The sequence below is a fragment of the Alosa pseudoharengus genome, unplaced genomic scaffold (assembly GCF_046254945.1).
Source record: "Alosa pseudoharengus isolate Yale_2024_CS ecotype anadromous, Long Island Sound unplaced genomic scaffold, YU_APseudo_1.1 YU_APseudo_1.1_scf_14, whole genome shotgun sequence".
NCBI classification, from domain to species: domain Eukaryota; kingdom Metazoa; phylum Chordata; class Actinopteri; order Clupeiformes; family Clupeidae; genus Alosa; species Alosa pseudoharengus.
Window position 1 is genome coordinate 10,322,046 of NW_027468609.1, and position 135,805 is coordinate 10,457,850.

Consider the following 135,805-nt stretch of genomic DNA (forward strand, 5'->3'; position numbering starts at 1 on the left):
GTGTCTGCGTGTGAATGTGTGTGTGTGCACGTGTGTGTTTATATGTGTGTGTGTGTGTGAGAGAGTATATTCATAAATTTTATCCCACCCCATGGATGAAATTCCACGAAACATGGCATACCCCCACAGGATGTCAGGTTAATCATACACATGAAATTTGATGCTGTTCAGAACATCTCAACTGAAGATAAGGGCGATCTAAGCAGTATCATGATATTGGATTTTCATTTTTGGTTTAAATTTTGTGTAAATCACAAATGAGTGGTTATGGGCCGGGTTGATGCGGGCCTTTAAGACCAACATACCATAGAAATTCTGTCATCCTCAGTGCCACGGTTCAGGTAGTTAGTTAGGAAAAACTGCATTTTTTGGGGTGTCGGGGGCCCAGCGTAATTTTCATGTGTATTAAATACAGGGCCTCATGTGGTAGAGAGAGACGGCCTGGCGCTAACAGCCTTGCATGCAAAATTGAGTAGATATATGGGCAACAGAGAGCAGCACAGGCATTTTTTGCATTCAAATGTTTTAAACTTAAATAACTCCACAAATAACTCACAAACATCACTCACATAAGTTTGAAAAGTAAGTAGACCTTTCTGCCTTGTCTATTATTTCCATACAAGAGAGGGTGTTGGCTGTTATGGTTGGATTTGGATTAGAAGGACATTTCCTATTAAATATAAATTAGACTCAGCTGGAAGGCGTTGAGAGGGGCTGACTTCAGGACATCCTGAGGATAAGTACAGCATGTACCAGTCTGATGAAGAAGAATCTTGTTTACAGCATCTTTCTAAGAAGTATTATTATATGTAAGACCACATTTGAGTGTCTGTGTGTGTGTGTGTGTGTGTGAAAGCCAGCAAGTAAGAGCAAGAGAGAACATGTTTTTGGCCTTGGGTAGACCCACTCTGTGATTCTCTGTGAGGGAGGCCTGGAAAATGTTGACTCAGATGCTGATACTGTAGGATATGCAGGTCCTGGGGGTGTCATGCTACAATCCGTTTTCACAGCAGGACTAAGAACTATGTGGAGTATCATTGGGGTGATCTCGAATTAAATGAGCTCTTGTGCTCTGTCACAAGCGAGTTCATTTGAATTGATAAAAGGAGCAAGAGATAAGCAAGCCAGACAATAAAAGTCACCAAAGGAGTCAGGACATATCATGTTTCTAAGACCTAAGGCCCCTCAAAGGGAGTTGAGTCAACAGGCAACACAGCTTGGTACATCAAGGCTGTAATAATATACTTTGAGGGGGACATGTCCCCCTTAATATGCTCAAAATGTCCCCCAAAATATCAAGACATACATTGCTATGCTACAGTAGTATCACTCACTGTTGTCCAAAATAATCATTTGTTACAAACTAGAAAATGGTTTGGCTAAATGTTCACATAACTGACAGAGAAGGGGAGTGCCGAGAGGCGAGATGATCTACAGTTAAGTAACTAAGCCTGATTTCATTAGCCTGACGAGCTAAGGTGTGTCTAGATTTCTAGGCTGTGATTTCATAGAATTGCTTGAAAAACACTGGCTTGCCTTGCCCAATAATCCTCTCTTGAGCCATCACTTACTGTAGGCCGATGTGACAGTGAAGTCACAGAATACCATGGAACCATGAAATACCATGGAAAACGTGGTTGTACTGTACATTGGTATTTCCACTGCATTCTCTTTCTGCTCTTTGTTTCCTGTAGAATTTGATCCGTGCTCTTTTTAAGTTGAGCTATGCTGATGCTTAACCACTAGCCACAAAAAGCACCCAGAAAGCAGACCAGACATACAAATGTTGCACAATCAGGTTTTTGAATACCTGGATTTATGTTTCTATACCAATGCGCAGATTTACAGTATGTTTGATTATGGTTGTAATTTGTCAAATCCTATTAGATCCTCCCCTGAGGTGCCCCTGTGCTGCTGACCACAGTCTCAGATGTGATGTCCTTCAACCTGACAAACTGTGATCTGTCTGTGATGTAGTTGGTTATCCATGACACCAAGTGTGGATCCACCTGCATCCTGACCAGTTTGTCCTGCAGCAGGGGTTGGGATGGTGTTAATGCCCTTGAGAAGTCAAGAAAGAGAATTCTTGACAGGAGGTCAAGCACACCTAGAACCTGAGCCTGCGGTTAGGGAAGGAACTGGGGGAACCTCTACAGCACACCTAGAACCTGAGCCTGCGGTTAGGGAAGGTACCCACCATCTGGAAGACCTCCTGTATTGAAGAATTCGCAGGCTCAGGTTCTAGGTGTGCTGTAGAGGTTCCCCAAGTTCAACAGCACCAGGGGCACACCTTGCCTGACCCGCTGCCTTTCTGGGATGGAACCTCTTCAGTTCCCCTCTGACCTGGTCTACGGTGAAGTAGGGAGGATAATGAGAGGGGGGGGGGGGTTCATCACTGACTCAGCACTGGGTGAGAGAGAGGGAGGGGGGTAAGGATGGGGGACAGGGGTGGTCAAAGCTGTTGAAGAAGTTATTAAGTTCATTAATCTTCTCCATGGTCCCCTCCTCCACACTGTTGTTCTGTGATTTACAGCCTGTGGTGGTTTTCAGTGACAATTGCCTTCATTAGAATATAATTGCTCTTGTGTTTTCACACTTACTTAGCAGTTTAACCAAAATGTCACGCATAGTACATGCTCAGTGTCTATCAGTGACAAAGATGGACAAATAAAGTGATAAAAAAGAAAAGAGCATCCATCACTTGCCCATGTCCATCACTGCCCATATTCCTGTGTAACAATGGGATGTTCCAAGTGTGTGTGTGTGTGTGTGTGTGTGTGTGTGGGTGGGTGTGTTTGCATGTGTGTGTTATGGGCACTTACCTTATCTGACGTAGCTCAACCTGTGTAAGCTTGCTATACCATTCCAGGATTATATTGTGTGGACCTTGATGATGGTACATGGCAGAACAGATCCTCAGGCTTTAACCAAAAGTATGTAGCCTACTGTACTGTACATATTTCAGACAGACTGTAAAAGCACATAAACATATTTTAAGTTAACCACTACTATTCATTTCACTCAGAAAAAAACTTTGAGTTGAACATTGGAGGGATTGAGCCATGTCATCATGCTGATATGAGTATTGGGTCTGCTGAGCACTCTTCACATAAAATGGCCATTATGGAAAGACTCTTACCAGAAAAACATACATCTTGAGGTGGTGTAAAGTATTGTGGGAAACATAATTCTCTGAGGTGGTGTAAAGTATTGTGGGAAACATACCTCTTGAGGTGGTGTAAAGCATTGTGGGAAACATACCTCTTGAGGTGGTGTAAAGCATTGTGGGATGCTCTCAGTGTTGTTCTCAGCATAATAATTCCAACAGTGATGTGGACTCGACTGTGGCACTGTGAGAAGAGTGATGATTGGTTAGATTGTGGTGCATTTTTGCTCTGTAATTCCCAGGCCACTGATTTACGGGAAACGTTGTGGGCTTTGCTCTACATCTGATAAGGAATACAGATTTTTATTTGTCCCTAGGTGTACATGTTTCTTCATGCTATCACAGTCAGTGGTGGCCAAACTGTTTTGCCAAAAATGAAACAATGTTTGCTTTTAGTTTGGCTTCTAGGATATGTTTCATCCATTACGACTCATTAATGGTGTAGTGACACAGCAAAAATCTAGTGCTTAATCAGGCAATGATGTAGGTGCTTTAGAGGTGATGCACAACAGCACCACTGTGCTCTGAACCCTATTATTATGACACACATACACATACATACACACACAGAAACATACACAACAAGCATTAGAGTCACCAAAGTATCCTTTCTCTCTTGTTACAGTGTTGTGTCATGGAAGCAGTGCACACAAGTTTGTGTAGACACAGACAAATTCACAAACACTCTCTCTTGTTCTCTCTCTCTCTCTCACACTTACTCACACACACACACACATTTGAACTTCATGTTCAAGCACTTTAAGCAATTGTGTAAATTGTTGACTTGAATTGTTCAACGCTGATAACCACCAAGATGGAAATATGTAAGATTTGATGCTTTCAAAGAGCTACAGGAGTAGGGGATGGAGAGGAGGACTACATGCAGGGCCTGGTGATAACGTGGGGAATGTGCTATTACTGTAATGAGTAGCAGGTGGCATCATCATGCAGCGGTCATGTTTTGCAATGCTGTAGCCTACATCTGGGTTCTAATGGCTTGCAGCATGCTGTGCTGAGCAAAGTTAGGAGGAAGAAATATCATGGTGTTGGGACTGATACTCTCATGATATTGGCCGAATCCATATTACTGAAGAGAAGATTAATGGAGCCATGTACAGGAAATTCTTCTGGTTGTCATTTGATTAGCCTACTTTCCTGGTTGGCATTGAAACTACAGCACTATCATCGTCTGGTTATTTTTGGTAGCATTTATTTTAACTCTAATGTCTCCTTTTACACTGTAGCTTGAAGGTCAGTCCCTATTTGTAAGTCACTTTGAATAAATGAGTCAGCAGCTAAATGAGTAAATGTAGCCTACATCGAAATGTATAAATGAGTGTTGCCATGCACCATGGTGATGTGGACAAGATGTGGATGGACCTTCCAGCAAAACAATTCGAAACATATTCTTATGATGACTCAGTTGGTTCTAGTGGAGGAAAATAAAGTTGTTAAAATCAATCATCTCAATTCAATCATTACTGTAATAGTATCTGTGGAAGAAATTTAGGCCTAAGAGGGCGTGGTTGCAGTTGCTGTTACACTTTCAGGAATAAGTGACAGTGACACCCAAATCCACTCTCTTCTTCTGTTGTATTGGTTGTCTAGTCAACTCTTGCCATCTGTTACGTACACGTTACGTTAACCCATGCCAATCTGTCATTTACGTGCACCGATAGCACAGGGGCGTTGAATCCACGTTGAATCAACCTCCGCCGCTTCAAACAAGCGTGGATTCAACGCCACTCAACGCCCCTTTGCTATTTGGCGTGTAAATGCCCATGCCAGTCTGCTATGCCTTTATCCAAAATTGTTAATGAATAAATATAAATGTTTAATGTTGGCTGCGTCCTCTCTTCGAAATGAAATGCTCCTCCTCTTCCAGGATCTCTTTGTGGAATCTAAGGCTATGCACTTGTGGGAGTTTGAACGTGAGTGTGACAACAACGTTCTAACTGGTCCTTTACAATTTCTACAACGTTAGAAATTAACATCCTGTGTTGATGAATGTGTTAACGAATGGATGTTTTCCTTAACCTGGATTACCGTTTGGTGTGGATTGGCAAACCGTGGACAGGCTACGTTGCCGTGGATACTTTTTTTTGAGTGCCCAATGACATTTTACAACTTCTGAGAGGATGGTAGCCTAATTGTTTTAAGTGACGCTCCATCCACACCTCTGGAAATGGATGAACAGACCGATTTCGAGTATTTGGACTACAGTGAATATTACGATGACCACCACATTGAGAGTTTTGGACTTTGCGACAACACATATTTAAAAGAATTAGCAAAACAATTCTAAACATATTCTTATGATGACTCAGTTGGTTCTAGTGGAGGAAAATAAAGTTGTTAAAATCAATCATCTCAATTCAATCATTACTGTAATAGTATCTGTGGAAGAAATTTAGGCCTAAGAGGGCGTGGTTGCAGTTGCTGTTACACTTTCAGGAATAAGTGACAGTGACACCCAAATCCACTCTCTTCTTCTGTTGTATTGGTTGTCTAGTCAACTCTTGCCATCTGTTACGTACACGTTACGTTAACCCATGCCAATCTGTCATTTACGTGCACCGATAGCACAGGGGCGTTGAATCCACGTTGAATCAACCTCCGCCGCTTCAAACAAGCGTGGATTCAACGCCACTCAACGCCCCTTTGCTATTTGGCGTGTAAATGCCCATGCCAGTCTGCTATGCCTTTATCCAAAATTGTTAATGAATAAATATAAATGTTTAATGTTGGCTGCGTCCTCTCTTCGAAATGAAATGCTCCTCCTCTTCCAGGATCTCTTTGTGGAATCTAAGGCTATGCACTTGTGGGAGTTTGAACGTGAGTGTGACAACAACGTTCTAACTGGTCCTTTACAATTTCTACAACGTTAGAAATTAACATCCTGTGTTGATGAATGTGTTAACGAATGGATGTTTTCCTTAACCTGGATTACCGTTTGGTGTGGATTGGCAAACCGTGGACAGGCTACGTTGCCGTGGATACTTTTTTTTGAGTGCCCAATGACATTTTACAACTTCTGAGAGGATGGTAGCCTAATTGTTTTAAGTGACGCTCCATCCACACCTCTGGAAATGGATGAACAGACCGATTTCGAGTATTTGGACTACAGTGAATATTACGATGACCACCACATTGAGAGTTTTGGACTTTGCGACAACACATATTTAAAAGAATTTGCAAAAAAGTTTCTGCCCGCTGTCTACTCAATTGTGGCGATACTGGGAACTTTGGCAAACGCTGTGTTGATAATTATTTTCATAAAATATGCAGCCATCAGAAAAATACCACCACTTTGCACGACCATATCTGATCTTCTATTTGGAGCAACGCTGCCTTTCTTTGCTGTGTATGCTCAAACCAACCAGTGGATTTTTGGACAGTCTGCTTGTAAAATAATCACATATCTTTATACTACGACTCTATACAGCAGTAACTTTTCCCTTGCCTTCATGAGCCTAGACAAATATTACAGTGTGTTTGGTGGTTTCTGCTCTGTAAGAATAATAAGGATCTCAGTTAAATGCATGGCATTCTTTCTATGGATCTTCTCTTTGTTGGCTGCAATTCCACATGTGTATTTTGCTGAGACTCATGAGCATGATGGCCATCAGATATGCACATACCATCATGTGTCCACCTGGAGGACAGTCATGAAATTTGAGGAAAATATTGCAGGATTTGTTGTGCCACTCATCATCATGTCTGTCTGCTCAGCACAGGTTAGTTATTACATGGTGAAAAAGTTCCCTAACAACACATGTGGGGTCTTAAGACAGGAACTGGCGTTTGTGGGGACTTTCCTTATCCTCTGGCTCCCTTACAGTGTTGTGGTGTTTCTGCATGCTTTGCAAGAACTTCATATCTTAATGGACTGCACCACCCACCAAAACCTTCAGCTAGCCGTCATGCTGACAGAATCGCTGGCCTTCATGCATGTCTTTGTAAATCCTGTTGTGTATGCATTTCAAAACAAAAGGGTCAGGAAGCTGTTCAGGAAGGCTCGCTCAGGCACAGCTGAGTTCCTGATTGAGTCATCGGAAAACCTCAGTGCCGTGGAACTCACAGCAGTCCATACCACAGGCATTTCCACCTGAGTATATACGGAGCCCAGGAGGTGTCATTGCAAGATATTTTTTGGTATATATCCAGAAAACGTGCGCTCATTTTACTAAATTGTGTGCACATTTTACTAAATCGTGCGCATGTTTTACTAAATTGTGCACTCATTTTACTAAATTGTGCTCTCAATTTAGTATATCGTGCTCACGATTTAGTAAAACGTGCGCACGATTTAGTAAATTGTCGTCCAGTCTTCTGTCTTTCTGTTAATTGTTATGTGTATTTCTACCCTCCTGTTTCTCTGTTCCTTGTTGGATTGTCTCTCTGTTTACCCTGTAAGTTCTGTCGGTTAGTAAGTTTGTCAGTCAATAAAGTGTGTTTTTCGAAGTTCTGCCTGGAGGAGTCTTGCACTTGGGTCCGATCCGCCTACCCTGACAGGAACACAAAGAAGACACTGGGAAGATGATCGAAGAGGTCTAGGAGGACAGTAAGGATTTAAAAGATCACAGAGATATTGAGGAGCTAAGCCATTTAAAGCTTTGTAGACAAAAAGCAGAATGTTGTATTGATTAAAATGGAGCCCAGGGGAAGCATGTATAAAGAAAATAATAGAGGCCCTAAAATAGAACCCTGGGGGACGCCACACTTAATAGGAGCAGATGATGAGGAAGCATTACCTAAATGCACTGAAAAAGAGCTATCAGTTAGATAAGATCTGAACCAATTTAACAGTGCCTTGCAGACCAACTTCAATTCCAGGCGTTTTAAAAGGATCCTGTGGTCAATGGTGTCAAAAGCAGCACTAAGATCTAGAAGGACCAGTAGGGCACAAGAGCCAACAGAAAGCAGTATATCATTATGGACCTTAAGTAACGAGAAACCAGATTGAAACTTGTCAAGGATATTAGAGGTGTTTGAATAGGAAGAGACCTGTGACAGAACAGCTTTTTCTAATATCTTTGAGAGAAAGGGCAGTTTAGATATTGGCCTATAATTTTTCAAATCCATGGGATCAACACTAGGCTTCTTCAGGAGAGGTAGCACAATAGTGAACCAGAAGGTACCACTCCATTTGCCAGAGAACTATTAATGGTGCTCAAGACAAAAGGGCAAATGGCTGCAAAAGCTTCTTTGAAAAGGTGAGATGGAAGAAAATCAGAATGGCAAGGCGGCTTTATATGAGACCACGTCTGACAACTGTGAGGAAGAGACTGGTTGGAGGTGGCTAATTACAGACTGATACAAAGCATGATTAGAATTTGAGGGTGTTGTATGTTGTCAATTCTGTTAATAAAGAAATTGAGAAACATCTCACAGGTTTCTGTTGTGGCAGGCAGAGAGGATAAAGTAGAAGGAGGATTAATGATAGAATTAATTGCGTTAAACAACTCTTTAGGTCTGTGAGCATTATTATTAATAAGCTCAGTATAGAAATCTGCCTTTGTTGCTTTGATTGAGTTTTGATAAGCCTTAAGAGAATCTCCAATAAAGGTGAATCTAATCTAATCATTTTCAGGGTATATTTGAACACTTTTTAGTGCTTCACTGACACAGAGTTGGGAGTTGAGCTCTGGCAAATACTGCACAGGAGTGGCTCAAAAACAATGGAAACCATCACTCATTGGGACTGGGTTTACATGGAATACTCCTCCCCTCCCAACATCCAACATAATCATTCTTTCCCTTCATCCCTTCCCCTTCAGTAAATCAGTACAGTGCAGAAAAAAGATGGGCTACACCCATGTCAACCCTAGCATTACGTACTCTGTTTTGGGTGTTCACTGTTACTCACCAAAGAAAGGAGCATCTGAGTTATGAGCTTTGATGAGGTTTAATGGACTTGTATGTTCTTGTTATGGTGTTGGACCAATGCCAATGTGAACTTCTTATTTATACTGCTTTATATACATTTGAATCCCTCCTCCTCTCTCCAGTTTTCTCTTCCTGTCCTCCCATTAAAGAACAAGGCATTTTGTTCTAGGAAATGTCACTGTTGTGCCATTTTCCTCTTTATTTATGATTGTCTTCTACGGTGTACCTAATGACTTGGGAAGTCTTTTGTACCCCTCTGTTGATCAATACCGTTCAACATGGACTGTTCTGTTAGGATGTTCTGCTGGAAGACTAGAATAGTGCTGGACGTCAGTGTGACGGGTCACTTACCTGGACATTACAGGGACCCCATACACCCCAATGAACAAGGACTCAATAGAGCCTAAGTCCTCGGTGGTGGCTTGTACTGTTCAATGGTACATTCTGATACAACTGATCAATGGTACATTCAAGGGTTTTGAGTATGAGTTGAAATACCTAGACGAAGAGATAAAGAGGGGACTCAAAGTCACTCATCGTTACATCTTGTTGTAAAAGGAAAGAGATGTGACCCCATTCATCACTAAGGCCGTGTGTCCTTGGTGCATTAACCCTACATCCTGACTGTGACACAAACCGTGCTGTGGGAGAGGACACTCTCATTTCCCTCAGACTACTCTCATGACTCATGTCTGGTTTGGCTCTACAAATCAATTCAAACTAAAAGAGGAAGTCATCTTGATTGTCTTATTATTGTTTTTTTCCCAAAGCATTTACCTCCATGCATCCATTCAGGTCCACTGATTGCTGGTATGTGCAGCTTCATATATCAAATGCACATGGTGAAAACAGAGAGACAGGTTAAAGCGGAGGATCAAGGATCTTTGGTGAAAACACTGGCACATAGTTCATGATAAAGAGGCAGCCTGCCCTGCAGTATGGTCTGCAAGTCTGTGAAAGACCCTCATGTTTTTTATTTCCATTTTCCACTTGAGCTGTAGGTGCTGGTCCAGCAGCTGCCTCTGGAGCCTCTGGCTGGACTCCCTCTCCTCGGCCAGCTCCCTCTGCGTGTGCCAGAGCTGGGCATCCTTACGGGCAGCCTCCTCCTCCACCTCATCCAGCTGCCGCTTCAGGGAGCGCATACGCTGAGTCATCTGGACACACACACACGCACACACACGGTCAAGGCCAGTAGTCAATCGTTTACTTGAACACATAAAATCAAGAGTGAGTTAGAGGTAAACCTTTAAAAAAACACACACACACACACACACACACACACACAAACACACACACTTGGTGAGGAGGATTGTCAGAAATGAATGGAAAACAATATCTAACAATACACAAGCACACACACACACACGCACACACACACCCACTTGGTGAGGAGGAATGTCAGGAATGAATGGAAAACAATATCCGTGTTGAGATAATTCTCCCTAAGGGTCAGCTGCAAAATGTTCTGTGTGTCTTCATAACATATGAGAAATCTATCACACACACACACACACACACACACACACACACACACACACAAACAGTATGTGGACACATTGTGCAATATTAACAAACACAGACATCATTCCAATGTGTGTGTGTGTGTGCATCTGTATGCTCTTGGCCTGCTTGGTGGTGTGCAGCTCCATCTGCAGGTCCTCCACGTGGCGCTCGGCCTGCTTACACTGCAGCTGGATCTCATCCTCCAGACTCTGCTCCTTATCACTCAGCTTACCAGAGACCTAGCACATACACACGCACGCACGCAGGCACGCACGCACACACGCACGCACGCACACACAAACGCACGCACACAGGCACGCACGCACACACGCACGCACGCACACACGCGCACACACGCACAAACGCACGCACGCACACACGCACGCACAAATGCACGCACACACAAACGCACACACACACACGCATGCACGCACACACACACAGGATAAGGAAAACAAATGCTGATCAAATGGAAAGTTTAAAGAGAATAAGCGAGGGGAAGGAGCTGGGGTAAGAGGGCGATGAGGATGAAGAGAGGAGGCCTATAGACCCTTTCAACAATAAAAACAAAAACAATGCTTGAACGTTCTATTTGGTTCCCAATCTACTTCCTCTGCATTAAGATAACATATGGAATGTTAAAACGGAAGCCTTGTGGGGGCCAACTATGATGCTGATAATGGAACTCTCTTGAAAGGGTCTATAGAAGTGTGCTGCGTGGTGTGCTGCGTAGTACACCTCTCCCTGGAGTCTGCTGATGATCTCCTGCAGGCGGAACATCTCCTGTGTGCTGTGTGTAGTGTAGTGTGCTGCGTAGTGTAGTGTAGTGTGCTGCGTGGTGTAGTGTGCTGCATAGTACACCTCTCCCTGGAGTCTGCTGATGATCTCCTGCAGGCGGAACATCTCCTGTGTGCTGTGTAGTGTGCTGTGTGTAGTGTAGTGTGCTGCGTGACATTTACAAGGTTAAAACGGCCAGCAAATGTCATAAGCACACATAGGCTAGGCCTACACACACGGGTAGGCTACCAGTGTTGCGCGGGTTTGGTCACAAGCGGCCCGCAGTTGCCCGATATTTTAATTAACCCGACACAACTCATACCGCGAATATTAAAGGAAAATTCCGGTTTTTAGCACTTTAAGGCCCTTTTCTGGTTTGTTTTGGATGAACCGAGATTTTGACTATTGGTCCTGTCTCGACTTTTCTGACTCGTTTTGAATCGCCTTTTCACTTCTCATGGTGGCTGGCAATGGGCATACTGTAGTAGGCTACTCAAACATGTCCTAAAACAAACCTTATAATTCGTTTTCAAAACTGTGCAACCGGAATTTTCCTTTAATTATACCCGACCCGCGATCCGACCCTCTTATTATGACCGCCGCTAGCGAAGCGGTCATATAGGGATTGTCAAAGTTTTTTTTTTTTTTTTTTTTTTTTTTTTTTTCGTCATCTACTTCCTAAATTTTTGGTCAACGATACCCGGGCCACCGAACCACCGGGGCACATGAAATTTGGTGGGTATGTAGCCCCACTAGACTTTTACGGCAAAAATGTTGTTTCGTCCCCGGGGGCCACTCCACCCCAGTGCTGGGCCCCCCGAACCGCAAAAAAAGCAGTTTTTCCTAAATAACTACCTGAACCGTGGCACTGAGGATGAAGAATCTTTTATGGTATGTTGGTCTCAAGGGCCCACATCAACCTGGCCCATAATCACTCATTTGTGATTTGCACCCCCCCCGGTAAAAAATGAAAATGCAATATTATTCTGCTTTAATTGCCCCTATCTTCAGTTAAGATGTTCAGAACTGCACCAAATTTTATGTGTATGATTGACCTGGCATTCTCTGGGGGTATGCCAAGTTTAGTAGAATTTCATCCATGGGGGCGTCTTAAAAAAATTAGGTTATGTGTACATTTAGTGACTGTACACTCATTGGCCTGTAGATGGCGGTGCACACATATACACATGCACACACACACAGGCACCCACATACTATCGTTATTAGAACGGCCGATACATAATTACAAATTCAGTAGGATTAAAAGAAAGCCATAATAATTATTCATCACCATCATCATGGCTGCATTTCCAGTATTGGCGATAAGTAGTCGTTTGTCCACTAGATGGCGCATCGTTGCAGTGAGACGTAATTTTGTTGGAAGTTAAAAGTGGGTTGAAAAAAACAATGGACGCTTCCTACACCGTGGTAAAGTTGGTTTTATATTGGACGTTGGATATTCGACACATTCGAAAAATCTATTTAGCACTGACTACGAGGGTCGAGTTTGTGTCAAACCAACTTTAATGTGTTTAAACAAGGCCTGCCTATATTACACAAAGCTTCTTTTGTCCAAAAACCCATGTTTTGATTTTATGAATTTTTTATGCTGATAAAAGATTTCAATCTATTATGCGGCTTCACCTTTTGACTTACCCATACTAAAACACATCTCCTGAACTCGCCTTACTGCCCTTTCTAGTACACAAAGCTTCTTTTTCCCTAAAACCTACTCTTTGATTTTATACAATTTTTAATGTTAAATGTTTCAAATCTATTATGCGGCTTGCCCTTTTGACCTACCCATGTCAAAACACATCTGGTAAACTCGGAGAACGTCTAATAAGGATAGGATGATGTTCACATGAAATGTAATTCCCATTTCTTCTTGAAGCCGACATAAATCTGAGGATGTTTATTGGACATGCTTGGTTTTTACTGCAGGTACGTTAATCTTATAATATCAATAAGGACCTAGGTAATGTTACCGTTAGCGTTGGTTGAGTGATGGAGGCCAATTTGATTGATTGCATTTGTAGAAAACTAGAAATGCGGATATAGCCTACCAAGCAAATTGATAGCAGCACTGTAATTGTATCTTTCGACTGTCATTTGTTGCACGTGCTACAAAAATCATTCTGTGCAATGGAAGATTTACCAACGTTACTGATACAGTTTTGCCTATACATGCGTGAGACTAAGACGCCTGTGCGTGCAGGGTGTGTGAGAGGGGAATCGATGTGCTTTGATTCCAGCTTGGTAGTTGTAGTCTGTGAAATTAAAAAGCACGTGTGTGTGAAGTATCCAAACAATGACACCTTCATTTCATTATGGTTGCTTTAGCAACACACCTTAAGCTACTGTGTAGTGGGTCCCATTTAGAAGTGGCTACTTCATTCGCGCTTTCCTTAACTCATGGAGCTGCATGAATTTTATTACAACTTTTCGCCACAATATGGCAGTTTAAGTCCGCTTGATACTGTAAGGCGTAAGCCATTGGTTTCCAAAGGAGATTTTATTTGTGTCACCAGCATAGCCTATTGACAATTTATGTTGTAAATAGGCCTACCTTATAAGCCTACCTGTAGCTTAGGGAAGCTAACAGCTTTCTATTAGGATCTAGTTTGTTACAGTTTTGTCATAACTCCCTGATGCATTTTTGTATTTAGAATAGCCAGAGTGTGGATATCTCAATCGGAAAATAAAACAATATCGGGTGCCAGGTGAACCCAGCCTGATCTGCCCGCTATTTATTTTTTGATTTCTTAAAAGATTGAGCTTGGTCTGGTGAAAGCCAGACTAGCCATGGACCTCAGTTACACAATGCAACTTTGGCCCGTTAAAATCTGTATGGACAGTCTAGCGACGCATTTCATCAAGGCCCATTTGGACATGTCAGTTATTTGCACCACTGGTTACATGTTACTTAATTTGTGCATTAACAATAACGTTTCAGACTACTGTTACTTAATTTGTGCATTGACAATGAAGTATTACATGAACTAAAGATGACTAAAATCTTATGTAGAAGAAGAAACATTCACAAAAAATCCATCCATCCAAAAATGACCTTTGTTTTTGATAGCTGTTGAAAACGGCATGGAACTGACAGAGATGTTTTTGTTCATAAACAAACAAACAAACAAATAAATACATAAATAACATTATGCTGATACCTTTTGCTTTTCCCAAATACAATGTAGCCTACAGGTGTAAATGACCTTTCATCAATCAGTTGCAATGGATGAACTGCCCTACTTGTGATTGTTTAGAGATTTTAAAGGTTTTATAACAATGCTACATCTTTGGCTATTCTACAATCTATTCAACTTTTCAGCACCAGTAGGCTACTTTCTGTGCAGCCGCACACACACACTCAGGCATGCCAAACAAGCATACACAAAAGTTTCAAGAGTGGGGGAAGGAGTAAAATATGGAGACAAATTGAAGTGTGATTTATTTTCGCGGAACAGCTGTACAGGACTGAGCGGCGGTCATATTTTGTACCGCTATGCGGTACATCTAGTTTACAAAATGTGTGCTTTTGGTTATAGCCTGCATGCAGTGTGACAGTAGTCCATTTCTGTAAAACAAACTAATTTATTTGCAAAAATTTATGCAGGACATAATGTTTGCGCAGGAGAGAGAATGAGAATAAGAGCGCAAGCACGCACGCAACCACCAAGGATTAGAACACTAGGATAAGATTTGGCCATGGACATACATCTTTCTTTCGAAAACAGAAATGGGGAGGCAAGAGAGATACATTGCTGGTCAACACGTTAGCGTAAAAACTGGTTTAAAATGCTGAATGAAGCACAAAGCTTTACTAAAGCACATCCACTGTTTAAAGTCACAAACACAACGAACTAAGGTAACTTTTATGCATGCGCGAACCTATACGGTAGATATATGGCTGTGTAGTCTGCCATAACATTTATTCCTGCAGGCTGCCCGTTTCGGCTGTCCTACTTTTAAATGGCTTCGCAAGAAGGCCTACATAGACCATAACTTGTACTACTGTCATCTTCTTTAAGAACTTTTCCCAATATTTCCCATAGCCTATATCGCTTTTCCTGAAGGGGTGTCTTTATTATTTTAACTCGCGTCTTCAGCTTCTTTACTGTTGACTTTACTGTATTTATGCTTTACTGTATTGATGCTAGCCTTCTCGTGATATTTTAAGTAGGCCTATTTGTAGAAAATATATATTTAATTAATTTTACCCGCCCGCAAATGACCCGAATATCATTAAAATATTTTGTTTATGACTCATAACCGCGGGTGACCTGCAAGCTTACGAGGGGAGTTGTGGGAGATTCAGGTAGGGTTGCGACTTTTTGGACTCGCCCACTCTGTCAAAGAGACGTGAATCATGTTTTGGCCTACAAACCTTTTAAAATATCGAAAACGGATCATTGATCAGGGAAAAAAAATATCATGGATCAGGAAAAAATAATTTCTCTCGGCCCTCCCCCCAGGCCAAAAAAATTCTCTTAGGCCCTCCCCTCCCCCCCCCCCCCGGTAAATATCGTACAGTCCCTTATAGGTCAAAAGTTGAAAGAACGAGTGCTTATGCTTTTGATTTCTTACAGGTTGGGTCGTTGTTGCCCATAACACCCTAGCATTATGCTAATGAATGATGTCATTGACACATTTGAAAGGCTTTTTAGAACAATTAAGTGACTTTAAAAAATACAATACTCAACCAAGTGTATTTTCTTTACCTCCCCTTTCGAATACAATATTCAAATTACTTGGGAAAAAAATAAATCCCGAGAAAAGTGGATTTTGAGGAGTACAGCTCCATAGACCTCCATTCATTCTGCACTCGTGGACGAGCGCCCTCATGTGGAACCACAGAAGTAACTGCAACCAGTTCAGAAACCGGAAGTTTTCCGAGAGTGGCAGTTCTCCCCTTATTAGACATTCTCTGCCGATACTCATTTGCACCATCACCATGACACTCACTCTCACAAAGCACCTTACCTCACTATGCAGAGACTCACAGGCTCAGTCCCTGCCTCAGTCATTGCAAGCGCCTCATGCTTAATCACCCCTAAGCACACTATGTGGATACTTGATTTATATTTAGTGTTATTTAGTATAATTTGTATTTTAGTATATTCTTTATCTTCTACTGTCCTTATTGCTTAGTTGTGTTTTTTATATTATATACTTTTATTACTTTTTCTCCTGTTAGCGAATGTTGTGTGTGATGTCTGTATGCTACTCAGACCTTGAATTTCCCCTTGGGGATCAATAAAGTATCTATCTATCTATCCATCTATCTTTCTGTTCATTGATAGCCTTCTCATGACCTCACTGCTGAGCCCGATATTTGTTGAGCATAAATATGCCTAGAGAAAATGAAAATAACCCAATAACCCAAGCTCCTTACGTAGGCCTAAATACAATAGACACATGGGGAGAGGATGCTTTTGGAAAAATAAACCATGAAAAAACGAACCACTTCACAGTTATGTTAGTATTTTGTTTGTTGCTTAAAAACCTTGTATATGATGGCCTTGAAGTCTTGAGTTAGCCTACTGAATTGGCTGGTACTATAAAGTTTGTGCATGCTCTCATCCGAGGCAAAAAGATTTGGGATTCCATAGCCAAGTAATTCTGCTAGGCTAGGCTGCACTCTCAGTCACTCACACACACAGTACATGCATGCACATCCACACATCGATATTTACCAAAAAAAAAAAAAAAAACACACACACACAAGTAATGAACAACTGAGTAATGGGACGCACACAAGATAATACCAAAAAAAGTCTTTCTTTAATAAAGCACTGAATACAACCATAAACACGGGTAGAATGTCAGAGGCGATGACACCATGGGGCTCCTATGAGAGGCATGACTCCATGGGGCTCCTATGAGAGGCATGACTCCTTAAGTAAAAAATGCCTGGCCAAGCCGGCCAGTCGACCAAGGACTCGCGTGGCTTCACATTGTCAGGACACACTGATGCCCTTTCCTTCGGCAAACGCCACCTGCTGCGACGATCCTGATGAATGCGCAGGGAGTGGGGGGTGGTGGCATCTCATGGAATGTGCACGGCACTGGCTAGAAGATTCACTGCTTCTTCATATCCGTTTAAAAATGCCACAGTTGTTGTCAGTTTTCCAGTCTCACGTGTCGTGGTCACACCTTTTCTAACTGAAACTATGCAGCCATGCGGGCACTTCTTAGCGATAGCGAGACACCTCACAGATGCAATGTGCTTGCGACGGATAGAGACGCTCGCACGCACGCACGCACCTCTCAACTGATTGTGTTAAGGGATGCTTGGACACGTCTTCAGGATCATCAGCTCATCAGGCTGAGGGTGCGTGTGTGTGTGTGTGTGTGTGCCTGTGCATATATGTACATGTTTGAGAGAGAGTGTGTGTGTGTTTAAATGTGTGTGTGTTAACATACAGTACATTTTCCAAACAGCAACTGATTGAGGGTCCTATCTGTCTGCACTGGCCTCGGGGTTAAAGAGAGCAGACCAGAGCAGATCACTTCCTTACAATCTCATGAGAAAAACACTACACTACCGTTACACACAAGAGGTTAACATACATGGCCTGACGTCTCGACTGGGTTTGCCAAGAGCGACCTATTCCTTCCCCGGACACATGTACACGTGTGCCACTTTTAATACTGCAGAGGATACAAGGGCAGAATAATAGAAGGACTATACAGCTATACTCATGGTCCTAAAGGACACAGAGTATGTGGCGCTGGGCATCTTAACATTCACACATACTGAGGGCTGGGAGGGGAGAGGAGAAGAGAGGGGATGCTCCACGTCGAGCGCTGCTCCTGCCCCTGCAGAAGGGTTGTTTTAGGGAACACCAAGACGGAGATGTGGGCTGAAGATAAAGTGCTGACAGCTTTTCCTAAAGGCTATAACATCTGACATCTCGTCAGACACTCGAGGTAGTCTGATATCAAAATAATAATAATAATAATAAAAAAAAAAACAGTCCAGAGGAAATGGGTTCAGGTCTCTCTGAGACGGACGCAAGTTGAGAGATCCCCACACTTCACACACAGGGACTGAGAACTAAACAAGTGTGTGTGTGTGTGTGTGTGTGTGTGTGTGTGTGGAATCTGCCCAGCATGTGTGAGGGGAGTGAAGAGTCATCCGATAATCCATGATCTCCGATTCCCTTTTCAAGGCGCAACACTGACATGGCGAGATTAGTGTGAAATGGTTGAGCTATGATTTGTGCCTGGCATGCCGTGTGCCAGGTCATGCCAGTCTGAATAGTACTGTGCCAGGTCATGCTAATTTACGCACAAGCCCTTAAGGCCAATTTAGAGTAATTTGGCGTAAAAGGAGACAAAATTTGTCTGCTAAAGTGTCTCAGACCTTGTCAACAATTCTGAAACAGCGCAGACGTTGTCATGATTGTCACTCTAACTGGATAGCAACTCAAAGTCCTTTATTCTGAAGTGTTGCTGTGGTCAAGGCGTGTTACCGTGTTTACTTTTCTTTCGAAGCGGCATTTGTCACCTGACTATGAATTAGTCTTTTGTGAGTATTCCTAACAGTAACAGTAAAAGGTTTGCACTAGTACAGAGGTGCATATACCCCCCCCCCCTCCTTCCCATAATGCACCTCGGCTCCAGTGAGCTCCCTCTAGACACAAGCTGATCCTGGACCAGATTGAGACCTGATCTGGTGCCAATCTACTCCACATTCAATTTCTGTCTAGCAAGGAAAAAGGATTTGTTTGCAAAACAAAATAAACAAACAAAAAAAGTCATAGGAGTTTTCTTTCAGTCAATATTCACTAAGGCGGGGATCACATTAGCCAGCGCCAAGCGGCAGGTTTCCAATTGTTCTCTATGGTTCGGCAGCAGAACGGTGGCAACGCTGGCGTAACGATAGTAGAGATGCACCGATAGATCGGCTGGTGACCGGAACCGGACGATTTTCACGTGATCGGCCATGACCGGTGACCGGCCGGTCAGTCTGAGACATGCCGATTTTATGCCGGTCAAATGCACTCGCCTGCTGCAATTGTAACTATGTATACCCAGCTGAGTTTGCAAAGTTTGAAGAAGCTAGCAACCAGGACAACACTCAGGGCTGGACGTAGGGCTACACAGAAAGCGCTAATAGGCTATTGAGTTTTTCTATGCAGCGAACGCTGTGCTTTGCCATATTGCGTGGAATTTACTAAGCTGTCACTTCATAGGCTATGTAAACATCGCTCATCACCGCCCATCCCTGCCGCTAATTGCGTGCCCACAGCTGAACCACAAGCGCAGCTGAACGGAGATAACCGATTGCGACATTAAAAAGAATCAAAGTTTAGCGATCATAGGCTACATGATAATAAGATGTCAACAAGAAGCGATATACAGTAGCCCTAGTAGTTCTACTCCACTTAAAAAAAATACTAGAACTATTTACTGCACGTAGACTAGGGTTATGCCTAGCAGATTGAGAAGTGGATGTCGTGACAGTGAACAAACGATAGCCTATTAGAAAGGCAAACAAAAGTTAAAGTTGCTTTTGACATTGTAGCCTACAATGAAGAAAACTGATGCTCTGAATACTGAATCAGCTGTCTCTGAAAGTTTCTATAGCCTAAGTGATGTAATGCATTTAACCGGAATTTGTATTTAAGTTTTTCACCGCAAAACAGACGTGCTCTGTTTTCATAATATTGTGGAGCACCTAATCGCTATTAGCACTTTTCCTCCCCTGTGTTTGCGTGATGGCCTACTCCCACTTTTCCCTCGCCCTCCCATAAATTCATCAATGCATATGAAAATATGTTCCATGGTAGCATGTTCAAATGTATCATGAAAATTGTTCTTATATCTTTAGTTGGATATTGGATGTGAGAAAAAAAAATGGATGTTCCATAACAGTGCATTTATATTAGTAGTCTGTGAAATGAATGTCCCACACTTTAGTTGGCATTATAGCATAGAATATGGCATTATAATTACACTGGCATTATAGTTTGATACTGCAGCTGAAGTTACGACTTGAAGAAGAATCTGTCTAATCACCGGTTCCATTTTTTAACAGCCATTTCATTATTGATTACATTTCTATATTAACATAATCTATTAAAGAAAAGATAGAAAATAACTATTTGTGTGTGCTGGAAAATGGTTAGAAGAAATGAAATCGGAATCGGCTAAAATCGGTATCGGCAGGTGAAACTCTATGAAAAATCGGAAATTGTAAACCGGCCCAAAAATTGCAATCGGTGCATCTCTAAACGCTAGCGTTTAAGAAGCTGAGCGTTGAACTTGGTTCATCTTTTAAAGCGCAACGCCAGTGTATACAATTGACAAACCGTTTGTGTTGCTTAGGAACGAGATAAAACTTAGTATGGTCTGAGCGTTGCGTTACGTTTGCCGCTGGTTAATGTGATCCCGGCTAAACCTCGTACTTAGTATACCCCTTAGGACACCAAAGTGAACTGTGGGTTGAATAATCTGTGTGTATGTGTACACACATACGTGCATGTGTGTGTGTGTTTAAGGGGTTTGGGAGGCTAAGGAAGTTTTAGCTTGGCGGGTCAAGGCTTCCCCTGTGTACCCCTGGGGTGGAAGGGCGCCGCAACAAATGGGTCCACGACGGGTACCCGCACCCCCATACCCATGCCCATACCCATGCCCACCGCCCAGGAGTGGAGGGGCCCGACAGGCACGGAGCCCACGGCAGCCTGCTGGCCCACAGAGGAAACCACACGATGGGCAGCCACGGGCTGCTGGGGCAGGGGCACCTCTGAGCAGCGCAGGAGACGCACGGGGGCACCCATGCCCAGGGACGGCACAGGACCCAGAGGTGGGGGTTGCTCGGGGGTCCTGTGAGGGGTGAGCATGTGGGTCTGGGGGGGAGGCTGGACAGGCTGAGAAGGGTGGAGAGAAGGGGGCGCCCCACAGGCGTTGACTGTAGTGGTGGTGGAGGTGGCATTGACCCCAGTCCTCTTACCAAAGGGTGCCTGCAAGAAAATGTCGGGCTGGGGTGCGTGAGTGGGGTGGGGGGCGTGAGCAGGTTGGGGGGCGTGAGTGGGGTGGGGGGCGTGAGCGGGTTGGAGGGGTGCGTGAGTGGGGAGGGGTGCGTGAGCGGGTTGGGGGGGTTTATGGTGGGTCTGGGACAGGGGGAACGGAGCGCTGCTGAACACGTCTGCGTTGCCTGGGCGGAAGGGTGCGCCCATGAACACATCATCGAAGGGCAACTGGGTGTCCTGCATCTGCCCTTGGTGGGGGGGCTGTGTGAAGGACGCGCTGGACTGCTGGGGGGGCACCTGGAGCAGAAGCAGCAGTGGTGGCTGGTCAGGGGGGGGCACCGCCACAGTCTCCTCAGCGGCTACTCGCACCTCCCCGACGCCGTCTGCCAGAGCCTCCAACAGCGGCCCCGCCTGGGGTTCCACATACACACCGTAGCCGTTGACACCCTGCTGGGGTTCTGTGGAGGAACCAAGCAGAAGAACATCAGTCTGGCAGGAACACTGTGAAAGATGTGACTTCCTGGACCATTGAAAAGGACACACGAAACTCCTTTAATCAAGACAATAGGTGTAGGGAACATATTCTACAGAAACCTTTGTGCAAAGCAAATTATTTCTGGAACATACTGTACACACAAACATATCATTAGCCTCATGTAGGTAGATCTTATGATTAAATTATATCTTTATGATATTAGGTCTGTAAAAATAATCCTCCTTAACCACCACTGACATATATGTGCATGTTAATCAAGTAAATCAAAGAGTACACCATGGAGGTGTCAAAAGTGAGGGCTGCTCCCCACGGTTACGTTCACGCTTAGCGGATGTTCAAATATTCAATGAGAAATTGATGCGCCATGATGAGAAACTGCAGAAAATGACAGCAAATGCATGCCACAAATGACAGCAAATGCATGCCACAAATGACAGCAAATGCATGCCACAAATGACAGCAAATGCATGCCACAAATGACAGCAAATGCACGCCACAAAATGAGCAGTGTGAGATGAGCGAAGAGGAAAAGACTGAGTGGCGTAACATTTCAGATTGTGGTTTGAAGAGTAGTGTGACATGTTGGCTTGAGGGCATGTCAAAACAGATAATGACAAAAACCCATGGACATCACAATGTCCACTCGGATGGGTGCTGGGTTTACAAACATCTAGCAACATTGAAAAATGGATAGAGTGACACAAAATAGCTCCCATGAAATCATCTTATTTCTCACTTAAGTCTGAGGGATAACGTTTTGGCTCGAAATGTCACTGGCAAATAACACGGTGTAATAAGAGCTACTGTATTTGGTGTGCATATCTACTTTTTCAATGTTGGGAACATGTTTAGACATGAAGGACTGTATGGGTGCCACTGTGGTTACAGGGGATCAGTAGCGACAGGTGAGAGCTATATCAGAGGTAGAGGAAATAGGAGATTTGGTTTGAAGAATGAGGTGGATGACGTGATGAAACCACAAAGAGTTCAAGTCTTACCTTGAGCCCGACAGCACAGAAAGCAGTGTTAGGTATCGACATCTCCAGCAGAGAAACGGTTAATCTCAAACCATTAAGCGTTTGGCCAAGGTTAAGTTGCAGGCCATTACAGCCTATATGGATTACACAACAGATCTAGATGTAAAGTTCACCGAAGGTCAAAGGTTAAGTGGCAGGCCATTACAGCCTATGTGGATTAAACAAAAGATATAAATGTAAAGTTCACCGAAGGTCAAAGGTTAAGTGGCAGGCCATTACAGCCTATGTGGATTACACAACAGATCTAGAAGGAAAGTTCACCAAAGGTCAAAGGTACAAATCACAAACGAGACAAATTGATGCAGCATTATGTTTGTTGACGCAGTTCAACAAATCAGTTGTTTATTGAATGCTTGTCAGCTGAAGATTTAAAATAGCTGCAGCTGGTGTGTGGTTGACTGGTGTATAAAGCATTGCAATGTCTGCGATCACTACTGTGGTATAAAGCATTGCAATGTCTGCGATCACTACTGTGGTATAAAGCATTGCAATGTCTGCGATCACTACTGTGGTATAAAGCATTGCAATGTCTGCGATCACTACTGTGGTATAAAGCATTGCAATGTTTGCGATCACTACTGTGGTATAAAGCATTGCGATGTTTGCAATCACTACTGTGGTATAAAGCATTGCACTGTTTGCAATCACTACTGTGGTATAAAGCATTGCAATGTTTGCGATCACTACTGTGGTATAAAGCATTGCAATGTTTGCGATTACTACTGTGGTATAAAGCATTGCGATGTTTGCAATCACTACTGTGGTATAAAGCATTGCACTGTTTGCAATCACTACTGTGGTATAAAGCATTGCAATGTTTGCGATCACTACTGTGGTATTAAGCATTGCAATGTTTGCGATCACTACTGTGGTATTAAGCATTGCGATGTTTGCGATCACTACTGTGGTATAAAGCATTGCGATGTTTGCGATCACTACTTTCTCTGATCATTCATCCAGTTTTGTGGTTACTTTCTAGAGTTTGAGTGTGCAAGTGGCATGTGAAACAAGGATGCACATAGAACGGAAAATACATATTCAAACAGCTTACCTACTTATGTTAAATGTTAACTAATGTATACAAAAGAACTAAAATTATATTATTCTGCAAACCATATACATTCAAGCTCTTTCAATGGCTCCTACCCATTTTCTCCCTTAAATTAACAAACATCCATGGATTTCAAAGATCTGTGGGAACCCTGTTAAAGATCCACTCCAGTAAAAACTGGACTATTTAACCTTTTTCTTCGGTCTATGTTATTTGATGTATTATTAAAAGACATATCATGAGCAAAATAAACAATACACACTAGAGGTTTGCACTCCCGCTGTAGACCCGCGGGTCCCGACACAAAAGAGTGCGGCGCGGGACAACTTCTGAAAGCTCTTTGCGGGAGCGGGCGGGATGAGAGAGGTGCGTTTGCTGGTGCGGGACAAACCGAATTAAATATGGAAATGATTAAAGTAGTGTTCATAACTATAGTTTAGCTGGATGTTCTGTTAGGCAGCATTAAAAAACGGGGTTTAAGCATAACTGATGGATAGCAGGCCTATAGCCTATATTGTCGTTTACGTGGGTTCAATTTGTTCCTGCTGCTCATTGTCAAAACTCGAAATCGAAAGCATGACAGAGGAAGAGGGCACCAGGCTAGGCCTACTTCAGTTGTTAGCTTACATTCAGAACCAAGAAACTGACATCTGGAGTCTTTCTCAGGTGTGTGTGCTCCTTTTGTGAGACAGAAAGAAAAGCTGAATAGGTTATCCCTCCTGCATGCGGGCTTTAGCGGGACTAAAAATGACACATTAATGCGGGAGCGGGCAGGCGCGGGACTGAAAAATCAGTCCCGCGCAGACCTCTAATACACACTATGGCTGAATTTAGATTTCTGCTCTAGATGGGCATCAGCAAATATTTCAGAATAAAGAATCAGATCAGCCCATTGTTGCGTGACAACAGATGGAACCCAATCATAATATGAACTCCAGAAATCAGATAAGGATTATTAGGGTGCATGTAAACATGCTCAATGTCTAGTATATTACTGATCAATTATATGCCATGACTAGATGAACTACATACTGCACCTATTAGGTCAGTCTATGATATGCAGTTAGAATAACGCTTCTGTCTCTCATATTGATTTACTGATTCTTATTCTAGATGATACCCTCATTACATTGTGAGTGTTTGTTTGTGTGTGTGTATGTATGTGTGTGTGCACATGCACAAATGTCACACTTGCATCAAAGAAAAAGAAACTCCACACAATTACACTTATTTTATTTAACAACCCCATTTCTTGGTTCTCCTTTTTTCTTCACAAAAATAGAAGGTGTACATCGAATGATCAAGGTTCTAACAACTGTTTTGGGGACTTGCTACAGAGACCCTTGGGTAGGTTTGCATCATTGGGTGACCATGGTCATAAATAAACTTCTCTATCTTTCTATCAAAATAAAACAACTGAGCACACCAGAAAAGGGTCTTTGATTTTCACAATGTACAGGTAACTAAACCAGCGACAGGCAAGACCTCTGCAACAGACAATGGCTCTCTACGATCGAGGGGAAAGGAGGGGGTTTGGCAGGGTGGTAACACAGGGATTGCATAGGTTGGCCAAACAGAGATCAATGGATGCAGGTAGCGTTGCAAATTTTCCAGAGATTTTCAGAGAAAAGTCAATGTCAAAAGTATCAACTAAAAGCTATCTGACCAACTTCAAATGTCATGCCTATACAAGGAATTTAAAATCAAATCATCTACATAGTGAATGGCTCTATGGTGGCAGACACCTTAAGATGGAAAACCCCAATCAATGAATATTTCATAAATGATAAGATTGTGCTTGGGAAAATGACCTCACTTAAAAGCAAGTCAAGGATGTCAGGGCCCGTGACCATATTGCGTTGTTTTTCTGAGCGCCAGTTTCTTTCTTTCATTTTTTTCCATTTGAAAGAGATCGTATGTGGACTCCTAGAAAAGCGCCTTTTTAAAGAGTGTACTGCATTTTTTGAACGGTCACTCAAGAGTTTTTTAGTTAAAAATCTCTGAAAAAGGCGCTGGTGTCATCACAACATATGATACCTGAAATGTAACCCCCCCCCCCACACACACACACACACATACAAATGACAGAGAAAGGCATGTGTGTTTTTTAAAATGAAGTGCTGGGCTGACGTACTCCCCAGCTTTTTTATTCCAGAAAATAAATGCTATATGGACACAGCCCCTCATGTGGCTTTCAGTCTAAAGCCATGATAGCCACTTTAATGGATTCATTTTGCCACGTTGATGAATTTTGCTAATTCTAAGAAGCTTAAAGGAAAACGTATATTGGCCACTGCAATGCAAAGGTCATATGAAGGAGGGGTGGTTACTGAGATCATTACAGATCTGTTTCAAGACCTGATATGATGGGCACTCTGCCAGAGAGAGGAGGGCCTGTGCTTTCCGACGGTAGAGGTGCCCAGAAAGGTGCCAGTCGAGGTGCCCATAGTAAGCTCAGTTATTTTAATCTTAGAGGAGCAGCTGTCACCACAGCCACTGGCGATACAGATATAACCTCACCACCTGGACTACAGTACATAATCCTTAACATCAGAGAGACACAAGCTCACAAACTCATGCATACAGACACACACACACACGCATGAGTTACGTACATACGTAACTCATACGCACACACACACACATACACACGCACACACACTCACGCAGTAATCATCAGAACACTGAACACGAATGCATCATGGCGTAGACTTCTCTGAGATAGCACACAAGCTCATGCTCTGATATGCCTGAGTTAGACTCAGAGGGGTTGAGCAGGACAGCGGCAAAGCTTCATGAAAACTCTAGGCTAGCATCTGTGTGCTAGCATCTGTGCGCTAGCATCTGTGTGCTAGCCTCAGCAGCCTGCAGCGCGGACACACACAGCCTGTACATAGCGCTCACCCACTGACATATAACCGTCTCTGGCCAACATAGCTGGGCAGGACCCAACCACTGAAAGACAGGGGCTGTGGGCTCCTACGGAAGCCTCAAGAGACCAAAAAGTACGGATTGTCTTTTTTTGGGTCTTGGCCAGCAAAGCAATGGTATTTCATGAGTTTAAACCAGAGAGAAAGAGAGAGGAAGATACTTTACATTCTCAACATCTTCACACACAGAACACAGATAAAGATAAAGAAGTTCTCTGAACAGCTATTATAGAATGATATACATATATTAGCTTTTTTTTTTTTACTGATACTCATCTCATACATTCAATCTCTACCACTCCATGTACTTCCACAAATAATCTTACACGAAATATACTTTTAAATAATCTCTTGTATACTATGGAGGGAGGGAGGGGGCAAGGAAGGGCAATGTCAACAGTGGTTCTGTACACAAGGTAACATACAATTGCTTCATAGGACTAGAATCAGGTGTTGCAGATATACATCAATGTACATAGTCTTGATGGGGGTAACGATCAACATCACAGAGGCTATTTACAGGAAACAGGATTCAGAGCAGCTTGGGTTAAAGGATGACCACAAAAAATAAAGATATATCAATAGACAGCCATGCGATGAGACACCCACCAGGAAAATGAATGAGCATGTGTTGGTGTTTGAAGATGAAGAGCTCTAAAATGCCTGTCAAGGCCCCGGACAATAACCCACCAACACACAAGCCAGCATGTTACAATACGGCTTTGAAAGCGCTAGAGCCTCTGGATCTATTATACTGCCACAATCAAAGTAGAGTGCTTTGAATTGCAGCGACTCAAATGTTCTTTTTGATCACTCAAGGTTGATTGAACGGAGGGTCAATGGTCTAGAACAGTGGTTCTCAACCTTTTTTCAATGATGTACCCCCTGTGAAATATTTTTTCAGCTAAGTACCCCCTAATCAGCGCAAAGCATTTTTAGTTGAGAAAAAAAGACTTAAAACAGAATTTAAAAAAACACTTAAAACCATCCTGGTATGGAGGGGACTGTGGGTTTTTAGGATAATGGAATTGAATAGCCTACTGAAATATAAAATTCATTTTATGAACTTATATTTTCCTGAAATATTTATTAAATAATTGTTTTTAAAGTATTTTTGCATGGATTCTACTTTTTAAATATATGTATACTTTAAAATCTCACGTACCCCCAGGGGTACGCGTACCCCCATTTGAGAACCACAGGTCTAGAAGGTAAAAGGACAAGGTGAAAAAATCTACACCTGAACCTCAAGCCTTCAGAGAACTAGAGATGTCCTGGTAGCCATTTATTCTGAACCGTTTAATTCAATTCCAATTTTGAGAACAGAATGTGATACCTTTATTCCCAATGGAAAATAAAGCTCCACATAGCATCTCTCAAACGATTGCTGAGTCAAACATACCATAACTAACCTGACTCACTGTTGGAAAATGTCAATAATAGTCAAACTATTTCCTGGTCGGGTCAAATTCGGTGTATTTAGATTGATCAGAAAAGTAATCACTACCACAATCAATGCCACAGCTTTACCAATGGGCCACAATTTACCCCCACTAATCATACAGTGATAAATGAACTTCATCCAGAGCCCACCTACAGTAAGTACCTACAGGTTGCCATCCAGACAGTGCAGCACTGCAGAAGAGAGCAGACTGAGTGTCATTTCACAGATGATGTAGGAAAAAGAGTGCGGATGATGACTAGTCACTTAAGGAGTCACATCTTCAAGAGTTAAAGTGCAATAAGACAAGAGAATGAGTCATGGGGAGGGAAAGAAATCATGACGCGCTTCACAAGGAACCTGAAGAGTTTGAAGTGGAACGACAACTGAGAAGCAAACGGAAGCAGATGAGTATAAGAAATTAATTAAATGCAAAATATGGATGGCCATGAAGGAGGGAACTGGGGGAAAAAGCACAAAGAAGCACAACAGAATGACAAACGAATGGACAGATCAAAGAAGCACAACAGAACGGCAAACGAATGGACAGATCAAAGAAGCACAACAGAACGCAAAACGAAAGGACAGATCAAAGAAGCACAACAGAACGCCAAACGAAAGGACAGATCAAAGAAGCACAACAGAACACCAAACGAAAGGACAGATCGATGAGCGAGAGAAACAGATAGGAGGGTGGTAAAGAGGGGGGTTGTGGGGGTGGGAGAGGGTGAGGCGAAATCAGCAGCCGTTGGTCGAGCTAGGTCGACTCAGATCAGGCCGAAGCAGGGTGCTGGAGAAAAGGTGGTGGCCGAAGCAGAGAGAGAGAGAGCGAATAAGCAAGTGGACGTCCTCTTCAGAGTGCTGGGGGGGAGGGGGGGGGGGGTGGCTAGCGGCTAGTAGAGGCTAGCAGAAGCACACACTGCCCTGCGGCTCTACAGGTCGATGAGCTGATCCACCAGCAGCAGGGAGCGAGCCAGGCTGGGCAGGCTGGACTCGGAGCTGCCGCTGTTGCTGCGGGAGTGACCATCTGAGGGAGGGGTTCAGGGTGGGGGTCGCAGCCATAAAGGAGGGGGGGGGGGGAGGAGAGGGGGGGAGTTAAGAGAGAAGCAGAGAGAAAAAAAGAGAGAAAGGATTTGTGAGAACCTCTATGAGAAGGACCTCCTACAAGGTGGCCACAGGAATGCCTGGTGGAAAAAGGCCCAACTACCCAGAGAGGCGTCTGTACGGTGTGAAGACCACATCTACATGAAATAGTAACAACATAGAAACAAGGGGACAACAAGGGGGCACACTGCCCCCCCCCCCCCAACCAGCACATGATAATAAGGCCTACTAGGCTTTTACATGTTTTCAAGGCTGGATGTTCAACAAATATACTACTGAAGTAGTTCAATAAAAATATGTCATTCATATCAATTCATTTATCACCTAATGTCATCAATAACAGGCCAGGCCTCCAGGAAACAGTTTATGTTTCATTTATCTAATATTGTCTTGGTCATACTATAGAATGATTTATTGTCTTTGTTGAATAATACAGAAAATATAGAGTTTAAAATAAAATAGCATAATCGCATATTAAATAATCACATATTAAATCGCAATCACAATATTGGTTAAAAAAATAGATTATTTTCCAAAATTCTGCCCTATTACAGATTGAGTCAGTCATTGAAATTGACAGTCAGAGATTGAGATTGATTGAATAACCCCTGTGCCACACAATTTGTTTATGAAGATTTTTTCATTAATATATAACTGAAGCTGTTTATATAGTCTGTGGAAAGGCATACAAGATTTTTTAAATCAGGGGTCATCAGAAGTAGACAGACATTAAGTTGCACTTTTTCCACTATTACTGACCAGTGGTGCAAATGTTGCAAAAACAACCACAATATATCCCAGAATCTCAGAAGGTAAACACTCACGCCCCAATGACCCAAGATTAAGACGCAATGACCCATATCATGACCCAAATTTATGTGAGGATCAGGCTCTTGGTAATTTCTACATCCACATTGAAGATAATAACATAGTACAGGAGAGATACCAGTGTGTGTGTGGCTAGACAGGAGAGATACCAGGACCCTGTGCGTGTGTGTGTGTGTGTGTGTGTGGCTCTGATGCTAGACAGGAGAGATACCAGGACCCTGTGCGTGTGTGTGTGTGTGTGTGTGTGTGTGTGTGTGTGTGTGTGCACATGTGCGTGGCTCTGATGCTAGACAGGAGAGATACCATTACATTACATTACATTTAGAAGACACTTCTTGACCAAAGTGACGTACATGTGTCAGCTATACTACAAGTGCCTTGCTCAAGGGCACAACGGTGGATACCAGGACCCTGTGTGTGTGTGTGTGTGTGTGTGTGTGTGTGTGTGTGTGTGTGGTGTGTGTGTGTGTGGTTGTGTGTGTGTTTGTTTATGTGTGTGTGGGGTGTGTTTGTGTGTGTGAGACACTGTAAATTGTGGTGTTAAATCTCACCTCCATTCCGTTTGTGTGCGCATGCAATGTGCAAAGATCGTAAGAACTGAGCCCCTGAACGTGTGTGTGCTCAGAAAGTCTGCAAACTTTATAGAAATGTGTGTGTGAATGAGTTTGTGGATGGGTGTGTAGTATATATATTGAGATGTTAGTGTGTTGAGGTCTGACACCTCTGAATGCCTCTGGCCAGGTTACCTGCCAGGGCATGATCTTACCTTGGAGAGACACACACACACACACACACACACACACACTTAAACTTACATGCCTCTGGCCAGGCTACCTGCCAGGGCACGGATCTTACCTTGGGAGGAGTTTTTGGAGACCAACACGGGGATGGGGTCAAACTCGTCCTCTGTGCCTTTCTCTGAGCTCAGGGGGGGGTCAAGGCCGGAGAGGAGGCAAGACGAGTCTGTTTGGTGTGGGGGGGGGGGGGGGGGGGGGGGGGGGGGGGGCGTAGATGAATGATGGGTTTGGGGATTGGGGTGGATGAATGATGGTTTTGGAGTGAGGGGAATGATTGTTGTGGGGGGTACATGAATTATGTTGTTTTTTTTTGGAGGAAGGTGGGAGTATGTTTAGGATGCCCATAGAGAGTTGCAGGAGAGGAAAATGAGTGATGAATAGAGAGAACGAGGGAGGAAATGAAAAGAGAGAAGAGGTAAACAAAGGCAGCAGGAGGGAGGGATACAGAGGGAAATGACAAAATGGAGAGAAGAAAGGAGGAAAGCGAAGGGGGGATGAGGAGGAGGAAGAGAGGGATTATGAAATTGAAAAAAAAAAATGCAGGAAGACAGGATCATCAGGCCAGAGGTTCAGACGGATGAAAAGGCAGGCAGAAGGACGGACAGACAGACATCCACAAGCAGAGAGACAACACCACACACACACACACACACACACACACACCACAAAACTGAAAAACAGATTCTCCAAAAGCGCCGAGTCAGACGGATGAATGAATGAATGTGCTGAGTCAGCACTGTGAGGCCCAAGAGTCAGACATAGCAGCCGGACACTCCAGCTACAGAGCAAAGACCAACACACTGCCTGTCTAGGAACAGTGTGTGTGTGTGTGTTTGTGTTTGTGTGAAGTATGCATGATTGTGTGTGTATATATCACACAATCAGTGTGGTTGTGTAAGTATTTGGAATTGTGCGTGTCTTATCTGTATGTATGTATAAGTGTATAATGTCTTTGTCTGCATCTGTATGCGATCCATGTCTGTGTTTGTGTGTGTGTGTGTGTGTCTGTGTGTGTGTCTGTGTAAGTATGTGGAATTGTGTGTGTATCACACATATCTGAATGATAGTACCGGTATAACGTATCTGTGTGTGTGCGTGCGTGTGTGTGCGTGCGTGCGTGTGTGTGTGTGTGCGTGCGTGTTTACCTGCTATGGGTTGAGAAGACCCTCCAGAGACGGGGGCGAACTGGTCAAGACAGGAGGTGGAGTCTCCTCCCAGCAGAGAGCCCTCATCAATCAGAGAGTCTGGGGGCAGGAACAAAACAGTGTTACGACCCTGTGCCCCTTCAGGCCTTCTCCTGTCAGTGCACGGGCAGGGCTGGGCCTGGTTGGGCTAATTTCCCCTTTCGGGCTTATTTCCCCTTGAGGATCAATAAAGTATCTATCTATCTATCTATCTATCTATCTATCTATCTATCTAATGCCCTCATTGATTACACCTATGGTTAGGGTGGGGCTATATAAGGGGTTTCCTATCTCTCTCATGAGGCACTTTTCTTACTTCTTGCAGGCACTCACTTTGATTCTCTCACACTTACACTTTGCTCTCTCCCCTCATTTCTATCTCTACCTCTCTTTCTCTTTTTTTGTCTTTAGGCCTACTTCATCTAGCTTCTCACATACTGACCCTCTTTGCATCCATACATCCATCCATACACGCACGCCACCACTCCCATTCATTTCCCCCTAGACATTTTGCTATTAGTAACCTTGTGCTTTACTTTAATAAATTAATATATTTGGTTTGAACCTTGTTGTCTGTGTCCCTCTTTATGTTTCGGTCTGGGAACGAGCCGGCCGTAACAACAGTAAACCATAAAATGCACACACACACACACCCTATCCTGTATGGACACATGAAAAGCAGGTCACCTGTGTCCACCAGAGTGGGCTGCCCCTGGGCCTGAGGCAGCAAACCTGGGATGAGAGAATCACACACCTCTGGGTCACCTGCTGAAGGAGGAGGGGGGGAGGGGGGGGTGACGTATTTAGGGAGGTGAAGACAGAAAGCAAGAGGGGGGGGGGGGGTGGGGGAGAGAGATACGTTAGAGAAAAACTAGTCTGGAAAACATTTTCCAAAGCCAATGGGCAAAAAGACCCTGTTATTGAGAGTTAAGCTTGTGTTATCTCACACACACAGAAATATAGACGCTGGCACTGAAAGCTGATCTCTTTTGCAATAAGAGACATAAGAGACAGTCTGGAGCTGGTAGCACAGAGATTTGCAGTGTCTCTGCTGGCGGAGAGAGCAGAGCTGAGCTGATGGGAGAGGAACGCAAGTGAAAAGAACACGTAGAAAAAGACCAAATGAGGTTCTCCACTCCAGCACAGCACAGCAGGCAGCCCTCTTCAATGAGGACCACATCAATGCATTTAAATAGGCCTATTTCCTGAGTCCATGCCACCCAAGCACATATGCATGTGTGTGTGTGTGTGTGTGTGTGTGTGTTTGTGTGTGTGTGTGACTACGCAGGTATATAGATAAAGAGCGGACAGAAACACAATGACAAGTTAGAGGATGTGTCCAAAACTCTAATTTTCATGTATTACATAATATAATATGCTAGAGGACACACACGATTATGTGGTACAGTACATAAGATAGTTGTGAGGGTGGCATGGGATTGCGAAGCCTGATCCACTCTGACGACCTTCCACAACTGCTCAGCCAAGAGGGCGAGAGGCACTGCTGTCCTTTTCAAGGGTACCATGAGAGAAAACAGGTCCTCAGATCACCGTTCCCATGGAAATGTTTATGCCTTAATTCCCGCCACGGCATGTTCATTTACTCGTTGGAATCAAGATGGATGCTGAGGCTGTCAGAAGCGATGTGTGACCATCCAATGAAAACTGCTTTTCTCATCTTAAAAGTTGAATTTACTCAATGGAAACGGTAGGAAGTTATAGTCATACTGTTGTCTTATATTCAAAAGTAAGCATGGTAAACTACTTTTATGTGCACATGACAACAATGACCATCAAGCCTTATGCAGCCTGCAGTTAGTGGGAGACCTAGAATAAGGCCCAAAAGTCTCAGAAAATAACAAGGTTTCACATTATATTAGTTGATGGAGTGTGTTCATCTGTGCAAGAGGTTCAATTAGAAATACAAATTTAGCCAGGAGACAGAATGTGAAAACTATTTAGAATTTTTGAGTATTGAGATGTTTCCTCCTTTGGCAACTTTTTCAATACTAGCATTAAGCAAATGTACACGGTTTGACTATGGACTTTGACCCCAGAGTCTACCACCACGTTGGTATTCCGTAGCAGCCCTACAGGGGGAGGCACAGGGTGCTTTGCAGCTTTACCATCTGCAGGGGGCTCCAGTGAGCTGCCGAAGGGGTCGTTGAGGGACAGCAGGTCCGGCAGCAGAAGGGACGTGTCCGGAGACTTGAGGCCCTCGATAAGCTTCTCTGCAGGATGCACACGTCAGCCAGTCGTAGGCATGAGTGGGAAAAGAGAAAGAGAGAAGAGGGAAAGAGAGTAATGAGTGAGAATTAGGAAGAAAAGACAGATTAATGAAGAGAGAGAATCAGAGAGAGAGAGAGAGTTGGGTTGAGAGAGAGAGTTTGGGTTGAGAGAGAGTTGGGTTGAGAGAGAGTGAGAGAGAGAGAGTGGGGTTGAGAGAGAGAGAGAGAGAGAGGAGTTGGGTTGAGAGAGTGAGTTGGGTTGAGAGAGAGAGAGAGTGGGGTTGAGAGAGTGAGTTGGGTTGAGAGAGAGAGAGAGAGTGGGGTTGAGAGAGAGGTGAGGTTGAGAGAGAGAGAGTTGGGTTGAGAGGGAGAGTTGGGACAAAGAGATGAGAACAGAAGAGAGAAAATTAGAAAAAAGGGGGGGGGGGGGCGATGAGAACGGAAGAGAGAAAATGAGAAAAAAGGAGGAGACAGAGATGAGAACAGAGGAGAGAAATTAAGCAAAGAAGGAAGTGAAAGAAGCAGACACAATTCAGAGAAGTTAGTTTCAAAGCATCAGGAAGAGTAGTCTGGTTATATTATACAGACAGGTCATTCTTTGGGCAGTGAGCATTAGGAAGAGCAGTCTAGTTATATTATACAGATAGGTCATTCTTTGGGCAGTGAGCATTAGGAAGAGCAGTCTAGTTATATTATACAGACAGGTCATTCTTTGGGCAGTGAGAACCATGGACAAGCCTCGCATGCAGGAGCTGGTGATGAACAATACACACATACACACACTGCTCACTCTTTTCTAGGGCTGCAGCAACTAAACACAAATTGATTGGTGTCAACTGTTTCATTCATTTCAAATATGTTGGTGATCGATACATTGATTTCAGTGATTTTTTTTATGAAAGAAAAAAATCTGATTCTGAAAATCCTGTTTCCATCTTCTTAAAGCTCAACCCTCTTAAAGCTCTCAACCCTCTTAAAGCTCTCAAACCTCTTAAAGCTCTCAACCCTCTTAAAGCTCTTAACCCTCCTAAAGCTTAACCCTCTTAAAGCTCTCAAACCTCTTAAAGCTCAACCCTCTTAAAGCTTAACCCTCTTAAAGCTTAACCCTCTTAAAGCTCTCAAACCTCTTAAAGCTCTCAACCCTCTTAAAGCTCAACCCTCTTAAAGCTCTCAACCCTCTTAAAGCTCTCAACCCTCTTAAAGCTCTTAACCCTCCTAAAGCTCAACCCTCTTAAAGCTCAACCCTCTTAAAGCTTAACCCTCTTAAAGCTCTCAACCCTCTTAAAGCTCTTAACCCTCCTAAAGCTTAACCCTCTTAAAGCTCAACCCTCTTAAAGCTCAACCCTCTTAAAGCTCTTAACCCTCCTAAAGCTTAACCCTCTTAAAGCTCTTAACCCTCTTAAAGCTCTCAAACCTCTTAAAGCTCAACCCTCTTAAAGCTCAACCCTCTGAAAGCTCAACCCTCTGAAAGCTCAACCCTCTTAAAGCTCAACCCTCCTAAAGCTCAACCCTCTTAAAGCTCTTAACCCTCCTAAAGCTCTTAACCCTCTTAAAGCTCAACCCTCTTAAAGCTCAACCCTCTTAAAGCTCAACCCTCTTAAAGCTTAACCCTCTTAAAGCTCAACCCTCTTAAAGCTCAACCCTCTTAAAGCTCAAACCTCTTAAAGCTCTCAACCCTCTTAAAGCTCTTAACCCTCTTAAAGCTCAACCCTCTTAAAGCTCAACCCTCTTAAAGCTTAACCCTCTTAAAGCTCAACCCTCTTAAAGCTCAACCCTCTTAAAGCTCTCAACCCTCTTAAAGCTCAACCCTCTTAAAGCTCAACCCTCTTAAAGCTCTCAACCCTCTTAAAGCTTAACCCTCTTAAAGCTCAACCCTCTTAAAGCTCTCAACCCTCTTAAAGCTCAAACCTCTTAAAGCTCAACCCTCTTAAAGCTCAACCCTCTTAAAGCTCAACCCTCTTAAAGCTCAACCCTCTTAAAGCTCTTAACCCTCCTAAAGCTCTCAACCCTCTTAAAGCTCTTAACCCTCCTAAAGCTCAACCCTCTTAAAGCTCAACCCTCTTAAAGCTCAACCCTCTTTTTGTTCTCTTCGTTTGTATATTGTTTTTGTGTGTTTGTTGTTTTATTTTCCTTTCCACTATGTATAGCGACCTTGGATTTGACAAAGGCGCTATAAAAATGTATTCTACTGCTTGATTCAGTTTCCTATTGTGAAGGTTCTTTAGAACGTGCAATTAAAAATCGGCTATTTGCACGGCTATGAAATAGTTCCATTTTTTTTTACCTTCTTACATATTTTGTATCAATTCGCCTGAGTTCTTTTGAGCGCTCAGTGAAAATTACCGTTAATTTGAAACATCGTATCAAGGAAAAACAGCAAAGAAACACCGCTGCGCTGAATTTGTCTGATTACGGCCTACCAGAAATTACTTTCAATGAACACCTGCTGCCGCGCATCAGTGAGGCTGTTGGACTTGAGAAGCGCTTTATCAACCACTCTTTGCGCGCTACCGCCGTTCGAGGCTGGAGGACTGGAGAGCTGGCAGATCAAACTTCACCATCAATGTAGTTCCACCATCAATGTGTAGTTCAATTTACAAAAATAAAATTGCCTTATTTTGATTCCATTAATGTTTTGACTGTTTTATATGTAGCCTAGGTGGTAGACCCTGGTTAGTGTTCCAGCGTAGCAACCATTCATGCGGGACTATAGTAACAGTTTGAAATAAATACTTATTTAACAGCTTTAACTATCCAAATGAGATAACAAAAAAAATTTAAATTAACTTTTATATTTAACATGTTGTTAACAGTAGAATAAGCCGGATAATGGACTTCACTCCATTAGATTATCCGAAAAATATCGTCGTGGTCGCATTACAACCTCGAATGTGCATTTATTTTCGGATAATCTAATGGAGTGTCGTCCATTAACCCTTACGTAACTCATTATTATTATTATTATTACCCCCCCCCCCCCAAGTGACTGATCTAAATCAACAGCAGTCCAGCCAATTGGTGCTCGTAGTCTCACAATTAGTAAAATGGAGATTGCCTGAGTGCAGTGGATGTGTATAGTATAGTAATATAAAGACACCTGTGTCTGAATGTCCAGTCACTGGATAATTAGTATTACTGGCTACAATTCCACAATGAGGACAAAAGAACACTCTAAGCCATAGACTGTTCTATGGACCCTTTCAAGAGAGTTCCATTATCAGCATTATAGTTGGCCCCACAAGACTTCCTTTTTAACATTCCATATGTTATCTTAATGCAGAGGAAGTAGATTGGGGCCCAAATAGAATGTTCAAGCATTGTTTTTGTTTACCTTGTTGAAAGGGTCTATATATACAGTCTATGCTCTAAACAACTAAAAGAAAATGTTGCTGAAAAGCATAAGTGAGGGGATAATACAAAAAATGTTCACTGTCAAGTCACTGAACATCCTCTGGAGTTCAGTGAAATCCATCATTACAGAATTCAAGAAATACAGTATATGGCAAATGTGAAAATCTGCCTAGAGCAGGCTGTCACCAAAAAGTGAGTGACCGTTCAAGAAGAATATTGGTGGGGGAGGCCAGCAAGGCAACTGTGACAACTCTGAACGAAGGAGTCAAAAGCTTCAGCAGCTGAGATAGGGAAAAACTGCATACAACAACTATTTTTACCAGTTAAAGCTCTATGGGTGAGTGGCAAAACTCTTATCTATTTTTTCGTTCTTTTCTGAGAGTGAGGTTAACAGCATCAATGTGTCCTTGACCGACCTTGTTTGTGTGTGTGTGTGCCTTTGTGTGTGTGCCTTTGTGTGTGTGTATGTCTGTGTATGTGTGTGTGTGTGTGTGTGTGTGTATGTGAGTGTCTTTGTGTGTGCACGTCCAAAGCCGCAACAAGGTCAGCTCAGCTCATTGACCCAGCACGGTCTTAGTAACCTCTGCTAACAAACAGGCCTGACACAAAAGCCTTTGGGCCCCACTGGAGATGGAGGTCGTATACACAAACAGCAAGCAGACCATGTGAAGGAAAGCTCATAGTTGATAAGTTCTGTATTAAACATGGTGCACAGAAGCATATTTTCTGGGAGTTTTGCAGTAAATGAACTACTCTGCTCTGATGAAGGAGCTGGAGGTGTACATGTACTAACAGTCCTTAGGAGAGTGAGTCTGAACATTAATGAATTAAGTCCTGAACACACCATGAGATGAATTTAAATATCCTCAGTACTGATTGGGTTATCTCTCAGGTGTGCAGGTGTCTGGGTTATCTCTCAGGTGTACCGGTGTCTGGGTTATCTCAGGTGACTGGGTTATCTTTCAGGTGTTCATGTGTCTGGGTTATCTCTCAGGTGTACATGTGTCTGGGTTATCTCTCAGGTGTACATGTGTCTGGGTTATCTCTCAGGTGTACATGTGTCTGGGTTATCTCAGTTGACTGGGTTATCTCTCAGGTGTACCGGTGTCTGGGTTATCTCTCAGGTGTACAGGTGACTGGGTTATCTCTCAGGTGTACAGGTGACTGGGTTATCTCTCAGGTGTACAGGTGACTGGGTTATCTCTCAGGTGTACCGGTGTCTGGGTTATCTCTCAGGTGTACCGGTGTCTGGGGTATCTCTCAGGTGTACCGGTGTCTGGGGTATCTCAGGTGACTGGGTTATCTCAGGTGTACAGGTGTCTGGGTTATCTCTCAGGTGTACAGGTGACTGGGTTATCTCTCAGGTGTACCGGTGTCTGGGTTATCTCTCAGGTGTACCGGTGTCTGGGTTATCTCTCAGGTGTACCGGTGTCTGGGTTATCTCTCAGGTGTACAGGTGTCTGGGTTATCTCAGGTGACTGGGTTATCTCTCAGGTGTACCGGTGTCTGGGTTATCTCAGGTGTACCGGTGTCTGGGTTATCTCAGGTGACTGGGTTATCTCTCAGGTGTACCGGTGTCTGGGTTATCTCAGGTGACTGGGTTATCTCTGGTGTACAAGTGTCTGGGTTATCTCTCAGGTGTACAGGTGACTGGGTTATCTCTCAGGTGTACCGGTGTCTGGGTTATCTCTCAGGTGTACAGGTGACTGGGTTATCTCTCAAGTGTACCGGTGTCTGGGTTATCTCAGGTGACTAGGTTATCTCTCAGGTGTACAGGTGTCTGGGGTATCTCAGGTGACTGGGTTATCTCAGGTGTACAGGTGTCTGGGTTATCTCTCAGGTGTACAGGTGACTGGGTTATCTCTCAGGTGTACCGGTGTCTGGGTTATCTCTCAGGTGTACCGGTGTCTGGGTTATCTCTCAGGTGTACCGGTGTCTGGGTTATCTCTCAGGTGACTGGGTTATCTCTCAGGTGTACCGGTGTCTGGGTTATCTCTCAGGTGACTGGGTTATCTCTCAGGTGTACCGGTGTCTGGGTTATCTCAGGTGACTGGGTTATCTCTCAGGTGTACCGGTGTCTGGGTTATCTCAGGTGTACAAGTGTCTGGGTTATCTCTCAGGTGTACAGGTGACTGGGTTATCTCTCAGGTGTACCGGTGTCTGGGTTATCTCTCAGGTGTACAGGTGACTGGGTTATCTCTCAGGTGTACAGGTGACTGGGTTATCTCAGGTGACTAGGTTATCTCTCAGGTGTACAGGTGTCTGGGTTATCTCAGGTGTACCGGTGTCTGGGTTATCTCTCAGGTGTACCAGTGTCTGGGTTATCTCTCAGGTGTACCAGTGTCTGGGTTATCTCTCAGGTGTACCAGTGTCTGGGTTATCTCTCAGGTGTACCAGTGTCTGGGTTATCTCTCAGGTGTACCGGTGTCTACGTTGAGGGTGCGCAGCACAGTGCAGTGGGACCTACCTGGAACAGGGACGCTGAGGAGAGAGTTTGAGGTGTCCAGACCCAGGATATCAGCAGGTCTCTCTACTCGAGGAGAGCAAAACAGGAGGGGAGTGGAGGAGGTGAAGAGGTGTGGAGAGGAAGAAAGAAAGGAGAAGAGGGGAGGGAGAGAGGAGGAAAGGAGCAGAGATCAGCAGTGCACAGCAACGTGGACAGTGTGTGTGTGTGTGTGTGTGTGTGTGTGTGTGTGAGTGTGAGTGTGAGTGTGTGTGTGTGTGTGTGAGTGTGTGTGTGTGTGTGTGTGAGTGTGTGTGAGTGTGTGTGAGTGTGTGTGTGAGTGTGTGTGTGTGTGTGTGTGTGTGTGTGTGTGTGTGTGTGTGTGTGAGTGTGTGTGTGTGTGAGTGTGTGTGTGTGAGTGTGTGTTTGTGTGACAGCAACGTGGACAGTTACTAGGGCTGAAAGATTCATAAACATCAAATGGAAATCGCAAGTTGAAATAATGCATTTAGCAAATCACAATTATAATGATCTGCATGCTAACTAAAAATATGTGGTCCACCTTAAAGCCATATTTGGAAGTAATTTGTATATCTTCCTTTGCATTTTTGAATTAGCAGATAGAACCATTCATATTCCAATGCAATCTTAAAGGTGCAGTCAGGGATTTTAGGCAATTTCAAGCCTGTAACATTTTCATATAAATATAAACATAAACATAAACAAACACATCTTCCTGCAAAATCCCTGACTGCACCTTTAATTGGTAATGCTTCATCACATGTTCCCTCATTGTCTCCAACACTTGGTTGAAATTAATTAGCTGTCCTGCCAAAGCACAAATAGCTAGTCACACACTGGCGGTCCCACACTGGCGGTCCCACACTGCATCATTAGCATCAGAAGGCTAAAGGCCACAACATGCAGCGTGTTTATGTGACACTCAAATGCACTGTTCAGGGCCCTGCTTCACATGGGGACAAAAGAACGTAGTGTTTTTCCAAGACTTTCAAGCATTTGAATTAGGCTACGATTCTATTTTAATGGGACAGAAGACATGGTTCTCTACAGCACACGTAGCACATTCTATTTGTAGAATTGCTTAGATTAGACTAGATCACATGCAGGGGTTGAGATGAACTTTTTGGCCTACAAGCCAAAGTGGCTGGTAGATGAAAAAATTACCGGCTAGACATTTTTTCACCGGCCAAAACTAAACAATGCTTTTCATAATTATTTTGAAACTAGCTTATCATTAGTTACATTTAAATGAACGGGACTTCCCAATGTTCGGAGGTCCAATTATTTTATAGCCTATAATCAGACAGTGATGGAGTGGCGCAAACGAATTACATTGCTCTATCTTGGTCAGTAATCAAGGCTCTTTGCTATAATGACTCCTAAAAAATATGACAGTGGCAACAGGTTTTGAGTTATGAATCACGTTATCATTCCATGAGTAGTTTGATTTCTTATTTCTGTTTCTTTAATTTGAGAGTGTGCAAGTCTCTTGTGGGGTATGTTTCCTGAGTGAGCATATTTTATAACTGTCTATCTAAGTGTATGTGTGTGTGTAATGGTGTTGTAGTGTTGGAATTGGAGTGGCCTTGGATAACTCTTACTGTGTGTGTGCAAGTTTAGAGGTGTTGAGGACCCTCCAGTAGGCTTAGAGACTGCTCTCAGTTGAGTTGTAATTGGAATGTCCTTACTGTTTGTGTGTGTGTGTGTGTGTGTGTGTGTGTGTGTGTGTGTGTGTGTGTGTGTGTGTGTGTGTGTGAATGTGTGTGTGTTTGTTTGTTTCCACCAGCAGGTTGAGAGCTGCTTTTTGCAGTGCGGTGAGGCCTGATGCATTGTGTGTGTGTGTGTGTGTGTGTGTGTGTGTGTGCATGTGCGTGTGTGTGTGTGTGTGTGTGTGTGTGTGTGTGTTTAGTGGTGTTGAGGACTCACCAGCTGGTTGAGAGATGCTCTCTGCAGTGTGGGGGGTGGCAAAACCTGGAAGCAAATCTTCACAGGAGCTGTCACTCCCAGCATCAGCAGGCTTTTCTACAAGACGGAGAAAGAGGGGGGGGGGGGTTGGGGAGGCAGAGGAGAGAGAAAAAGAATGTAGAGAAAGAGAGAAAGAGAGAGCGAGGGGGAGGAGAGAGAGAGTGAGGGGAAGGAGAAAGGAAGAGCAAAAAGCAGAAATTAAATACCTGTAGAAAAGGTGCAAGAGCATGACTCAATAAGGTGCTCGCCAGCCAAGCCGCAGCAAACACAAGGTCCCAAGTTTCTATGGCAACCTGAGCTAAAGATCTCTCATAATGGTGAAGACTCACCTACCATGTGAAATTGAATCTATCATGTCATTTTGACAAGTCATCTGGGCTGAGTGTATGGTCACACCCCTACATTCCAGTAAGGAATCAAATTGCTGTACATTTTGACCATACCTGACTCAATATGCTAGTCCTTCTGACGGGCCTCCCGGCCTGCATGGGGGAACCCTTTCAGATGTGCAGCTGGTCTTCAATCAGCCAAAAAGGGCACATGTTGCACCGCTTATCGAGCGCCGCAGGCTACCTGTAGCTGCCTGCATTACATTCAATTTGCTAATGCTCTCCTACAAAATAGTCTCCTGTTCTACACTTAATTATTTGAATGCCCTCTTACAGGCATATGCTACCTCACAACCGTTGCACTCCTCCAGTGAGCCTGGCTCTGCCACCCACAGCCATCCAAACTTTTCTCATCCGTAGTTCACTGCTGGCTACCAGTGCAGGAACATCCCTCTCTATTTTCAAAAACCTCCCGAAGACCCTCCTCTTCGGAGTACCTCTTCTCCTAGCACTACCAAAGTGGACATGCTTAATCTAGCACTACCAAAGTGGACATGCTTAATCTAGCACTACCAAACAACTGGACATGCTTAATCTAGCACTACCAAACAACTGGACAAGCTTAATCTAGCACTACCAAACAACTGGACAAGCTTAATCTAGCACTACCAAACAACTGGGCAAGCTTAATCTAGCACTACCAAACAACTGGACAAGCTTAATCTAGACATGCTTAATCTAGCACTACCAAACAACTGGACAAGCTTAATCTAGACATGCTTAATCTAGCACTACCAAACAACTGGACAAGCTTAATCTAGCACTACCAAACAACTGGACAAGCTTAATCTAGCACTACCAAACAACTGGACAAGCTTAATCTAGAGATGCTTAATCTAGCACTACCAAACAACTGGACAAGCTTAATCTAGACATGCTTAATCTAGCACTACCAAACAACTGGACAAGCTTAATCTAGCACTACCAAACAACTGGACAAGCTTATAATCTAGCACTACCAAACAACTGGACAAGCTTAATCTAGCACTACCAAACAACTGGACAAGCTTATAATCTAGCACTACCAAACAACTGGAGAAGCTTAATCTAGCATTTACCACAATCACCTTCTCCATCCTGGCTATCCCTCCTTCTTCTTCCCACAATGCTAGTTCCCATGACTTAAGTAAGGGAGAATGTACTGTCCGCTGGTAATTATCAGAAAATAAGTCCCGACAGGGAGAACAGAACCCCGACGCGCAGCAGAAGACAACTTTGAACTCTCACACCGTCAATGTGTGAAGAAGGTATTTAGCAGGGGTATTTAAACCTGTTCCCTTGAGGGTGATCGTGAGCCCAATGTGTGAAGAAGGTATTTAGCAGGGGTATTTAAACCTGTTCCCTTGAGGGTGATCGTGAGCCCAAAAGTTAACTTTTTTCTATAAGATTCATGGTTACTTACTGCTCTGTAGTTTATTCTAGCTAATTAACCAAACATGTATAATGTAATTTATTGATGTGGGAATGACAGTGGTGTATTCACTGTTTTTTAGAAAAGAAGCAGGCAGGAGGAATGCATGAGCTTCCTGCACATAGTCTGTTCCATTGTGTGTTTTCAGAATAATAATAAGAAGCCTGCTTTGCCTTGTCTCTGAAGGATCTGACCGGCAGGACTAGCAAGAAAGGATCCTCGAGGTGCCTTGAGTTTAAGCAACAGCTAATGTAATGCTCAGGGACGGCACTAGGATTGTAAGATGGGGGGGCTTAGCCCCCAGGGTTGTAGGTAAAGTGTGCGCCGAAATGAATTAAATTAATTGGTATTAACAGGGACACCATGCCATTCGCTTTCACTTTCACAATATTGCTGATTATAACATCAGTCTGTGAAATTACATTAGGTATTTAAATTAATAGTAAATGTAATTTTTATTGAAATTTACCAATTGTAAAACATCACACCTATTAGTGCTTTGAGGCCTAGACTATTTTCAGTGTAATTTTACTATTAGTTATATTAAAATTACACTGAAAATAGTCTATTAAGAGTTTGATTCCAACACGCTATATCAGGGGTCGGGAACCTATGGCTCGCGAGCCACATTTGGCTCTTTTGGGAACTGTATCTGGCTCTCGGACAAACCTGCCATTTGTTTACTCAATAAGTCATGAATCATTTTGGTACTGTATTAAATTAAAAATGGACCTACTGAAATCAAAATGTTAAAATAGTGTTCGAAATATAATATATGTTCATGTAGTTTAATCCATCCCATTTCTGTTCTCTACCGCTGAAGTTCACGGTTACGTCGATGTAGCCTACTACAGATATGAAAAAGGCGTTTTTTTATTGGACAATGCTGTGCCGAGATAACATTCCATCCGCTGATGCTTTACTTAAAAATTCAGCTAGCTAACGGTTGTATCAGAGAATGTCTAATAGACGGGCTCTGGTTGTATCCAAAACAAAGAAAATGTGTTCCCCTTTAATTTTTATGTGTGCGCTTGCTGTAGGCTAGATAAAGAAAATGTCCAAAAGGAAACGTCAGTGACCACAGCTTGCGAGCGCGACCACAAGCGCCTGAAATGGGGAAGTTTCCATAACGCGAATTGAACTGCCCGTTATATATCGCACACTGCAACGTTCAGTTCCACTTGCATATGAGAAATCTTTCTCACATATGAAAATTATAAAGACAAACCTGCGCTCACGTTTAAGGGCAATTCCGCGCAAAACTGTCACATCTGTAACGCCAACACAATTAGTTTTTAGGCATTAGGCATTATGGATATATGACAGTTTTGCGTGGAGTTGCCCTTAAATGATGACAGCCTCAATTCTTGCATGAAACTTCACCTCACTGAATATGAGCCAGCCATGCAGACTCCAAGGCCATCACCAAATCTAATCTCTGGTACAGTAGGCCTAATGTTCAATTTCGCCAATGACTTGTCATGTCATGAAAATTGAGTGTTGTTAACTATGATGTTACTTTGCATACCAAAAGAACACTGGGAAAATAGGGGGTGGTGTTTAGCCTACATGGGAAGCCTAAGGCCTATACTTCTGTCATTCCACTTTACATTTCAAGTTACTTGCACATTACTTTTAAAACTAGTAGAAAATGTATTAACACGTATTATGTACGTTAAATATCTAAACTTTTTCTTGTAACCGTCTTTATGTGGCTCTTCTGAGATAAAAAAAAAAAAAAATTGGTAAAAGTGGCTCTCCAGGCAAAAAAGGTTCCCGACCCCTGCGCTATATCCTTCATTGTTATGCATTTTCATTTATCTTTTTTTTTTTTTTTTTTTTTTTTCCAAGTAATTTCAGTGGAACTGTAATTGGGTTGTTGTTATTTAATTTATTCTTACTCAATCAAAACACCACAACTGCACTTTTATTGATTTTACCTGAAATTCACATTTGAAATAACATGACTTATTAATGTTTTCAAAAATGGATTTATAGCGTTTTGGAAAAGAGCTCTTCATATACTAGCTAGGCTATATTGTTTTCAAGACAGTATAGGCTACCCATATCTGGGAAAGTAAATATGTATTTCCAAATATCAAGGAAAACTATTTTGTGTCTCATGATTGTTTTGCATTTGTCACCTGAAGCATGCCAGTATAAATATCTATTCAAAAGCACAGTTGATCTGTGCATGCCATGATCAACTTTTGATTATTTAATATGGAAGTTCATTATTTTGGGCTGCTATTACTGTAGGTTAGAATTTCAGCCCAAAGTTGGATACCATGTAGAAATTTGCTGCAATTTCAAAACCGGATCACTCGGGAACGGCTTACTGTACAGAGGAATGCTTCATATCCTCGTGTTCGGTAGGGTCTTTTGATATATGGTTTGTGTTGAGTGAAACGTTCGTGAGATATACCACCGAGAGTAATGGGTGGAGATGGACGAAGCGCTCTGTGCAGAATGGAAATATGATGTATATCTAACATTGATTTTCTCGTGAACCGTTTATCACAGCACCTAGCCGTAGCCGCTGATATCATTGGAAAGCTCCGGTTCTAATACAGTATATCTGTGTGATATCAGTGTGATTTATGTGTGATCAGTACTATTTGAGCAATTCAGCAGAGAATAATGAATGTGAACTTGGACGCATATTACTATATTTTTTAGGGGGGGTTTCAGCTAATGTAAGTTAATATAATGCTAATGTAATCCAGACGAAATAACCACTGGTGACGTGAAACACAGTGTGACAAAGTTAAAATAATTTCAACAAGCGAATCGCTGTGTATGTGAACGCCGCTTCAACTTACCATCGCCCAGCTTGCCAAAGTCCTTGTTGAGCAGCTCCTCGGCGGTGAGCTTGGAGAAGTTGTCGTCTCCAAACGGGTTCCAGGCGGGCTGGTCAGAGGGGGTGGTTGAGGCGGGGCCTGGGGCAGCTGAGGGGGCGGCTGTGGCGGGGGCAACGGTGACTGTGGCGGCAGAGGCGGGGGCAACGGTGGCTGTGGGGGCACTGGAGGGGGGGTCAGTGTCCTGGACAGGCTGGTAAACGCTCTGCTGAGACGACTGGGGGGAGTTGGATGGAGTGGCACTCGCTGACCTGGGGTTGGGGACGACATTAAAAAACACCAGTTGGAAGATTGCTGGCATTTCACATAAAGGCTAGTCATTTATAGGAAAATGGTGAGTTAAGTCAAGAGTCAAGTCACATCGAATGCACCAACACAGTAGTAATTGTGTGGTAAAAGCCTACAGCTGTCACAACCTTACCAGCCAAAGAGCTACCACATGGGGATGGCATCGTGGGGTAATCTGTCATTTCGAAAGGTTCATTCAAATTGCTAATGCTTGCCTACAAAGTAGTCTCCTGTTCTACACGTAATTATTAGAATGTCCTCTTACGGGCATATGCTACCTCACAACCGCTGCACTCCCCCTTCTTCTTCCCATGACTTAAGTTGGCTTGAACTGGCACTTAATTATATGCAAGAAGTATTTATTGCTGTAACATGTCCTGGTCGCATTTGAACCCTTTTTGAAAAGTTGCTTTGGATAAAGTCAGCCAAATGACTAAATATAAATACTATGAAACTTTATTTACACCCCTAATGACCGACATTAATATATGTTGTTGATCTGTATGTATCCACTCGTCTCTGTACACATTTCTCAGGCCACACAAGAACTTAAATACACATGAACATTGATCTATATGTCCTCTTCAGTGCACGGGGCCCTATCATGACAGTCAAAAGTGCATCGTCACTCGTCAAAAGCTTATTCAAAATTAGTAGGATGTGTCCAGTCCACATTGGGAGGGTTTTCGTTATCAAACGTTGAGCGCATGGCGCAACAAGGTGTTCCTAGGTTTTTTAATCAGTCATGGGTGTGTTTGGGGCGTAACATAATTTAAAGCAATGAGAATGACATCTGTCATTCCCTTTAACGGCGCAAAGTCAAATAAATGCATCAGTATTTTGACATTCAACGGCGCATTTGAAGGAGGCTGCTTGCGAGACCGTATGGAATAGTCCACTAAACCACGGCACCTAATTATTTGGTGAAGATAGTTGAGCTACAAGATCAAGATCTGTCAAAAGAGATTTCAAAAGAGTTCACTAAGTATTTAAATGTAAACATTGTCTGTTTCATATCAAATGTACTGTCACTGTGTAAAGTTAAGCATGGACATCTTTGAGCTCTTACACCGCTTATTATGCACTGTCTGTTCATATATAAAGCATACAGAGGATGAATACGGATCTGTGAATTCAAATTTGTGTTACTACAGACCGAAAGAAAGAAAGAAAGAAAGAAAGAAAGAAAGAAACAATCTTTCTGAATAACAAAAGGGCAAAAAGCAACCGGGCAAACATGCTCAGACATGATTCCAAGAAGCCTGCTGAGATGAGTAGAGGAGGCTGTCATGGTAATGGAACTGGCAGTAGCTACCTGCATTTCTTAGTTTTTAGATGTTTTGCTATATTGATGGTCTTCTAAACTATTATTTTGTATCCACCTGATGTGTGATTAACACACTAAATTAACAGGGTGGTCCAGTATTTGCCTGTGTATCTAGATTCATGATTGGAATATCTTCTGTCATCAGTAGATTTTTACAGCAATTTCATCACTGCATTTAACTTGCGGAGATGTGACCTACCAAAGGAGCAGTGAGCACACACACACACTAGGTGTCAGTGAGCCATGAACACACACACAAACCTCCGCCGCAGTGTTTGAGGTTTTCTCCACAGACCTTTCTAACGAGCCCCTGAATTGCATGCCTGACTAACTGCTCTCTCAAACCATCTTGACAGGCATCTGTATCCAGCCTTAAAGTGTATTAGATGTATTCAAGCCAACTCCCCTCTCTTCCTCTTCACATGATGTAGTGCGCTACACATTTATTCACAGTCTGATCGATCTGCATTTATATGTGGGTATTCGTAATTCACAATTCACTCAGGGCCAAACTGAACCCCTCTGAACTGAACTGAACTGTGTATGATACACGGAAAGTCGCAAGTCTTGTCCATAATATTTACAGATTTTCAACCTTTTTTGTGCCACGGCACATTTTTGATACAGAAAAAAATTTAAGGGCACACCAACACATCAAAATAATTTCTAAAAAACAATTTTTTTTAATTGTTTTTTATTCGTGAACATTTTTGTTTAAAGCTGAAAATCCAACTGTATTTGGCAGAGGACAGATGTAGGTTGCGACAAAATATTAGTACGACCTCCTAGTAAATTATAATTAAATGTGAACTGTCCCGGCTCTTCCCTACTCTAAGTTAGTCCCTCGTTTCTTACGTTCAGTAGTTTCTTCCTGCTGACTGCAGTAGCCTAATACAAATCATAAGTCCGAAAAATTCTTAACAAACGGGATATACTCGAAGAATCCCCCTAAAATAGCAGACGTAATTGCACACACTTTAGGACAACTGGGACAGTTTAGCCCCTAATGACTCCAATTTAGTGCAATAGTCTACCGCTAGTCAGAACAATTAGATGACACCATGTTCTTAACCTGTAAATTAATCTGGTAAGACACGGCAACAATTCCACTTAAATCAATCAATGAGCTCTCCGGAATAAATCCATTTGCCAAACGGCATTACGTTAATCTAATGACTAACGTTACTGTTAACCAGCATGCTTGCTTGCCCCGACTGATTTATCACAGCTGTTTTCCACAGAAAAAAAACAAACTGAGCATCAGGATTTGCTTGAAGCGACAGTAGATAGTGAGGGTCATTGAAATATTTGCAAATGTAGGCTACTTTACTCGCATTTGGTGAGGCGAGTGGGTGCCTATTTTAAACCCTGTACCCTGTACCCTATGAACAACTTCAGCATATTTACGTCACTTACGACTTAGAACCGTTTTGTATTGCCAGCGAGAATGCAAATGAAAAACGGGTCTTGGGGAGAGTAGTTAGTAGAACTGATTTAGAAGTGGACTGTTTCTATAACTAAGTTCCTATAACTACTTGGTCCGAAAAAGACTATAGTCTGGTCTCCAAACTCAATTCGTTCCACTTTGTGAAGACAATCTGGCCTCTCACGTTTCCAACTCTAGCATGGTAACAGGCGAACTTACCATTTACCACAGTCACTTTCGACTTCAAAATAAGCGTCACCCCCCTCTTGTTGCTGATTGGCCCGTTATCCCTAGCTTGGCAATGCCCACCTAGATCTCCTTTCAGGGAGATACTAGTCTCAAACCCAAAAAAGGCCCAACCAATCAGCGACGAGAGGGGATGAAGCTATAGTTATGAAGTCAAAAGTGGCTGTGGTAAATGGTAGTAGGAACGCCTGCAAACATCAAAAATTGCTGCCAGAAGAATGTGTAAATTTGTTTACAGCAAAGGTAGGCCTACATACATTGTTTCCTGCCTGTTAAGGCTGTTTATTGTCAGTTTGTAAAGTTTAGACAAAGTAGGAAGTAACGTTAGGAATCCCTGATCAATGTGATTGGTTTGGCTGGACCAATGATTTCAACGTTAACGCAAAGTCTCCACCCATAACCATGCTAGTGTTGGAAATGTATCCCAACTGCGAGTCCCCAGACTCTTTTCATGAAGTGAATGAGTCTGGTTTTAACCAGGCTACGTAATACCTTGTGTCCGAAGGAAACATTAGTGTGTTGTCAGATGCCAGACTCGTGTCTCAGTGAAATGAAAATGAATCGAGATATTAGGCGGATGGAGTCAGGCCAACAAAAGTTGCCATAAGATATCCTAAGTTGCACAGCAACGCCACTTTTACTCCAGTTTGCCTTCTCACTGTGTACAGAATTCAGCAAGCATTGGACTTTAATGAGGATGTGCTGTTGCATAGCAACAGTTTGAGTCAAACACTGCGGTGTTCACATTGTGCTACTAACCACTCTTGTATGGCAGTTAATCGATGATGCTTCAATCTTCTACACATTTTGTGTGTGTGTGTGTGTGTGTGTGTGTGTGTGTTTTGTAACTCACTTGGACTTGTTGAGGCTGGCCTCAGCGGCTGCAGCCTGCAGCTGCTGAGTGGACGAGCTGGCCGGCACACCGAACAAGGCACTGTGGGTCACGTCACTAAGGATACGCCTGTGGCCCCCCCGCTGGGCAGAGCATGGGGATGAGGGGGGGGTCTGGGACTGACCCACCGCAGCCTATGGGGTGAGAGAGAGAGAAAGAAAGAGTTAGATGGAGAGAGAAAGAAATAGTTAGATGGAGAGAGAATGAGAGAGAAAGAGAGTTAGATGGAGAGAGAATGAGAGAGTTAGATGGAGAGAGAATGAGAGAGAGAAAGTTAGATGGAGACTGAGAGAGAGAGAGAATGAGAGAATGAAAGAGTTCGATAGAGAAAGTAATAGAGGACATGAGTTAGATGAGGAGAGAAAGTAAGAGGACAAATATACAGATGCGAGTTAAATGGAGAGAAGACAGAGATGCACAGAAAGAGTCAGATGCAGAGAGAATGACAGAGAGTGAGTGTGAAAGAGAGAGAAAGAGAGTGTGTGAGAGAGAGAGAGAGAAAGAGAGTGAGAGAGATGTAATGAAGTGAAGATGAGAAGCAGCATTGTGGGGATGTGATGGGGTGGGGTAGGCCAAAGGATACCACAACTACTGAAACAATACATCAACTAATTGTCAACTACTAAATGAATTAACAATCATTTTGGTAATCGTTTTGAGTAATTGTTTAGGGAAAGAAAATCAAACTCCTTAAAATATTCTGCTTTACTTGCTACTCTGTAAACTAAAAACAAGGCATCTGACATTTTATGGACTGAACAACTAAACAATTACTCAAAGAAATAGTCGACAGATTAATCAATTATGAAAACAATCGTTAGTTGCAGTCCCAATAACAGCACAATAAAGAAAGCACATCAATTCAGTGAATACATATTAATGAGAAATGAAGAAAAAAGGAAAATGCAAAATGGTGAAAATATTCAAATTAACCTTCACACACACTCATTATGGACAAAAATAACAAACAAACAAACCAAGACAACAAACACAAACACAAACACAAGAGCAGAAATGAAAATGAGACAAAAATGGAACAAACGATGTTGGCAAAGGGGATCATAATTAATGGCGGGGTTTGGTGTAAGTTTGGCACAGAGGCGTTACCGTCTCCTCAGCCTCTTCCTGATTGGCCAGAGCTTGTGCCGCTGCTTGAGGACTGGCTGTTTGCTGGGAAGGGGGCGGGACTTGCTGGGAAGCTGCTGCTATTGGCTGCTGCTGCTGTCCTGCAGTGGCTGGAGCCGATGCTATTGGCTGCTGAGCAGCAGTGGGCTGGGCAGAAGGAGCCTGCTGTTGTTTACGGCGCGCGCTGCGAGCCGGGGCTGTGGGCGGGGCAGGGCTGGACGGTGGTTGGACAGCCGCTTTCTGAGGGACGGGACTTGCTGCCGCAGGGAGCGTGGCTTGCAGCACAGCTGCAGCTGGCTGGAGAGACAAGTGACGTCACAAGGTGGGAGGGGCCACTGCAGCCACAGCCAATCACACTTTGTGTTTACTCTGCTCTTGTGAGAACTCAGCATTCACACTTACAAATTAAATATTCACATGAGAACTCAGCATTCACACTTACAAATTAAATATTCACATGAGAACTCAGCATTCACACTTACAAATGAAATATTCACATGAGAATTCAGCATTCACACTTACAAATGAAATATTCACATGAGAAACTTTCCATGGCAACAAATCAAACCAAAAGAGTGTGCAGTGTTCATGCCCATCAAAGTGTTCGTTCATACAGACACAAATAACAACAGAAAAACATTTCAAAGAAATAGACACAAGTATTTGTATAACATTGGGATAAATAGCCAATGCCAAGAGCAGGCGGCCAACTCTTTGGAGTTCCCAGATTGAAAACTCAAGACTGACAGCTCAAGGCTGGACAGTCTCTTCGGTACAGTCTTTGCAGTGACTGTGACTTTTTTTTTAGCAGTGGCAGAGAGGCAGATGCTTGACTAAAAAAAACCCTGAATGAGCCTTGTTGAGCAGATGGACATTTCCAGCAGTGGCCATCAAACTCTTCAATTCTCTTTACCACATTGATAAACTGATGTGGCTACCCAGACTACCCATAAGATACTTCTTATAAAGTAAAAACAAACTAGTATGTATGTAAAATATCTAAAGTAGGGCTGGGAAATATGTTTTATCTTTTTTAAAATACAAATGACACAGTAAATGGAAAATAAATAGTTCAAACCAAGTTTTGACTTTATTTTGCTTTGATTTTCCCTTCTGGGATTTTATATAAATTTCCCCTTGGAGTGAACGTGTAAGTATGGTATCCATACATCAGAAGACTTTGAAAAGATGTTTGAAAAGACTACAGTCTTTGCACCCTCCCACATCTAAAGACAAAGTCACAGATTTTAAAGTCAGATTACACAGACTATGATTTTGCAAAGACTAGGGAACTTGTGTGGTCACTATACAAGAAGAGTTCAACTATTCCTTTAAATTATTTCTCATCACGCACCAGATATCAAATTGAACTCAACGAGGGCTGTATCGACCAGTACACCCTAGGGCCCTGGGCTAGGCTACTCATATCAGTCATATTTTCGTGCTTCTGCAGCATTGGTTCATGTGTCACATTCCCATTCAATGTTCAATTATTACCAGCTGACTGATGCAAATTACTGTTTGCTTTCAAAGAATTTTACTTGCACATGCACTCAGTTTCTTTCAGATGGAGATGTCTTTCTGCTCCTCTCATGATATCTATGGTCTTGTATTTAGTGGGGCTAATTAGCTTACAGTATCTGATGGGACAAGTATCAGCGGTAGGCAGCGCTCCAAGTCTGGAAGCCTATTTAGTCTAGCTTGTTTGCGCGCTAATAATGAAGAAGAATGATCTACATGCTGTTAAGAAAAAGCAAATTAAACACCCATCATTGAGCAGCTCAAATATTTAGCCTAGGCTCACTTTCAGACTTGTTGCAAATGGCAACATTTGGCCTTGGTAAAGGTCTGCACTCCCTGAGCGTCTTTCCAAGACAACATTATTATTATTATTATTATTATTATTATTCTGTGATTAGTGGATCTCCCACAGTCACTAATTCACTGGATCTCCCATAGAGCCCCTAATGCACTGGATCTCCCATACAGTCACTGATGCACTGGATCTCCCATATTCACTAATGCACTGGATCTCCCATATTCACTTATGCACTGCTGTGTCCACATTGTTATTTTCGCCCCCTAGTGGAGGTGGAGAGGTTATTGCAGTCAGATCTGTTATATTTTGAAAACGTAACAGCTAGATATTCTGTCTTCTCATTTTGTAGACGAAAATGAAGAGAGATTTTATCTTAGTTTTTATTTCATGCAAAATATTTTATTCTCGTCTTTTTTCGTAGTAAAAGATAGTCTTAGTCAGTGTTTCAGGACATTAGTGCAATCTCGTCATCGTCTCGTCTTAGTCATGAAAAAAAGGGTCGTTGACGAACATATTTCCTATCGTCTCGTCTGACGAAATTAGTATAAGTAAGTAAGTACATACACTCTTTTGATCCCGTGAGGGAAATTTGGTCTCTGCATTTATCCCAATCCGTGAATTAGTGAAACAAACTCAGCACACATTGAACACACAGTGAGGTGAAGCACACACTAATCCCGGCGCAGTGAGCCTGCAACAACAGCGGCGCTCGGGGAGCAGTGAGGGGTTAGGTGCCTTGCTCAAGGGCACTTCAGCCGTGCCTACTGGTCGGGGTTCGAACCAACAACCCTCCGGTAACAAGTCCGAAGCGCTAACCAGTAGGCCACGGCTACCCCCCAATTAACACCATTAAGTGACCTCAAACGTTTGACCGGTAGTGTACACACACACACACACACACACACACACACTCAAAAGGGCACACCACCACAGGACCTCAGTGGGAGATCAAAAGGACATACAAAGAGTAAACAAAAACCCTGCAGACACAGTGTGTGTGTGTCTGTGTGTTTTACCGGTTTGGGCTCAGGAACAGCAGGCTGAGAGGGCAAGGCTTTCTGTGACTGCAGGGCTGCAGCTGGCTGGGCGAGATTCACAGCTGAAAATGCAACAGATTCAGCCAATCAGATCACAAGAAACATTCACAAACATATATACACATGCCAAGTGTCAGAGGGGATGTCGGCTTTGTGTGAGTGTTTGGTTATAAAAAGAACAATTCAAGGGCCCTTTGGTAATTGCACTCTTTTACAAGTGCAGATCATTTGCTTATTTTCATGCAGGCTGTCAGACTGATGCCCTGCAGCCTGTTCCGCAAGTCTGTCTTGATCTATACATGGAAACGGAGAGTGAATGAAGTTTAGATTATTTTATATTTTGTGTAAGATTTACAATTTTGAATTAGAATGTTTGACGAACGATGATAAGATGTATAGCGCGATGACATTCAACCCATTTGCCGCTGTTCGGACGCATCACACGATTCGGAGGCATATCACATATAGGCTAGGCCTACCCGTAAATCCTCAAATTATGACCGGGATAATAATTGCCTACCAGTAGCCTATGGCTATCAGTCCACGAGCTCTTCTTAATGTTTTATATTGTTGGTTTAATACTGTTGCCAATGAAAAGTCATTGTCCTAATGGGTCTCAACACGTCGCTCTCGAGCTACCAGTCGCTTGCCATCCTCTTCTGAGCTTGCCAGAGGCTGAAGCCTTAGGTTAGCCTACTACATTTTTGTTGCCACGAGACACTCCAGCCTACGAATTTCATAAAAAAAGTAAATCATGCCTAGACCTACAGTAATTTAAAAAATAACTAGAGTAAGCCTACTTGGCTACGCAATAAGGTTTCCATTACAGCACAGCGCACGTTCAATGAATGAATTAAGGCGACTATCTCGCAATAAACACAGCTGGTGGAAATCCCGACACTCTTTCAACTAGGCTACATGAAACTTAAAGGAATTATCTGGAGTAAAATGCACTTTAGATCGATTTACGGATAATTGGGGGTACATATGTTGAGTTGACATCAAAATCATGTCATTCGGATGTGTTTTGTGTTTGAGTCTTATTGCTGAGTGTGTTGTAACACGCTCTGGAAATTCACAATTTCGTCGCCATTTAAAAAAAAAAAAAAACATAGTCCATACAACTTCATTTCAATTTCGAAAGAAATACTGGACTATGTTTTTTTTTTTTTTTTAAACGGCGACGCAATTGTGAATTCCCAGAGTGTGTTACAACACACTCAGCAAAGATGGCAACATTTCCAGAAAGGTACTGGCTTGATGAAATTCATTCTGGACTCTCTATTCGACCACATAAAGACCTCGGGATACTTCGGTTTGGCTTTATGGACCCTCTACTCACTACCATGTAAGTGTTATGTTGTTTGGAACTGTAGAAGAGGTATAAAAATAGCGTTTTGTAGCGGCGAAATTGAAATGCCCTGCTCACTTCCAGGCTACGAGTTGTGACTGAAAACGGTACAATCGAACTTTCTCAAAACACATCCGAATGACATGATTTTGATGTCAACTCCGGATAATTCCTTTAATAGTGAACCACCAAATACCCCCCAGATTTCAGTGCTTATCAGTCCTAACATTTAGCAATATAATCAAACACTGCAAAAGTAAATTAAATCCCAAACCAAACCGAAAATCGCATGCTTTTGATAGCCTACCGCTGGTATGCCGCTCCAAACGAAACACATGCCTCACAATAAAACGTAGCAATAAAGGCCTGCCTCGATTACAAGCCTGCCTCAAATAAAGCCCTGAGCTTTGCGCAGCCTAAGTAAATAATATAATCCGGCCATAATTTGAGGATTTACGGCATTTAAAGATTGTAAAAACTTCCAATTCATGGCATGTTTTTTATTATTATTTTTTATGCGTTCTGCAGAGAAGGGAGACTGGCGTTGGTCACGGTTTGGAATGAAAGGGAGAAAACAGTAGGCATGGAGTAACATGGAAGATATCGCTCATATTATAGCCTATACATTTTTCCCTTTTTTTTTGACGACGTAGTTAAGGCGGCAAGCATCTGTTGCTAAGGCGGCCACCTTAGCTGCAAAGTGCTGCTGGAAACCCTGAAATTAGCTTCCCTACAAGGTTGGATTTTTCCTCATTGTTTTCATCGTGAGATTACAATAAATCACCAACAAATATTTTTTTTATACCTGTCAACTTTAGCAGAGGTGCCAATAATTATGGAGGGTACTGGCTTCAATTAACACCCGGATCTCCTTATATAACACGTTACATTTATATAGCGCTTTTCTCGGCACTCAAAGCGCTTCACAGTGAAGGGGGAACCTTACTAACAACCACCAATGTTTAGCACCCACCTGGGTATTGCACGGCAGCTTGGGATGGACAGTGAGGGAGTAAATGAGTCAGAACACCGGGGAACCCCCTGCTCTTTGCGAAGTGCCATGGGATCAAAAATGACCACAGTGAGTCAGGACCCATCCGAAGGACGGCATTCCCTACAGTACAGTGACCCCGTCACTGCACTGGGGCATTGGGATCGATCTGCTGGCTACGATGTATGGGCAACCATGGCAGTTTTGGTTCCCTTTTGTAGGCGAACTTCAGAGATCTCAGTCACATGACTGAATCTTTTCTGAGCAATTACTGCAATTTGCAATAGATGTAATATCTATTCTGAATTGCGGACACAAATGAAGAAGTAAAGTGTGTGTGTGTGTGTGCGTATGTACCTATGGGCTGGGCAGTGGCAGTAGGCAGGTTGGCTCTCTTGCGTGGGGTGAGTGCTGCAGGCTGGATGGGCAGAATGCCCCCTATGGCCTGGGACTGCGCGGCTTTGGGCCGCTGGCGGGGGGTGATGGAGGTCTCCGTGGTGGGGATGGGGTCTGTCAACCTAGAGGAAAGAGAGAGAGAGAGAGATTTATTTTTTTCTTAGTTTATGATAACTCCTGTGTGTGTGTGTGTGTGTGTTTCCTAGTGTGTGTGTGTGTGTGTGTGTGTGTGTGAAAGAACGCATCTTATAGCGTGTAATCAGAACATAATTACTCATTAGCACCCGACAGTAGATAAGTATAAGTATAAGTATATATACTCTTTTGGTCTCTGCATTTATCCCAATCCGTGAATTAGTGAAACACACTCAGCACACTGAGCACACCAGACCTGTCTGTGTGTGAGTGTGTGTGTGTATGTGTGTGTGTGTGTGTGTGTGTATGTGTGTGTGTGTGTGCGTGTGTGTGTGTGTGTGTGTTAGCATGTGTGTGTGTGTGTGTGTGTGTGTTGGCATGTGTGTGTGTGTGTGTTTTGCTGTGTGTGTGTGTGTGTTGGCATGTGTCTGTGTGTGTGTTGGCGTACAGTATGTGTATGTGTGTGTGTGTGTGCGTGCGTGCATGCGTGTCTCACCTGGCCTTGGTCTGACTCTGGCTTTTCTTGGCAGCTGCCTCACTGGCTCGAATGGGCTCGGGGAGTTTGGTAGGGATGGCAGAGTTCTGATAGAGAGAGAGAGAAAAGTGAAAACAGATAGTGGAAACAGACATATGGAAAGAAAGAGAGAAGAGGGGGAAAGGGTGAACAAAGAAACACACAAGACAGAGGGAGAGGGAGGGAGAGAGAGAGAGAGAGAGAGAGAAAGGGAGAGAGAGAGATAATGCAGGACATCAGCAGTGCCTAAAGCCTGAAGCCCCAGCATAACCAGCAACAGCCATAGACCACTATGCAGGCACACACACACTCAAACACAACCTCAAAAAACACACACACACACACACACACACACACACACACAAACACTTACATGTTCGCGCTCTCGCGCTCTCTCTCTCTCTCTCTCTCTCTCTCTCTCTCTCTCTCTCTCAATTCTATTCAAATGAGCTTTATTGGCATGACAATTTTTATTTGGTATAATAATACAGATAAAACCAATAATGAAAGAGATTGTAGAAGTGCAAATAAAACATATACTTAATATATACTATATTATATACTTGATTAAGTATAAATAATAATTAAATGATCATTAAAAAATAATAGGAAAGGTGGGAAGGAGAGAAAGACTCTTTTTCTTTCTCAGTTTATGACACTCCAGGAAGTGTGCTGCTATTGTTGCACAACTACAAAGCCCTCCCAACAAATAAGAAAGCTTGTCTTCATTAGCTAGTATGGGAAATTGGGGAGCAATTTGATACATTTGGTTAAAGAATTTTGTTCTAACCGGGGCTAAGTTCTTGCATTCGGTGAGGAAAGGTACCTCGTCTTCTACCCCTCCCTCTTGGCATTATAGACATACAGTAGCCTGTCCCCTCTCGGTTTCCTGGTTTGTCTGTGCCTACCCCTTTCAACTTCCAGAAAGTGCTCACTAAATCTGTAGGGTTAGATGATAATAGTTCAATTTGTTTGATTGTTTTTAATTTTGTTTAGGCAGTATTTGTAATATTCATGTTTAGTTGATTTTTCTATTTGTTTTAGTATTGCTTGAGATGTTGAGTGGATTCAAATGATATTTTTTTTGTAAATCAAAAGGATGTCTCTCCGGGTGGGTTTTCCTCTGCAGAAAGGCACTATTGGTGGCAGTCCTCTGATTTTGAGGACAGCAGATGGTAGTAAAATGTGCATGCCCTTTTCTCTATCTCAACTCTAGCGGATATCTTCCCAGTTCTGCCTGGCACGCAATATTTGAGGCATTCCTGTGCACTTCTAAGATGCTTTGCTGAATTCTAGGTGTAGTATTTCTGCTGGGCTTTTGTCCCATAGATCACATTTATTTTGGTGTTTTATGCCCCCAATTTCACACCCATAAGAGAATTAGCTTGATTACTGAATCAAAAATATTCAGCCGCAGTCTGATAGGGGGGTTGAATTGGTGTAACGATTTTCTGACTGTATAGTATGCTTTGCACGCTTTGCCAGATACTTAAGTCTTTAATCGCCAAATTAAAATTGCCTGTAGATGTAATTTATCACCAAATTAAAATTGCCCGTAGATGTAATTTTCAGGCCCAAATAATTATAGCTTGTGCCTTGGGAAAGCATTTCCCCACCTAAGGTGAAAGTGTGTTGGTTCCCCGTTGAACGTGATTTTTTTTTTTTTTTTTTTTTTTTTTAAGATCATTACTTTGGATTTTTCTGTGTTTATGGGAAGATTCCAGATTTGGGAGAACTTCTCGAGAATTGACAGGCTTTCCTGTAACCCATACTCACTCAATTTGTTCCATAATCCCCAAAATTAATTTTGGTCGACGGCATTCTCAATATCTTGTAACTTTTTGTTCATGTACATACCTTTTTTCCTGTCTTAGTAATAATTTATAATAATTTATATTTGTTAAGAGCTTGTTGGTATAATGACCGTGTGTTTAGATTTGCAGGGCCCCTATGTTTTTTTCTTTTCTAGTTGTAGATTTCCTTGTATGTTTTTTTTTTCATTTTCAGTGTTTTGCTGGCCACTGAAGTAAAAATTAATAACTTTTCTGTTGCTACATGTATGCCTTATCTGTCCTCTTGAAATTTTGTGAACAAAAATGTGTATATAAAGTTTTCAGTTTGGGTACTATTAAGTTTAGTTTCATACTGAAGGACACTGTCTTTTCTCCACCGAAATTGAGTTCATAGGGCATAGAGTTTATTTCTGTGTTTTTGGGATGTTTCTGGCTTGTTTCTTGTTTTTTCAGACTTAGAGTTATGTGGATGTTGTCTGAGAGTGGAATTTAAGGCATTCATGTCTCCTATAAAAAAAACTGATCCATCTGACTGTTATTGTATGATTTCTGATTGCGGCATTTCAAAGGTTTCTTCAGAATAGTAAGGCGAGTCAGATGGGGTATATAAACGGCACATAGATACAGTGCCCTCCATAATTAAGGGCACCTCTGCTAAAGTTTACTAAAAACAGGTATAAAAAATAACCTGTTGGTGATTTATTGTAATTGTGAGATTATGTCATCAAAATCCATAACTGCCATATACTGTTTGATTAGCCTGAGTAGCGTTTAGCTTTGTCTTCTCATTGAATTTTCAATTTCCACTGCCTTGTCAAGCTGTACAGAGGTCTTACCTTCACAGACTTTTGCCTCTGTTGGTCACTTCAATGTCTTCAATCATAGAATTTTAAATTTGAAGGCAAAAACATAATTTTTTTGCCAAAAAGACAAAGCTGTTTTAAGAGTTATTTTTTTTTGCTACCTGTTGCCAGTAGAATTCTTTCTCTCTCTCTGTCTTTCTCTGTCTCTCTTTCACACACACACACACACACCAGTGTTTCCCATACATTGACTTATTTGTGGCAGCCCACCACAATATCAACATTGACCACCACAAAATTTTTTCCTGGTTGTACTAAATTGTGGTTAGAATCATAACTGCGCTGCACTAATTTGTTAAAAACTGTTGCATTCAAGTTAATTCTGCAAACCAACCACCACAAATAGAATTCAATTCTGAGGGAAACACTGCGCGCACACACACACACACACACACACACACACACACACACACACTAACCTTGACGTTCTGTACAGGACAGTCCCGGCGTGCCAGTTTGAAAGCAAAGTAAGACACCTGATAGATGTCCGGACGCTTGTCAGGGTCAGGCTCCAACATGTAGCCTAATGGCCAACAAAGCACGCGCACACACACAAACACACACACACACACAAGAATAGTGTGATGAGGATGCTAGAACATCTGAACCAGAAGAGGAATTCACGAATTTTTAAAGTTAATTCACTTCAGGAATTTTTAAAGTTAATAACACCCAACCCCTGCAGGTCACTGGTCTAAACCAAAGTCCTTTTAGGCAAGTCCCTCCACTCGGCGGCCATATAGCAACGTTTTTTTGGCACTCATCGGGCACCCTATTCAGCAGAAATGTGCGTGCGCAAGGCTTCACGACACCAATCTTGCTCCAGCGGCGAGTTCACAACACAAGATTGGCAAAATGTCTTCACAACACACCATATGGCTCAATGTATTCACATCACACCACATGATTGGCTCAATGTATTTACATGTCAAGGAAGGGGTGGGATATGTGAAGGATATGTGTAGACAACGGCCATATTGGCGTTACAAACTAACCCCATGCATTTCTATGGAGGATTTTTTGAGTGCTGTGTCTCCTCATTAGAAAGTCTCTGTCGAAACACCCACACCTGTTACAACAGCAGACAGCCAATCGGCATGAACACGCCTGTGCCTATAAAACTAGCAAAATTGCATATCTTATATTGGAAAGAGGGTGGAAATACAGGCTACTAAAAGCTTCACACCTGTACATGGGGTCCACATCTCTGGGGACCTCTCTTGGACCCTCAACACCTTTACCCTGATCAAGAAGGCTCACCAGTGTATCTTCTTCCTGAGGAGACTAAAGAAGGTCCACCTGTCTCCTCAGATCGTGGTGAACTTCTACCGCTGCACCATCGACAGCATCCTCACCAACTGTGTCACAGTATAGTATGGCAACTGCTCTGCCACTGACCTGAAAGCACTGCAGAGGGTAGTGAAAACTGCCCAACGCATCTCCAGTTCCTCACTCCCCTCCATCTCCCCTCCACTGCCCTCTGCACCTTGGTGACAACCAACCAACACCCCACCCCCCACCCCTAAACCTACTACCACCTACCACAGACGCCTCCTTGCCTGTGCCTGAAAAGCTGAATCACGTGCATGGGGCTGCTTTGACAAGGAGCGTTGGTTCTACTACATGGATCCAAAAAACATTTCTTATCTTAGCGTAATCCCTGAACCCTCCCCTTTCGATAGACACCAGCGGCACCTCCGGACAACGAGTGTAAAGGGTACTACATACTCGCCGCTCCCAACCGGTAGCGCGACAATGTGACGACAAAATAATTTCAGCCTCGCGCAGGCAGGTCGTGCACAGGAGATTTTTTTTCAGATGTTTGAATAGTCAGTTTGAGAAGAGAGGGAAATTAACCTGGCTAGGTTACCAGCGAGAGTTCGGGATTTTTAAATAGTTTGATGGATAAGTTAATGAAGCTACCAGAGAGAGATGTAACACAAGGAATTAAGATGAAAGAACTAGGACCCAGGGACATGCCAATAATACAGCAAAAGGTAACAAAGATATTTATTTTCAACCAAAGGATATCTGCTAAGACCTGAAAAAAATCTTCAACCTTAGGAAATTACACAAACTCATCTCTCAGCACCAGCCAGATAGCTAAAATTTCCCTCGGGATGAATAAAGTAGCCTATCAATCTATTTAGCTGCACACACCTTGGAAACTAAATGATAATGATGGTAGTTGTGAATAGCAGCAACCAAAGTCTGAAGTATCATCACAGAAGGTAGTTTTTACTGCCATTGAGGCCAATGCCAAATCAGGAGAATATTACAGCTAGTGTCGTAACCACCACGCACAAGTATAAATGGTTACGGCGCTCCCGTGGCGTCGCATTGTCGCGCTACCGGTCGGGAGTGGCGAGTATGTAGAAGCCTTTAGTCTGTTAAAAGTTTGTCATTTCCCAAGGATGCGTCAGCTGCACAGGGGCGTGCCGCTGGAGTTCTATTTTTTAAGTAGCCTGCATATGCATCAGTTCTATGCTCAATTTCATTTTCAGGGAATCCCTGCAATGTTTTTATCTTTCATGTTAAAGCAGGTCTATAGAATTAGTGTGTCTGGCAGTGTTGAGGCGTGGCATCACAATGGTGGCTTCCTAATGGTGGTAAGGTGCATTGTGGGATACTCACGGATGAGGCAGTGCATGGCCTGAGAGTAGCGGGAGTTGTCCGGGATGGTGAAGTTGCCGTCACAGATGGCCACCTGGCTCTCGCCAAACGGCAGGGTGAAGTAACATAGCTTGTACAGCAAACAGCCCATGGCCTGTGGCACACACACAACAAACACACACAAACACAAAATAAACATTAAAGTATACATATACAAGTATACACACATAGACCACACCACACATACCACACACACACAAAATCAATACACACACAAAATTAATACACACATAAAAAAAATTAACACGTATACAAACACACACACAAAATCAACACATACACACACACACACGCACACGCACACACACGCGCACACCAGAGGAGGCTCCTTCATTGAGAAAAGAGAGGAACACCCTCCCTAAAATTTTAGAGAAAAATCAAAAATATATAAAGTGAATTACTAATCTGATAAATTACTGTTAATATTACTATTTGAAAACTTTGAATGAACAAAAATCGTTCCCCTTGGTCAAAATGCCAACAGCACCCCCTATCGCAATTGAAAATTAATGTATGGAGGAGCTTCCTCCTCAAGCTCCTCATTGAAGTCCATTATAAACGCTTCAGACCCAAGCGGCTCGTGAATCCCATCGTTTTCAATGGGCAAGGGAGGAAGCTCCTCCGTTAGAGTGGGCGGGTCTAGCCAGAGGCTCTGGAATTTAGCACCAATGGTGAACCAATGAGCAGCTAGCTGCTCTGCAAGATCGTTATCTGTTGTCATATAGCGAAGAATCTTATGTTAAATGGAAAGCTTGTTTTATTGCTCGTGAAATAAAGAGTATAATGGAATCAGAGGACATTGTCCATCTTTTATACATTCAATTACAGTGCGAAGGTTAGGATCAAAGCAGCAGGAAGACCAGTTGCAAAAATTCATATTCCAAAAAAATATGGTAAGGCTAGTGTAGGCTACTGAATGCTACATAGTATGACAAATACTCATGGCTAACTGGTAGTACAGAAAACAATCGGCCTACTGCTGGCCTGTCACAAACGTGGACAGTTCAGGGATTTGCTGATACAAAAAATTGGATAATGTTAATTAAATAATGGATAATGTTAATTAAATAATGTTCTATATTGTTAAAATCCATTGTCCCTGGAGCAAATTGGGGTTACAGTAAGTGCCTTACTCAAATGCACAATGGTGGAAGCCAAGAATTGAACCCACAACTTTTCTGGCTACCGCATGCAAGCCTAGCTCCTTAGGTCAGACCACCCCTGAGAATGTCAGAACAGCTTTTATAGCACAACATTACCAGTTAAAATACTACATAGTACATACTGCTGCTTTAAATGTGTCTGGGTAGGCGGCCTACCACTCTATTGTTCACATATGCCACCAACAACATCACAACCTCATATTTGCCACCAACACCAATCAAGCGCACCTTCCTTCCTCCGTTATTTTTATAACCACCAGCCGCCACTGACACACACACACACACACACACACACACACACACGTAGAGACACAAACCACACAAACCAAGCCGGCACACACAGAACAACATCAGGGAGGCATTCTTCATGGCGTGCACTCTTCTATGCAACACAAAGGTGTTGACTTAGTGAAAGACAACGTACTGTACCACTGTCCCACACACATGTAACACACACACACAAACACACACACACACACACAGAGATGACTCACCCAGATGTCGGCTTTGGTGGTAATGATCTTGCTATTGTAGAGATTGACCATCTCAGGTGCACGGTAGGAGAGAGTGGTGTACCTTCAAGATAAAAGAATTCATCAGCCCAAAGGCTAAGGCTATCGGAGGCTCTGGGTCCCAGAGGAGTGGGGAGTGTGTGTGTGGTAAGGTAGGGAGTCACTTTCGCATCACAAGAGATTCATCGGTTACACTTTACTTGACAGTATCGACATGAGAGTGACATGACACTGTCATGAATGTGTCATAAACAAGTCATAAACGTTTATGACATAACGCTTCTGTTATTAAGTGACATTTGGTTTTTGTCATAACAAGTCAGGTTAGGAAAAGTTAGGGTTAGAATTAGGGTTAGGATTAGAAGTTAGGATTAGGGTTAGGGTTAGGATTTATGTGTCATGACAGTGTCATATGTTCATGACAGTGTCATGTCACTCTTATGTGGATACTGTCAAGTAAAGCGTTACCGTTTCATCTGCCAGCCAATTCGTCCAAGTCAATTATAGCAGAGCTTTAATGTGTGGCATGGTACGCCCACGTTGATTGAAAACATGAAGACAAAACGTGATGTCACGTTTTCTAGATTATCTGTAAAGGCATCAGTCACATCTTCTAGATCATCTGTAAGGGCTTCACATTTTCTAGATCATCTGTAAGGGCTTCACTGTTTCAATGTACAGGGCAGGAGGCGTCGTCATGTTTTTTGATTGAAGACCAATCATGTTGTCACGTTTTCTAGATCATCTGTACGGGCGTCAGGTGTTCTAGATCATCTGTAAAAAGACATTACACACACACACACACAAACACACACACACACAGCCATAGAGGGACAAAAAACTTACTTTTTGATTTCATCCTCCACCACGGTGACCCCCTCGGCCTGTGGGTTCTGGAACTTGTTGGTGGCACTGCCAAAGTCACAGAGCACATAGTGGCCTCTATCGTGCAGCAGGATATTCTCCACCTGAGAGGAGAGAGGAGAGGAGAGGAGAGGAGAGGAGAGAAAACAACATTGATGACACTCAATTTCATTCAGGGATCGTCAGATTGACAGGCAGAGCAGTAAGAGTAACAGAGCAATGTTACTGTATGCTGTGAAAACATCTCTTACTGTAGGTGTTTGTGGTTAACGCTGCGTTAACAATAGCACAGCGCAGTAGAATACACTTCACAGTCATTGTCTCCACTGACAGTATGACAGCATCCTCCCTCCAGCACAAGAATGGGGATCACGGACTAAAACGTTGGCTGAGGAATCTCAGAGACATGTCATTGTGACAGACACACTGCACTACAAGCTGAATGCTGAAAGACTTGTGGGCCAAGTTTTGAAGAAAGGAAAGGAGATGGCATCTAAGAGCCCAGAGCTGCTGCCTGCTGCGTTACCATCAAACCTTTCAACACATCCAGATATCGAGGCATTCAAGGCCTGCCATTCAAAGTAAACCATAAGAGGAGAATTTAAATGTAATAACTGAGGTACTTCTAATACATTTATTTCAATCACAGCAGTACAGCCAATGCATACAAGTCTGAATTCATTGCACGTTTCAAGCTAAATAATCAATCACCTTTACAAACCGACTGAGAAAGTGTTTGTGTTGTGTCAGTGAATGAGGTTTCCTTCTGCCGAGTTAAGAATGAACCCTAACCCTCCGTATAGCATCAGGGAATAAGGTTTCCTTCTGCAGAGTTCTATATTTAACAGATTTGAAGGGCGCATATAAAACATATGGACTTTGTGTGCAAAGGCCTTCCCTGTCATGCCTTCAGAGGTCACCACAATATCTGGGTGCGTACAGAGAGCGTAACAACTTACATATCTACACTTTTGGCGGTAAGAGTCTAAGGTGCTCTTTTCAAACTAATGTTAAAGGTACACTAAGCAGGTTTAGGTATTTTTGGCAACTGTAGAGCTCCCTCTAGAATCGTGATATATTTATATTTTACTCTGCTGTCAAGTAAACCATAAGAGGAGAATTTAAGTGTAATAACTGAGGTACTTCTAATACATTTATTTCAATCACAGTTCTCATGACTTATCCCCCTAGTACACAATTAAAATGCTTTTGTTGTGGAGGGGAAGGATCAACAGGCAAAAACTATCTCCAAAGAGCTATATCTACTGACAAGGTAATGTTTCACGTTTCTCGGGAGATTTGTCGGGTCGCCATTCTTGAAGTTGCATGGCTGCTTTTCTCAGTAGCGACTCACAATTCACTTATTACAAGTTTGTTTACCATCAAATTGGCTTCGGAAAGGTGAAAATCTTGCATAGTGTACCTTTAAATGACAGATAAACAAACTCACAACAAATTTGATTCAGCAAAAAGTCGATTCAGCTCAAGAAGGAAGATTGGAGATCAAAATACAAGTGACAACGGAAGATGACAAGTTGGCGTCCCACATGAAAAAACGTCATTGAGTGATGAGTCAGGCTCTCCCAAAAATCGACTAAATCAGTCGAGGGCTGCTTTTAGGGCCAATACAATCCTAAAATACTCTAACAATCTCAGTAATCAAAGCACCAGTAAGAGTTTTGGTTTAAACCTAGAGAGCTGACAACATATGAAACCCTTGGAAATACCAACAACAGCCTGGGGTCTGCTGGCTTTATAGTTGCTCAGGTCCTAGTTGTGAAAGCTTAGTTTGCTTCTCCATTTACAGAGGCAGGACTGTGTAACTCCTGAGTCTTTGCTGTATGCAAACACAGAAGGGACAACCAATTGATTGTGTACACGTACACAAAACACACAGTGTTGGACAATATCAGAGAAAGAAGCAGTGTAAATTGATTTATTTACTTTTACCCAACAACCAATGACCGCGTTGCTAGGCAGCTCCATGAAAACAAGCAACGGTCAAGACTCAGTGCTGGACGCTTCCTTTCACTGACAATGACTGCCAGGTTTGGACAGCAGTTTTTTTTCATGGCCTGAATCCCAAAGTGAGCCCCGAGGACTAAAGACTTAAGACTCACAGACTTAATTCATCTCAGGTGCTGAGTGAGTGAGTGAGTGAGTGAGGCCACATGGGCTCAGATAGGTATACAGTACATGGGATTGGGACAGCACTTTCTCATGGTCTCCGCGGTAAACATCACAACGCTTTGAACTGTGGGTAATTCCCTTTGGTGAAGTCTGCACTGATGTAGACTCACGGAAAGGGCTCAGTAAGTGTGTACTCAAACCCTCACAGCCTTTGCAATGCAACATTGGGACAGCCCTAAGCCCTTACGAATTTCGCGAGAATGCGCACCTAAGTCCACGAGTCTGTGATTCCGGACCCTGAGATTGGGCCATGGTGTTATGAAGCCAGAGCTGGATACAGCTTTTCCACTGATGTGTAGATGAGTTTGACAGAGCATGAAGGAAGGATGAACTGAGAGAGGATGGAAAGAGAGAGGGATAGCGAGAGAGGAAAGAGAGAGGGATGGCCAGAGAGGTGAAGAGGAGGATACAAGGTGAGAGAAAAACAGGTAGGGAAAAAAGGAAGTGACAGTGACAGGTACAACCTGACAGTGAAGTACAGTGTGTGTGAGTGTGTGTGTGTGTGTGAGTGAGTGTGTGTGAGTGTGTGTGAGTGAGTGAGTAAGTGAGTGAGTGAGTGTGTTGTAGGCCTATTGTAGACACATTATTAACAGAAACAATGTACACAAATCTAAACTATTTTAATGTTGCTGTGGGACAAAGTGAGACTAGCCTCCAATCAAATGCCATGTATGAAGATATTATGTTTAGGCCCTATATAGTGGATCGATACAACAAATAACACAATATATGTTTTGGAACTTTTGATATTTATTGCCCCTCAAGTATATTGGCCGTCTATATAGTTCAAAAACGTCTTTCTACACGGTATACCCCTCCTCTGACCGGTATTTTGGCTACTAGTGCCCTGAAAGAGTCAGACTCAACCGTAGATAATGGCAGCATATCTTCCACTACATACTTGGCTATCAGTTTGTTCAGTTCGGTCCGAGACAAAATGTGTGATGGGGTCTTAAAATCAAGCTTCAGTTGCTTAGGTTTTTTGGCACTGTCTCCTCCTTCGGTGGTCTTGGCACCTAATTTCATGGAAGCATGCAACGTTTAAAGATGCTTGAGTAGGCCCTAGCCTAAGTTTGAATTACTTGACTCCGACGTGGATAATGGGCATAATGTGTATTTCTTGATTACATTCGTTCCTTTAATTTCTTGGAGGGGTAAGTAATATACTTCCATTTAGAGAAAGCTACTTTTGGATTATTTGGGCTCGCCATAGCCTACCTGTCTTTCGTTGACTGACTCACTTGTGTTGTTCGTTGTGTGTTCGACTATCTGTGCTTTCAAACACCCGCCCAACTCTACCTCTGATTGGCTTACCATGAAATTTTACTGAAAAAAGTAACGCCATTATTTATAACGCTATTATTCCTATTACTGGCTATAACCACTTGATAAAAGAAGACACCAACACCACTGTTGCTGAAACAAAGCCTACATTTCAGCATTCAGTGACAGTAACTTCTGCATAGAAATAGTATGTTGTTGTTGTTTTGTTTGTGTGTGTGTGTGTGTGTGTGTGTTTGTAGCCTGGTCCTTACCGCCTGTAATTTAGGGCGGAAGTACGTAGGATGGTAACGACCAGGCTAATGTGTGTGTACATTATGCGTGTGTGTGTGCATGTGTGTGTGTGTGTGTGTATGTGTGCATGTGTGTGTGTGTGCGTGTGTGTGTGTGTGTGTATGTCATGTCAATGACCCTTATTAAAGAAATACTACGATTTTGTTTCTTTTTTTAAATGACGGCTTCAAATTAATTTTGATGGCACACTGACACACAATGAGAGTCTATCATCAATATGTTGCACTGCACTGCACAAAGTATGCTTTACAAAAGCTGTACAAACAGCACCACCTACTGACCAACTTTAACATGAGAGGAGCATCAAATACATCTGATCAAATTATGCTTTTTTCTAGTGACATAATTTCAGAACAAGAGAGAGGTGTGACACAGACACAGACACACACACACACACACAAGAAAGAGACCTAGAGATTGGCATGGTTTTATTTCAGTTAGCCTATTAGCTGGTTTGATTTGCATTGAGCTTAATAAGCATAAAAATAAAACAATGCCAATCTGTAGGTATAGTGAAGGGTATGTGATGATGTGGGGCTATTTTAATTCCAAAGGCCAACGGAACTATCAGGATGCATAGTATCCTGGATCCATGAAATAACAGGCCTTTAAAAGTTCTTCACCTGTGTCTGCAGTAGCCTAGACTACTTGCCAAAGACATGTGTACTGGACTAGCCTAGAAATCTAGACGCGCCCCTAGCGGCAGCAAATTACATTTGCTGCCAGGGCTAGTCTAGCAACTCTCCGTTGGCTTGTGAGCAGAAATCGAAACTTAATCAGGACATTGAAATTGTGTATAGAGTCGTTTGGTGGGCTTAACATAATGATTGATGGCAGAGTTGCAACGGTTTGGCTTGAATTCCCTGCTACTTGAAAACAAAAATCCTATTGCGTCCTATTGCGTGCAGAGGGAATTTGAAAGACAACCGATTATCCCGCCGCTCGGACTGAGCACTGCGAACGGTGAGTGCCCAGACCCTACATTTTAATGTGGGTCTGGCTCGCCAGGCTAGTACTGGACTGGATTCTCTTCAATATTTTTCAATATTTTCAATATTCAACGGTAGACTAAAGCTATTTTTATTTTAATAGGCCTACTTTAGATTCTTAACATTTTGCATACGTTCCGCTGTATCTGAAACAACCAAAGCTTTGGTTTCATCTCAAGCATGCACGTATTATGAATGCATTGACAGATGTGTTTTTTTCTTCTTCTACTGTATGTAGCCAGTCACCGACAATTAAAAAAAACGGAATATGCGGTTTGCAAAGTACTGGGAAAGGCTGGCAAGCAAGCCTATTCACATCCCTGCTTAGGTTGAGCTGCTGCTGAGTGCCTCACATTGAGCGGGTGAATTCTAATTTCTCCTGAAAGGCCTGCACTTGAAAAGTGACATAGCAACAGGAGATTAAAAGAAATAGTCAATGCCATTCTCTGCGTATTATTGTCACAATCACACACCCCCATATAAATCAATAAGCCAATTATTTTTCCCCGATGCAGGGGCAAAAATAATAAACAACTTCCAATCAACATCTTCAACACCAAAGCTTTCTCAAGCCCAATCTTGCCGACCAAAGGTGTAATGCACTCTAAAATAACTGCTTTAATGAAAATGTCAATCCCTTAGATTCAGGGATGTAGTGGAGGCTAAACGCAAATAAACTCAGTCTATCCACCTCTGAAATTTGGATAAGAGACAGGCATATTTTTTCTTACCGTTTTCACACCTTTAGTGTTACCCATGAAAAACATCTTCACTCTGCAACCACACTTCCTCCATTCCAGGTACACTGGTCACTTAGAAAATTGCGGTTAAAAAAATACATGAAACCGGATGGAGACATTTCACTCGCTTGGCGGTCCCATACGAAAATGTAATACCTCCCTTTCAAAAATTCAAGACATTCCAGACAATTTAAGACTTTTTTAGGCCTTAAGAAACGAAAATGGTATTTAAGACTTTTTAAGGATCCGCGGGGACCCTGATACTGTAGAAGTGTAGCTTTAATGCGTCTCAGAGCATTTGGTTCGCAAAGCAAAGCTAGCAGTAACCTGTTATTGCAAAGCAAAGCTAGCAGTAACCTGTTATTGCAAAGCAAAGCTAAAGTAACCTGTCCAGCTTTTATACCGCTTTCAAGTACACGTCACTTGTTTTTGTGAATATAAAACATCTCCTATGTCTTCTTTGCCAAATTAGGCAATACATATGTGCCTAGGTCTTCATTCCATTTTTCTTTCTACTGACCTCTGACCCTGCAGAACAACTGGTTTGGATGACCAGTCCCTATAGATATCTCTTCTCCTGGCGCCAAGCCTATTTATGTTTAGTTCAGTTAAGTTAAGTACCTCTAGTTAAGTACCTCTGCTATTTCACCAAACCTTTTCACAAAGTGAAAGTGTGTGTGCATGTGTGTATATATATATTTGTGTATATACTGTATGTGTGCGTGCATGTGTGTGTGCATGTGTGTGTATATATATGTGTGCATTTGTGCGTGCGTGTGTGTGTGTGTGTTACCTTGAGGTCCCGATGGATAATGGGACTTTTGCCCTGGTGCAGACAAGCCACAGCCTCACAGGTATCACAAAAGACCTGCATCACTTCCTGCTCACTGAAGCCAGTCTGGAGGCGCTGATTCATAAGGTTCACCACCTGCCCCCCTGCACACACACACACACACAGTCAACATTGCACAATACTCACATACACACAAAACAACCTTAGCATCTCTCCATACACACAACATATAGGGCATATATATCTGCACACAAATCAACACAGCCACTAAATACAGCACACCTACCCCCTCACAAATAACACAAAATAACCCCCCCCCAACCCTCATACAGTACACCTACCCCCTCACAAATAACACAAAATTACCCCCAAAACCCTCATAAAGTACACCTACCCCCTCACAAATAACACAAAATAACCCCCCCCAACCCTCATACAGTACACCTACCCCCTCACAAAATACCCCCCACACCCCCACAACCAACCCCTCTCCCCATCCCAAGCATACAAATGGTGAAATGTAAGAAGTGCAGGACATATCATTTTAATTCTATACATAATGTAACATATAAATACATGAATTATGTTATCCTCAATCAGCCTGCCTATTGGTGTTCTCTGAAGAGCACACTTTCATTAACCCATTTACTCCTAAAATGCCTGCTAAAAACGCCTATAGAATCCTATGGCATTCTAGACTAAATAACCTTATTTCCTGAGGGTTTTCTGAAAACATACTAAAAATTGTCAACGTCTACCAAAATGTAATATCTAAGCCTCTGTAGCACCTAAAAACATGAAGTAAAAAGCATGCTGCGCTACGCAGCATCCAGCGGGAGGGTCAATGTTGCGCTACGCAGCATCCAGCGGGAGGGTCAATGTTGCGTCATGCAGCATCCAGCGCGAATGGGAGCTGATGTTCCTGCTTGGAGAGCCACGCCTCTGAGACCACAGCCTTTCAGACTGGTCTGAAAGAAAGCTCGGGTGTCTGCCAGCTGGTGGCTGAGTGGTGCTTTCAGAGGGCACAGAACGCCATCTGTATCTGCTGCAAATCTCTCTCCACACACTGACATGCTTTTCAGTTAGCAGTGTGTGTGTTTGTGTGCGTGTACTCTGGGAGAGAGTGTATGGTTCAGAGGGGTCACTCCTGCTGCAGAAGATATACAAGTGAGCAATGGAAGGCTATGCTAGGTTTTAGTAAAGCATGGTTTAAGAATGACTATTCCATACGGTCTCGCAAGCAGCCTTCTTCAAATGCGCCGTTGAATGCCAAAATACCGATGCATTTATTTGACATATCGCATTGCGCCGTTAAAGGGAATGACAGATGTCATTCTCATTGGTTTAAAATGATGTTATGCCCCAAACACACCCATTTGACTGATTAAAAAACCTAGGAACACCTTGTTGCGCCATGCGCTCCACGTTTGATAACGAAACCCCTCCCAATGTGAACTGGACATCCTACTAAATTTGAATAGACTTTTGACGAGTGACGATGCACTTTAGAATGTCATGATAGGGCCCATAATGATTAAAACTGTGCACTACATTACAATACATAATGATTAAAACTGTGCACAAGTCTGCACCAAATTACCATTTGAACTCAACTTTCAGCTTTTTGGGCCCTGAAAGGCATAATAGACAAAGATGGCAAGGAGGAAAAGGCAATAATATGCTGTCGATTATTATAAACTGTCTGCTGGTGTAGCATATCGTAGGCTATGGCTTTTGCTTTACGTTGGTTGTTGCTGTATGAAAGTTGTCTGCAAGGATGTCTTGTGATTAGCCTATTTTGTGGTTCAATTGCTGCATTTTAAGGATGCCACCTGATGTGAGCAGGCCAGTTGTTGCTGTAAGGACGTGGTCTTATGGGTGAGTATTTGGTGGTTCAATTGCTGCTCTGTAAGGATGCTGCTTGATGTGAGTAGGCCTATTGGGTGTGTTAGCTGTTCCTGTACGGACATTGCCATGATGTGTGAATATTTGGTGGTTCAATGGTATGTTTTACCCTATGTGGTAGGCCATTTTGTGTTCAATGATGCTCTATAAGGGTGTTGTAATTGTAGTGTACCTCAATAAAACCTCAAAAAAACTAAATTGGGGAGGGGCACATATCAAATGCAGCCTGGGGCCCATGACCACCCTAATCCGCCTCTGCTTGTGTTGGTGAGTAAAATACCATGAATAGCATGATAGTCGTTTCTTTAAATAAACTGCTTCACTTCAACAATCATGGTAGCCTACACCATTAACTTTCCACTAATGTTGTTTAAAACTGCATAGATGAGAAGACAAAAGAAACAGCAAATGTTTACATGATGCAGTTCATAGCATGGTTAGGAGCATGTGATTTGTGTCAGCATGTGATTTGTAAGGGATATGTTAACATTAGTTGTGGTGTCATACCTGCTTTGAGACAAATTCACTCATTTTTTAGTACAAAGATTCTAATTGAAAGTTTAAAGTCTATGCCCTGCTAACAGTACACCTTGATATTTCAGGAGTAATTTCATGAATTGTTAGGCACAGCCCCTAGTTCTGACAGAATTTCTTTTGGATTAATAAAATGAAAGTGTCTGTCTATCTGTCTGTCTGTCTAATAAAGTGGCTGGTGTACTCAGTACTTTTATCGTCACCAAGGGATAAATACCAATTCCCACTCTGAGGTAGTTTTTAAACTAACTTTTAAAACTCCATAAACTGACTCAGTGGAGCGGTAAGGTTCGGCCTGAGGCAACCTCTATGAACTTAAGATTTTATGATCACATGCGTCATTTGCACAACGAAAAATAACTAACTCTTGTTGCCTCAGATTACCCAGCGTGCACCAGGGCGAGATGCAGCATGACAACCAACCTCGACAGTAGTCCATGAGGATGAGGACCTCCCAGACGTCGCCCCCGCCCACCGCCGAGATGCTGGAGTCCAGGTAGCCCACGATGTTCTTGTGGCCCACAAGGTCCTTCTACAAGAGAGACAAAGACAGAAGAGGGGGGGAGGGGGGAGGGAGGTCAGAACGTTATTCACAAGTGAACACAGAACACTTATAGAAAAAAAAAAATATATAATAAAGAATAAGAAAGAAAAGAGGACAAAATGATGATGTACTACTGCACTGCTGGTCTAAGAACATCAGAATCAAGAGTTTCTCTCAAATTGGCTCCAGCACAAATTAAAGGCACACTATGCCGGTTTTTTAGCTTAATTTACCTTCATTTAACAGCTTCAGAGTCAGACCTCTGAAGTTCGCCTACAAAAAAGATCCAAAACGGCCATCTTTGCCCATATAAGGAGATCCGGTTGTTAATTGAAGCTAACTACCTATGGCAAATTGCATTGCAAGTTAGCTCTGGAGTAGCAAACATCTAAGTGTGCCGCCTTCACTTACCGGAGATCACAGTATCCACTCGAAGGCAGAGGACAAAAGTGTGTTCAGGAAAACGTCTGCATTTCAGACTTTTTCATCCCCACGAGACTTTAACAGGTGCGATTATTCAAAATCCCCATGTTATTTTCCCATAGGAAAAATCGCCAGATACCGGATGTCAAAGATGGCAGCTTTTTTGTAGGCGAACTTCAGAGGTCTATAGGAATGGTTATATTACTTTTTTCGGGTTGAATGGTGGCCGTCTCGCTTCCCCCTAGCGCCTGTGAGCGGAAAAACCACCCTTGCAACTGTGGGCCGGCGGCCTCAGTGTCAGGAAGTATAACGAGTGTAACGAATTGCTTTACTGCATTCAAATACACATACACGCCAGGCACCGGCTAGTAAAAGGTAGCGATGGAGTTTCTCAGACATTCATCATGACGAAGCCAGCGAAAAAGAAGCAAAAACCGAGAAAACAGTAAGTAAATTGCCAATACTGCATAGTTTACCTTTAAGTTAACTGTAGAGGAAAGTTTTAAAGGACATTATCTAACTTTCTTTTTCTGCCCAAAACAAGGACATATTTGAGTGACCCCACATTTTTGAGAGTTAGTGTAACACTGACAGCCAGCACTGGAGAAACCTGAGAGAGACCACACACACACACACACACGGGCCTGGCTGGCATTCATCTCCAGCGGTCAGGACTCACCATGATCTGGATCTCGCGCTTGCAGACCTGGAGGTCGTGCTCGTTGTTGACGTACATCCTCTTCAGTGCGCAGCGGACGCCCTGATGTGTCCGCACCAGGAAGACAATGGCAAACCCCCCTGTCGAAGGAACAACATGAACTCACAGTTAACTAAACCCCCCTGCCGAAGGAACAACATTAACTCATCGTTAACTAAACCCCCATGTCGAAGGAACAACATGAACTCACCGTCAACTAAACCCCCCTGTCGAAGAAACAACATGAATTCACTATTAACTAGGGGTGTAACGGTACACAGAAGTCACGGTTCGGTTCATACCTCGGTTCGGACATCACGGTTCAGTACGAGTTCGGTACAATGGAGGGAAAAGCAAAACAAAAATGCAGAAAGCATTTTTTTTATTGTGCATGTCTCAGGCTGTACCACCTAGTGTCATACAGTCTCTTCCCTGAGCTATCTGCAACAGCCTGAAGTGTGTAAGATGTAGGCTAAACAGTACAATAAGTACCCAGACTCCATCTGTAACTTGTAAACAAAATAAGACAATCAGCTATCTACAGCATCTCTTATTTCTGAAAGTGCAAATTACATAGAAAAATGATTTTTAAAAATCCACTTAAGTAAGACCTTCAACATCTGTGTTTAGTTGTATATGGAAGGGTCTACAATTTGCCTCAATATTTTTCATTGTGTGTAAAGTAATAATCTAGCCTACTAACTGTGAAAATATCACACTATTTTGCCGAAACGAAATTGCTCCTTTCATTTCATAAACAGACTACAACTAGAAGTCACGTGACTTTGCCCTTTGACGTTAACTCACCGTAGCATGGTTTGTTTATTAGCCTGGTTAGCGTTGTCACTTTATTTTACTGTCTATGCACTTAACACTACCAGCTCCTCATGTGAGAAGTTACAAGTTACCCCAACATAAAGGTAATTACCACGCGATTTACATAGCTTTCTGTCATTACGAAATCATTTAATTTAAGCCATAGGTTTTGGCCCTATTTGTATGTGTATCCAAAGGCTGCTGAAGCGCAGGGGAAGTTTTTTTCCCCTCGTTTCAGTGATTTGTAGCCTACATCATCTGGGTGATGGCTTCGAATATGTGTAGCATTTATTCCACTCACATACCCAATAACTGCTGAACAACGCTGACACACAGTTTCATCTTATCCACCACTCTTTCGCCTGTACTAACGTTACTGTAACTGAAGTTCTCAAACTTGCGATCTTAAATAGACCAGCGGATGCTCTAACTCTTGTGGGTCTAACCTTAGTGCTGCTAATGACTGACGGACTCGACTGACGACCTGACAAAAAAAAACATAGGCGCCATTCAGAGCTAAGGCGAGGCTACAGATTAGCGTTAGGTGTCGCTAAAGAACTCCCGTAACTCTCGATACTTACAAGGATTAAAGTTCTCCGTCATAGGACGGATTTCCGTCAATTTGATTTTAGAAATGTCATATTTGAGATCGATGCAGATCCGATGAGAAAAAAAAAGGAGGGGGGGGGGCTGTCACCTTTGCTTTTCCTTTTTTAAGGCAACTACAAATATTAGGTAAATGTTTAAAGACCTAATGTTCTTGAGAACTTTCTGTGTCTCAATCCGTGACCGCTCAAGACGATACCTCCTATACGGCCTACGTCAGCCATGAGTTTCGCTTTTTATGTTGTAGCTACACACTTGTCTCGGGCGTTTGCTTAAAAAAAAGAACACGTATGGAGGACTATAACGGTCTAAAAGTTGGATTATAGTGACACAATCGAGACAGCTGATGAGGTTGGCCAATCCGTTTAACTTTTTTGGATATGATATTGTGAGCTCTATGTGCGAATTCGGAGGCTGTGTTCTTTCCGTGCATCAATGTAGACACTTACTATCGCGAACTCTTGTCAGGGGAGGTCATTCATTTTGGGTGTCACCTATGACTTGAACAGATAGCCTGCTATGCCACCCGATGTAGGCTACTATTATTGTTACAGTTTTTAATCAATGCAACTTAACATTATGTGTAAAGCGACGCAATTTAAACCGTAGCCTATGCAATTTATTATCCCGTCTGTTATGACATACAACAATGTTTTTCACAATTTGCGAGGAAGGTTTTGACTGAGCGTGTCGAGTAAGGGGGTCAGTCGTGTTTGTGACGCACAGACAGCCTTGTAGCCTATTTTGCTTAGGCCTCACTTTTAACGACAATAGGTTGTGAGTGTATGTTGACAAAAAATAACCATACAATTAAAATAGTCAACTTAAAACTTTGCTATAAAATATTATTAATTTATAGCACAAAACCATAACCAGTGGGCCTACCAGAACCTCGCATATTAGCGTCATGATTTGTGTGCGTCTATTTGGCAAGGCCACTAGCTGTCATGGATGCGTTGTTGCTAAAGGAAGGCAGGTGTCAAAAGTTAAAAAATAAATGCAGATGGGCAGCTGTTGGAAACGGGGGAGAACTAACAAGCCATGGTGTAAAGAAATTAAAGTGCCAGGAGTTTGCTTTTGCGCGGTTCGCTGCAAGAAAATTGTTTATGGATGCAATAGGAAAACGTTTTAGCACGCCACCAATCAGAAGACCGCCATAAGGTTAACGTTCGTGCACTTCAGGACATCTTCCCTACCTGGTGCAACTAGCCACCACGACAGAGGTAGGCTACGTTTATCTATGGCTGACCGTTTTTACGTTTAGAAAGTAGGCTACGCATGTTCTTTCATAGCGCAACACGACCTGTCCTTAACCATATCGCAACCTCTTGTCAACCTTATACAATCTGTTGCTGAAGACAAAAGCGCCGTCTCCAGATTGTCGTTACAAATGCGCAGACCTCCTGCATGAGCACACACAGTATTGCTGCTCATTGGAAAACTGAGTTGTCTGTAAAACTCAAAATTACCATGTTATCATTAAATGCGGATGAGGCAACAAATGGAAATATGAACAATATCTAGAATGTTCTGATTTGTTACTTTGATGAGGAAATGGGAAGTCTTGCAAACTTGATTTTATAGATTTTACTTGGTGTTGAATTGCAAGAAAAAAATCTCCCCTTTAAACACTTTTGGCCTGAAGTAATTAAATAAGAGTGTGTTAAAGCCTTTCTACAATATTGCTGCAGTAGAAAAGAACAGCAATGGCTAATCAGCAATGGTCAGGGATGGTACTAAAATATATTTTTGTTCATCAGGAAAACTCAATCTCAATCAAGAACACTCTCAATTCGCCTTATTCACATGGCGGCCATTGGCGGCTAAAACGAGGCTACAGGGTACACAAACCATAGGATTGTTATGTTCTATGCATTCACCTGTAGGTGGCATTAATTATATAGTAAGTGTACCCTGTAGCCTCGTTTTGGTTTAAACAATGGCCGCTGTGTGAATAAGGCGAATACTCCCTTTACTTTGCTGTTTGCATCTTTTTGTACATTAAAAACCAATAGGTCGCGACCGCAAAAGGGGTGCTATCTCTATAGGTAGATATGAACAACGTATGACTTATGGCCTGAAAAAAGTTCAGTCAAACGATTTTTTTTCACTTTAATCCCTGTACTTAACAGTAATTGCGCATGACATTAATTAATCCGCACACGAGTTTTATGTATTTTTATACCGTGTATTCTCCGTGTAAATTCATGCACCGAACCGTGACGCCCGTACCGTTTCGGTTCAATACGAATACATGAACCGTTACACCCCTACTATTAACTAAAGTTTTTTTTAGCCATTCATTAAATGACCCTAATCAATAGTGGACGCTTCCAAGCAGACATGCCAGCGGTCCCCAACTTATTCCCCTACTCCTTCCATCAATACCGGTCACAAGCAATCACAATTATCTCTGGACAGCCACCAATGCCTCCTCCAAAGGGCTGTTCACATTAAAAATGAATGGGAGTGACCTACTGACTGACAGGGTAGACGCCTATCAATTTGCTATTGATTGATGGGAGGCAACTGGACACTCACTCACAGTAGGGCGGATGACTCAGCTTGTGATTAATCACTTGTAATTACGAACCAGCAAATACCATAAAAGTCTACTTGTGGTAATCAACTTCTTTAATTACTCCTGAATCCTCCCGAGTGAAACCGGACCCACACACACACAGTCCAGGTTAAATGCACACCCGGTTTGTTCATCTGAGTTTACAGGCCGTGTGTCAGTATGGGTGGGGTTGGCACTGGCAGGGTAATTAGGAAGTTAAGTATCCAATGACCTCCAGCTGTAACAGAGAGGAGTGTGTGACTGCACGCACACACACACACACTCTGATTGAGACACACCTAGGCTGGGGTCATCCACGGACAGGACATCTGTGTTGACTGGAGTGTGACAGAAATGTATCTGCACCGTCCCCAAGCTTGTGCATGTTGGATAGGGATATAGGGATGGGTGATACAGACTAAGAACTAGATAACAAAATGTCAATTAAGTTAACAAAAATAAAAATAAATAAAACAAATCCAAAACAACTAAAATTAAATCCGAAAAAACAGAATTTGAGAATAAATAAAACGGAATTTGGAAAATAATAGAACAGATTACTACTACTAAAATAAACAGCTCATTTCCCTTCCACAACTCAGCATAGCCTGATCAAGGATATTTACTGTAAATGATGCCATAATAGGTTATTTAATTAAGGCAATTTATCTATTTATAAATCATATTCTTGATAATGTAGGCCTGACATTTGTTTATTGGTTCATGACTGAAGAGGCCTTATGCCTTTATATAGTAAGGGGTGAGGGGCTTTTCATTTGAAACAGATAGATTTTTTTTTCTGCCAAAGAAAGTTCATTGTAACATAATGATGTAACAGCTGTATTCTATATTGAATTGTAATAAATGAATGAATGAATGGATGAATGAATGAATGAATTAAAACTTTATTGAACAACAATCAACAAGAACTGTTTAAAAGGATTAGAAAAACACAATAAAGCCCAAAGGCTTGTCTTCATTGTGGTCCTTAGATTAGATTAAATTCAACTTTATTGTCATTGTGCAGAGTACAAGTACAAAGATGGAAGAGAAGCAACAACACATGGACTAAAACAGGGGAAAGGGGTCAACTAATAATCAAAACAAACAAGCAAAACAAAAAAAAAACAAAGGCTATTTCCCAGACAGACAAGCAGACACACAAACAGACAGTACAATATTCCTAGTACTTCAAGGGTCTTGTGATTTTGTTTGATAACCAATTTTTATTAAGATTGAAGATTTAGAGCCTGTCTACAGAGAGCCTGTTCACTCCATATTAAACCCCATTGTATCGAATTTGGTTGCAGTTCCACCAGAATTCCAATTGCTGGTGAGTGCAAAATGAATGGGGGTCTATAGACTCTTGACATTTGTCTCTTTCACCTGATTGTCGTTGAAAAATATTATTGTAGTTTCTGCAATTTCAATATGGATTATAGGTCAAAGTTGAATGAATGAGTACTTATCCTTTTGACTTACAGGTTGGGTCGTCGTTGCCCATAACACTAGCATTCTGCTATTGAATGACATCATTAACACGTTTGAAAAGGCTTTTTAGAACAAATAAGTGACTTAAAAAAAATATAATACCCAGCGGTGTGTATTTTCTTTGCCTCCCCTTTTGAATGCTACATTCAAATTTCTAGACAAAAAATTATATCCCGAGAAAAGTGTTTTTTCAGGGGTACAATTCCATAGACCTCCATTCATTCTGCACTCGCCGGCGAGCACCCTCACATGGAACCAGAGTAGGAAACTGCAACCAGTTCAAAAACCGGAAGTTTCCCGAGAGTGGAAGTTCTTCCCTTATTAGACATCCTCTGGTTGGAAGGTAAGCCATTCCACAAGACAGCTGCCGAGTATAGGAAAGAGTACTTTCCCACACAGCTCTTGAAACGGCAGAGCCTGTAATCTGTGGAACTCCCCCTGGTGGAGTAGTTGTGTGTGTCACTAATTTTAGAAAAGTGATTACATAAATACTTGGGTGCCAGGTTATTTCTTATCTAAACTAAACACAGTTAAAGTTGAGGAGCTCTCTCTTCCACTCTGAGCCACCTAAGACTGGAGAAATGGTCAGTAAATAGTTCTAGAATGTAGTTTATCACACTGATCAGTTTATTTTGACAGATGTCTTTGAGGCCTTTAGTAGTGCCAGTGTACCAAGATGTACAGGCATAGTCAAGATGGCTTTGAACAAGAGCATCGGCAAGGGTTTTCAAGGTGTTACTATATAAGAGGCTGGATATTCTTGCCAGGAACTTAGTCCTTTGGCTTACCTTTGAGATAACTCTTTGGGCCATAAACTCCCCTGATAGTTTGTTGTCCAGTATACAGCCCAAGTAAGTGACTGCTTCATTGGCCGTAATTTCAACATCACCTATGACTGCCCTAAACCCCACAGACTTTTTTAGTTTATCTCTGGACCCAAAAAGAATCAACTCTGTTTTGCCAAGGTGGAGAGACAGCTTGTTATCTGTTAACCAATCACTGAGGTTAAGAAGCTCTAAACTAAGCAGCCTTTCCACCTCTGATTTCCCTTTATGAGAGACTAGAATAGCTGAGTCATCTGTAAAATAAAAACAAATAACAATCTATGGTCGACAGCATATCATTAACATATAACAAAAAAGAGAGGACCTAAAACACCCCCCTGGGGAACTCCACAAGTTAACTTAAGTGGTGAGGACAAGGTCCCTTCTACATCCACCACTTGTTCTCTGCCAACCAGGTATGACCTCACCCACTGAAAACCCAGAGCTCTGAGTTTGATCAAAAGGATGTCATACTGAACTGTATCAAAGGCCTTTTGAAGGTCTATTAACATCATGCCACAAAAGTTCCCCTTTTCCACCTCTTTCATAATAAAGTCTGTAAGATAAAGCAGACAGGTATCAGTGGAATTGACTTTTCTATGTAGTGTGTTTGTGTGTGTGTGTGTGTGACCACTGAGAAAGTATGTAGTGTGTGTGTATGCATGTGAATGTTAGTGTGTGTTAGTGTGTGTGCATGTGTGTAGTGCTGGGACGTTATGGTTTTTTTCTTACCACGGTTGAAAAGCAAGACATTACTGTGATATACCGTTTTAAATCCACCCCCCCCCCCCCCCAACACTTCTGATTGCGATTGTGGATTATGAATTTTGTGCCACGATCACACCCAATTAAACTTAACACAGCCACAGCAATTTCAAAGATCACTGGACCAAATGCTTCAGAGACATGAAACAAATTTAGTTTATCAACAAGGCATGCCGATTACACGATTAGCACTGTTACATTCAAGACGCTTATTCTACTGTTACAACGGTAGGCAATTGCACTTTTTAATGGCTGCATCAGGTTGTAACAAAGGTGGGCTATGTCACTGTTAAGTTAAATTCTTAACAAACTAGAACATATTTTTTAATTCTGTTTCAACTTCCATGGAGTAAACATGTATGACTCCTTTCTGGTCAAATTTTACAGCTTTCAAGTCTAACGTCTTTGTCGAGTTTGAACGGAGAGAATGGAAAAGTGTTACGATTGTGCCAGTTCTCCTCGCATAGTAGATAAAAAAAGAATGTTGGAACACTGCGCTCCCCAACACACACACGAAAGGTCGGGTTTGCTTCATCTTTTGATGAGTTTTGAATTTTTGTTTAGAAAACCTTGAATCCATGTGGTGGTAGTGTGACATGACATGGATTCAAGGTTTTCTTGAATTTTTTCGCGTTGATGACCCGCGGTAGGTGTCCCATGACCACGGTATTGCGGTAAAAGTCCTACGTGTGCGTGCATGTGCATGTGCATGTGTTAGTGTGCGTGTAGTGTGATTGGACCACTGAGAAAGCATGTGTGGTTAGTAGACTGGGAGAGACTGGACTAAGTGAGCAATGCTGAGCAGATGCAGGGCACTGTGTGTGGAGGCGACACATCCTGTGTGTGTGTGTGTGTGTGTGTGTGTGTGTGTGTGTGCTCCACCCCACAAGCCTACGGTAATCAAAGCCATGTGTGGCTCTCTGGGAGGCTGTTGAGCCCGCAATGTTAGGACCTCGTCAGCACCACTGCACTGCTGGGGCTGCAGCTAAAGCACAGAGAAGATTGTCTGTGTGTATGAGAATAGTCCTGCTTGCATATTAGAGGGAGTGTGTTGGTGTGTTTTGGAATAGGTATACTTTCTGTGCATTTCTGTGAGTAGGTTTGTCAGTGTGTGTTTGTGTGTGTGTGAGTGAGCGTCTATGTGTGTGTTTGTACGTGTGTGTGTGTGTGTGTGTGTGTGTTGTACGTGTGTGTGTACAGTATGTGTGTGTGAATGAGTGAGATAGTCTGTGTGTATGTGTGTGTGTGTGTGTGTGAGTGAGTGAGTGAGTGAGTGAGAGAGTCTGTGTGTGTGTGTTTGTACGTGTGTTTGTACATGTGTGCGTGTGTGTTGACGCTGACAAGAGTGTGTGTGTGGGGGGGGAGGGGGGGTGTTCCTGCTGAATCTGGGGCAGAGCCATCTCTGAGATCAGTTAAGAAATGGTATCCAGACTCCCACCCTACTGGGACTCTCTCGGCAACAGAGCATGCTCCGCTTCCACCACCTCCCCAGCAGTATGCACCACCCATGGAGAACAGTCATGAAGGAGGGGGGAGTGAGCAGGGTGGAGGTGCTCCAAACTAAAGCCTCATTTCCATTGGCTCGCGCAACATGACACGGTAGTTTTTGGTATGGTAATCCCTGGCCTGCTTTGCGTGTCCACTGGTAGCCGCACCCTTACTTGGTGTATGTTGAGTCACGTTGCATATTAATAGTTCAGTCAGAGCCTGTTTACTCATATTAGAAATTCTCTGGTTCGGTGGTTTCTGTTGTTAGTTTGCTGCTAGTGATTTGCTTCAGCTGGCCAACCGAGGAGTTCATTAAACAATTTAGTAACACGTAAACTTGTTAATGTCAATGAATACATACATTCATGTCATATTTTGATATAACGAGACAACAGCTTTCATAAGTATTACAAATATGTATTCAGTTCTGCCATTTTGGTTAGCTAATGTTAGCTGCTAGTAAAAAACACACTGGAAACAATATGTTTCTATTACCTATAGGCAGAGAATGGGATTCCCGCTAACATGCCTATGCTAAGCTAGGCAAACATACAAACTAACAGCTTCTGTGAAACTCGGCTTCCCTAAATGTCATATGACGATTTTCTGTCGCCCAAACTGCATACCCATACCAAGACCAAATAATCTTGGTACCCCAACGTTCAGGTGCCAAAAAGGAGCTCGTCCCAGCTTGGTTATTTTGGTTGCAAATTTTAACAATGGAGACAGAAATAACTGCGTGCCATGCACAACCGAAATGAGCCACGCCACTCAATGGAAACAAGGTGGGCAATTCCACATGCTTGGCTGAGTGACAGACCAGAGTGAGTTGGGCTACCTCAGAGATAATGGTGAGCCTCCTGACAGAGGACGCGAATGGAGCCACAGGGCTATTTGATGAGGAGATTTACCGATTACATTACCGATTACTTTACATTGACACAGTCAGGTTAGTCACGACACCACATGCTTAAAACACCCCACAGGGATTGCGCTAATACACACACAAGCATGTGTGTGTGTGTGTGTGTGTGTAAACCAAATGTGGCACAACATGTCGACTCAGCCACTTTGACACTGAATCACCACAACACAGAAGGGCCCATCTGGACCGACAAGGATGCCAGCGCTTCTAGAATCACGCCAGAAACAGGAGTCTAGAATCATGCCAGGATCAGAAATCTAGAATCACACCAGAACCAGGAACAGTCTCAACAGTCCATTCTCCTGGTAAAGGAAGTTTCAGTTCCTCAGAAGCAGTAGTGTGCAGACACTGCTGCCTGTGCTATGGTTCACGTCCATCACCACATCACTCTCCAACACTCAAATCAAATAGACTAGACCCATTAAACCAAAAAAACTAATCTCAAAGCCTTTACTATGGAATCAGTAACAAGAGGGTTGCCTCCACCCTGGTTGGGAATCCTCACACAGATTTCATATTCTAGCACAAATGGTGACAACGCACCGTTCAATCAGCAACGGCCCGCTCACACACATGCCACGGATTTTCAAAAAGGATTTATCACTTTAATCTGCTATGCTTGCTGACAATATAAAGCTGTTGTACAAGACGCCTCACTTGACCCTGCCGTTCACTTGGGCTTACTGTGTTTTGCATGCCTGCCAATCAACTCTATTAGCATATGTCATGGCAATTTAACATTGTTATGCATATTGTTTCACCCTCAGCGTGTTGAGGTTAAACATATTCTTTCACACAAACATACGGGCATTTGAGGGGCGTTTTTGGGCGGTAACCAGGTATGCCATGCTGTTGGAGGTGCAAACGAAGGCTGCATCACCATTGAGATCACATATAAGGAGCTGGGTCAAGGGTTATAAAAGTATGTTGTGTTTAGTTGTATAATGAAAGCGCAGTTTTTATAGCCATCCATGTGTGTTCACTTCTGGCTCCTTGGCTATCAACTATAACAGACTATTTGACGTCTTTAGGACACTAAACATATCGGAAGTGTCAAATGTTGAATTACTCCAGTCTATTTTTAGACGTTAATCACTCCTATGATGTATTACTATGTCTATCCAAAGTAAAGTGCCTGTTTCGAAGTTAACTGATGGTCAAATCAACCAAAAATCCGATATTATTTGCACCTCCAAGTAGTCTGACATATGTTTGTGTGAAAGAATTGATGGGAATCAAAGTAGAGAGAACTCATGTTAGAATATAATAATAAGTGTGACAGCGTTGATCAGTTACAGTCGGTGGTTAAGGGAACTTGGACATAAAGGCTGGGGTCTTTCATACCTTGGTAGTGTCACTGGCCGTAGATTTCAGTTACACATGCACAAACACTTCAGCTTCATATTGTCACATATCATGTTTTTAATTTTGGAAAATGAAAAAATATTTAACAGCATATTTACTACTCTTACTAAAATGTGACCGAAATACGTCCGAATATCAACACCGTATTTATGTAGCGTTAACGTATCTGCAACGTGTGACGTTGAGAGCGTGATGAACTTATAGCATAAGAATCACCGAGAACAACTCACCTTCAGCTAGTGTTTCGTCGACGGTGACTTGATGACGTCCGATGGTAAACATGCGTCCGATGAAGTTGCCACCAGCGCTGCTGGATCCACCACCACCACCACCCGAGCCAGGCCCAGAACTAACCAGCTCTCGACGAGAGTCAAAGAACTTCTTCATGATTATAAATTCTTAGCAAGTGGTTTCGTAAAGCTTTGGTTTCCAGGCCACCAGAATGGCTTTGATTTAATACGATATGAGCCCGGGGCAGTTGACTGATGGGAGGAACGTTCGTTTATGTGTTATATAGCTGACTACCTACAGGCTACTGATCAGTTAATGTTAGTTAAAAACAAGGGCAATATTAACAAGTTACTCGTTGTAATTTACTCTGCCATGTGGTGCCACTTTGCTTGCTTACTCATCAGTTTAGCTTAGTCTGACATCCAAGATGAATGATCGGCAACTTACATTAACATGCAGCTGCCAAAGATGACAACATTGACAGCCAGGCAATTTCGGTAACGTTAGATATTAACTGGTACTATGTAGTTTGTGCGCTAAACCGAATGTTCGCCGGATTTGCATTTCTATTTCAAAACAGCTGGATACATAGAGTGCGGTATTTAGAATAGCAAGTTAATAGTCAACATCCTACCCTATGGGGAAAAAAAAGCTATCAAGCAAGCCACAGTGGTAGCTCATCAGCTACAAGGATATAAAAATAAACATCTTAGGCGGCCCCTAGCATTTGCTCTTAGCTAGCTAGTAGGTTGCGCTCAGATTCCCTAACATAAATCACTTCTCACTGAGGCAACACATTCAGTAAAATAGCGCTGCCTCACATTCAGTGAAAGAGCGCACATAATCCGTTACGCAGCGTTCATAAAACAGCGATGTACGTATTGCTATCTTAGAATCAGCAAGATCACTACTAGTTGGTGTCAATAATAACCGAGAAACAACCCAATGATGTTGGATAAACCAGAGGACAGTACCGTTAGCTTTATTTGTTAGCTAACGGTTAACGCTGGACGTAAATGTTCCCTATCACTACCGAGGGCTATGTAAACCCAATTACTGCAATGTTAGCTATGCGATATGTTAGCTAGTTAGACTTGCAAGCTGTGCAACGTTAATTACGCATGCATGAGTTGCTCATACCACAGAATAAAGTCATTTGACCTTACATATGACTTATGTTATTAACGTTACTGTAAACGGTCAGATCCGTGTAGTTGTTATCCACATCTATTAGCTGGCTAGCTAGCTATCCTATATAAAGTAGCCCAAATCACAGCTGGATAAGCTAATGTTTGCTAACGTTAGCGCGCATCCAAATCACTGTCAAAATATTGCATGTCAATAATCCATACAGCCAAGGCCGTCCTGCAGAAATTCTACCAGTTGTGACTCTTCTTCGGAGCATCAAGTCCGATGCCACCCGAGAGTTCCTCTGCCATACAATTTCAACGCACTGTCAAGGCCATTTCCATTGAAAACCGTTACAGATTTCTGATGATGAAGATATCTGGTAACAGGAAATTCTTGACCTTCTTCGTTTTCATTCGCTGAGGACAAATAAGGTTTTTTTTGTATACCGCCACCTAGAGAACTGAGCTAGTATCACACTTTCCTCCCAAATCAAATCTGTAGCCTATTCATGGGTTTCATCAGGTCCCTTTCCACAGGTGTATTAATCAAACACCATGCAGTCTGCATTGATAATCAAGGTGCTTGATTTATTACACCTCTGGAAAGGGACCTGGTGAAACCCATGAATACTCACAAGCGAAAACACTCACACACACAGAGAAGCACACATATAAGGCAAACACACGCAGTGGCACACACACACACAATGGCAATGTGGGATTCCGCAGGGCTCTAAGGACCACTGTTCTTCTGCATTTTTACAAATGATCTCCCACTTGTTTGTAAAAAAGCCTGTTATGTGTGTGTTGTGCAAGTACAAGAAACAAAGCTTCTGGGGGTAACTTTAGACTGTAAAGTATCGTGGTCAAGACATAGATTTACTGGCGCAAAAGATGGGGAGGAATATATCTGTAGAGCAGTAAGATACTCTTCTTTTTTAACACCTCATCTGACCATACAGGTCCTGCAGACCCTTGTACTGTCACACCTACAGTAGACTACTGCTCGGTGGTCTGGTCAGGTACCACAAAAATAAATTTAGGGAAGCTTCAACAGATACAAAATAGATCAGCTAGGCTTGCCCTTAAATGCACTCAGAGAGCCAACATAAATAACGCATGACCAACTCTCCTGGCTAACAGTTGTGAGGTTGAAAGCATCCCTTCTTCAGAATAAAGCTAGGTCAAAAAACAAGTAAAGCGACACCTCATGGCTGATTTTACTTTTGTTTACTCATTTATTCTTTTCCCTTTTTGTCATCTTATCTTTTGTTGTTGTTGTTGTCTGTTTTTGTGTGTTGATGGTTTAGTTATTCATTCTTTTCCTGTCTTTCTTTTGTTTGTTTTCATATCTGTTGTCTCGTATGTTGATGTTTTGTTTGTTATATGTAGTGTGTGGACCCCAGGAAAAGTATCTATTCTTTTCCTGCTTTTATATCTGTTGGCTTGTATGTTAGTTTCTTGTTTGTTATATGTTGTGTGTGGATGTTTTCTGCGTCAGCTAATGGGGATCCAAATAAAATCATAAATACAGCCATTTCCTTCAGCCACCAGGGTGGCTAGCCTATATCAGAAGTTAGAATGACGTTAGTTTCAAAAATTGCAGTCGGAAGAATGTGAAAATGTATGTAGGCCTAGCAAAGGTAGGCTATGCCTAAATAGCCTATATTGTTTCCTGACTGCAGTTTCGTTTTGTAAATGTTTAGGTGAAGAAGGAAGTTGTGTTAGGGATCCCTGAACAATGTGATTGGTTAGGCTGGACCAATTATTTTAAAAGTTAATGCAAAGTCTATGCCCAGGGATTAAAGTGAAAAAAAATCGTTTGACTGAACTTTTTTCAGGCCATAAGTCATACGTTGTTCATATCTACCTATAGAGATAGCACCCCTTTTGCGGTCGCGACCTATTGGTTTTTAATGTACAAAAAGATGCAAACAGCAAAGTAAAGGGAGTATTCGCCTTATTCACACAGCGGCCATTGTTTAAACCAAAACGAGGCTACAGGGTACACTTACTATATAATTAATGCCACCTACAGGTGAATGCATAGAACATAACAATCCTATGGTTTGTGTACCCTGTAGCCTCGTTTTAGCCGCCAATGGCCGCCATGTGAATAAGGCGAATTGAGAGTGTTCTTGATTGAGATTGAGTTTTCCTGATGAACAAAAATATATTTTAGTACCATCCCTGACCATTGCTGATTAGCCATTGCTGTTCTTTTCTACTGCAGCAATATTGTAGAAAGGCTTTAACACACTCTTATTTAATTACTTCAGGCCAAAAGTGTTTAAAGGGGAGATTTTTTTCTTGCAATTCAACACCAAGTAAAATCTATAAAATCAAGTTTGCAAGACTTCCCATTTCCTCATCAAAGTAACAAATCAGAACATTCTAGATATTGTTCATATTTCCATTTGTTGCCTCATCCGCATTTAATGATAACATGGTAATTTTGAGTTTTACAGACAACTCAGTTTTCCAATGAGCAGCAATACTGTGTGTGCTCATGCAGGAGGTCTGCGCATTTGTAACGACAATCTGGAGACGGCGCTTTTGTCTTCAGCAACAGATTGTATAAGGTTGACAAGAGGTTGCGATATGGTTAAGGACAGGTCGTGTTGCGCTATGAAAGAACATGCGTAGCCTACTTTCTAAACGTAAAAACGGTCAGCCATAGATAAACGTAGCCTACCTCTGTCGTGGTGGCTAGTTGCACCAGGTAGGGAAGATGTCCTGAAGTGCACGAACGTTAACCTTATGGCGGTCTTCTGATTGGTGGCGTGCTAAAACGTTTTCCTATTGCATCCATAAACAATTTTCTTGCAGCGAACCGCGCAAAAGCAAACTCCTGGCACTTTAATTTCTTTACACCATGGCTTGTTAGTTCTCCCCCGTTTCCAACAGCTGCCCATCTGCATTTATTTTTTAACTTTTGACACCTGCCTTCCTTTAGCAACAACGCATCCATGACAGCTAGTGGCCTTGCCAAATAGACGCACACAAATCATGACGCTAATATGCGAGGTTCTGGTAGGCCCACTGGTTATGGTTTTGTGCTATAAATTAATAATATTTTATAGCAAAGTTTTAAGTTGACTATTTTAATTGTATGGTTATTTTTTGTCAACATACACTCACAACCTATTGTCGTTAAAAGTGAGGCCTAAGCAAAATAGGCTACAAGGCTGTCTGTGCGTCACAAACACGACTGACCCCCTTACTCGACACGCTCAGTCAAAACCTTCCTCGCAAATTGTGAAAAACATTGTTGTATGTCATAACAGACGGGATAATAAATTGCATAGGCTACGGTTTAAATTGCGTCGCTTTACACATAATGTTAAGTTGCATTGATTAAAAACTGTAACAATAATAGTAGCCTACATCGGGTGGCATAGCAGGCTATCTGTTCAAGTCATAGGTGACACCCAAAATGAATGACCTCCCCTGACAAGAGTTCGCGATAGTAAGTGTCTACATTGATGCACGGAAAGAACACAGCCTCCGAATTCGCACATAGAGCTCACAATATCATATCCAAAAAAGTTAAACGGATTGGCCAACCTCATCAGCTGTCTCGATTGTGTCACTATAATCCAACTTTTAGACCGTTATAGTCCTCCATACGTGTTCTTTTTTTTAAGCAAACGCCCGAGACAAGTGTGTAGCTACAACATAAAAAGCGAAACTCATGGCTGACGTAGGCCGTATAGGAGGTATCGTCTTGAGCGGTCACGGATTGAGACACAGAAAGTTCTCAAGAACATTAGGTCTTTAAACATTTACCTAATATTTGTAGTTGCCTTAAAAAAGGAAAAGCAAAGGTGACAGCCCCCCCCCCTCCTTTTTTTTTCTCATCGGATCTGCATCGATCTCAAATATGACATTTCTAAAATCAAATTGACGGAAATCCGTCCTATGACGGAGAACTTTAATCCTTGTATGCCATTTACGATACTATTGGAAAAGTTTTTCAATCCTGAGGTTAAACCAAGTTACTTATAGGGGGCCCTGATACAACATGCTAACAAACATCAACATTGTTGTTGTTGAGGGGAGGACATATTGCATTGTTTCATACATGAAATCATATAGGGCTTAACATTTCTACCTGTTGAATGTTGTATGGCTGATGTAACTATACATACAGTCGGTTAAGACATTCGGAAAGGTACCGCTCCCTATGAGGGGGAAAGCATGCTAATGTAACCCTTCCTGTGTAGATTTTACAGAGAGGGAGGAATTTACAGGGTCTTTCAATTTAATTGAATTATAAACAAATAAATTGGATAATATATCTGGTTTCAAGGTGTAAGAAAATATAGAATTTATTAAGAGAGAGAGAGAGATGTATATAGGTAATATTAAAATATAATTTATCCAGGTAGATAAGGTAAATAATGAATAGATTAATAAGAATAAATAAAATAACTTATAAATATGGCCATTAAAATAAATAAACAAATTATATAAAACAAAACATATACAGCTTATATAAACTACATGTGAATATAATTAAATTAAATCAGTGTATGTGAGAATGGAATTATTTCGTCCAGCTGACCAGCTGGAATTTCAACAGCGATCTGCCACTGAGTAGATCCGTCTTTCAACAAAGTTCTAGGCGTTCCTGTGTGTAATACAGTTCGATTTTGGAGCCTTCTAGGACAAGCGGTTGAGAGGTAGATGCTCGAGTCGCAGCCACAGACTCAAACCGTTGGCGATGTCCAGGACAAGCGGTTGAGAGGTAGAAGCTCGAGCCGCTGACACAAGCTGTTGGTTTCCCCACAGGCACAGTTGTAAAAACAGGACGGTCGTTGGGCACTAGGCACTTTAGCAATCTAGCTACCCAGACACAATTCCTGGCGAGAAGATTGGAGAATAATATCATATATCTTAAGAACAGCAGTACGAAGCACAGCAGAGCTATTGCCTACTCCCTGTGTTGACTCTTGTTGAACTCATTACGATGAAAACACTAAACATTGTCAAAATGTTCAGAGACGAACTGTAACATTACACTACCAAAAACAAAACAAAAGAAAAACTTGAAACAAATGATAAAACTACCCTTAAACTTATTTACAAAAGTATTGCAGACATTTCTCATAAATAAAATAACAACACTGTTGTGGTTAGCTAGACGGTAGGCTAGCATAATAACGATAACATTGAGCGGTTAGCTCCAACGTCCGTTTTTCCCAGTTATCTCAAATAACCTATTCCATTGTGATTTACCCAACTTAAGAAACACAGAAAGGAAAGGAAAATAGTTCAGATGCCTACCTGGCGAGAAGATTGGAGAATAATATCATATATCTTAAGAACAGCAGTACGAAGCACAGCAGAGCTATTGCCTACTCCCTGTGTTGACTCTTGTTGAACTAACTTCAACGGCTGCGCAGTAGCTTATATACCACAAGTGACGTGAGTATAGCGAACAGAATGTATCTCTCGTGCCAGGTAGAAAAGAGAGGAAAATAGGAGAAAAAGGAAACAGTAATAGTAATATAATACATTAACCTATGGACATATGCATATATAATTATAATAAATAGGCAAAGGACTCTGACTTAAATATTTGGGTGGGTTACATCCTCCCCCCACTTAAAATATGACGTCCTCGTCATTTCAATTCAAAAGGGATTGCAATAATCCTGAGATTTGGCTCTGTAGTGAAACAAGAAAGTCATATACTAAACCTATATCATGAGACTGAGTGCTCACAGAATGTTGTTTACATCCAGCGTGGGAGCCAACCTGGTAGTCGCTTAGATAAGATGGGGGCACTCGTCTTCGCTGCGGCCTACCCTGTGGTAAAACTGGACTAAACATAGGCTCACAGTCAGCCATTTGGAATTGCCCCGATGAAAATTCGGGTGCATCCGGGTTCAGAGAGGTTTGTGACGGGGTCTCGCACTCAGGGGACAGAGTTGAATTTGTTGATAATTCGGAAGATACACAACTCACATCATGAGCTTCATTGTCAGTATTCACCTCCAGCGAACACTCCAAAGAGACTTCATCCTCACCAACCATACCCACAGCAGCAGCAGGAGGATTTTGCTCCAGAATAGCCTCCTCAGGGCCATCTGTATTAAAAGGCAAAAACCCACAGGGCAGCAGCATATCGCGATGTAAAACCCTCTCTCTACCATCTCCACCCTCAGGTGTGACAACATAAACAGGAATACTCATGTCTGGCTGTTTAACCACAATATAAATGTCTGATTCCCACCTATCAGAAATTTTGTGCTTCCTTCTGAGTCTCGGACTCTATCCCCGACTTCTAAAGGCAAAGCAGTAATTTTAGCATCCCAATGTGTCTTGTTCAAGAGCTGGCGCTTCTCTGCATTTCTTGAAGCCAAATTGTATGCGTGTTTGAGCCTACCCTTCAATTCTCGTACATAATTGGAATGTGTTTTTGAGTCATGGCCCCGAGGGCTAATGCCAAAACAAAGATCAATTGGAAGCCTAGGCTGCCGACCAAACATAAGAAGAAAAGGAGCCTCCCCAGTGGCATCATTCTTAGTACAGTTATAAGCATGCACTAGTGGTCTAACATACTTTCTCCATTCTTCTTTCTTTTTCTCCTCCAATGTGCCTAGAAGATCAAGCAAAGTCCGATTAAACCTCTCTACCGGGTTGCCCCGGGGATGGTACGGGGTGGTGCGGGATTTATTTATGCCTGAGAACTTACACAACTCTGCCACGACTTCAGCCTCGAAACTAGCCCCTTGATCGCTGTGCAACCGACGAGGAAACCCGTAATGACTGATAAAATTTTCCCATAACACCATGGCCACTGTTTTTGCTGTCTGATCTCTGGTTGGATAGGCCTGAGCATACTTAGTAAAATGATCCGTTATGACCAGTATGTTCCTAGTATCCCTCGAGTCAGGCTCTAATGACAGAAAATCCATGCAAACGAGCTCCAAAGGCCCACTAACCTTTATGTTGACCAGTTCTGCTGCTTTCTGTGCCCTGCTCTTTCGCCTCAAGCACCTTTCACACACTCTACATTTAGACTCAATGTACCGCATCATTTTAGGCCAATAAAACCTAGCTCTAGCCAACTCTATAGTTCTCTCCATGCCCATATGACCCACTTCATCATGAACACCATGAAAAGCCCGTCCTCTCTGGCTCTGAGGTATGACAAGCTGGTAGAACACCTCACCTTGGATATTAAGAACTTTACGATACAGAACACCATCTAGTAAACATAACTTGGACCTCTCACGCAAGAGTAACAACACCTCACCCTGTTCTTTTGACCTATCCACATCTTGAACATCATTGGCCAGAATATCCATGATACGACACAGACTCTGATCCTCCCTTTGCAAACGCCACCAGTCCTCGACAGACAACCCAGGGAGGGCTGGCTGGCCTGGCCATGGCACAGGAAATTCCAACTCCTGAGGAATGGCACTGTCATTGCAGAGGAGGGTCTCTACCGCCGGGACAACATTGTCTACCAACGAATCATCTTCACCTTCTTCCCCCTCAGACACAGCAAGGACCTGAACACCGTAGCGCAAACACAAAGCACTCATGGCATGGCCACTAAGGAACTGAAATTCTTCTGGAGCTAAAGTAATGCGTTCCAGCAGCTGGGCTATTTTTCTATCCTGCTCCTGAGACTCATCATCATCTGGATAGGCAGAGTGGGGACGACGAGAGAGACCATCAGCATCAGTGTTGCGCAAACCAGACTTATAATGAATATCAAAATCATAAAGGGACAGAGAAGCGAGCCATCTATGACTTGTGGCATCCAATTTTGCACTAGTTAATACATACGTTAGGGGGTTATTATCAGTCAAAACTTTAAATTTTGCACCGTAAATGTAATCATGAAATTTATCCGTTATAGCCCATTTAAGTGCAAGAAATTCCAATTTATGAGCTGGGTAATTCTGCTCGCTCTTGGAAAGCCCACGGCTCGCATATGCAACTACTCGTGTCTGACCCTCTTGCACCTGATATAATACTGCACCCAAACCTGTTGTGCTGGCATCAGTGTGGAGCACATAAGGAAGCTGCCAGTTAGCAAAACCTAGTATTGGGGCTGACGTGAGTTTATCAATGATGACCTCAAAAGCATCCTGGCATTTATCAGTCCACCGATCACCCAACAGTGGTGACCTGGAACGGTTACTATGTTTAGAATGCTTATGCCTGGTGGAAAATTCCCCCTTCAACAAATCATTCAAGGGTTTAACCACACGTGAATAATTATAGACAAAACGCCTATAATAACCAGAAAAGCCTAAGAAAGACCTTAGTTCATGAACAGTTTGGGGACGTGGCCACTCTCTAATGGCAGAAATTTTATCGGGATCTGGCTGAATACCTTGGGCCGAGATGACATGACCTAAATATTTGACGGAGGGTTGAAAAAACTTACATTTAGAAGGGGAGAGCTTAAGACCAAACTCTGAGATGCGCTTAAGGACTTTCATAAGCCTCTCTTCGTGCTGCTCTAAAGTGGGCGAAAATATTATGAGGTCATCAAGAAAAGCTATCACCTCCTGAAGGTTTATCCCCTCCATCACTTTCTCCATGGTCCGCTGAAACGTTGCAGGTGCATTAGTTAAGCCCTGAGGAAGCTTCCTGAACTGCCAGTTACCAAACGGGGTGGTAAATGCCGTTTTAGGCCTATCAGAAGGCTCCACATCTAGCTGATAATAACCACTCTTCAAATCGAGGACACTAAACCACTTTGACCCAGACAGCAATGCAAATGTCTCTTCAATGCGCGGCAATGGATATGCATCTTTACTTGTCAGGCTGTTAAGTTTGCGATAATCAACCACCATCCTAAGGTCCCCATTCTTCTTTCTAACTAACACCACTGGAGAAGCATAAGGGCTAATTGACTCTTCTATTACACCAGCTGCCAATAAATCATGCAAGTGACTTCTTAGATCATTGAAATCTGCAGGTGAAACTCTCCTTGTTCTTTCCTTAAATGGAACATGAGGCTCTAACTCAATTCGATGTGCGACGCCTGGAATATTTCCAATATCAAGATCATGCTTGGAAAATGCATTAGGAACTTCCTCAAATATTCTTTTTGTAATACGATCTTTGAATTCTGTATCTACAGGACTATCACCAAAGTCAAGTTCAAACGACTCAGGCTGGCTGTTAGTGTCATTTGAGGAAACTAGAAACGAATGAGCCTTGTGAGGGGAACCAGTGTGTGTAGGAGAAGAAATAGGGACTGCCCAGTCAATCAAATAACATTCAGCAATAACACACTTTGGAGGCAGGGTGATGTCATGCTGAGACATATTCTTAACTGTAACCTTCAAAGCATTAGAAGACCTGTCTTTCATCTGCATCAACTCATTATACACCACCAATCCACCTGGAGCAGAGACCCCCTCCACACCACTCAAGAGGACTGGAGAACTATCACAACTCTGTTTCATACGACACATGCCTTTTAAAACCTGCAGCTCACCAGGTCTGAGACACACAGACACCTTGCCACTAAAAGTTACACGCATAGCTTTACCTTCGGTGTCTGGCTTAAATTTCTGACAATACTCTGAATAAACCACAGCCCAACTGGAGTGGATCGACATGGTATTTAAGAACTGTGGTCCTCCTTTCTTTTTGCAATCTTGTACTAATTGACGCAAAATATTAGTCCCGACCAGTAGGGGAACTTCGAGATTGTATGGCTGGTCGGGGCTCACTAACATCAAAGTGCTGAATCGACGGCCAGTCCCACAGGCATTCTGAGGAAACTGCACTTCCACCTCAATATAACCTAAGTATGGAACCTTTTGCCCTGCAGCCCCTTCAATATGAAGCAGATTATGAAGAGGAAGTAGTTCTCTGTGTGAAAGCTGTAAAGAATAAAAAGATTGAGATACAATGCTCACTTGTGATCCTGTGTCCATTAAACACTGACACTTAACTCCATCCAACCAAGCAACTCCATTACAAGACTCTCCTACTAAGCCATCTGGAATCTCAGAAAAGTATTCTCTCTTTGGATGTAACTGATTAACGCACTTATTAGACAAGCTGGAACTTAAGTGAGTTTTGGCTCCTACTCGTTCCATAGCAGGAGCACCTATAAGTTTAAAGCCTCACCCGACTGTGAGGTCAACTGCTGCAGGCCCTGGTTAGCATGGTACCGCTCACACAGTCTCGTTTGTACTAGAATAGCGTTTGTTGGGTTAGAACAAGCAGACAGGAGGTGTGATTCCTCACCACAGTTATAACAGAACCTCTTTAATTTAGTCTGTTTGGCAGCAGATGCACTAGGAGAGTTAACTACGGCCCTCTGGCCCACAAATCCAGAACTCTGCCTAGGATTATCCCTCTTTGAAGGTTTGTTACCAGTAGAAGACACTTTCTGCAGCTCAACCTCCAACTGCCTTATTTTAGCTTCTAGTTGTTCCTGCATGGGTACATTGAAGACACCAAAACTATGACCTTCAGCCGGAACAGGCTCACTTGCTAACTGTGTTTTTGTATGCACTCTAACTACACTATTACCCAGGTGCCTCTTTCTCCGTAACTCTTTTTGCTGCGTCTCACCCTCATAAGTTCTAATTTTAAACAGGAGGTCAGAGAACGGTGGTGGCCCATAGGCAGACTCATCACTGTATTCTCTCAGTCGTAGAGCGGCTATCAACTGATCATCCCAACAACCCCGTAAGAACTGCTTTAACAACTGACAATCCGCATCCTGCTTCGCTACACCATTTCTTTCAGTGACTTCATGAAGCAAACTCTGGAGTCGGCGTAAATAGTCTGATGGTTTTTCCTCACTGTTTTGATGGGTCTCTATGAACTGTATATATAGCTCATCACCCTTGCTCACATCACCATAAGCATTGTCCAGCTCTCGAACATAAACAGAAGGAACTTCATTGTGACCGATCCTAAGTGCTACAGTTAATGCAGGTGGAAGTAAACTGTCTAATACAATCCTTCGCTGCTGCCCCTCAGTAATACTTGCATCATTAAGCAACTGAGTAACACGAAGACGCCATAACTGATAATCTACCTCATTAGGAGGTTTTGGATAATTCCCTGAAAAAGGACGCAACTCACGCGCTGTTGGAACCCGTGTGAGTGAATCACGTTTCACAATGTGTTCAACAATAACACGTTGAGCTTCAGCAGGCATGGGTATGGTTAGCAAGGAGTCAGCCCTAGCGGTGGCCTGAGCAGAGCTAGTTACATGTTCATCAGGACAATTAAAGTGTACAGCTAAATCAGGAGATCTAGGTTTAGCACCTGAAACAGGCGTAGACGTTGCGGGACCCATGTTACAAACCTCTTTAATTTGACCTATTGCACTTTGCCCTAACACTAAGGGATTGACACCATAGGTGTTGGCCAATTCGGTAATCTGTTCCCTAAAACTGACGGTCATATCACTGAGTGCATGAACAAGGGGCACTAGCTCCTCACCAGGTTGGCTCCCACTTACCGGTTCTGGTCTGTATTGGCCTATTTGAACCACCTTCCAGCAACAACCGCCTTCAGATGAATGCTCAGACTCCAGTAGCATTGGAGTGACGTCACAACTAAACTGACAAAGGATAGTATTAGAAACATTCTTAACCATGTCAATCTTTTCAACACTATCAAGAAATTTAAATGCTTTCCCCACTTCTCTAAGCGTAATGTCTGTTTTAACTCCTGTGAGTAGCACAGTACGCAGGGGGTCATAACCATACTCTAAACAGAGATCCATAGTATTAATGCTACTACGCTAATAAAGATTGTAAAAGAGATGAAAAGAGTAAAAAAATATATATAGCAATGAGAAGGGAAAAGAACAGTGAAACCAAATATATTACTATAAGTCCTATGTTCGGGCGCCAGTTTCTGTAACCCTTCCTGTGTAGATTTTACAGAGAGGGAGGAATTTACAGGGTCTTTCAATTTAATTGAATTATAAACAAATAAATTGGATAATATATCTGGTTTCAAGGTGTAAGAAAATATAGAATTTATTAAGAGAGAGAGAGAGATGTATATAGGTAATATTAAAATATAATTTATCCAGGTAGATAAGGTAAATAATGAATAGATTAATAAGAATAAATAAAATAACTTATAAATATGGCCATTAAAATAAATAAACAAATTATATAAAACAAAACATATACAGCTTATATAAACTACATGTGAATATAATTAAATTAAATCAGTGTATGTGAGAATGGAATTATTTCGTCCAGCTGACCAGCTGGAATTTCAACAGCGATCTGCCACTGAGTAGATCCGTCTTTCAACAAAGTTCTAGGCGTTCCTGTGTGTAATACAGTTCGATTTTGGAGCCTTCTAGGACAAGCGGTTGAGAGGTAGATGCTCGAGTCGCAGCCACAGACTCAAACCGTTGGCGATGTCCAGGACAAGCGGTTGAGAGGTAGAAGCTCGAGCCGCTGACACAAGCTGTTGGTGATATCTGACGTTCCAGTACAGGCGGTTGAGAGGTAGACGCTCGAGCCGCAGACACAAGCCGTTGGTTTCCCCACAGGCACAGTTGTAAAAACAGGACGGTCGTTGGGCACTAGGCACTTTAGCAATCTAGCTACCCAGACACAATTCCTGGCGAGAAGATTGGAGAATAATATCATATATCTTAAGAACAGCAGTACGAAGCACAGCAGAGCTATTGCCTACTCCCTGTGTTGACTCTTGTTGAACTCATTACGATGAAAACACTAAACATTGTCAAAATGTTCAGAGACGAACTGTAACATTACACTACCAAAAACAAAACAAAAGAAAAACTTGAAACAAATGATAAAACTACCCTTAAACTTATTTACAAAAGTATTGCAGACATTTCTCATAAATAAAATAACAACACTGTTGTGGTTAGCTAGACGGTAGGCTAGCATAATAACGATAACATTGAGCGGTTAGCTCCAACGTCCGTTTTTCCCAGTTATCTCAAATAACCTATTCCATTGTGATTTACCCAACTTAAGAAACACAGAAAGGAAAGGAAAATAGTTCAGATGCCTACCTGGCGAGAAGATTGGAGAATAATATCATATATCTTAAGAACAGCAGTACGAAGCACAGCAGAGCTATTGCCTACTCCCTGTGTTGACTCTTGTTGAACTAACTTCAACGGCTGCGCAGTAGCTTATATACCACAAGTGACGTGAGTATAGCGAACAGAATGTATCTCTCGTGCCAGGTAGAAAAGAGAGGAAAATAGGAGAAAAAGGAAACAGTAATAGTAATATAATACATTAACCTATGGACATATGCATATATAATTATAATAAATAGGCAAAGGACTCTGACTTAAATATTTGGGTGGGTTACACTAACATCACACAATGGAAGTCAATGGGCGAACTCACTAGCATTTAGACTTTATACATTCGTTTTACATTGAGGTGGAGTTCTGCTTGTTTCTGAACACAATAATTTAAAGGAATTGTGTTTACTTAACTGCCCAGTGTATGCTAACAACCTAATTTACCCTCAATTGCCCAATGTTGACGACAAATTTCTCTGGAAGCTATATTCGATGGTAGTATCATTAGGTTGCTAACTGGCTAACTTTATATCGTCAGTGTAACATAACCAACTGGTACACATTACTTGTTAAAACTATTCCCACAGACATTGTAGGGAATGTGCATTCATGTGAGAATAAATTAAGATGCAACTTATGAGTATGTGGTGTTACGGCAAAAGGCTTAGCTTGCTAAACCGAGCTACACAGTCCGGCCATTGAATGCAGTTCTACAATGAGTACACTCGAGACAGTTCTGGCCGTTTAACTGGAATTAACAAAATGAGGGAACTTAATGTTACCCTTAACCTCGTTGACACACAGATAACTCTCAGTTCAAACGTATTTGTGCCGTTTATTGATGTTTGCTAAAAGATTTAATATTTTTATAGGTGTTTTCTGTACTCAAGCCGGTGCACCTCCATTAGATTACATGCAATTCACCCTTCGCTACGCTTCGCTTAAGTCCCGCCCTTCTTAGTTACTGTTGCTATGCCTGACAAGCTTTAGCACCCTGCACGTCTATTACATAGGGGGAGAACCGGGACTTTTCAATGAAATGTAATTTACAAAGACATCGTACCACACTGAAAGCTAATATTTTGTCACTAGCAACCTACATCTGTCCTCTGTCAAATACAGTTGGAATTTCATCTCTGAACAAAACCGTTCATGAGTTATTTAAGCAGAAGTCGAATGTGCGTTTTGTTTCATTCGACTCTCCTGGCCAGAATGAATGGAACAAGCATGGGGGACGAAAGAAACATATCATTTAAGCTATGTACTTCCCACAACTTCAATATTTGACAACATATCATGAATGGTACTTCAAATAGGTGTTATTTTTTAATAGATTGCTGATGGGCTATACATCTTGGTGAACGTCTGTTAACAACTTCTTGCCGTTATCGTGAAGCGTGTATCTCGCGGTTATGGAAATATCATGCAATATGCCATTTTTTATAGTTAGAACAATATGTGTTCCCAATTATATTATGTTTCTATAGTGTAACATGTTATTTTACTGTGTCTTTACGTGGGTTAGGGCACCACACATCAAAATAAGTGCCCTTCATGACCCACAGGCCTTCAGTCTCCACAGGTTAACATGGCAAAACTCGAAAAGCTTGTCAGACCTCCCGTGCCTAGTGACGGGTTGCTAAGCCACGATTGGCCTGTGGCGGTTTTTGGGTGTGGCTTAGCGAAGGGTGAATTGACCGATCCCAAGCCCCGCCCCCTTTTACTATGTCACAATGAGGACTTCGGAGGACCTCGGTCAACCTCGGTCAATTTGGAATTTTCTAGTGTCCATTCTGTATGACAATACGCCGGTTATGCGAATGCTATAATGCTTCTTTTGCGAGTAGCCTAAGTAACTAAATAACTAAAGAGCTCAAAAAGGTTCAAAGATAAGCCTGGGATACTTGTAGAAGTGACATCCGATATCCTGACCGTGTGAAACGTTAACACACATAGGCCTAACTTTGCATAACTTTGGATAGCTACTTTTCAGTAAAGAAATCTGAGTGTGTACGAAAATGTTACCTTTATTTGTGTTCATAACTACACACAAAAACATAACTAAATCTGGTTTCCACTGATGAAACGACAACATAAGCCTACGCAAAAAATTACACCTACCTTGCAGGAACTGAACTCGCACATTCATACGAAAGACGCGCAAAAGGCTACACCTTCAATCACGTATCGCCTTACACACAACAAGAATAAGCCTACTTTCAGCTTTGCTACCTTGCCATGTTTAACTTGGGATAGAAGACTGTTCACAGAAATAAGCTAACGATCATTTTTTCACATGAACGCAATAATAGCCTACTGCATGGCTGAACGAGAGCAATGTCTTCTAAAGATCGAATCGTGCAAATTCAAAACTATGCCTTGCTATATAGGCTATGCAGTCTCGAAATCGCCAATATTAGACCTAGGCTACTACATTGCCTATGTTTAAATTAATTATAGCATAAGCGGGCACTGATGAAGTCTAGTGCAAGACAAATCACGTCTGCAAACATATGTCATGCGTGATGTGGGTTTGAACTCGGAGTGGTTTCTTTTCAATACACTTGTATCATGTTTATTTGAACTCTTCCTTCTAAAGCAGCCATTCAAAATAATAAGTAGGCTATCGGCCTACCGAAGAGAAGCTATCTCTCCACCCCAACATGAGCTGCTTAACAGGCTAGTCACTCTCCTAAGTTGCGTGGGAACTTGGATCTGCAGCACTTGGTCCCGTCTTATTAATCCTCGAAATATGGTTAGATTTTCTTATGGACACGTCGACACCATATTTTTGCACAGACCTGTTTATTGAATCAGAGTCACATCTGCAGCAAATACGGTAAACTACCTGCTCGTGATAACGTGCCCCAGTTAACATGCATCCCATAAGATCCACGACACCGGATTGGTTTGTCCTCAATTTGTGGTGTTCCACCTCGTTGATAACAGCGGACATAGTGAATGTGTCCATCTGCATACTGAAGGCTTTTCTGACCTCTGTTTTTTGAATATATCAATATTATTTGACGCCCAGAAATCCAGCATACTGTTGCACTCGGCTAAATGGGGGTGCTGCGTCCCCATGTTGAACACGCGTTCTCGCACACTTTCCTGCAAACTTGTCCGACTTAGCAACAGTAACTATGGGACTGACAATGGGAGGAGGGGCTTGGGATCGGTCAATTGAAACTAATATTTTCCCCCTTGGGGGCGTTTCAGCCACGGTAACCACGATTATGACTAGATGCCGACTGTATGTATGGACCCTTTCAAGAGAGTTCCATTATCAGCATCATAGTTGGCCCCACAAGACTTCCTTTTTAACATTCCATATGTTATCTTAATGCAGAGGAAGTAGATTGGGAACCAAATAGAACGTTCAAGCATTGTTTTTGTTTACCTTGTTAAAAGGGTCTATAGGGTGTGACTGGCTGATGGTGATTTGCCAACCATTCAGTTGCGGTCACAAGGACTGGAGAAAATGGGCCCTCTAGTGGAGACTGTGATTGACAATTGTAACATATTGACATATTGTAAACCACATGTTGTTTTGGCAGTTTTCGAATGTCTAATAAATTAGTTGCACACACACACAGGCCTATAAATTCCAACTATACACAGAAATCCCAAATTAAATTTTGAACATTGCAGCATCGCTGCTTATCTGCAGAGAAGGACACGTACTATATAATTTTGGCAGACGAATGCAACGGCTTGTCCTGAAAAGAGCTTGTGGCAGTGTGCATCAGGTATATTCATGCGGGGCAATTAAAGGAGAGGGCTAGGGGCTTCGTCTAGACGGAGGAGATGAGTGCTAATATCAGTGAATATCTTTTCTATATCAGCAAAGATCCTCCCGGTATTGGAGCCATTGCCGCTTGTTCCCAGTTTGTGCATGGAGCTTGGCTTCGACGGTGCGTCTGTTATGTCCGGTCATAAAGGAGGGGTGCAAATTATCTTAAAGGACAATTCCAGCGCAAAATGAACCAAGGGGTTAATAGTTTAATAACAGTACCGTTTACTACAAGCGGGCGCCATCTTGGGAAAACAGTCACGTGACAGTTCAGCTTGCGTTGCTCCAGTCGTGCAACGTGAGTTGAATTGTCACTTGACTGTTCTCCAAGATGGCTCCAGCCATACGTGAACGGTATGGTTTCTAAACTATCTATAAACTGTCTGTACACTTACAAAGTACTCAATGCTTCGGTTTACATGTAGGGCCCCTCATTATGCTACTGTGGAAGTGTGGTGCTATTTTGAGCCTTGTTAGTGGTATAGGAATAGCGATTTCTTTTTTACTTTGCGTGTGCCCCGAAGACCAGCATTAAACGCTTCTTAGCGGTTTGTGGTAAAACTGGTCACGTTCAATTAACATGAAAACATATCCCAGAGAATGGACGAACTCGGTACACATGTGTTATTAACCCCTAGGTTCATTTTGTGCCGGATTTGTCCTTTAAAGAACACCTTCCCCAACGCAATATATGTGCACTGCACCTCGCATCACCTCAACCTCGTCCTGTGCACTGCGCCTAGAATGTCCCCTGCTGTTTCAACCTCGTCCTGTGCACTGCGTCTAGAGTGTCCCCTGCTGTTTTCTACATTTTTCGAAGTGATCAATAGCTTACACACTTCATGACGGGCAGGGGCGTCACTAGACCTTATTCACTGGGGCACGTGCCTTAGTAAAAGTCTCCAGTGCCCCAGTAAAATTCTAGCGCGGCTCTAGCTGGAAACGGCTTTCATGAGCGCATCTCCGTGCCTGCTTTACTCATGGCTCGAGCCTGTCACTTACCAGCCAATAAAAAAAAAACAAGGAATAAAGAAAGGGGCCATAATAGCCAATCAGGAAATAGCATCTCTGTAGCTGGGTAAGATTGAACGCAACAACCAATGAAAATCGTTCACATGATTCTTCCGAGTATTTCGTTGTACTGCACACACATACACTGTGGAATCGGCTGGAGCTCATTACATCACTTTGAGCACAGAGTAAGTCGTCCCCTAAAATTCACAACTTGTTTGACAGAAAAAATGACAAGTTGATCGCTGTTAGAGAGTGTTGCACATAACTAGCATCTGTTTTTCAATGCTTAGCGTCATTGTAGCCTTAGCAACAGTTTACCAGCTTGTGCTCTCTCACTCACACACCATGCGTAGGCTGCATGCACACATGCGGACAATTAACAACGATTTATACTATACTGTAGAAAGAGTCCTGTAAAAGTAGCCTATACTGTTTGTGAAGCTGTCCTACTGTAAAACTAAACATAGCCTTCTGATAAACTATATAGAGATGGACATCATAAAATTCTTCCTGAACAGAGGCAGAGGGAGAGGAACAGTGAGGAGGATGAGGGAGGTATTTTGCCCACATTAACGGTAACATTAACATTTATGCTGGTAATAGCCAGTGCTGTGATTTGATCAATGATTTAATGGCAAACTCAAATAAGTTTGCTGCATTTGCAAATGTAGCCTATAATAATACACAGAATCAGATAGCCATCTGTGTAAATTATTATAGGCTACATTTGCAAATGATCACCAAAAGTCAGTATGAAGGCTTTAGTAGGTTATTTAAGCTACAAAGAACTGCAGTATTGCCAGGATGTCTATAGGACCCTTGCCTGGGAGGGAAGTATATCTCAATTTTGACTAAAAATAAGCTTCCCTTGTGTTAGTAGGAAAGCCTATTAAATTAATGCAGTGAGGCCTACTTATGCCTATGTGTTTGGATGTTGCTGGATAGTGGCTGCTACAACAATTGAGTGAGAGAGTGCTGGAGGAGGAGAAGGAGGAGAAGAAGGTCGAAGAGAGGGAGAAGAGAGGGGAGAAAGAGCACAGGCTGGGCAGTCCAGTACCAGGCAGGGGGAGGAGGAAGAGAGAGACAGGCAAGAAACGGATGAGAACATGATGGGGGCTAGACGTAAAACTATTCAGAGTATGGAGGAGGATGTCGGGGGAGCCTAGGGGAGATATGTGATGGTCCAAATCAGGCTAGCCATTTATTTCATATTGCGCGCACAGTTATTTATTTCATTTTTTTTATGTATTGGGAGTTGGGGGCCTGTGCCCCAGCAAAGCTCTAGGTCTAGAATCGCCCCTGATGACGGGGTCACACAGGAATGCCACATGGACATACAGCATCAGATGCGGCCTGATAGGCCAGCCATGGAATTGGAGAGATTGTACGATGTCCGGTGGAGTTCTTGGGTCAGGTGCAGTAAGCAAAGCCCTGACTCCTTGGCCCTGTTTTGAAGACCCTCCCTGAATACTCCCAGACATCTGGGCACACTAAAGTCGAGCCCGACTCACTGCTTCAACGAATGCAAACAATTCCTCTTTCTCCTTGTTATGTTTAACAAATTGTTTGAAGCGAGTGATTTTGCAACGAAAGGCTTACAATCGGCCTCCATAACAACAGCAGAATGTATAGACCTGATTGAGGGGTTTAAAGGATAATTCCGGTATTTAGCACTTTGAGTCCCTATTCTGGTTTGTTTTGGATGAACTCGAGTGGTGGACACAGAAATTGAATTTCCCCTTAGGGATCAATAAAGTATCTATCTATCTATCTATCTATCTGAAATGTTGACGATGGGTCCTGCCAACTTTTTGACTCGTTTAGAATCGCCTTTGACTGCGTCAGAGTGGCTGGATACAGGCATGCACAAACATGTCTTAAAAGCACGAAGCACAATGCCACTCATTTCTCCATCCCACTGCAGGATTACGATCTTCATGTTTTTCTTCAGCAGCTGAATAGAAAGGTTGCCCAGGGACAGACATTTTCATCCCTCATCAAGGTCCTCGATGCTTGCCCCAAAGACATCTTTCCCCTGAATGGACTGTCTTCTTCGAGCGCTAATCACAATGCCAATTACGACCTGCACCGTTGAACAACTATTTAATTTCTACGGACCGTCAGAGGCGGTGCTTTAAGCACCTGGATGTCCATCACACGTACGTGCAGGTGGAGTGTTTGTATCAACAAAGTCACCTGTGACCTGGGTGACGTATGCCCTCCTGTACCCCGGCACAAAAGGCAGGTCAAGCCAGGAAATGACCTCTTGCATCTTCTCGGGTGAGTAAGCAGGTTAGGAGTGTTACAAATACTTTTGGCATTGCTGGAAGTCTTGCTACCCAGATGGGTTGGAGCTGTGAATTTCGCTCTCGGAAAGACTACGAATAGCCACAATCAAATTATTATCACATTATTACTATTTCTGCTCAAAGTTGAATTTTATCCGAAACAGATAAGCCTATTTTCTCCTTGATAATTTTACTACATGAAGCGGTCACGCTGCATGGTTAACTTGTAGTCAGCTTGTGCCGCACTTGAATTAGGTGACTTTGTTTATGATACGGGTGGGATTCCCTATTATTACGATACACAGTAGTGTCTCGCTCTAACACGTTCGTTTAAGTGAAAGACTCCTGGTGAGTCTGTGAAACTTCCTTTGAAGGGTATACCTTGAGTTTGAGTTAAGTATTACACTGCTAAGCTAATTAGGTGGTAAGTATCGTTTTCTGTTTAATGTTAACGTGATCGTTGGCTGCAAGCCATTTAGGCTGAAGAGGGATTCCCTGTTTTTGTTTAGGCGGTGAGCTGGTAAACTGAGCCGCCCATTAATTGACCCATGTGGAAAGGCATAAAGACTGTTACCAGGAGTGATAGTAAAAAAAAATCCTGAGCCTGAACTTTTCTCCCTGGGAGGCCCCTAAGCCAAGATATATGCCCTGATTGACGTAATGTCAAGCTGGATCCAGGGGTGTGCTCCCCTGGGAGAACATTTTAATAAATAGTCCATTACATTAAAGATTCTGACTATTGAGGATATAAATGGACATTATTCAGACATGAGGCGAACAAACCCAATACAAACCTATATTACTGTATCTTTTTCGGGGCCTGTTGACCAGAGGAGGTGGTTGCTTGTGTAGTGAGGTAGAGACTGGCACAGAGGAGGATTTTGCTGGCCTTTTGATTTTTCGGGCCTGTTGAACCAGTTTGTTTGCCTCCTTTGAGGACTGCATCCTTGCTGCCTCACTCAGCCTTTTCTGCTTTAAAGCTGCAGTTGGCAAGATTTTTTTGATCATATTCACTGAAACCGACACTATTCTCCGACAGAACAACTTCAGCCGGTTTTAGAAAAACACCCGCACTTCTACCTCCACCTAGAGACTGTTATTTTGTTTGCAAAAATTCACAGCTCCTGGTTCTTCAATCAGAGCAGGGCTGTGTGAGATCTGACTGTCAATCACATTCTGGTGCAGTCTGGTGCGCACTGACGAACTCCATGAGAGGGTGCTCGGTGGTAGTTGGGGAGGGGCAGGAGAGTGGTAAACATTCAACATTTTGGCTAAATCCCCTTAATCTGTCAGAATTGCCAACTGCAGCTTTAATGCCTGTTCAGTCTCTTTCTTTTTATGTAAATGCAATTGGTAGTTTTGAAATGATGAAAGGCTGGCTCACCTCAGAGGCTGGTCAATGGTCATAGTTGGCTGTCCGGCCCCTGGCTTTCAGTGTGGACTTGATTACTGCAAGGCTCTCATAGGTTTCCACATTCATGGAGCACCTGTCATCTTCAAGGATATCATCCATCAAATTAAATGATCCTTCCACCAAGGGGCCTGTGAAAATGGACAGAAGAGCTTTAACTAGCTTGCATAGGGTCGGATATCTCACATCTCTCTCTGCCTTTTTCAAGGAAGCAACATGGTTCCACCAGTCTACATCCACTCGACAGTCGCCTTCATTGTAGATCTGTACACGAAGAAGCATGTCCCCATCCAGCTGGTAGGCCCGGCATTCCTGTACCAGCTGACCAATCTCTTCTGGAGGGACAATATTTGGCAAGGCTTCTCCTAATGCAGTCAAAGCTCCAATGACACCATCAGATTGCATTTGAGCTGGAGTAAGAGCAGAGAGTGATGATAATACTGTATGGTGTTGTCCAGGGGAAGGTTTTTAAGCAGAAACTCTGCTGACCTCATATACCCTTCTCATAGATATGATCAGACATGGGCAGTATTTTAATTATATGTATTTTAAATACGTATTTAATTACTTTAGCGTATTTTGTAATTTGTATTTTGCAGGATTGGAACAAATCTAATTGTATTTAGAGTATTTCAAATACTTAAGAAAAGTCATTTCTTTTTCTAATAAGCCAACATTTCATCACTCAGTTAAATATACTAACCATTACAATAAGCTATGCTTATCATAGTCCGGGAGCCCCAGGTAAAAAAAAACCTATTAAAAGTATACTTTTTGAAAGTGTACTAAGTACCGTTTGTACTTTTTTCGTCAAATCCAAGTGTAATTAAGTGTATTGAATTATGTATTAAGTTCAACTTAATACCAACTTGACTATACTTTGAGTGTAATTAGTGTGCTAAAATGGAACAACTTTTTTCAAACTTTAAGTGTTCTTAAGTACATTATACAAAAAGAGATTTTATGAGCATTCGAAACACAGTCGCAGTACAATTTTGTAACATCCCAAGTGTATTGGAAATGTTCTTAAAAGGCATTACAGTATAACTAATAATAGTGTAGTAGTGTATTTTGAATACACTCTTATCCTCCTCATTTCTATTCATTTGGCATGCTTCTGTAATATTTTAAATTAACTTCAAATGTACTTCCTGACTACAATAAGTGCCTTGAAAGTCTGCAGTTATGTTAATAAAAGTATAGTCTTAAGATACTTTAAGCATTATAAAGGCATACAATTTAAGTATAATATTAGTGTTATTTAAACGAGTGGCTGTTTGGAGCGCTGGTCAGATTCCTCCTCGCTCGCAGCATTTTCTTCCATGCTTGGGGAGCAGTTTCCTCTGAGTGCGCACGCGCAGAGAGAATTTGTGCGCACACATTTAATATCTACGTGTGTGAAATAATATATAATATAATACACCCGAATGCATGTTTCATCGCGCAAGTGCTTTTTGCCACTCTTGTGTCACGATACTCTACAGCCTCATTGGTAGACCATCAATTCAAAATGCAGATTTCATGAAAAACAAAAGTTGTTTACCCTCCTAGGTGAGAGAATTTGCCCTCTAAGCTTGAAATTGTTTACTGGAGACCCAGCCTACAAGCCAACAACTTAACAGTCTAACATGGCTAAATTTGTAATGCATGATCATTTATTGCTTATTTGTTTGCAAAGTCTTCTGGCCCAGAAAGAAAACCATAGTGGTTACGGATCATGGCTGAGGAGGAAAGGTACAGCTGGTAGAGTTGTGCAGTGAGTGAACTTCCCTCCCAACACTGAGATGTGGTGGCAAAGGCTGTGGTAGCTAGCTTCCTTACTAGCACACCATCTTCCAGTCCAAGATGCATAAAGTTTTCGGTGGCAACCCGGGGCTGGACAGCAGTCAAATGCATTGACCTTGGTATTAGAGAATTTGTCTCTGTTGTCTGTGAACAGAAAGAAGATGGACAACATTTTACAAGATAAACAATATTTTACACAGAAATCCATTGGCAATGATGAGATTAATACAGATTATCTGTACCTATTTGCCATTTACTTTTTATGGGTCAAATTGGTATTGACACCATCTGTTTGCCATCCTGGTATGGGTAGACCTGGCCAGGTAGTCTTTCCTTAAAGTGTTGTGCACTTTGGCACCGATATGAGTGCAACCACCCTGTTTTCTGCATTTGATTACCTTAGATTCCTTTGTTTCCAATACAACCGTATTATCGTTTTCGGGTCAAATGGCATTTTAAATGGGAGTCGTAGGGGCACTAGCCTATTATTTTGATGCATGAATCAAAATCATCATGTATCAAAATAGTTCTGCCCCTACGACTCCCATTCAAAATGGCATTTGACCCAGAAACGACAATACAGTCAAGCTTAATGGTGGCGCTTCTGACTTAATTATGCTTTCAAACGAAAGTTTGACTCAGGTACATTCACAAAAAGACCCTAGGTTGCATTTTGGCTTGAGTTATGCTTTAAGAGTAATGGGACAAGGTCCTGGATGAAGCATATTTACCTTTACTGCTGATTATTTGAGGCGTTCAGACATCTCGGTTTCAAAACTGTCCAGGACCACCTGTAAAAACATACTTAGGCTACAGATTAAAACTAGGTAAATTACAAACACTACCATGAAATGAACTTGAATGCTCTGTCAAACACAAATAATTAAAAAAAAATCTAAATCTATCGCATAAACCAAGGCATAATATCAATCATGTAGCCTAAGCTTCATAGCACTAACTTAGTAGAACACCAGGTTTAAAGGAACACGCCACCCAAAATCAGTAGTAATATATGTTCTTTCACGAGTTGAGTCATACCTCTCCCGCGCCGGTAGGTGCACTCAAACGCTCTGTCGCGCGGCTCTAATGTGTTAGCATGTTGCTATGCTAGCGGGCTCTGCCGTGGCCGTAGAGAGAGGAACATAGCAGTATTCAAACACCTCCACGTTTTCCCTACTTAAATACACTTGCACGAGTAGTTGATAAAAATGTGTACGTCACACAACATGAAACGTGGCGATTTTCCAAGCGAATAAACAGGAGAACTACAATGTGTGGCGCAATAGCACTTGGGAATACTTCGACCTAGCGTGGTAATATTATTAACACCTAATTGTAGATCCTATCCACCACAGAGTTTAGAATCCATGCTGGATCGACCCTCAGCCTCTCCCTCCCCTCTGAGCGAGAGAGGCACACACACTAGAGATGCGCTGATGGGCTATTATTTCAACCATAACTGCATAGCAAAACTTATCATCCATCAGCCATCCATCAGCACCAAAGTTTGTTGACCAATTTTCAAAACTGCACCCTCCCACCATCCGCTGGTTGTTTTAATGTAGGCTATATGGGTGATGCAGCGCTGCTGACGTGAGGCTAGAAAGCCCTTGCCTGTTCTAGAAAGACTGATCTAATGCACCAAATATATTAAAAGGCAAAAGTCGTACATTGGCTAGGCCTATCCCCAGAATATCAGCAGCAAACTCAGTCTCTGTCGCGCAAAACAGTCTCCAAATAAAACGCACATCGGCCTGTTGCCTATTCTGCCAGCTTGTGACAATATATCGTCCAAAATGCTTGATTGCATTGCATTTTCCACATTTTTAGCTAAATTTTCATGTACCACATCAGCATTTTTGTTCAGTGAATCTTTTGTAAATTGCTTTACAATTACTGTCGGGCCCTTGTCAGCAGACTTCGGCTTGCCTCTTGCCATATTCACTCCTTGTCTTCCGATGTCATTTCTGAGTCATCTACAGATGTTCACCTCCCTAAATAGAACCAACTTCAACCTGTGTTATATCCTAGATGAGACTGCCTGGGTTATTTTGTTTAGATATTAGCCTAGCCTATATATAAAACACATAATTGTAGCCTACCATTCAGGGAATAGGCATTTAAAAGCAGAGATGGGAAGTAACAAAGTACAAATACTTCGTTACTGTACTCAAGTAGATTTTTCAGATATTTTTACTTTACTTTACTATTTATTTTTGAGGCGACTTTTTACTTTTACTCCTTACATTTTAACTTGAATATCGGTACTTTCTACTCCTTACATTCTACAAAACTGGCTCGTTACTTTAGTTTCAAATAATTTCAGTAGCCTACCGTTATTATTTTTCGCGTCATCAATAGCGGATGGGAATATACGTTGCACTTGAAGCACCACTACAAGATGACTCGATTTGGGCGGCATTCATTCGCGGCAAATCATTGCAGCTTGATGGCAGTAACGTTAACGTTAGCACGTAGTAGTAGCCTATGTCTCAATTAAATAGTCAAAAATGCCCTCACCTTTGGTGCCTCCCTAACTTCTAGCTGCAGTGTAGCCTATATCCTTAGCAATAAGTAGGCTAGATGCAGCATTGGGTCTTGAACAGGGATGTAGTGGAGGCTGCTAAACGCAAGTAGGCAAAACGCAGTTTAGAAATTTCATACATAGTTTCTCCACCTCTTATTAGAGTTTCTCCACCTCTCAAAAGAGTTAATTCCCCAATTACAGCTGTTAGCATTTAATAATCACACTGTATTATCCACAATAACAATATGTATATTGTACACTCATCAACACTCTATGAACCACTTAATGCCACTTGTATTGTTATAAACACTGGACAATAACCTCCACCATAATCAAACATGTTCTTACTGTGATCACAGAATTCATAGTTTACCCACCTCTTATTATATATTTTACCACTACATTTCTGGTCTTGAAATATTCACAGGAATCCATAGGAATTAAATATTCATGTTGTTTTATCCAATATTAGTTGTGCAGATGTATAGCCCATCTCATACACACCCATGAAGCCAACAAAGAAAATGCATAAATAGAGACTTTTATGTAATTATTCCATTTTGTGTAGTCATTCTATATCAGAACCTGACACACAATCCAAATAGTCCTCAGACCTCAGAAATGCATACTTTTATTGTCAGTATGCATTTTGGGTAACCAAAAGTCCTATGAGGAGTTTCCATAAGGCATTACAAAACGCATGACCATACCTTGGCAAATAATGGTCTAAAATACTGATTTTTTATTCTATATTGATCTACTTTTGCACACAGCTTCGCAAGACCTGGTGCTAGGGCTCAATTGCGTTTCTAAAATCATATCAAGAGACCTAGAGGGCTGAAATGTTGTCAGTTCAGAGATGCTTGTTATCCGGCAGAAAGAAAAAACAATATTCTAGGCGCTGTAACTCTGTGCCAGCGCTTCCTAAGAAACTGCCCAAGAAACAGGGCAACAGGTTATGGGAAGATTTAAAAAGAGAGACTGGCACTCTTGCCGCTGGTAACATTTGTGTGGTCCAGGTACCGTTGCATAAAAAATGGTTGTCATTCACAAAACTACTTTTACTTTTATACTTTAAGTAAATTTCCAAGCCTGTACTTTGTTACTTTTACTTGAGTAAAGAAGTTAAACCAGTACTTCTACTTTTACCAGAGTATTTTTTAACACAAGTATTTGTACTTCTACTTGAGTATGGAAAGTGAGTACTTTTGCCACCTCTGTTTAAAAGAGACCGAGAGTGATATGACTAAGAAATGACATCGGGCGATGGCAGTGCGAGATGTTCAGAACGTAAGAGCTAAAACTTCTACAAACTCACTAACATCCACAGCGGAAAAAGAAGGTAATAAAAATAGTCGGAAAACTTAGATGTGTAAGGCAAGCAAGCAAGTTTGGCGGTTGTTACTAAAAATGTGAACATGCACGTTGCATTGTTGTGCGGTGGACTTTCAGAATGAATGGAGTCGGAGTTTCTTTAATATCGAGGCGTCATATTTGTCCGATGGCCTGCTATAAAATGAATTGCGATGTCTGTCTGAAAAAGACGCGCTCGTGCAGTCAAAATGAATGGGAGTCTTCAGAACAGGCTTGTCAGTCAACCTGACATAACAGTGTGTAAAGTAGCCTATAATGTGAATGACTTGTTATTTTATCAAGGATTTCTTGCTTTTTGCAAAAAATAAAGTACAATAGGCATTAATTAGTAGGCCAGGAGCATGCTGAAATTATGTGGCAAATTGCGTTTTTTATTACAATGATAAAATTGTAAAAGGACGTGACCGAAGCTGAGGCAAGCCAGGCAATAGGCCTATAGGCCCGACGGTATTTGTAAAGCAATTTACAAAAGATTCACTGAACAAAAATGCTGATGTGGTACATGAAAATTTAGCTAAAAATGTGGAGAATGCAATGCAATCAAGCATTTTGGACAATATATTGTCACAAGCTGGCAGAATAGGCAACAGGCCGATGTGCGTTTTATTTGGAGACTGTTTTGCGCGACAGAGACTGAGTTTGCTGCTGATATTCTGGGGATAGGCCTAGCCAATGTACGACTTTTGCCTTTTAATATATTTGCTGCATTAGATCAGTCTTTCTAGAACAGACAAGGGCTTTCTAGCCTCACGTCAGCAGCGCTGCATCACCCATATAGCCTACATTAAAACAACCAGCGGATGGTGGGCGGGTGCAGTTTTGAAAATTGGTCAACAAACTTTGGTGCTGATGGATGATAAGTTTTGCTATGCAGTTATGGTTGAAATAATAGCCCATCAGCGCATCTCTAGTGTGTGTGCCTCTCTCTCGCTCAGAGGGGAGGGAGAGGCTGAGGGTCGATCCAGCATGGATTCTAAACTCTGTGGTGGATAGGATCTACAATTAGGTGTTAATAATATTACCAGGCTAGGTCGAAGTACTCCCAAGTGCTATTGCGCCACACATTGTAGTTCTCCTGTTTATTCGCTTGGAAAATCGCCACGTTTCATGTTGTGTGACGTACACATTTTTATCAACTACTCGTGGAACTGTATTTAAGTAGGGAAAACGTGTTTGAATACTGCTATGTTCCTCTCTCTACGGCCACAGCAGAGCCCGCTAGCATAGCAACATGCTAACACATTCGAGCCGCGCGACAGAGCGTTTGAGTGCACCTACCGGCGCGGGAGAGGTATGACTCAACTCGTGAAAGTTTAGGGAAGAACATATATTACTACTGATTTTGGGTGGCGTGTTCCTTTAATTCCCCCTCTAATATCAATGGTGGAAAAAAAACGTTCTACTTCATAAAATGCATGTAATTTGTCCTGTAGACTCATTTTAAAAGATATCTCCACGATTAAAGAAAAAAAACAGCTACAATGTCATTAGCATGCCTAATGAATGTGAAGTGTGAAGTGTGACTAGCCTAGCACCATCCTCTTAACTTAGCCTACACTATAATATTAAAGAACATTGGTGAACTTTAGGCAAACGTTGCTTAATAAAGAACACACTTTCTTCCATCATAGTTTGTCTAACGTTAGTGCTAGCCAACGCTTGTCAATAATCCCACAAACACAAAGCAGGCTAATGTAACGTTAGTTTTCTTCTTGATAGGGATCTGGTCGACGTTTATGACGTTACCGTTAGCTAAATTAGCTAACGTGATCTGGCATTGCTAGCTTGTACTAGCAAGGATAAAAACAAACTCTTGAAAGATTGCTAAGCCATCAATTTAACTTCTCCAAAGACTACCGAAGGTCATAAAGAGTAAGCTACATCAGAATCATTTAACAATATGCTTTGGGACTCACCTGATAACGAATAACTTGGCACTTTAGACAGGGCTGCCAACTTTTCAAAAAACCTTGGAGTGAGATTTGGTGGGGCCAATCAAAATTTTGCTGCGGAAATTTTTGTTTGGCATATTCAGCATTATTACCGTACAGTAAAAAAAAAAAAACGTACATCAGTGGTTCTCAGGTGTAGGGACCAGGGTCCCAGAGTTTAATTAACACTTGGTATCAAAGGGATCTACTACTAGGACCTCAGCCTGAACCTGCATTCATCTGATGCTGTGTCGTCCTAAGGGTGTTTTGTAAGAATTTAAGAAATGTTTGTATATTTTAACTTTTAAATGCATCCATCAGGTGCACTTTCAAAATAAATTCAGAGGTCAGACTTGCTTATTTTTATGGAAATATTTGTGCTGTAGCCTAAGCTATGTTGCACTTCAGAATTATAACCATGCATACACAGGTGGAATAGTTATGGTGATATTGAAATAAGTTCACAACCACAAAACATACAGTATGCTACATTTCACAGTTCAGAAATGTTCAAAAATGTGTGTACATTTCAGCACTCCATGAAATTATGCAGAAGTGGTGACCTGTGTTATTCAGCTAGTTCATTTAAGATAATGGGCTGTATTTTGGGTCACCAGTGCATGGCGTAATACTCGTTATTCACCTGCGGAAAGTTGAATTCGGTATTTTGCACGTTTATTTTTTAAGCATTGCGCCCAGGGGTGTGGCAATTAACAACCTAGGGAGGGGACTCGCGCATTGTCTAAAAATCGCTATCATACACCACCTAAACCTGGTCAGAAGTCAATGGCGAGTTGTTCATATGCTATTTTAAGAGCGCATGTCAACAGTCATATTGGCAGGTGCACGCACCATCCTTCTATCATTCATGAACGCACACCAGCGCACGTCTATGCAAAGCATTACATTGCACGATTACAATGGGAAACATAATTAGAATAAAGATATTACGAAATACTGTACATCTCATGATGAGTAGTTATTCACCATCATTTGCAAATTGGTAATGACGGTTAAAAGTGATTAGGGGAGAGGCGAGAGACACGTATGGAGCACAGCTGAAGACGCACTGTCACGAGATATAAGCAACTCCTCTGCAGGATAAATGTTGTTTTATTCAGTCATTTGAGCAACATTAGGGTAAGTGTTGCTTTTTCCAGCCTATTTTTTTGATGGTAACCCACTGTCAGTCAATAGTGAAAGTAACTGCATATAACTGCAGGGCTGCCAACTTTTCAAAAAACCTTGGAGTGAGATTTGGTGGGGCCAACCCAAATTTTGCTGCGGAAATTTTTGTTTGGCTCATTCAGCATTATACCATACAGTAAAAAAAACATACATCAGTGGTTCTCAGGTGTAGGGACCAGACATGGATGGATTATGAACTTTCGGGCCCCTGGGCCCGCATGTATTAAGGGCTCCCCACTAATTGTCGCATATGTGGTCCTCCCCCAGAAATTTTTTAATTTGTTTGACGTGATTTCCTGTATTCTGGTGCATTTTGGGGATAGCCAATACTAAATTCAATCAGATTCATAGCCTACATCCTGATGTGTTGATATTGAGGCAATGATTCCATGCAAAGGCTTGGGCTTCAGGGCCCCTGGGTCTGGGCCCGGAAGGCCCGTGCAGTAATCCATCCCTGCCTTCAGTTAGGCATATTTGGTGGGGGGCACAAAGGCCACATGTCAGGGCACCAAGGCCAAAGTTAACCAAACAGTAGTAGGCTATAAAAATGATCAAAGTTGTATTTAGCCTATTCACTGCAGTAGACCTGCATCACTGTATGAAACATGACATATTACATATAACTGTAAATCATCTGATCATCTAATATTTACAGATATCTAGGCTATATTTAACATTTATTTTATATTTGGCCTGTTATGAAATCATGTATTGAACAATTTAAGCACAGCTAGGTCAGCTTTAAGAAACTCAAATAGCCTAGATGCATGCTTAGCATTTTGTGATCATTAAGGCTACTTTCACAAACTCTTAGTCAGCTGTCCTCTGATTTACCGATATCTAGGCGACATTTGTAATATTTATTTTGTATTTGGCCCGTTATGAAATAATGTGGAACAATTTAAACACAGTGTAAAACTTAAAGCGCAAATTTGGAGACATCCATGTATGTTGAAATGTACTGCAAATTCAAAACGGGATTACTCTGGAACGGCTAACTGTACAGGGGACTGCTTTACACCTTTGTGTTCGGTAGGATCTGCTGTTTATTCTGATATATGGTTTGTCTTGTGTTAAACGAAGGGTTCGTGAAGTATTCCACCGAGATGAATGGGTAGGGAGATGGACGCAAAACCTTCAGTAGAATTTATGATTAAATTGAATGATATTTTTTACTTTTCTCGCGAACCGTTCACGACAGCAATTAGCGGCTAACATCGTTTAAAAGCTGAGAAAAAGCCCTTTCATGTGATACTTGTGATGTCTGTGTGATGAGTAGGCTAATGGAAGAATGGGTGAATTTGGACGCACTTTCTTTCTTGCACGGTCACTTTCTCCACTGCGTAAAATACTAAATTAATTTGCGCTGTGAATGCTAAGATCGTTTTGACAGGCCAGGTTAAATAAATATCGCTATTAGTAGGACGCAAAGCAGAATATTGAAAGAAGGGGGAACCAAGGCCACTGTGGTCTGTAAACCTCTGATTTTCAAAGGGGCATCACGGCCAACGCAAGGGCCGTCGTGGCCGCCGTGAAATTCCTACCCTGGTCACCACATTCCCCATATGTCAGATAGCATGTTACATGCATGTATGTCAGATAGCATATTTTCAATGGGGAAGTGATTTAGCGTTTTGCATTTGCCTGAAGTGATGTAGCCTAATGTTTGTTTCAATATTTTAATATGTTTTTATATATTACTTAATTCAATGTATTTAGATATTGTTCATATGTTAATAGGAATAGTTTATTGTAAGGGCAAAGTAGGCTAAGTTGCAAATCATTATAATTGTCTGTTAATTTCTTTGGTCTTTACCATTCAAATATTATGATGGTTGACAGTGGGCCAGATATGGTGGTCCAATATCTGGAAGCCAGATTGGACTACATGGGTTTTTGCTCACAATTTGGTCCCCCACTTTAAAAATATCTCCTGATGCGCCCTTGCTCAAAACTCACTAGAAGACGTCATTTGAGGGGTATTTTTTTCAACATTTTCTCCAGGGGAGCATACCCCCAGAATCTTGTTTCAATCCAGATAACTAAATCTATTGATGGCTTATTTGTAGTGCTGTTAGTTAAACGCGTTATTAACGGCGTTAACATAAACCTATTTTAACGGTGTCAATTTTTTTATCGCGAGATTAACGTTCTTTTTGGTGTAACAAACTTTGTAGTTTTTTCACATGCTGTTGCAACAACTAGTAACGTTAGAACAACTACAACACCACACAAGATCTAGCTAGACCGGAAACTAAACAATACATGTCGCCTAGTGCTGACAACAACCCCTGAACAGGCTCGGAATCCCAGGACACACACCACAACACAGATAGATGTTTAAGAAGATGTACAAATCTTTATTACATACAGGTCAAAAGCATTCCACCCACACAGGTTTCGAGCAAGGGTTAATAGGTCAGCATTGGTCACACAGCGCAGCTAGGATCTTGGAAACAAGTGAGTAGAACCACACCATAAGCTACCATAGGTTTCAGAACCCTAGTCATAACAAGATATCAAGCAGAGTACCACAGCAAATCTTGTTCACTATGGGGCACCAAATGTAACATGCCTTATTTCGTGGACAGAATGACTTTCGTGTGACGAAATACATATATTCATTACGAAACCATGTTACATAGTAACGCCTTTTGTCCACGGAATGCACATTGGTTTGCATTGTGTCCACGAAACACTGAAGAGAGCACATCATTTCGTGGACGAAATTGACTGGTGGCCTTTTCCTTTCGTGAACATAATGCTGAATGCAGTATTCACTGTCGTAGACGAAATGTTTGGTCAAAAGTAATTCTGTCTACGTAAATACGGAATGCACCTACATGCATCATTCTGTGCATCCTATTTCAATTTCGTCCACAGAAGTATTGTGTTGTGTTACAGAAGGCATTCCGTCCACGTAATAGTAACTTAACAACTTACGAAATGCATTCAGTGACATATGCTTTCATTCTGTGGACGAAATGCATAATAGAATCACGTACAATACATTTCGTGAGTCAGCAGTTTACGAAATGACTTATGTGTCACGATAATTTCATTACGTGGACGAAATGCATAACAGAATCACGAAATCAGTTTTGTGACCTGATGCAATACATTTCGTGAGTCAGCAGTTTACGGAATTAATTATGTGTCACGATAATTTTATTATTTGGATGAAATGCATAAGAGAATCACGAAATCAGTTTTGTAACCTGCTAAAATACATTTCGTGAGTCAGCAGTTTGCGGAATGAATTAGCCAGTGGGTCCAATTTAGAAGTGGCACTCGCGCCTCCCGTTCACAGAGCTGCGTGAAATGTATTGCAACTTTTCGCCACAAGGTGGCAGCTTAAGTCCGCTGTAGCATTGCCGGTAAACGGGACAGCTGGCTGCATTCAGAGGCTTTGCAACGTAAGTGTGATTGGCAATCCGCGAACTGGTGCCAAGCCGTGCTGGACCTAGCATAGGTCCGCGAAAAGCAACTGCATAGGCTTTCTCTGAATTATCTATGGTCTATGATCTTCAAACTATGAGCCTCTTCTACGAGTAGATTGTCGCTCCCTCTCCCCCAGACTGCCGAATCACATACTGGTGAGCCCTTTTATCTCCCAGTCCATTACGAGCTCCACCAATCTGCATCGCAGCCATCCAATCTTCCGAGTGCCTACACCTGTATGTCATCCACCCCGTGGGCGGCGATAGTCCATACTGGCCACTGATCACATAAACAAAACAGCGGCAGACACAGACCAAAGACTGGCCATTACAGTACATCCCCCCTCCGTCTACAACACAATATGTCCAGTGTTCTTGTTTGCAGTCTGCCCCAATAAAACATTCATAATTATCACACGTGTCTGTCCCCCCTCTGTATAGTCCCCGATGGTCAGCAAACACACAGGTAAACAGATATGTAAACACATTCTATGCAACATTTGGGAGACACACAGGGCCCACACGACATAATTCCCCCCACTAAAATATTGGTCGTCCCGACCAATCACTCCTGATACCGTTGTGGACGTACCCCTAAGTTAGACCGTTGCGACCACCTGACCAGAGGCATAGGTCCTTCGTTCCCCTCACCCCCCCCTTGGGTAGCTGGATGAGGTTCTAGAGCAGGGGTCTCAAACTCAAATGAGCTGGGGGCCAATTCTGCCAACGTCATCTGATTGGAGGGCCGGCTATTTCTGAAAATGCAATGTTCTTTTTTTCAAATACCACACAAAACTGCAAACAGCAAGTGCAAGTGTTTTTATCTAGTTTTAGACACCTGTGCTAGCAACCTTAGCTTATAAATAAAATAATGATAAAATAAATATTAATACAAATTATAAAACAAATGAAAAGCATAAAAACAGGTATGTGTGTGTTTCACACCAAATAAAAATATTTTCCTCTCATAACTTTTTTAAACCTGGCAAACTGCGTCAGGGTTAAGAAAGCAACACCATTGGATTTTTATATCAAAATGTCAAAAGGCCATGGCTTGAAAGTGGTCAGAGATAAAGTCCTACTGTAAATGTAAAAATCTTTGAGTAAAACAAAAAGTTTATGAAGGGGGTAAATTTACCCATCTAATTTGCCACTGGATGGCAAGCACCTCAAATTATGCACCTTTCAATAAATACTGGATGAACATATTTGAGCAGGTTTACTTTACTTTTTTCATATTACCCACGTAACAAATTAACAGGAAAACACCTAAGATGTATACCAACACCTAAGATGTATATGGTTTCTAAACCACAAGGCCTACCATAAAGTATTCTGGTTAAATCAGTTCCTATCGCGGGTAATCTGACCCAGAAGTTCGCATCATATTGCAGGTGACTTTGTAGTTTAGAGCCCTATTTCTACTAGCCCTGCTGTCTGTACCACGTCCATTACGGACACTATCATCACGATTACCACTGCAACCTCCAAGCTATGTTGGGCAGAGGGTCGAAATAAGCATGGTATGCTTAGTGGACACCGTCGTATACACGCAGATGCACCTCCATTCAATAGACGATCGATCATAATCTCCAAAAGGATATTCTCCTTCAGATTTAGAATAGGTGAATAACATAGCCTACCTAAGACTTTATCACACGTAAACGTTTTTCAACATTTGGTGTAGGCCTATTTCTGCTTAATTTCTGCTTCAATTTATGCAACACTATGGCCTGCATCGCTTCCGCGTCATTACAAATGCACGTCTTTGTGTTTCTCGCGTGTAATACAAGTATTTCCTGAAAACTTTGCGCAGCGATTTTGGGTTTGAATGAAGCTCTGGATGTCTAGCACATAGTGGAGCAGAGTACAAATGAGATTTGTCACCGTACTTGGAACTATCGTCTATTTTAATCAGTATCGTTGTTTGTCACAATTAAAAAGTCTCAAGGGCCGGATTACATTATTATTTTGACATACGTCGCGGGCCGGATTTGGCCCGCGGGCCGGGTGTTTGAGACCCCTGTTCTAGAGTCAATTCCGCCCTCAGCTCTAGAGTCCTAGGGTCTTGGGTTGCATGCGTCCTCGGGGGTTGTACTTGCACTACTGGCCACCGAAGCGGCAAAAGGGCTCCAGTCCTCGTTGGTTCGGGGGCTTCATCGTCCTCAGAAACAGGAGGGCCTTGGAGACCAGCAGGACAAGGACGTAAGTTGTTCCGATGCAGAGTGCGAATGGGGCCTTCCTTCCCCTCTGGTAGAATGTAGTAGACTGGCTGTCCCGGCCGCACCTGGGAAAGAATCACAAAAGGTGAGGGGACCCACCTTGGCTCCAGTTTCCCTCGGGCCCGGCGCTGAAAGTTGCGGACAAGTACCTGCTCCCCGGGTAATAGTGGAGGGGCCCGCTGTTACGAAAATACATAAGCTATACCCAGGTACACACTGATACTGATTGTTTTGTTTATTTTTAATGGCACCTGCTACACAACAATTACGTGTGGCTGACAGTCCCTCAGGGGGTGGGGCTACACCCTTAATTGACTACGACGAGGGCACCTGTGCTGGTGGTTTTTGGGTTTTGGGAACATGGCGTTTTGCAATGGAGAGTTGTGTTGACTCTGAAGACGGCGGTGGATGTTCTTTCGTATTTTTGGCCTGGTGTGATCAGCCGGAGGCCTACCAAGTTTCTCCAGGATTGGAGGGTGTCCCTTTGAATGAGCGACGGGTTTTTCGTTGTTTTTGGCTAGCTATAGTTTTGTTTTCAGTACGTCGCCGAGTTGCCTAGTATCCACGTCGGGTTACGCCAACGCCAGCACACACACTTGTACACGGGAAATACCTGGGAATACACCAAAGTTTTTAAACGAACTAAAAACTGCACATCCTCGGAAGGAGGACAAAGAACCGCGCGGGCTCTTCCGCGAGAACAGTCCCCGTGAGACGAGGTAAGCTCCATCTACCTGGGGAATCTGTCTGGTGCCGTTTCTTTTGGTTTTTGGCTTGCATACACTCACGCACACAACATACACACACACACAAACACTTAGTGTTGCTCCCGTTTCCCTCCACACACATGTTTACGGGGGTTTGACGAGCCGGGAGGGTTAACTGGGACGTAACACCGATCCTTCTTATTATAGCGGATCTGGTCCCAGGACTGCCTCTGTTGGGTGCGTGCTCGAACCTGGTGGTAGGCTGTTGTTAAAGCCTGATGTTGGTTGACCCATCCATCAAAGGTGGTCCGTTGTTGCGGGGGCTGCACATCTACACAGATCCACGGGTAGCCGGGCGTGTATGCCAAATACTAAAAAGTGGGGGGTTAGGTCAAGTCAAGTCAGATTTATTTGTATAGCGCATTTAACATGCACAGAGTGCAACCCAAAGCGCTCCACATATAAGACATTGTCATTGGCACAGACTAACAAAGACAATAGATGCCGGACGGAGCGGCGTAGTCGCCAGCGTACCCGTGACACCAAGACATACATTTAAGAAATAACAAAGACAAAAGATGCCGGACGGAGCGGCGTAGTCGCCAGCGTACCCGTGACACCAAGACATACAAGACATACAACAAACAAATTAATAAATAAAATAAATAAAAATTTAAAATAAAATTAGTCCAATTTCCAACCGGCTGAAAATGTCCAAGGGCAAAGATGATGACCCGCGTGAAAACTGCGCACAGCTGTGTCTTCACGATGCAACACCAACAAAGTTCTTTATAACTGACCAACCCGGAGAATTCACTGGCAGTCTGGAGAGCACTGGGAGGACAAGACAGTCCGAATTTGTGATGGGCGACCCTGCTGATTGTCAGCTCGGTGGTCCTAGACAGTGACCGTTTGTTGTTTCATGGTTGACGCTGTCATCAGAGTTTCTTAGCACTCAATCCAGACTCCAGGCACCGGTAGATGCTAGCATGGCAGCTCGCAAGTCAGCCGCAGCTCGGTGGTCGTGGCAGCTGCAGATCTCTTGCAGATTGACGTTAGGCCCCCTTGCTGAGCAATCCCTCCGTCCAGACATTGGATGTGCATCGTCACGGATGGATGAGGGACTTCAGAGACATAAGGCAGGCTAGCCAAGGCGCTCATCAGCCCAATGGAAGCTGGTTAACGTTAACTTGACGTTGATGGTGTCAGCCGAGTTTGTTAAACAGAAAAAAGGACTAAGAATAACACAAAAACGATCGAAAATAACATGAATAAAGAGTGATTACCTTTAACTAGAAAAATAAATACAAAAAAATTAACAGAACATTACATAAAATTACGAACATTACATAAATACAAACAAAAACATGATGCCAGACGGAGCGGCGTGTCTCGCCAGCGTCCCCGTAACCTAGCAACTCTAGACCAGTGCTACTATGAATGGTATTCACCCCTTGCAAGTGACGTCACGTTTTGTTCGCGCCACAGCAAAATAGCCTAGTGGACGGCAAGAACACGAATCAAATCAATGGGTTGTAATGGGACATATCGCACAGCTAGGAGATTATAGTGAGATTTAACCGTAGTAATGCCCTTCCACGACTGTTGGCTTATTGTTTGGAATACAACAACATCCCATGTTCTTGCATAGATATATTTTGGTTTGTTTTCTTTGTGTTTTGGGAGTATTTCAACCACAATTGCATGCTTATCTCCTCAGTGTACGAAGCACAGCAGCGGTTGCTATAGCAACCATAGACTCTGAACAGGACGGCAGATAGCACTTAGGCAAAGTCTTTGGCAAGATCTGAATGTAAACAGATAATACCGTTCAAGTTTTTTTTATTTCCTATTTCTTTCAATTCTTTAACTTAAGACATGTAAGAAGTAAGTTTATTCGCTGGGCAACGTACAAACTGACGAGTTACATTAGCCCTAGCAGTATGAGCTACGATAAACGTTAGCTAGAATAGCTAGCTTCTAAGTGTGGCAGCTAAGTTATTATTTCATGTTCTGATATGACATTCTTAACGTTTTGACTATGTTACAACTGATAAAAGCAAGACAAATAAAGTAACCAAATCGCTTTGCAATATTTTAGTCCAGAAATACTTATAGGTGTTCATTTACCATAATGTTAATAACAGTAGCCTAACGTAATGTTATCTCCCCTTGCTGTTACCACCAGTTTTAATAACTTTACATTTGCGATCATGACCCATTTCATCTAACAACACCACTGGCATCTTCTTTGACTATCAGACCCCAAACAGTAATACATTGAACTACTACAGACCCCAAACAGTAATACATTGAACTACAAAGATGTTATAGTAATGGTGTTCAGTTCATCATAATCTTTATGCCATAATGTAATTTGCCGTCCGTCTCCTGTCTCTTTTTGCCGTCCAGCATGGAGCCGTCACGTGACTTAAGTCACGTGTCTGCAAGGGGTGAATTATTATACACCTGTACCAGTGCAGGCAGCTTGGCCGGCCACTGCCCCTGATCTTCAGCCTGTAGGGAGCCCAACAATGACAACAGAGTTTGGTTAAACCGTTCTACTGCCCCATTGCATTGTGGATGATATGAGGTGGTCCGGCTTTTAACACACCCATAGAGGGTGCACAGCTGTTGCATTAGCTCTGACTCAAAGGCACCCCCTCTGTCAGACAAGATCCGCTCCGGGCAGCCGAACGTCTGGATAAAAGCTCCCCACAACGCCTTCACCGTGGTGTGGGCAGTTTGGTCCCGGGTCGGCACAGCTACTGCATAACGAGAGAACAGTTAAGTGATAACAAGAATGTAGGAGTGGGTGTCGGCTGGCCTCCCTAACAACAAGTAATCTAATCCCACCACTTCAAATGGGTAAGTGCTCTGGATAGACTGAAGAGGAGCTCTCACCTCAGGGCCTGCCTTGCTTATGGCACACTCCACACAGTCTTTGATCCAGGAACCACAGTCGGTGGCCATCCCTGGCCAGAAAAACCTTCGTCGCACAAGACCCAAAGTACGTTCACTGCTGGCATGCCCAGCGGCCTGATGGTACTGGAACCAGAGTCCATGTGCCTCCTGGCTGGGGACAAGGACTTGGCACGCCTCTACCCCGGTGTCGGTCTCCTTCACCTGCCGCACCAAGACACCCTCCTGGAGCTCCCACTCAGCCAGCAGCCTATGCACCTGACGGGATAGTGTGGGGTATACCTCCTTGGATGGCAAGGTCTTTTGCTTCTTCCAGTCGTAGAGCTTCTGGAAGTCAGAATCTGCTTGCTGCGCGCCCTTCCACTGGCTAGGTAGTGGGTAACTGGGGACACTGTGCATCGGACTGGGCTCCAGCTGTGGTGTGTTGGTCCCCTGGGGTGGCGATTCCACAGCAGTCTGGATGGCGTGCACGCCAGTGTCCCCTGGCAATTGGGACAGGGCATCTGCGTTGCCGTTCCTGTTCCCTGGGCGGTATTTAACAACATAGCGATAATTGGAGAGCTGTGCCACCCACCTCTGCTCCGTAGCCCCCAGGTTTGCCGTCGCCACATGTACTAGAGGATTGTTGTCCGTATATATCGTCTATATGTCGATATCCACCCCCCATTGATAGTCCTTAAACTTTTCGGTGATTGCCCATTTGAGTCCGAGCAACTCCAGCTTAAACAAACTGTAGTTCTTGTAATTCCGTTCAGCTGGATGAAGGCTACGGCTCACATAGGCAATCACCCTCTCTTTCCCCTCCTGGACTTGGGACAGCACAGCCCCCAGCCCATCCATACTTGCGTCCACGTATACCCGGAAGGGTAGGCCAAAGTTTGCATAGGCCAGGATCGGGGCTTCCAGCAGTGCGCTTTTCAGGCTGTCGAAGGCTCTCTGACAATCCTCCGTCCACTGGATACAAGCAGATTTGGCCCCTGAAGTGCCCTCAAGCAGGTGATGGAGGGGGCCGGCGATCTTCGAGAATCCGGGGATAAACCACTGATAATAGCCCGCAAAACCCAGGAATGAACGCACCTGCCTTACAGTGCTGGGGACAGGCCATTCCTTCACGGCGGAGGTCTTTCCTGGGTCGGTGGCCACCCCATGTCGACTAACCACATGGCCCAAGTAGCGCACTTCCTGCTGGAAAAGATGGCACTTCTGGGGCTGGAGCTTGAGTCCATGTGCTTGAAGTCGCTCGAAAACCCGCTCTAGGTGGGCCAGGTGGTTGTCAAAACAGGGCGAGAAGACAATTACATCGTCCAGGTAAACCAATAAAAAATCGTTTACCTGGTCCGCCAAGCCCCGCTGCATCAGGCGCTGGAACGTCGCAGGGGCATTGCACAAGCCAAAGGGCATCCTCTCAAACTAGTACAAGCCCAGCGGTGTGGTAAACGCAGTTTTCTCTTGGTCACAAGGATCCACTTTGACTTGCCAATACCCACATGCGAGATCCAAGGTGGAGTACCAGGTGGCCTGCTTCAGGGTGGTGAGGGACTCTTCGATTCGCGGTAGGGGATAGGCATCCTTATGCGTTAGTGCGTTCAACTTGGGATAATCAACGCAAGAACGCCAGGAGCCATCCTTTTTCCGCACCAGCACAACCGGAGCAGCCCAAGGGCTTGCAGATCTCTTCACAACCCCACTATCTAGCATGCCCTGCAGGAGTGTACGTAGCTCAGAGTACAAACTTGGTGGGATTGGCCGGTGTCGTTCCCGGACAGGTGGGGCGCTGCCCGTTGGAATCTGGTGCAGGACCACATCTGTCTGCCCAAAGTCATCCTCGTGGGCGGCAAACACCAACGACCATTTCTGCAGCAAGGCTTTAAGCTGGTCCTGTTGGTCACCCGTTAGGCCCTCCCCCTTCAAGGCCAGGACTGGATGGTTGTTAGTCTCCTACCCTGATTGATTGCACCGCTACCTCCACCACAGTTGGCTCCGGGCTGGTCAATACCAACTCGCTCCGCCCTCGGACATCTTCAGCTAGCACCTGGTCCACAGCAGCCAATGGACAGCCCTGGGAAAGCTGGACAGGAAAAGGGTTGGGGTTACACAGACGAACAGCAACTCTCCCGTGGCGCATCCAACTGAGCGTCCTTGCCACACGCCACCCCGATCCCCATGCTCCAAATCCTCAACCACCACCAAGCGATCAGCCTGGCCACGACCTTGGGGAACCTCAGCCCAGAGCATCACCTCCATTTCTGGAGGTAGGACGACCGGGGGCTGTTGCTCCAGCTTCGCAACGCCTTGCCTTATCTTTTGAATAATGTCCATAGCCCCCCTCCTGGAACCTTATGCCACCCCTTTGCCAGGAATAAATCTCTAGATCCGCCACTGTACGTCCTCTGGCTATGTTTTTAAATGAACAGGCTCTACCGTTTGAAAAGTAAGCTATTAGCCATAAAGCTATTAAGCTCCTCAGGATGTTCTACCAGTCTGTTGTGGCCAGCATCCTCTTCTATGCAGTGGTATGCTGGGGAGGAAGCACAAAGAAGAAGGATGCTGGGCGACTTGACAGGCTGGTAAGGAAGGCTGGCTCTGTAGTGGGAGCTGAACTGGAGTGCATCACTTCAATATCTGACAAAAGGACCCTAAACAAACTGATCAACATTTTGGACAATGAATGTCATCCACTCTACAGCACTATTAAAGGTCTCATCTCATCGTTTTTTCATTAATTTTGCCATGGTCTCTAGTATTAATGAATGCCATGTGAGCCGGTTTTGGTGAAAAAAATGCTCTCCTGCGTCTATTTCATGCTGTTCTAGTTTGGTGGGGAAGGTGGGAGGGGAGGAACGACAGGATTTGCCTCTTGCTCATGAATATTCATGACATGTTAATGACCTCGCCTCTGATTGGCTAACAGTACTGTGACGCTCCCTCCAGTGCGTCCTAATCCGATTCTGCCTGTGCTATGCTCCATATTCAACTTTACAGTGCTAAAACCTGGCTAAATCTCGAGTCAAAACTGTTGCACAAAATGTCTTCGGAGATACAACTTTATGTGTTTGATCCTAGTATCCGAGTAGGAAGAAGAACCGCTTCCTGATCGTTTGTCGGTGAACGTTGGTTTAATAGAATGGTAACAATTGCATGTCAGTTTAAAATTTCTCCTAAAAGAGGTAAACGTTTGTGGCAATCGTCATCTTGCATTTAAGTAATTGTTGGAAACGTTTTAAAATAAAGACCTATTTCTTTACACAGTCAAAAGTCTTTGCAATTCACAACACAGGTTATAAGCACCCTAAATGCAGTTCAGCCACTGACCTAGCCTGCTAATTGTATGCTATCGGAATAGATAGTTATGGTTTGAATTCCATGATACTATCATTGAAAGACCACTTGGTTATAGCTCAATATATATATAGATCTAAATGCAAACACACTTACCTACTCCTAGCTATATTTCGCTGGAATTGCACCAGAATGCCTACAGAAGCAGAGAACGTGTGCTGCTTCTATGCACAGAATTAACAATGTCCTCTTTTTGCCAGACGATGCAGACATCTGGCCTACAGATCCTTTGTAAGATGGTGCTGGGATTATTTAGGGAAAAAGGTCTGAGTTGTTGTTTCGGCTTGTGTTGTCCTGGGTATCCGAAGGGATAACACACAAAACACATTCGTTGGCTGTGATGATTCTATTACATTGCTCATTGATTGCGCTGGGCCATAGGTGGAGCCATCAGGTGTTATTGTGGAGATGTCACTTTCATCCTCCTCCTCTTGATCAACCCGAGGTCTTCTAGCTGGCCTTGGATGAACAGGCTTGATGGGAGTAGAGGTAGCAGGCCCCATGTCCATGGTGTATCCGAAGTGCTTGTATCAATACTCATACTTTTGATGAAGTATTCTGTTTGGGTACCTAAAGTAAATAAATGTGTATTACTGTCAAGTTACAAGATACTAATAGTACACAGGACATTCACTATCTCACACAAAACTATACTAGCACAATGGAAACAAAAATATTTTAGTGACTGTGGTAAGGTGTATGATGTACTAAGTAGCACACCCACAAAGAGACATTCAGTAATATCAATTATATCTGTTATGCAATTCATGGGTTTCATCAGGTCCATTTACACAGGTGTATTAATCAAGCACCATGCAGTCTGCATTCATAATCGAGGTACTTGATTTTATACACCTGTGGAAAGTGACCTGATGAAACCCATGAATTGAGTTTCCCAAACATTGACGAGCACATAAGAACCTGTATTAGCCTAATAGAAAAAGATTTCTAGAAACTAACTAGCACAACAATAAAAGTTAGATCACAAACCTTTGCTTCTAACGTGATGACCTAATGTAGGCTAGATAGCTGTGTAGCCCAACATGAGGATGTGCTCTGGAAGACATACAAAACGTAAACAGCAAGTAATCAAACAAAACATCATTGTAGGCCTACAAAGGCCAATGTAATAATGGCAAGAAGACATAAATTAGACTGAAGTGTAAATACCTGGGCTCTAGTGATAGCAACTTAGCCTAATACTGCACGGGTATTGTGTTTTTGATTTTCCCTGTTTAGACTAGAACAATACCAGTCCTTAGTTGAGCATAAGATATTGTTGCCAATATTATTATTTGTGGTTTAACGCTTAGGTTAGAAGATTATAGGTTCAACAAGCTAAATCTCTGGGTAGTGTGGTCATACAGTTTCTTATGAGTGTAGCTACACCAGGCACGTAACTAAAGCATTCCGTTCGCGTTGCGTCTAATGCAACAATTAGCTTCCAATAGGTCTAATCAATGGAAGTAGCTACACCTGGCGCGTGGCCTGTAGGCTACGTTCAAAAAAATAGACCATTCCTCTAATGGATTTTACCAGAGCCCTTCCTATTAGACATTCTCTGATTTTACACGTCGTGAACAGAACACTTCAGTTACGTGCCTGGTGTAGCTTCCTGTAATATAGGCTAGCCTAAGCCTAGCTTGTGCCCTTTTCATGCATTCTAACGTGAAGAATATGAACATGCTTTTTTGTAACAGTCGTGGAAAAGTTTGTTTGTACTTACAGCCTGTGAGCTGGTGGTCGATCGTCCTGACGTACAGGTCCAGGTTTTCAGAACATCGATGCAAAACCACTTTCTAACTGTAGGCAGGCACAGTGAGTGTGGTCGAAATGTTGCTAGTACTTCAGTGGTGGTGTTCCAACGATAAATTCCAACCATTTCTTCCTCAACTCTTCTTTCTAAGGCAAGACATGCAACATTGATGTGTTATTGCCACAAATAACACAGGCACGAATTTGCTCCGCCATGTTAGCAACTTGCTGTTAACTCCTACTAGGTGCAGAGAGACAATCTCCTGGCCAAAATCTTCCTGTCTTCCTGTGGGCGGTCACAAGTCAAGGTGGGCGAGGCCATGAATAATTGTTTTCCCTGCGGCGTCACAGGGAAGGGCTTTTTCTGATTCGCTTGTTTTTCTGTGTATTTTCTTTCATTGGCTAATGCGGGCAATGGGGGTAGAAGATCATTTTCACGTGCAGCATGCATATGCAACTTGGAGTGAGCTATAGTATTTCGAAAGGAACAAGTATTAAATGGTTTCTCAGTGAATGAGACCTTTAAAAAGCAAAAGAGCTTGATCAGCTGGAGACTTCGCTCACTGCCATGCACAACTGAAAGGCTGAGGAAGTCATTTGTCCCCAGGGCCATTGAACTGTTCAATGCCTCACTAAAGGGAAGAGGAGAGAGACTTCTCTGCTTAGCCTGTCTGCCTCTTCACCCTCTCCATGTTTGAGTACTGACTGCCCACTACTGCTTTACTACTGTTTTACTACTGTTTTACTAATGTCCACAGCCTAATGTTTTCACTACTGTTTTACTGCTACACTGTTTTTCATGCTATATTAGCACACATGATCAATAGCTGCAGTCAGGCTTCTGCTACAATACTGAATGAATGAATGAATGGCTATAACCCTATTACCTCAACCTGTTCTTGCACTGACATAGTTTTTTATATTACCTTGTCTACATTATTGTACTTTACTCTCCTATTTGTCCATATTATTTATGCGGGTCTCTAGACCTTATTCTTGCACTGTTGGACTAATGTTGGACTACTTTTTGCACCTTCACCATGACACTCACTCTCTTGAGCACCTTACCAGTCCCGGCCCTGTCACTACAAGCGTCTTATGCTTGATCACCCTCAAGCACATTGGACTTTTTAAATTTAATTTATGTAGTACATTTAGTATTTAGTTTTGTTAGTTTTCTTATCTTCTACTGTCTATATGTTTATACTTATACTTATGTTTACCATTTCTGCTGTAAGTGCATGTTGTGTGTGATGTCTGTATGCTACTGAGACCCTTGAATTTCCCCTTGGGGATCAATAAAGTATCTATCTATCTATCTATCTATCTATCTATCTATTAAACAACACGCATAGCCTATGCTGCATTTCAAATAGGAAGCGCACGCTCAAAACATCCATGTTAAAGGGACACCAGGCAACGTTTTCGTGTTAATTACTCATCTTCGTAAGTCGGTATATGGTTAAATGACTCATTACAGGGCGAATGAAGACTCTCTCGCCCGCCCCTACTGCCTGTAGGAAGAATATCCCGCTTGCAAGTTCAGTGTATCGTACCCGGCGACCGAAGCAGTTTCAGTTTCCATCCTGCATCCACAGCACAGAGGGAGGCTAACGAAACGCTAGCGATTGTTGCAAACGTGTGTATAATGGCAGAGCCGGCAAAGAAGCAGTGAAAACCCTTGACGGAAGATGCAAAGAAAAGGAAAAGAGCTTCAGACCGAGCGAGGGGGAGTTTCGTAGAGAAAAAGCATCAGGCTTGCCTGGTGTGCCTTTAAACAATGAACAAATGAGTGAGGCGGTTCAAACATGGCCAGGCCCAGGCAGACTAGCCTTAAAAGTTTTTTCAGAGGCCAGACGCGATGGATGATGATAAATCTGAAGCATCAGATGTCCGGTCAACTCCACCACCACCAGATAAAAAGCAGAAGTGTCGGGCGTATCTTTCGGAATCAGTGACATTGGAAGTGGAGTTGCGGGGGGTGCGGCCGCTCCAGGACACTATCATTCTCCGTGTAGCCTACATATGCAAAGTGTTCTTTACCCAAAGCATACTACGGAGCCCTCCGGGTGACATGGGAAAAAAAAAACATGGGTTAAAAAAAAAAAAAAAAAAAAGTAATGGGGAAAAAAAACATGAAGAAGAAAAAAAAAAACGATGCACTTTTGCGGGATCTCATTGCGGGATCTCGCAAAGTTTTTTC

The 135,805-nt window shown here is 42.6% G+C and overlaps 1 protein-coding gene across 6 annotated transcripts; it reads right to left on the minus strand.

Moving 5' to 3' along the window:
• Window positions 1-17,129: 17,129 nt before the first annotated feature.
• Window positions 17,130-89,205, minus strand: LOC143122867 (AP2-associated protein kinase 1-like). Of its 6 annotated transcripts, none has more exons than XM_076283829.1 (21): window positions 87,731-89,205; window positions 76,643-76,761; window positions 75,420-75,528; window positions 72,558-72,700; window positions 66,253-66,374; window positions 65,389-65,470; window positions 63,693-63,825; window positions 61,478-61,581; window positions 58,385-58,470; window positions 57,715-57,875; window positions 54,995-55,077; window positions 52,142-52,456; window positions 50,996-51,168; window positions 46,820-47,106; window positions 42,159-42,254; window positions 40,236-40,298; window positions 34,316-34,420; window positions 32,877-32,921; window positions 32,151-32,249; window positions 31,064-31,171; window positions 17,130-21,779 (listed from the first exon to the last, which is right to left on the minus strand). In XM_076283829.1, the coding sequence occupies exons 1-21, from the start codon at window positions 87,885-87,887 to the stop codon at window positions 20,887-20,889; spliced, it is 3,483 nt and encodes a 1,160-aa protein (XP_076139944.1). In that variant the 5' UTR covers window positions 87,888-89,205; the 3' UTR covers window positions 17,130-20,886. The 6 variants fall into 6 exon arrangements, with proteins under 6 accessions (XP_076139944.1, XP_076139943.1, XP_076139942.1 ...); XM_076283828.1 differs by having other exon boundaries at window positions 32,877-32,954; XM_076283827.1 differs by having other exon boundaries at window positions 32,877-32,957.
• Window positions 89,206-135,805: the final 46,600 nt, after the last annotated feature.

Bases quoted from the DNA above. Each gene is read 5' to 3' on its own strand.
- LOC143122867 (XM_076283827.1), bottom strand. From the start codon at position 87,887: ATGAAGAAGTTCTTTGACTCTCGTCGAGAGCTGGTTAGTTCTGGGCCT. The intron at 57,876-58,384 runs GTGAGACACGCA...TCTTTCCTCTAG, and splicing joins CAGAGTCAGACCAAGGCCAG to GTTGACAGACCCCATCCCCA. The intron at 32,958-34,315 runs GTAAAGCTGCAA...CTCCTCCTTCAG, and splicing joins ACTGGAGCCCCCTGCAGATG to CAGGTGACCCAGAGGTGTGT.